Source organism: Salvelinus alpinus, chromosome 16, assembly GCF_045679555.1.
Source record: "Salvelinus alpinus chromosome 16, SLU_Salpinus.1, whole genome shotgun sequence".
In the NCBI taxonomy this organism is placed as follows: domain Eukaryota; kingdom Metazoa; phylum Chordata; class Actinopteri; order Salmoniformes; family Salmonidae; genus Salvelinus; species Salvelinus alpinus.
The window spans coordinates 38,108,535-38,252,713 of NC_092101.1; the positions used below are offsets into that span (position 1 = coordinate 38,108,535).

Consider the following 144,179-nt stretch of genomic DNA (forward strand, 5'->3'; position numbering starts at 1 on the left):
TTTTTCCTGCAATTCTACACAGTTTGACATAACTTATTATGCCTCTCTTGAGGGGTATATGGAGGGGTATTTTGAAAACACAGTATAAGTTGAAGGATAAGTGGAAGGCCCCCTAACCCCCCCAAAAATTAAAATGTATTTTTTGGAAAACAGCTAACTTCCTGCCTTTCAACACATTTTGCCATAGGGCAGAGAGAAACATGCAGTTTTATATTGCTATTCTACACATTTTGCCTTGAGTCTGATATAAAATGTTGCAGTTTTAAAGCAAATTTCCTACAATACTACACATTTTGCCATGGGGCAGAAAGAAAGTTTTGCTGTTTCAAAGCTAATTTCCTGCAATTCTACACATATTGCTATTGGGCAGAGAGAAACGTGCTGTTTTATAGGTCATCTCATGCTATTCTTCACATTTTTCCATTACATTTTCCATGCTTAAAAAAATGGATGAATAAGATATTTGATGAATAAGATATTTGGCTACAGAAGTGCCATTTCTTACCGATCTATACAGCTTCCATCCAAAAACAAGCCCTATGAAATGACACCAATAGATAGTGGAAGAGTTAGTGGCTAGCAACAGTGGCTAGCTTAGCTAATGAAATAGCTACGTCGGTCGCGACACGCATAACCAGAATGACACATGATGAACACCGAAGGCACACCCCATGTTTGTTAGATCGATTTTTCCATTGCTTATAACGTGTTCATATGCTATCTGGATGGCCCCTGACCTCCAGGGGGCCCCGAACCAATATGTTTTTATTTTATTTTTGAAATAAATGATTGAGGGTGAGGGACGAATCAACCTGTTCTGAATATCCCCCATGACAATTTCGCCTATGGGACAAGCACATCTGCTATACTGAGAGTGCGTGTCTGCGCTGCGCAGTCCGCTCTAGCTGGCTTTTGAGGAAGAGGCGCGCACCTTATTCGCTCAGTCGAGTTCTGTCTCTTGTACATGCATGGTGAAGTCTTGCCAAGCCATACCTGCTGCAGAAACCCGCCCAACTTCTGAATAACGGCGACAAGAAAAGATGACCTCCAGTCGTCCAGGCAAATGCAAAATATGTGGATAATAGCTTAATGTGGAAGAGCATCTAGTGAAAACAATACTAGTTTTTTTTGAATAATTAGAATACTTATTTAGGGTTATGTCAATTCAATTGACTATTATTTGAACCATTTGTTCTAGAAAGAAAAGGATACATTCTAAAGGACAATGTTACTCACTAAAACGTCATCGTTGAAATGGATACGCGCGTTATTTGCTATATGGCTGCATCTGACTGTGTGGGAAACGGTAAGTGGATGCTTTCATAACAAAAACATTATTTTGACTTGTCTTTTACTACCACAATCTATCTAATCATCAATTAAAATGACATGCCTTATGTAATGCTATAGCCTATGCATTATCTAAACTAAACATAATTTTTCCAGGCTAAAGACATTACATAAAAAGTTTGGGACTGGATGTCCTTATAGGCTGCTACACTGACATTTTTCCTATCCAGGCTAGATTTCGTCATTGTCCTCCGAGTTGTCATCATCATAGGCCCATGCTTCGGCTGGCTACTCTTCGGTTAATTTCCTTTGAGAAAGGATCACGCGGTGTTATAGTGAATTCAAGGTTTAAAAAGGCTTTTAAAGTTTGTAATTTACACTTTAAAATTGAAGACTTTTATCTTAACAAGAAATGTATCAACCCCTACAAAAATCACCATTAATTATAATCCACATAATAATTCAAATGCAGGATTATTTTAATGCTGTGAGAAACTATTCAAATTAAGATATTACATCTAAAAGAAAGGAGGACCAAGGCACTCTTCATATAATGAATTAAAATGCCCCATGATGAAGGCCATGCAGCTGAAGCACGTCTGAGTTTTGAAAGTTTGAATCCATTTATCATGCCATACAAATAAAGGCATTTTAATTCATTATATGAAGAGTGCCTTGGTCCTCCTTTCTTTTTGATGACCAATTTACCCCTTTTGCCAAAGAGCACCTTCTGTCCACCAAAATCTATTGTGTACCTTGGCAGCGCTTCCCTTCCTCCTTTGTTTCTATCTCTACCATTAGTTATAGGTGCATGATTGTACCCTTGCAGTTCATACTTTAAAGCTGCAATATGTACATTTTTGGGTGACCCACCAAATGCACGTAGAAATGAGAGTTATAGATCTGTCATTCCTCAACTCGATCCTGGGGCCTACCTTGGGTGCAAGTTTTGTTTTGCCCTAGCACTACACAACTGATTCAAATAATCAATGCTTGATGTGTAGTGCTAGGGCAAAAACCAAACTGTGCACCCAGGGGGGACCCCAGGACCGGGTTTGAGAAGCCTCGCCTTACACGGTACAACTACAGTGACAAGCGTTTGTACCGGTACCTTTTCTTCTGAGAGTGTAGTTGTCATTCTATAGGTGTGGCTGAAGTTTTATCTTGAGGAAAATTGGAATTTCAGTTTATTTCCTGAATTAAATGGAATTAACGCCAACACCAATGTCCACAAAGCTAATGTGCACAATAGCCCATTAGTGGGATAAACAGTTAGATTGTTATCTATATTCATGTATGTGAGGTGAGAGAGGAGAATGGGAGAACGGTGAAGGTCTTTGGCCCGGAGCTACTGCTGCCCTATGTTAATAGAATGCTTAATAACACTACTATTGACGTAATGGCATGTTTTAAACTACTATTGAATTAAAATAGAACCACTGTGGCATAAACAGGTACCATTATGATCATTAGGGAGGGAGAGGCGGGTTTAAGTGAAAAGGTTGTTTCTGGTCACGTGCTCGCCCATTCGCAAACACACGTGCACACACACACTGTGGTGCTGTCTGTCTGTCTGCCATTGTGCCATGGGGTAGTGGATTAATGGATTAAACAGATGTGTTTTTCATGGACACACACACACACACACACACACACACACACACACACACACACACACACACACACACACACACACACACACACACACACACACACACACACACACACACACACACACACACACACACACACACTCACTGAAGCCAAACACTCGCTGGCATGATGTGGCATCAGGAGTGCCCATGATGATACTTGCCTGAGTCCGTATTGACTGAGTCTGTCTGCCGACAGGAGAATATAGCGTGACAACTCCACACCCTGCTGTTACCGCGTTCCAACACATTGGCTTTCTGTTTCGTAGTTGTAACAAAGGCACTCCACGAATACAATTGATTGGACACTTTAATTATTTTTGTTTGTTTGTTTTTACATATATCCTACAGTAACATAAACTAATGAAAATTATTTTGTTATAAAAAAAGTATTGTAATGTTACCTAACAACTTCATGAACACAACCAAATTATTATTTTAGCGATAGCATATATGAAACCTATTAATTACACTGTTAGAATATTCCAGTCAGAATTACTGCTCATTAGATTGAAGCTGTGTCCCTTGACGCCCAGCGGCTCCATTTTTTTTATCGTGCAGCGAGTGCACACATAGGAGGTCTCATGAAAAAAACATGCCCCCCATGGAAATCAAATGCCCTTCCAACTGATTCGTTCTGGCGCCAGCCCTGCACCATAGACATGCTGTACATACATCATTGGTGCCAACTCTACAGCATTGGCAGACCATCTCAAACAGAGAACTGGAGCCAAGGAGCCAAGTTTCTCCTCCATTTACACTAACGTAACTAGACTGCCCCTGCGTTATTACATGGATGGAGACAAAAAGAGAGGTTGAGGTTTTATCATGCTTTATTTGTTACTGTAGCCTTTCCTGTATAAAATGTAGTAAAGTAGTTGAATGCTAGTTGAATGCTGTCATTTTGTCTTTAGATGTGGGCTACTTGGACATGATGACAGTAGTAGATTGACCAGGAAGACAAAGAGGCTCAGAGGATTTGAACAGTGGCTGGTCAATGAGGTGTTATATTGTGTTCTATTATGACTGGTTTATTGCCTGCTGCCGTTGTAACGCCCAGAGACCTGCAGTCACATCTGGTGGCGGATGTAAAATATGATGTGATAAATATGAGGGAAGGAAACATGCTTTATAACATTGTGTGTCATGGTTGTATTGGCATTTTCATGACATATTTTTTTCTGTTTGCTGATTTAGAATGTAAACTAGATACATTTTAGTATTTTTATGACAGCAATTTTTCTTTCTTGCGATTCGGAATTTAAACTAGACACATTTAGTCATTTCATGACATAGACTTTTCTTTGTGGTGAGTTAGCAGGTAAAATATATGTTTAGTACTTAAACTATGGAGAAGGATGCTTCACAAAGTGGCCGTGGGCTTCAAAATGATCTTATATAGAAGAAAAGGCCATGTCACCATTCCTCTCACTCTCACCAGCAACATTTACTCTGAGCAGAGTGTGTGACCCTTTTCTTGGGATAATGTCAGACACACACACGCACACACGCACACACACACACATGCACGCACACACACATGCACACACACGCACGCACATCTTAGGTTTTTTTCAGTAACATCCGGCAGCTTTTCAGAGGTTTTATTCTCACAGTAGAGAGAAAGCAGCACAGACAGGAGAGTAGAGGGTGGATGTTTAACCTTTACTCCTTGTTTGTCTGCAGTTACTTAAGAGCAGTTTTTTTTAATGTCAGTTTTTGTCAGTTTAGCTCAACTCACATAGGAGAATCTCAACTGTGTTTCTCATCCTCTTCTCATAGCAGAGCTCTCACACGCGACTGAATGCCTAAAGCAGAGAAATATCCAGCACCAAAACAGCAGACACGTGTAGCATTCACACACACACGCACACGCACACGCACGCGCACACATGTACACACAGTCATACCTCTGTTTCTGTTTTTAGAGGCTTGATGCTTCTCTAGCTGTGTTAATGTCCTCAAACTGTCCAAAACTCTGTGTTCTCTTGCTGTATTATTGTCCTCAAACTGTCCAAAACCCTGTGTTCTCTTGCTGTGTTAGTGTCCTCAAACTGTCCAAAACCCTGTGTTCTCTTGCTGTATTATTGTCCTCAAACTGTCCAAAACCCTGTGTTCTCTTGCTGTGTTAACGACCTCAAACTCAAAATACAGTAAAATACAGTAAAATACAGTCCTCAAAATACAGTCCTCAAAATACAGTAATAACTGAGGTTTACCTACAGCTGGCTATATACTACACAGTGCTGCTGCCTGCTTAGTGAGGGGGTTGTAAGGTGGAACAGTCTGAACATAGAAGTAGATGATGTAGAACATGCAGAGAGAGCACATCAAGAGAGCACATCTGGATGGTGATTGTGAAGCTAGTAAAGTGTAGGTTATTTTATTCAATTCATTCTTCCTACATGCAGTAGCCATGCAGCTGAAGAAGGGATATGTGATACGATGAGCATGTAGAGTTATAGTATTTCTCTGCAGTGCTAATTGGCATGTAGGTACTTCTGTTGTAAGGTGCATCTCAAGCTTCCCATTACATTCCCATAATAACCCACTATCGCTCTGTTATCCTCCTCGCATGCCCAAACCCCGCTGTCAGTGCTATCCTGTCTGTGCAAAGTGAAAGGAGAGACGGCTGCCAGGTATGTAGTTGTAGAAAAAGCTACAGAAGCTAGATAGCGAGAAGCGCCCATTTTTAAGCCTTACTGAGGGGGTTAATTATAGATACTGTCAGTCTCTGGAGAGCTCGCACCTTCTCCTTATGCTGCTAGGTGCAGCGGCAAAGTCCCAGCTGAGGTGTGTGTGTGTGTGTGTGTGTGTGTGTGTGTGTGTGTGTGCGTGTGCGTGTGCGTGTGTGTGTGTGTGTGTGTGCGTGTGTGTGGAGTGAACAAAGCCATAACCCAAACTGCATCAGCAGCAGACTGCCTCTATAATATGGGTAAATAAGGGGGTGTTTCAAAGGAAGATGCTGTTTTGCTGTGAGTCGTTTTAGTGGCCTACAAATAGGACAGGAGGGAGGGTGATAATGAGTTTCTTACTCTCTGTGTTGAATAATGTAATAGTACAGTGTGTGTAAAGGGACAATGTTATACGGTGGCACGTGTAGTCCCAGTAAAGAACAAAATAAAACACTTCAAATGTGTAATGTGAAACGTGACAACTTTTCCTACATTTGAAGTTCTGTGCTTTTTCATAGCTAAATAAAGTCATCACCCTCTCTCTCTCCCTCTCCCTCTCCCTCTCCCTCTCCCTCTCCCTCTCCCTCTCCCTCTCCCTTCTTGCACCCCAGATGGAGGCTATCCATCCAGACTGTGCCCTGGTCTCTCATCACATGAAGGCCCAGGAGAGCTGTATCCACACACGCAGACAGGAAGGCCGGAACCGCTCTGCCAGGACAGGTATGTGGGTGTGGTGTGGTATGGTGTGTGTAGAGTATCTTTCAGGGATTTTCTGTAATATATCATAAGACATCTAGTGGCCCTTTTGAGTACTTCAGATTATCACAGGCATCTGTAATGATCTCTGGCCCTTTAATTATTATTATTATTATAACAAAATGTATTATTTCATGCACCAAAGAAAACAAGTGCTAAACAAAAAATAAATGGTGTCCAGGTGTGGTTGGAAGCCCAAGGGTTTACTTGAAAACAACACCACAAAAAACGAACCTTTGTGTGGCCTTATCAAGTAAAATAATGAAATAATTACATCTGATGATTTTTAAGTAAAAAATAGAATGACAAAGCTGTAAAACATTATCCTAAATATAAACCATCAACTTAGTGAATACCATTGGTGTTCAGCATGACATATCCTTTAGATTTTTGCCCACACACATTTCTTTATTTTCCTATGTATGTATGTATTTGTTGGCAATTTGATGTTTTGACGTCAGTCTGGTGGCAGTTGTTAAAAATTTAAATAGTTGGAAAAGTTGCAGAGTTAATTTAAAATAATGATTAGATGCTTTTTTCATTAATTAGGCTATTTTCTGTTGAACCATACGTTCTATCTACTAGAATCCCATGGACAATATGGACACAGGTATAAAACATGTATACTATATATGAATAATAATTTTTAAAAGTTATATAAGTATAAATTACCAAAGTTACAATAGATTGCCATAGATTTTCTGTTAATTACCAAAATGACAGAAGCTTCTGGTATCTTTGGTAAACTAACAGTAGCTTTGCAACCCTAGGTGTGTGTGTGTATGTATTTGTGTTTGTGTGTGGACATCATACGTCTGGAGGGTACGCAATGTATTGCAAATATAAACAGACTAGCGTATAAAAGCTCACAGGACAATCACTCATGAAACATTTCTGCTACCTTAGCAAGAGGCGACTGACTCCATCCTCATTCAAGCTTCTGTATTTGCAATTCATTGTAAAACGAAAATAGGTAGAAAGAGGAAAACACATTTCTAAATACATTTTCCTTCAGCGATGTAGCTACGCCAGAGCAGCCGACAGCCAATCGGGGGAGGTAATCAGGTGTGGAGGTTCCTCAGATTAAAGGATGTTAGTTAGTTTGTTAGTCCTCTCTAACTGAAGCAACCCCCCCCCCCCCCCTCTCTTTCTCTCAATTCAGTTCAATTCAAGTGACTTCATTGGCATGGGAAACATATGTTTACATTGCCAAAGCAAGTGAAATGGATAAACAAAAGTGAAATAAACAATGAAAAGTGAAGAGTAAACACACACACACCTAGGGTTGCAAAGCTACTGTTAGTTTACCAAAGATACCAGAAGCTTCTGTCATTTTGGTAATTAACAGAAAATCTATGGCAATCTATTGTAACTTTGGTAATTTATACTTATATAACTTTTAAAAATTATTATTCATATATAGTATACATGTTTTATACCTGTGTTCATATTGTCCATGGGATTCTAGTAGATAGAACGTATGGTTCAACAGAAAATAGCCTAATTAATGAAAAAATCATCTAATCATTAAACATTACACTCCCACAAGTTCCAAAATAATAGAGAGATTTCAAATGTCTTATTATGTCTATATACAGTGTTGTAATAATGTGCAAATAGTTAAAGTCGCTGTCCCTCTTCCCCTTTCTCTCTCTCTCGCTCTCTTTCTCTCTCAATTCGGTTAAATTCAATTCAAAGGGCATTATTGGCATGGGAAACATATGTTTACATTGCTAAAGCAAATGGAATAGACAATAAACAAAAGGGAAATAAACAAGGGAAACATTAGTGAACATTAGTGAACATCTCTCTCTCTCTTTCCATCTCTTTCTCGCTCACCCCTCTCTCTTTCTCTTTCTCTTTCTTTCTCTCTCTCTCTCTCTCTCTCTCTCAAATTCAAGCTGCTTTATTGGCATGAAAAACATTGTGTCAATATTGCCAAAGCAGCAATGTATACAATATACATTGTAATAAAATTATAAACAATAACAAATAATAATATAAAATGGCAGTAAATAATAATACAAAATTAAATACAAAAATAATAACAATAAAATGGTAACAGTCAATAGTCGAATGTAATGTAATAAATCAAAAAATATAAATGGAAAATTAAACTATAACTAACTTATAACTAAATAACGGTCATCTTCACCATTACATCAGTACTACAACTACTATCATCATTACCACTACTACCACCACCACCATCACTAAACTGATATAATTACCATTACCACCCATACCACTACTATTTGGAATGATAAACAACAATAATAATAGTAATAACAGTAACAGTAATAACAATAACAGTAATAATAAGTAAGTTACTGCTTACTATGCAGATGTTATTATTCAGTGTCCCTCAGGCTATGGCAGGCAAATACATATTTGGCTGCAAGAGGAGCCATTGCTCCTTCGGCCATGAGTATTTTTAGTTTTTCCTCTGGTTTTAATAAGTTAAAATTTGGAATAAATGTAGTCATTTCTGTGAATAATGAATCTCTTGGTGAGGAATATTTATCACAGTAAAGGAAAAAGTGCATCTCGGGCTATGGGCACGCACTGGCGACACCGTGCGCTTAACCGCATAACACGGTGCCTGACCAGTAACGCGCTGCTTATGATAAGCACGAGGAGTGAGCTCAGGTCTGCTACCTGGCTTAGCCACACTCCTCTTTAGCCCCCCCCAAAAAAAAATTCTGGGGCTGCCTCTCGTACCTGTCGCGCTGCCGTGCTGCCTCCTCATATCGCCGCCGCTCAGCTTTCGCTCCCTCCAGCTCAGCTTTTGGGGCGACGATATTCCCCAGCCTGTGCCCAAGGTCCTTCTCCGTTTAAATTCTCCTCCCATGTCCAGGAGTCCTGAGATTTTGGCCGCTGCAGCTGCTGCTGTCCATTACCACGCTGCTTGGTCCTTTTGTGGTGGGTGATTCTGTAACGCTCGTCTTCCTCCTCGTCTGAGGAGGAGCAAGGATCGGACCAAAATGCAGCGTGGTTTGAATACATACTTTGAATAATATCAACGAATACGAAAAACACTTGATAAACTACAAAACAACAAAACGACGTGAACAGACCTGAACATGAGAACATAAAACATGAACGCACGAACAGGAACAAACGAACGAACGAAACGAAACAGTACCATGTGGCGAACAAACACAGACACAGCAACAATCACCCACAAACAAACAGTGAGAACAGCCTACCTTAATATGGTTCTCAATCAGAGGAAACGTAAAACACCTGCCCCAGATTGAGAACCATATCAGGCTAGTTGACAATGAACCCAACATAGAAACACATAACATAGAATGCCCACCCAGCTCACGTCCTGACCAACTAAACAATACAGAACAAAGGAAATAAGGTCAGGAACGCCTGTCTGGCGGGCGGCTCTGGCAGCTCCTGTCTGGCGGGCGGCTCAGACGGCGCTGGGCAGACGGACAGCTCAGACAGCGCTGGGCAGATGGGCAGTGCAGGCGGCGCTGGGCAGACGGGCACACCTGTAGGGAGGAGACGGAGAGACAGCCTGGTGCGTGGGGCTGCCACAGGACCCACCAGGCTGGGGAGACCTACAGGAGGCTTGGTGTTAGGAGGAGGCACCTGAAGGACCGGGCTGTGGGGGAGCTCTGGAGCTCTGGTGCGCAGCCTTGGCACCACTCCCCCAGGCTGGAATACTACTCTAGCCCGAACCCTCCAGAGTGCAGGCACAGGTTGAACCGGGCTGTGGGTGAGCACTGGAGATCTAGTGCCTACTACGCGCACCTCTCCCTTAGGCTCCACTCCCACATTTGCCCGGTACGAGCGGAGCGCAGGCATAGGACGCGCAACCATCGATTTTGGTTGTTTTTAATGACTGATTCAAGGATGTTCAATTTTTCTTTAATTTCTAATTGGTTCTGTTTTAAGTCTTTTTGTGGGATGTTTTTGTATTGATTATCAAAATAAGTTTTCCAAATTCCTACATCTGGTATGGCTAATTCTTGTGACTTTGTTGTGCTTGAATTGTTCCACATGTCCCAGAACTGATTTTGGTCAATTGCGTTTTCAATTTCATCAAGTGTCTTGTTGGTATAATTCAGTTTATTGCGTTTCAGTCTCTCTTTCTCTTTCTCTTTCTCTTTCTCTCGCACTCCCTCTCTCTCTCTTTCTCTTCTCTTTCTCTCTCTCTCTTTCTCTCTGTCTCTCTTTCTCTTTCTTTCTCTCTCTTTCTCTTTCTCTTTCTCTCTCCTCTCTCTTTCTCTTTCTCTTTCTCTTTCTCTTTCTCTTTCTCTCTTTCTCTTTCTCTTTTTCTCTTTCTCTTTCTCTTTCTTTCTCTCTCTCCTTCTCTCTCTTTCTCTTCTCTTTCTCTTTCCTTCTTTCTCTCTCTCTTTCTCTTTCCCTCTTTCTCTTTCCCTCTTTCTTTTTCTTTCTCTTTCTCTTTCTCTTTCTTTCTCTCTCTCTCGCTCTTTCTCTTTCTGTCACGAGAATTTCTAGTTCCAATGATATTAACCTCTAACGAGCCTCTACCCCGGGTCCGGGATCACCCCCCACCCCCCCACACACTGATTAGCATAGCTAGCATAACTTCACAAGTAGATAGTAGCATCTAAATATCATTAAATCACAAGTCCAAGACACCAGATGAAAGATACAGATCTTGTGAATAAAGCCACCATTTCAGATTTTTAAAATGTTTTACAGGGAAGACAAAATATGTAAATCTATTAGCTAAACACGTTAGCAAAATACACCACTTTTCTAACTCCATCAGTTTCTTACTACTTCAGGTGCTATCACCAATTCGGCTAAACTAAGATATTGATAGCCACTAACCAAGAAAAAACCTCTTCAGATGACAGTCTGATAACATATTTATGGTATAGGATAGGTTTTGTTAGAAAAAAGTGCATATTTCAGGTAGAAATCACAGTTTACAATTGCACCGACCATCACAAGACGACTAGAATTACTATAGAGCAACGTGTATGACCAATTTACTCTTAATAAAACATTTCATAAGAATAGACAAAGCATAGCAATGGAAAGACCCAGATCTTGTGATTCCAGACAATATTTCAGATTTTCTAAGCGTTTTACAGCGAAAACACAATAAATCGATAAGTTAGCATACCACATGTGAAAACGTTACCAGAGCATCGATTCCAGCAAAAGAGCGCTATAACGTAATCACCGCCAAAATATATTAATTTTTTCACTAACCTTCTCAGAATTCTTCCGATGACACTCCTGTAACATCATTTTACAACATACATATACAGTTTGTTCGAAAATGTGCATATTTAGCCATACAAAACCGTGGTTATACAATGAAAATAGTAGCAACTCAAGCATCAAAATGAGGGACGTCAGCTTTCAGAGTGATCTAGTTTAATCGAAAGCTAATCATATACTTGACTAAAAAATACAGGGTTGACAGGAATCGAAAGACAAATTAGTTCTTAATGCAACCGCTGACTTACATTTTTAAAATTATCCTTACTTTTCAATACAGGGTTCGCCAAGTGACGCGATAACAAACAAAATGGCGAAATATGCGTTTAAAATATTTCGACAGAACAACGATTTATCATATTAAATATTGCTTACTTTGAGCTGTTCTTCCATCAGATTCTTGGGCAATGTATCCTTTCTATGTTGTAATCTTCTTTTGGTCGATAGATGTCCTCTGTCCTTCGAAATGTCCACTAACAACGACCGAGACCCCGAAACGTTCCCAAAGCTAGAAAGTGCACGACAAAGAAATTCCTCAGAATCGCACTAAACGGATATAAATTGCTATAAAACGGTTCAAATTAACTACATTATGATGTTTTTAACAACTATAACGAGTAAAAACATGACCAGAGAAATATTGCTGGCTAAACAACGATTTGGAATGAGGCAAGTCCGATGTCCTTCACGCTTCAGGCGCGCGACGAGAAAGGGAGGTACCTCCACGTTTTGTTCTTTTATAGTGGCTGTGATTGTGCAATCGACTCCATTCAAAACGTGATGACGTACAGACACCCAGAGGAAGACGTAGGCAGTGTCGGTTTCTTCATAGCATTCACTGTCACCTTAAAAACAGACTCCAGATCAGGGGTAAACATTTCTGAAATCTGACCCCTGTCATGAAAAGTGCTGTAGATATAGTTCTGTACCACTCAGAGACAAAATTCCAACGGCTATAGAAACTAGAAAGTGTTTTCTATCCAATAATAACAATAATATGCATATTGTACGATCAAGAATTTAGCACGAGGCAGTTTAATTTGGAAACCAAAATATGCTAATGCGGAACAGCACCCCCTATAGTTCCAAGAAGTTAACTCAAAACTCACGATATACTTTGACCAATTCCCCACGGGTTGTAAGGTCCCGGTTAATAGAAGGATTTGACAAAGTCCCAGAATTTCTGCAAAAGGTTAGTTCTTTATTCAGAGAGCTCTGAAAATCATACAAGTACATAGCCTTTTATACCTCACATTTGGTCATACCATATATCATACCCCTTATAAATGCCCTCCTCTTCTCTAACACTGTCAATGCTATTTACAAGTCTACTCCAACACATACATTGCTTATCATATCCTACAACATGTTACATAATCTACTGCAAGCCTAACGGTTTCTCCCCTCCCTGGGTGGGGAGACCTCCTTCCTGTTATCAGTTTCACAGTGGTCACGAGTTGTCTGTCACAAGTTGTCTGTTGACAGTTCCTCTTTTCCTATGCACACACTGTCTCACTTACATTGCTAAATAGTAAAGTCTTAACTTGTCCTATGCACACACATTAGATAATTCTAGTCTTATAATTCTAATTCATCATACGTTTCAGGGTGGAATACTTTAGTCATTACCATAAACATATAAATCATATACATTTCTATATCACTTTCTCTTTCTTTCTCTTTCTCTTTCTCTTTCTTTCTTTCTTTCTTTCTTTCTTTCTTTCTTTCTTTCTTTCTTTCTTTCTTTCTTTCTTTCTTTCTTTCTTTCTTTCTTTTTCTCTCTCTCTCTCTCTCTCTCTCTCTCTCTCTCTCTCTCTCTCTCTCTCTCTCTCTCTCTCTCTCTCTCTCTCTCTCTCTCTCTCTCTCTCTCTCTCTCTCTCTCTCTCTCTCTCTCTCTCTCTCTCTCTCTTGCTCTTTCTCTTTCTCTCTCTTTCCCTTTCTCTCTCTTCCTCTCTCATCCCTCTCTCCCTCGTAGTACAACTGGAGCTACTCTCTCGCTCAGTCCCCTCTCTCATCTCTTTCTCTCTCCCCTTCCCCCTCTCTCTTTCTCTCTCATCCCTCCCTCTCTTAGTTAGTCCAACTGGAGCGACTCCCATCTCTGCTCCTGATGAAAAAGGTGAGGCGAGAGAATCAATGGGAACTCATTCATTATGGTTTCCTCTCTCTTTTCACTCTCTAAATAAATCTTGCATTACAAACAGCTTGTTCTCTCCACAAACTGGGCCAAGCGTCTTCTCCCATCATTGAAGGATGTCTAAAAACAGCATGAAGTGTTCCAAAATAATCTGCCTTTGTTTGTATGAGCTTTGTGAGACTGAGACATGTGGTTGGGTCATCCCAGTGGCGTAGTCTCCTTTGTCAGCCATCTTCGAAAAGGTGTACATGAACGATAGATTCTTCATAAGGCAGCCATCTGCTTCTCTATGGGGAAATGCTTTAGTTCCAAAATAACCCCTCTTTGTTTTTATAGAGCTTTGTGAGACTTTATGAAAGGGTTTAAGGGTCATCACTCTCCTCTAGTTTCCTTTGACAGCCATCTTGGAAAAGGTGAGAATTAAAGGAAGCTTCTCTGTGAGGTAGCAGTCTGTTTGTCTATGGTGGACCTGCACCACAGCTGTTGTCACTCAAAATTAATTGCATCATTTGTAAGCTGTTTATTCTGTGATGAAACAAAAACAAAGACATGCTGGTAATTACCATTTGGAGTGTCAGGTATAAGCTTCCTTGATCAAGTCTGATGTGCCGACAACAGGATACAGTGGATGTGTGTGTGTGGCTTCTCCTGGCTGGCTCACCATTACAGACACCCAGAGGGAGATGGAGCCTGAGCTCCAGCTGGTCCTGGGTCTCCTAAGTGCCCTCATATCTCCTCTAGAGTAGGGATGGAAGAAAGTACCATCAAGCTCAACCAACATAGAAAACATAAACATGATCTGAGATTGGTGCGTAAAAATGAATAAAGATTCAGTCAAAAAGAGGGCGGTTCACAGTTCACACACAAAACAGAATTATTTTGTGACTTTAAATGTGTTTCTTTTATTGCTTGGAGGAGCAGGGGAAAGTATACTTAGACACACAGGCATTTCAATCTAAGCCTTGTTCAGTGTGTGTGAAGGAGGGCTCAGCCAGGGAGAGGCAGTCGGACTTGTGTGTGTCTATGTGTGTGTGTGTGTGTGTGTGTGTGTGTGTGTGTGTGTGTGTGTGTGTGTGTGTGTGTGTGTGTGTGTGTGTGTGTGTGTGTGTGTGTGTGTGTGTGTGTGTGTGTGTGTGTGTGTGTGTGTGTGTGTGTGTGTGTGTGTGAGCATGCACAGTGGAGTCAGTGGCCTTAGTTGGCAGAGTGAGGAGATTGGCGGTCTAGGAAGTGGCCTGGATGAAAACATGTCAAGCGTACTCACACAACCTAACGTTATGATGTTAATTAAACCAGCCAGCATGAATATTTATCATCTGATTAACATTAGCATTAGCACAGTCCAGCCTCTCCCAGACCTGGGTTCAAACAGTATTTTAAATCTTTAAATATTTTAGCAACACTTGACTGTGAAAGTAGAAACCCTGTATATCTGGTGCTCCTTCAGGCAGGCTGAATCAAACACTCAAAGTAATAAAAAAATGTCAAATACTGTTTGTGTGTCCAGAAGAGAGGAGGATGTTTAGGGTTGAAATGAGATTCCTCTCAGTCCAGTGGCCACAGTCTGTCTCAGTGGGTCCTGAATGTGTCCTGGGGAGGGTGTTGATTGGATGGCATCTATCAGGGGTGGACTTAGCAATTTGGGGGTCCATTTCAAAATGTCATTGAGCCCCCCTGGGACCTTCTGTATGGGCAGCTGGGGCCTGTTTCAATTGAAACCTATCAAGCATAGCAAAGTCTTCCTCTGTCTTCCATCGATGTCTGTGTTCCCAATCAGAGCTGAGATGGTGATCGAATTCAATGGTCCTCAAGGCTGCCTGTAGGCAGTTTTTAATATGTACTAATCGCTTAATCAATTTCCATCAGATCATTAATTCACTGTGAGGATATCAAATCAAATCAAATCAAATTTTGTTGGTCACATACACATGGCTAGCAGATGTTAATGCGAATGTAGCGAAATGAGAGGGAGGTAGGGATATTTAAAAAGGAAGTAGTGATGGAGTCAGAGCTGGGGTTTAGTAAAGAGATAGAGGTAAACGGGATTAGGTGTAGAGGTGCAGGGGTAATATGAAGGATAGAGTGGAGGTATGGGGAGAGATAGAGCGGTAGTGCAGGGTAAGGTAGAGGCTAAGGGCTTGGGAACAGTAGCTGGGTAGAGGTATACTGTAGTGATGGAGGGAGAGTAAGGGAGCTGTAGCTGGGTAGAGGTACACTGTAGTGATGGGGGAGGGTAAGGGAGCTGTAGCTGGATAGAGGTACACTGTAGTGATGGAGGAGGGTAAGGGAGCTGTAGCTGGGTAGAGGTACACTGTAGTGATGGGGGAGGGTAAGGGAGCTGTAGCTGGATAGAGGTACACTGTAGTGATGGGGGAGGGTAAGGGAGCTGTAGCTGGATAGAGGTACACTGTAGTGATGGGGGAGGGTAAGGGAGCTGTAGCTGGATAGAGGTACACTGTAGTGATGGAGGAGGGTAAGGGAGCTGTAGCTGGATAGAGGTACACTGTTGTGATGGGGGAGGGTAAGGGAGCTGTAGCTGGGTAGAGGTACACTGTAGTGATGGGGGAGGGTAAGGGAGCTGTAGCTGGATAGAGGTACACTGTAGTGATGGAGGAGGGTAAGGGAGCTGTAGCTGGGTAGAGGTACACTGTAGTGATGGAGGAGGGTAAGGGAGCTGTAGCTGGATAGAGGTACACTGTAGTGATGGAGGAGGGTAAGGGAGCTGTAGCTGGGTAGAGGTACACTGTAGTGATGGGGGAGGGTAAGGGAGCTGTAGCTGGGTAGAGGTACACTGTAGTGATGGGGGAGGGTAAGGGAGCTGTAGCTGGGTAGAGGGACACTGTAGTGATGGGGGAGGGTAAGGGAGCTGTAGCTGGATAGAGGTACACTGTAGTGATGGGGGAGGGTAAAGGAGCTGTAGCTGGATAGAGGTACACTGTAGTGATGGGGGAGGGTAAGGGAGCTGTAGCTGGATAGAGGTACACTGTAGTGATGGGGGAGGGTAAGGGAGCTGTAGCTGGGTAGAGGTACACTGTAGTGATGGGGGAGGGTAAGGGAGCTGTAGCTGGATAGAGGTACACTGTAGTGATGGGGGAGGGTAAGGGAGCTGTAGCTGGGTAGAGGTACACTGTAGTGATGGGGGAGGGTAAGGGAGCTGTAGCTGGATAGAGGTACATTGTAGTGATGGAGGAGGGTAAGGGAGCTGTAGCTGGGTAGAGGTACATTGTAGTGATGGGGGAGGGTAAGGGAGCTGTAGCTCGGTAGAGGTACATTGCAGTGATGGAGGGAGGGTAAGGGAGCTGTAGCTGGGTAGAGGGACACTGTAGTGATGGGGGAGGGTAAGGGAGCTGTAGCTGGATAGAGGTACACTGTAGTGATGGGGGAGGGTAAAGGAGCTGTAGCTGGATAGAGGTACACTGTAGTGATGGGGGAGGGTAAGGGAGCTGTAGCTGGATAGAGGTACACTGTAGTGATGGGGGAGGGTAAGGGAGCTGTAGCTGGGTAGAGGTACACTGTAGTGATGGGGGAGGGTAAGGGAGCTGTAGCTGGATAGAGGTACACTGTAGTGATGGGGGAGGGTAAGGGAGCTGTAGCTGGGTAGAGGTACACTGTAGTGATGGGGGAGGGTAAGGGAGCTGTAGCTGGATAGAGGTACATTGTAGCGATGGAGGAGGGTAAGGGAGCTGTAGCTGGGTAGAGGTACATTGTAGTGATGGGGGAGGGTAAGGGAGCTGTAGCTCGGTAGAGGTACATTGCAGTGATGGAGGGAGGGTAAGGGAGCTGTAGCTGGATAGAGGTACACTGTAGTGATGGGGGAGGGTAAGGGAGCTGTAGCTGGATAGAGGTACATTGTAGTGATGGAGGGAGGGTAAGGGAGCTGTAGCTGGATAGAGGTACACTGTAATGATGGAGGAGGGTAAGGGAGCTGTAGCTGGGTAGAGGTACACTGTAGTGATGGGGGAGGGTAAGGGAGCTGTAGCTGGATAGAGGTACATTGTAGTGATGGAGGAGGGTAAGGGAGCTGTAGCTGGGTAGAGGTACACTGTAGTGATGGGGGAGGGTAAGGGAGCTGTAGCTGGATAGAGGTACACTGTAGTGATGGGGGAGGGTAAGGGAGCTGTAGCTGGGTAGAGGTACATTGTAGTGATGGGGGAGGGTAAGAGAGCTGTAGCTGGGTAGAGGTACACTGTAGTGATGGGGGAGGGTAAGGGAGCTGTAGCTGGGTAGAGGTACACTGTAGTGATGGAGGAGGGTAAGGGAGCTGTAGCTGGGTAGAGGTACACTGTAGTGATGGGGGAGGGTAAGGGAGCTGTAGCTGGGTAGAGGTACACTGTAGTGATGGGGGAGGGTAAGGGAGCTGTAGCTGGATAGAGGTACACTGTAGTGATGGGGGAGGGTAAGGGAGCTGTAGCTGGGTAGAGGTACACTGTAGTGATGGGGGAGGGTAAGGGAGCTGTAGCTGGATAGAGGTACATTGTAGCGATGGAGGAGGGTAAGGGAGCTGTAGCTGGGTAGAGGTACATTGTAGTGATGGGGGAGGGTAAGGGAGCTGTAGCTGGGTAGAGGTACATTGTAGTGATGGAGGGAGGGTAAGGGAGCTGTAGCTGGATAGAGGTACACTGTAGTGATGGGGGAGGGTAAGGGAGCTGTAGCTGGGTAGAGGTACATTGTAGTGATGGAGGGAGGGTAAGGGAGCTGTAGCTGGATAGAGGTACACTGTAATGATGGAGGAGGGTAAGGGAGCTGTAGCTGGGTAGAGGTACACTGTAGTGATGGGGGAGGGTAAGGGAGCTGTAGCTGGATAGAGGTACATTGTAGTGATGGAGGAGGGTAAGGGAGCTGTAGCTGGGTAGAGGTACACTGTAGTGATGGGGGAGGGTAAGGGAGCTGTAGCTGGATAGAGGTACACTGTAGTGATGGGGGAGGGTAAGGGAGCTGTAGCTGGGTAGAGGTACATTGTAGTGATGGGGGAGGGTAAGAGAGCTGTAGCTGGGTAGAGGTACACTGTAGTGATGGGGGAGGGTAAGGGAGCTGTAGCTGGGTAGAGGTACACTGTAGTGATGGAGGAGGGTAAGGGAGCTGTAGCTGGGTAGAGGTACACTGTAGTGATGGGGGAGGGTAAGGGAGCTGTAGCTGGGTAGAGGTACACTGTAGTGATGGAGGAGGGTAAGGGAGCTGTAGCTGGGTAGAGGTACACTGTAGTGATGGGGGAGGGTAAGGGAGCTGTAGCTGGGTAGAGGTACACTGTAGTGATGGGGGAGGGTAAGGGAGCTGTAGCTGGGTAGAGGTACACTGTAGTGATGGGGGAGGGTAAGGGAGCTGTAGCTGGATAGAGGTACATTGTAGTGATGGAGGAGGGTAAGGGAGCTGTAGCTGGGTAGAGGTACACTGTAGTGATGGAGGAGGGTAAGGGAGCTGTAGCTGGGTAGAGGTACACTGTAGTGATGGGGGAGGGTAAGGGAGCTGTAGCTGGATAGAGGTACATTGTAGTGATGGAGGAGGGTAAGGGAGCTGTAGCTGGGTAGAGGTACACTGTAGTGATGGGGGAGGGTAAGGGAGCTGTAGCTGGATAGAGGTACACTGTAGTGATGGGGGAGGGTAAGGGAGCTGTAGCTGGATAGAGGTACATTGTAGTGATGGAGGAGGGTAAGGGAGCTGTAGCTGGGTAGAGGTACACTGTAGTGATGGGGGAGGGTAAGGGAGCTGTAGCTGGATAGAGGTACATTGTAGTGATGGGAGGAGGGTAAGGGAGCTGTAGCTGGGTAGAGGTACATTGTAGTGATAGGGGAGGGTAAGAGAGCTGTAGCTGGGTAGAGGTACACTGTAGTGATGGGGGAGGGTAAGGGAGCTGTAGCTGGGTAGAGGTACACTGTAGTGATGGAGGAGGGTAAGGGAGCTGTAGCTGGGTAGAGGTACACTGTAGTGATGGGGGAGGGTAAGGGAGCTGTAGCTGGGTAGAGGTACACTGTAGTGATGGAGGAGGGTAAGGGAGCTGTAGCTGGGTAGAGGTACACTGTAGTGATGGGGGAGGGTAAGGGAGCTGTAGCTGGGTAGAGGTACACTGTAGTGATGGGGGAGGGTAAGGGAGCTGTAGCTGGGTAGAGGTACACTGTAGTGATGGGAGGAGGGTAAGGGAGCTGTATCTGGGTAGAGGTACACTGTAGTGATGGGGGAGGGAAAGGGAGCTGTAGCTGGATAGAGGTACACTGTAGTGATGGAGGAGGGTAAGGGAGCTGTAGCTGGGTAGAGGTACACTGTAGTGATGGAGGAGGGTAAGGGAGCTGTAGCTGGGTAGAGGTACACTGTAGTGATGGAGGAGGGTAAGGGAGCTGTAGCTGGGTAGAGGTACACTGTAGTGATGGAGGAGGGTAAGGGAGCTGTAGCTGGGTAGAGGTACACTGTAGTGATGGAGGAGGGTAAGGGAGCTGTAGCTGGGTAGAGGTACACTGTAGTGATGGGGGAGGGTAAGGGAGCTGTAGCTGGGTAGAGGTACATTGTAGTGATGGAGGGAGGGTAAGGGAGCTGTAGCTGGGTAGAGGTACATTGTAGTGATGGGGGAGGGTAAGAGAGCTGTAGCTGGGTAGAGGTACACTGTAGTGATGGGGGAGGGTAAGGGAGCTGTAGCTGGGTAGAGGTACACTGTAGTGATGGAGGAGGGTAAGGGAGCTGTAGCTGGGTAGAGGTACACTGTAGTGATGGAGGAGGGTAAGGGAGCTGTAGCTGGGTAGAGGTACACTGTAGTGATGGGGGAGGGTAAGGGAGCTGTAGCTGGGTAGAGGTACACTGTAGTGATGGAGGAGGGTAAGGGAGCTGTAGCTGGGTAGAGGTACACTGTAGTGATGGGGGAGGGTAAGGGAGCTGTAGCTGGGTAGAGGTACACTGTAGTGATGGGGGAGGGTAAGGGAGCTGTAGCTGGGTAGAGGTACACTGTAGTGATGGGAGGAGGGTAAGGGAGCTGTATCTGGGTAGAGGTACACTGTAGTGATGGAGGAGGGTAAGGGAGCTGTAGCTGGGTAGAGGTACACTGTAGTGATGGAGGAGGGTAAGGGAGCTGTAGCTGGGTAGAGGTACACTGTAGTGATGGAGGAGGGTAAGGGAGCTGTAGCTGGGTAGAGGTACACTGTAGTGATGGAGGAGGGTAAGGGAGCTGTAGCTGGGTAGAGGTACACTGTAGTGATGGGGGAGGGTAAGGGAGCTGTAGCTGGGTAGAGGTACATTGTAGTGATGGAGGGAGGGTAAGGGAGCTGTAGCTGGATAGACGTACACTGTAGTGATGGGGGAGGGTAAGGGAGCTGTAGCTGGGTAGAGGTACACTGTAGTGATGGGGGAGGGTAAAGGAGCTGTAGCTGGGTAGAGGTACACTGTAGTGATGGGGGAGGGTAAGGGAGCTGTAGCTGGGTAGAGGTACATTGTAGTGATGGGGGAGGGTAAGGGAGCTGTAGCTGGATAGAGGTACATTGTAGTGATGGGAGGAGGGTAAGGGAGCTGTAGCTGGGTAGAGGTACATTGTAGTGATGGAGGGAGAGTAAGGGAGCTGTAGCTGGGTAGAGGTACACTGTAGTGATGGGAGGAGGGTAAGGGAGCTGTAGCTGGGTAGAGGTACACTGTAGTGATGGAGGGAGGGTAAGGGAGCTGTAGCTGGGTAGAGGAAACACTGTAGTGATGGGAGGAGGGTAAGGGAGCTGTAGCTGGGTAGAGGGACACTGTAGTGATGGAGGGAGGGTAAGGGAGCTGTAGCTGGGTAGAGGTACATTGTAGTGATGGGAGGAGGGTAAGGGAGCTGTAGCTGGGTAGAGGTACATTGTAGTGATGGGGGAGGGTAAGGGAGCTGTAGCTGGATAGAGGTACATTGTAGTGATGGGAGGAGGGTAAGGGAGCTGTAGCTGGGTAGAGGTACATTGTAGTGATGGGGGAGGGTAAGGGAGCTGTAGCTGGGTAGAGGTACACTGTAGTGATGGGGGAGGGTAAGGGAGCTGTAGCTGGATAGAGGTACACTGTAGTGATGGAGGAGGGTAAGGGAGCTGTAGCTGGGTAGAGGTACATTGTAGTGATGGGGGAGGGTAAGGGAGCTGTAGCTGGGTAGATGTACACTGTAGTGATGGGGGAGGGTAAGGGAGCTGTAGCTGGATAGAGGTACATTGTAGTGATGGAGGAGGGTAAAGGAGCTGTAGCTGGGTAGAGGTACACTGTAGTGATGGGGGAGGGTAAGGGAGCTGTAGCTGGATAGAGGTACACTGTAGTGATGGGGGGGGGGGGGGTAAGGGAGCTGTAGCTGGATAGAGGTACACTGTAGTGATGGGGGAGGGTAAGGGAGCTGTAGCTGGATAGAGGTACACTGTAGTGATGGGGGGGAAGGGAGCTCTAGCTGGATAGAGGTACACTGTAGTGATGGGGGAGGGTAAGGGAGCTGTAGCTGGATAGAGGTACACTGTAGTGATGGGGGAGGGTAAGGGAGCTGTAGCTGGGTAGAGGTACATTGTAGTGATGGGGGAGGGTAAGGGAGCTGTAGCTGGGTAGAGGTACACTGTAGTGATGGGGGAGGGTAAGGGAGCTGTAGCTGGGTAGAGGTACACTGTAGTGATGGAGGAGGGTAAGGGAGCTGTAGCTGGGTAGAGGTACACTGTAGTGATGGGGGAGGGTAAGGGAGCTGTAGCTGGGTAGAGGTACACTGTAGTGATGGAGGAGGGTAAGGGAGCTGTAGCTGGGTAGAGGTACATTGTAGTGATGGGGGAGGGTAAGGGAGCTGTAGCTGGGTAGAGGTACACTGTAGTGATGGGGGAGGGTAAGGGAGCTGTCGCTGGGTAGAGGTACACTGTAGTGATGGGAGGAGGGTAAGGGAGCTGTAGCTGGGTAGAGGTACACTGTAGTGATGGGGGAGGGTAAGGGAGCTGTAGCTGGATAGAGGTACACTGTAGTGATGGAGGAGGGTAAGGGAGCTGTAGCTGGGTAGAGGTACACTGTAGTGATGGAGGAGGGTAAGGGAGCTGTAGCTGGGTAGAGGTACACTGTAGTGATGGAGGAGGGTAAGGGAGCTGTAGCTGGGTAGAGGTACACTGTAGTGATGGAGGAGGGTAAGGGAGCTGTAGCTGGGTAGAGGTACACTGTAGTGATGGAGGAGGGTAAGGGAGCTGTAGCTGGGTAGAGGTACACTGTAGTGATGGGGGAGGGTAAGGGAGCTGTAGCTGGGTAGAGGTACATTGTAGTGATGGAGGGAGGGTAAGGGAGCTGTAGCTGGATAGACGTACACTGTAGTGATGGGGGGAGGGTAAGGGAGCTGTAGCTGGGTAGAGGTACACTGTAGTGATGGGGGAGGGTAAGGGAGCTGTAGCTGGGTAGAGGTACACTGTAGTGATGGGGGAGGGTAAGGGAGCTGTAGCTGGGTAGAGGTACATTGTAGTGATGGGGGAGGGTAAGGGAGCTGTAGCTGGATAGAGGTACATTGTAGTGATGGGAGGAGGGTAAGGGAGCTGTAGCTGGGTAGAGGTACATTGTAGTGATGGAGGGAGAGTAAGGGAGCTGTAGCTGGGTAGAGGTACACTGTAGTGATGGGAGGAGGGTAAGGGAGCTGTAGCTGGGTAGAGGTACACTGTAGTGATGGAGGGAGGATAAGGGAGCTGTAGCTGGGTAGAGGTACACTGTAGTGATGGGAGGAGGGTAAGGGAGCTGTAGCTGGGTAGAGGTACACTGTAGTGATGGGGGAGGGTAAGGGAGCTGTAGCTGGATAGAGGTACACTGTAGTGATGGGGGAGGGTAAGGGAGCTGTAGCTGGGTAGAGGTACACTGTAGTGATGGGGGAGGGTAGGGGAGCTGTAGCTGGGTAGAGGTACACTGTAGTGATGGGGAAGGGTAAGGGAGCTGTAGCTGGGTAGAGGTACACTGTAGTGATGGAGGGGGAATAAGGGAGCTGTAGCTGGGTAGAAGTACACTGTAGTGATGGGGGAGGGTAAGGGAGCTGTAGCTGGGTAGAGGGACACTGTAGTGATGGAGGAGGGTAAGGGAGCTGTAGCTGGGTAGAGGTACACTGTAGTGATGGAGGAGGGTAAGGGAGCTGTAGCTGGGTAGAGGTACACTGTAGTGATGGGGGAGGGTAAGGGAGCTGTAGCTGGATAGAGGTACACTGTAGTGATGGGGGAGGGTAAGGGAGCTGTAGCTGGGTAGAGGTACACTGGACACTGTAGTGATGGAGGGAGGGTAAGGGAGCTGTAGCTGGGTAGAGGTACATTGTAGTGATGGGAGGAGGGTAAGGGAGCTGTAGCTGGGTAGAGGTACATTGTAGTGATGGGGGAGGGTAAGGGGAGCTGTAGCTGGATAGAGGTACATTGTAGTGATGGGAGGAGGGTAAGGGAGCTGTAGCTGGGTAGAGGTACACTGTAGTGATGGGGGAGGGTAAGGGAGCTGTAGCTGGGTAGAGGTACACTGTAGTGATGGAGGGAGAGTAAGGGAGCTGTAGCTGGGTAGAGGTACTGGGTAGAGGACTGTAGTGATGGAGGAGGGTAAGGGAGCTGTAGCTGGGTAGAGGTACATTGTAGTGATGGAGGAGGGTAAGGGAGCTGTAGCTGGGTAGAGGTACATGTAGTGATGGGGGAGGGTAGGGAGCTGTAGTGGGGAGGGTAGGGAGGGTAAGGGAGCTGTAGCTGGGTAGTAGTACACTGTAGTGATGGGGGAGGGTAAGGGAGCTGTAGCTGGATAGAGGTACACTGTAGTGATGGGGGAGGGTAAGGGAGCTGTAGCTGGGTAGGGAGGGTAAGGGAGCTGTAGCTGGGTAGAGGTACACTGTAGTGATGGGGAGGGTAAGGGAGCTGTAGCTGGATAGAGGTACACTGTAGTGATGGAGGAGGGTAAGGGAGCTGTAGCTGGTTAGAGGTACACTGTAGTGATGGAGGAGGGTAAGGGGAGTCAAGGGTGGGTAGAGGTACACTGTAGTGATGGAGGAGGGTAAGGGAGCTGTAGCTGGGTAGAGGTACACTGTAGTGATGGGGGAGGGTAAGGGAGCTGTAGCTGGGTAGAGGTACATTGTAGTGATGGAGGGAGGGTAAGGGAGCTGTAGCTGGATAGACGTACACTGTAGTGATGGGGGGAGGGTAAGGGAGCTGTAGCTGGGTAGAGGTACACTGTAGTGATGGGGGAGGGTAAGGGAGCTGTAGCTGGGTAGAGGTACACTGTAGTGATGGGGGAGGGTAAGGGAGCTGTAGCTGGGTAGAGGTACATTGTAGTGATGGGGGAGGGTAAGGGAGCTGTAGCTGGATAGAGGTACATTGTAGTGATGGGAGGAGGGTAAGGGAGCTGTAGCTGGGTAGAGGTACATTGTAGTGATGGAGGGAGAGTAAGGGAGCTGTAGCTGGGTAGAGGTACACTGTAGTGATGGGAGGAGGGTAAGGGAGCTGTAGCTGGGTAGAGGTACACTGTAGTGATGGAGGGAGGATAAGGGAGCTGTAGCTGGGTAGAGGTACACTGTAGTGATGGGAGGAGGGTAAGGGAGCTGTAGCTGGGTAGAGGTACACTGTAGTGATGGGGGAGGGTAAGGGAGCTGTAGCTGGATAGAGGTACACTGTAGTGATGGGGGAGGGTAAGGGAGCTGTAGCTGGGTAGAGGTACACTGTAGTGATGGGGGAGGGTAGGGGAGCTGTAGCTGGGTAGAGGTACACTGTAGTGATGGGGAAGGGTAAGGGAGCTGTAGCTGGGTAGAGGTACACTGTAGTGATGGAGGGGGAATAAGGGAGCTGTAGCTGGGTAGAAGTACACTGTAGTGATGGGGGAGGGTAAGGGAGCTGTAGCTGGGTAGAGGGACACTGTAGTGATGGAGGAGGGTAAGGGAGCTGTAGCTGGGTAGAGGTACACTGTAGTGATGGAGGAGGGTAAGGGAGCTGTAGCTGGGTAGAGGTACACTGTAGTGATGGGGGAGGGTAAGGGAGCTGTAGCTGGATAGAGGTACACTGTAGTGATGGGGGAGGGTAAGGGAGCTGTAGCTGGGTAGAGGTACACTGTAGTGATGGGGGAGGGTAATTGAGCTGTAGCTGGATAGAGGTACACTGTAGTGATGGAGGGAGGGTAAGGGAGCTGTAGCTGGGTAGAGGTACATTGTAGTGATGGGGAGGGTAAGGGAGCTGTAGCTGGGTAGAGGTACACTGTAGTGATGGGGGAGGGTAATTGAGCTGTAGCTGGGTAGAGGTACACTGTAGTGATGGAGGAGGGTAAGGGAGCTGTAGCTGGGTAGAGGTACACTGTAGTGATGGAGGAGGGTAAGGGAGCTGTAGCTGGGTAGAGGTACACTGTAGTGATGGGGGAGGGTAAGGGAGCTGTAGCTGGGTAGAGGTACATTGTAGTGATGGAGGGAGGGTAAGGGAGCTGTAGCTGGATAGACGTACACTGTAGTGATGGGGGGAGGGTAAGGGAGCTGTAGCTGGGTAGAGGTACACTGTAGTGATGGGGGAGGGTAAGGGAGCTGTAGCTGGGTAGAGGTACACTGTAGTGATGGGGGAGGGTAAGGGAGCTGTAGCTGGGTAGAGGTACATTGTAGTGATGGGGGAGGGTAAGGGAGCTGTAGCTGGATAGAGGTACATTGTAGTGATGGGAGGAGGGTAAGGGAGCTGTAGCTGGGTAGAGGTACATTGTAGTGATGGAGGGAGAGTAAGGGAGCTGTAGCTGGGTAGAGGTACACTGTAGTGATGGGAGGAGGGTAAGGGAGCTGTAGCTGGGTAGAGGTACACTGTAGTGATGGAGGGAGGATAAGGGAGCTGTAGCTGGGTAGAGGTACACTGTAGTGATGGGAGGAGGGTAAGGGAGCTGTAGCTGGGTAGAGGTACACTGTAGTGATGGGGGAGGGTAAGGGAGCTGTAGCTGGATAGAGGTACACTGTAGTGATGGGGGAGGGTAAGGGAGCTGTAGCTGGGTAGAGGTACACTGTAGTGATGGGGGAGGGTAGGGGAGCTGTAGCTGGGTAGAGGTACACTGTAGTGATGGGGAAGGGTAAGGGAGCTGTAGCTGGGTAGAGGTACACTGTAGTGATGGAGGGGGAATAAGGGAGCTGTAGCTGGGTAGAAGTACACTGTAGTGATGGGGGAGGGTAAGGGAGCTGTAGCTGGGTAGAGGGACACTGTAGTGATGGAGGAGGGTAAGGGAGCTGTAGCTGGGTAGAGGTACACTGTAGTGATGGAGGAGGGTAAGGGAGCTGTAGCTGGGTAGAGGTACACTGTAGTGATGGGGGAGGGTAAGGGAGCTGTAGCTGGATAGAGGTACACTGTAGTGATGGGGGAGGGTAAGGGAGCTGTAGCTGGGTAGAGGTACACTGTAGTGATGGGGGAGGGTAATTGAGCTGTAGCTGGATAGAGGTACACTGTAGTGATGGAGGGAGGGTAAGGGAGCTGTAGCTAGGTAGAGGTACATTGTAGTGATGGAGGAGGGTAAGGGAGCTGTAGCTGGATAGAGGTAGATTGTAGTGATGGAGGAGGGTAAGGGAGCTGTAGCTGGATAGAGGTACACTGTAGTGATGGAGGAGGGTAAGGGAGCTGTAGCTGGATAGAGGTACACTGTAGTGATGGGGGAGGGTAGGGGAGCAGTAGCTGGGTAGAGGTACACTGTAGTGATGGGGGAGGGTAAGGGAGCTGTAGCTGGGTAGAGGTAGATTGTAGTGATGGAGGAGGGTAAGGGAGCTGTAGCTGGATAGAGGTACACTGTCGTGATGGAGGGAGAGTAAGGGAGCTGTAGCTGGGTAGAGGTACACTGTAGTGATGGAGGGAGAGTAAGGGAGCTGTAGCTGGGTAGAGGTACACTGTAGTGATGGGGGAGGGTAAGGGAGCTGTAGCTGGGTAGAGGTACACTGTAGTGATGGGGGAGGGTAAGGGAGCTGTAGCTGGGTAGAGGTACACTGTAGTGATGGAGGGAGAGTAAGGGAGCTGTAGCTGGGTAGAGGTACACTGTAGAGATGGAGGAGGGTAAGGGAGCTGTAGCTGGGTAGAGGTACATTGTAGTGATGGAGGAGGGTAAGTGAGCTGTAGCTGGGTAGAGGTACATTGTAGTGATGGGGGAGGGTAAGGGAGCTGTAGCTGGATAGAGGTACACTGTAGTGATGGAGGGAGGGTAAGGGAGCTGTAGCTGGGTAGAGTTACACTGTAGTGATGGAGGAGGGTAAGGGAGCTGTAGCTGGGTAGAGGTACACTGTAGTGATGGAGGGAGGGTAAGGGAGCTGTAGCTGGGTAGAGGTACACTGTAGTGATGGGGGAGGGTAAGGGAGCTGTAGCTGGGTAGAGGTACACTGTAGTGATGGGGGAGGGTAAGGGAGCTGTAGCTGGGTAGAGGTACACTGTAGTGATGGGGGAGGGTAAGGGAGCTGTAGCTGGATAGAGGTACATTGTAGTGATGGAGGAGGGTAAGGGAGCTGTAGCTGGGTAGAGGTACACTGTAGTGATGGGGGAGGGCAAGGGAGCTGTAGCTGGGTAGAGGTACACTGTAGTGATGGGGGAGGGTAAGGGAGCTGTAGCTGGGTAGAGGTACACTGTAGTGATGGGGGAGGGTAAGGGAGCTGTAGCTGGGTAGAGGTACACTGTAGTGATGGGGGAGGGTAAGGGAGCTGTAGCTGGGTAGAGGTACATTGTAGTGATGGAGGAGGGTAAGGGAGCTGTAGCTGGGTAGAGGAAACACTGTAGTGATGGGGGAGGGTAAGGGAGCTGTAGCTGGATAGAGGTAGATTGTAGTGATGGAGGAGGGTAAGGGAGCTGTAGCTGGATAGAGGTACACTGTAGTGATGGAGGAGGGTAAGGGAGCTGTAGCTGGATAGAGGTACACTGTAGTGATGGGGGAGGGTAGGGGAGCTGTAGCTGGGTAGAGGTACACTGTAGTGATGGGGGAGGGTAAGGGAGCTGTAGCTGGGTAGAGGTAGATTGTAGTGATGGAGGAGGGTAAGGGAGCTGAGGTACACTGTAGTGATGGAGGAGGGTAAGGGAGCTGTAGCTGGGTAGAGGTACACTGTAGTGATGGAGGGAGGGTAAGGGAGCTGTAGCTGGGTAGAGGTACACTGTAGTGATGTGGGAGGGTAAGGGAGCTGTAGCTGGGTAGAGGTACACTGTAGTGATGGGGGAGGGTAAGGGAGCTGTAGCTGGATAGAGGTACATTGTAGTGATGGAGGAGGGTAAGGGAGCTGTAGCTGGGTAGAGGTACACTGTAGTGATGGGGGAGGGCAAGGGAGCTGTAGCTGGGTAGAGGTACACTGTAGTGATGGGGGAGGGTAAGGGAGCTGTAGCTGGATAGAGGTACACTGTAGTGATGGGGGAGGGTAAGGGAGCTGTAGCTGGGTAGAGGTACACTGTAGTGATGGGGGAGGGTAAGGGAGCTGTAGCTGGGTAGAGGTACATTGTAGTGATGGAGGAGGGTAAGGGAGCTGTAGCTGGGTAGAGGAAACACTGTAGTGATGGGGGAGGGTAAGGGAGCTGTAGCTGGGTAGAGGTACATTGTAGTGATGGGGGAGGGTAAGGGAGCTGTAGCTGGGTAGAGGTACACTGTAGTGATGGAGGAGGGTAAGGGAGCTGTAGCTGGGTAGAGGTACATTGTAGTGATGGGGGAGGGTAAGGGAGCTGTAGCTGGGTAGAGGTACACTGTAGTGATGGAGGAGGGTAAGGGAGCTGTAGCTGGGTAGAGGTACATTGTAGTGATGGGAGGAGGGTAAGGGAGCTGTAGCTGGATAGAGGTACACTGTAGTGATGGAGGGAGGGTAAGGGAGCTGTAGCTGGGTAGAGGTACATTGTAGTGATGGGGGAGGGTAAGGGAGCTGTAGCTGGGTAGAGGTACACTGTAGTGATGGAGGAGGGTAAGGGAGCTGTAGCTGGGTAGAGGTACATTGTAGTGATGGGGGAGGTTAAGGGAGCTGTAGCTGGGTAGAGGTACATTGTAGTGATGGGGGAGGGTAAGGGAGCTGTAGCTGGGTAGAGGTACATTGTAGTGATGGGAGGAGGGTAAGGGAGCTGTAGCTGGGTAGAGGTACATTGTAGTGATGGGGAGGGTAAGGGAGCTGTAGCTAGGTAGAGGTACATTGTAGTGATGGGGGAGGGTAAGGGAGCTGTAGCTGGGTAGAGGTACATTGTAGTTAGAGGTACACTGTAGTGATGGAGGAGGGTAAGGGGAGCTGTAGCTGGGTAGAGGTACACTGTAGTGATGGAGGAGGGTAAGGGAGCTGTAGCTGGGTAGAGGTACACTGTAGTGATGGGGGAGGGTAAGGGAGCTGTAGCTGGGTAGAGGTACATTGTAGTGATGGAGGGAGGTAAGGGGGAGCTGTAGCTGGATAGACGTACACTGTAGTGATGGGAGGGTAAGGGAGCTGTAGCTGGGTAGAGGTACACTGTAGTGATGGGGGAGGGTAAGGGAGCTGTAGCTGGGTAGAGGTACACTGTAGTGATGGGGGAGGGTAAGGGAGCTGTAGCTGGGTAGAGGTACATTGTAGTGATGGGGAGGGTAAGGGAGCTGTAGCTGGATAGAGGTACATTGTAGTGATGGGAGGAGGGTAAGAGAGCTGTAGCTGGGTAGAGGTACATTGTAGTGATGGGGGAGGGTAAGGGAGCTGTAGCTGGATAGAGGTACATTGTAGTGATGGGAGGAGGGTAAGGGAGCTGTAGCTGGGTAGAGGTACATTGTAGTGATGGGAGGAGGGTAAGGGAGCTGTAGCTGGGTAGAGGTACATTGTAGTGATGGGAGGAGGGTAAGGGAGCTGTAGCTGGATAGAGGTACATTGTAGTGATGGGGGAGGGTAAGGGAGCTGTAGCTGGGTAGAGGTACACTGTAGTGATGGGGGAGGGTAAGGGAGCTGTAGCTGGATAGAGGTACATTGTAGTGATGGAGGAGGGTAAGGGAGCTGTAGCTGGGTAGAGGTACACTGTAGTGATGGGGGAGGGCAAGGGAGCTGTAGCTGGGTAGAGGTACACTGTAGTGATGGGGGAGGGTAAGGGAGCTGTAGCTGGGTAGAGGTACACTGTAGTGATGGGGGAGGGTAAGGGAGCTGTAGCTGGGTAGAGGTACACTGTAGTGATGGGGGAGGGTAAGGGAGCTGTAGCTGGGTAGAGGTACATTGTAGTGATGGAGGAGGGTAAGGGAGCTGTAGCTGGGTAGAGGAAACACTGTAGTGATGGGGGAGGGTAAGGGAGCTGTAGCTGGATAGAGGTAGATTGTAGTGATGGAGGAGGGTAAGGGAGCTGTAGCTGGATAGAGGTACACTGTAGTGATGGAGGAGGGTAAGGGAGCTGTAGCTGGATAGAGGTACACTGTAGTGATGGGGGAGGGTAGGGGAGCTGTAGCTGGGTAGAGGTACACTGTAGTGATGGGGGAGGGTAAGGGAGCTGTAGCTGGGTAGAGGTAGATTGTAGTGATGGAGGAGGGTAAGGGAGCTGTAGCTGGATAGAGGTACACTGTCGTGATGGAGGGAGAGTAAGGGAGCTGTAGCTGGGTAGAGGTACACTGTAGTGATGGAGGGAGAGTAAGGGAGCTGTAGCTGGGTAGAGGTACACTGTAGTGATGGGGGAGGGTAAGGGAGCTGTAGCTGGGTAGAGGTACACTGTAGTGGTGGGGGAGGGTAAGGGAGCTGTAGCTGGGTAGAGGTACACTGTAGTGATGGAGGGAGAGTAAGGGAGCTGTAGCTGGGTAGAGGTACACTGTAGTGATGGAGGAGGGTAAGGGAGCTGTAGCTGGGTAGAGGTACATTGTAGTGATGGAGGAGGGTAAGGGAGCTGTAGCTGGGTAGAGGTACATTGTAGTGATGGAGGAGGGTAAGGGAGCTGTAGCTGGGTAGAGGTACATTGTAGTGATGGGGGAGGGTAAGGGAGCTGTAGCTGGATAGAGGTACACTGTAGTGATGGAGGGAGGGTAAGGGAGCTGTAGCTGGGTAGAGGTACACTGTAGTGATGGAGGAGGGTAAGGGAGCTGTAGCTGGGTAGAGGTACACTGTAGTGATGGAGGGAGGGTAAGGGAGCTGTAGCTGGGTAGAGGTACACTGTAGTGATGGGGGAGGGTAAGGGAGCTGTAGCTGGGTAGAGGTACACTGTAGTGATGGGGGAGGGTAAGGGAGCTGTAGCTGGATAGAGGTACATTGTAGTGATGGAGGAGGGTAAGGGAGCTGTAGCTGGGTAGAGGTACACTGTAGTGATGGGGGAGGGCAAGGGAGCTGTAGCTGGGTAGAGGTACACTGTAGTGATGGGGGAGGGTAAGGGAGCTGTAGCTGGATAGAGGTACACTGTAGTGATGGGGGAGGGTAAGGGAGCTGTAGCTGGGTAGAGGTACATTGTAGTGATGGAGGAGGGTAAGGGAGCTGTAGCTGGGTAGAGGAAACACTGTAGTGATGGGGGAGGGTAAGGGAGCTGTAGCTGGATAGAGGTACATTGTAGTGATGGAGGAGGGTAAGGGAGCTGTAGCTGGATAGAGGTACACTGTAGTGATGGGGGAGGGTAAGGGAGCTGTAGCTGGGTAGAGGTACACTGTAGTGATGGGGGAGGGTAAGGGAGCTGTAGCTGGGTAGAGGTACACTGTAGTGATGGGGGAGGGTAAGGGAGCTGTAGCTGGATAGAGGTACATTGTAGTGATGGAGGAGGGTAAGGGAGCTTTAGCTGGGTAGAGGTACACTGTAGTGATGGAGGAGGGTAAGGGAGCTGTAGCTGGATAGAGGTATACTGTAGTGATGGAAGAGGGTAAGGGAGCTGTAGCTGGATAGAGGTACACTGTAGTGATGGGGGAGGGTAAGGGAGCTGTAGCTGGGTAGAGGTACATTGTAGTGATGGGGGAGGGTAAGGGAGCTGTAGCTGGATAGAGGTACACTGTAGTGATGGAGGGAGGGTAAGGGAGCTGTAGCTGGGTAGAGGTACATTGTAGTGATGGGGGAGGGTAAGGGAGCTGTAGCTGGGTAGAGGTACACTGTAGTGATGGAGGAGGGTAAGGGAGCTGTAGCTGGGTAGAGGTACATTGTAGTGATGGGGGAGGGTAAGGGAGCTGTAGCTGGGTAGAGGTACATTGTAGTGATGGGGGAGGGTAAGGGAGCTGTAGCTGGGTAGAGGTACATTGTAGTGATGGGAGGAGGGTAAGGGAGCTGTAGCTGGATAGAGGTACACTGTAGTGATGGAGGGAGGGTAAGGGAGCTGTAGCTGGGTAGAGGTACATTGTAGTGATGGGGGAGGGTAAGGGAGCTGTAGCTGGGTAGAGGTACACTGTAGTGATGGAGGAGGGTAAGGGAGCTGTAGCTGGGTAGAGGTACATTGTAGTGATGGGGGAGGTTAAGGGAGCTGTAGCTGGGTAGAGGTACATTGTAGTGATGGGGGAGGGTAAGGGAGCTGTAGCTGGGTAGAGGTACATTGTAGTGATGGGAGGAGGGTAAGGGAGCTGTAGCTGGGTAGAGGTACATTGTAGTGATGGGGGAGGGTAAGGGAGCTGTAGCTAGGTAGAGGTACATTGTAGTGATGGGGGAGGGTAAGGGAGCTGTAGCTGGGTAGAGGTACATTGTAGTGATGGGAGGAGGGTAAGGGAGCTGTAGCTGGATAGAGGTACACTGTAGTGATGGAGGGAGGGTAAGGGAGCTGTAGCTGGGTAGAGGTACATTGTAGTGATGGGGGAGGGTAAGGGAGCTGTAGCTGGGTAGAGGTACACTGTAGTGATGGAGGAGGGTAAGGGAGCTGTAGCTGGGTAGAGGTACATTGAAGTGATGGGGGAGGGTAAGGGAGCTGTAGCTGGGTAGAGGTACATTGTAGTGATGGGGGAGGGTAAGGGAGCTGTAGCTGGGTAGAGGTACATTGTAGTGATGGGAGGAGGGTAAGGGAGCTGTAGCTGGATAGAGGTACACTGTAGTGATGGGGGAGGGTAAGGGAGCTGTAGCTGGGTAGAGGTACACTGTAGTGATGGGGGAGGGTAAGGGAGCTGTAGCTGGGTAGAGGTACACTGTAGTGATGGAGGGAGGGTAAGGGAGCTGTAGCTGGGTAGAGGGACACTGTAGTGATGGGGGAGGGTAAGGGAGCTGTAGCTGGGTAGAGGTACATTGTAGTGATGGGGGAGGGTAAGGGAGCTGTAGCTGGGTAGAGGTACATTGTAGTGATGGGGGAGGGTAAGGGAGCTGTAGCTGGATAGAGGTACATTGTAGTGATGGGAGGAGGGTAAGGGAGCTGTAGCTGGGTAGAGGTACACTGTAGTGATGGGAGGAGGGTCAGGGAACTGTAGCTGGGTAGAGGTACATTGTAGTGATGGGAGGAGGGTAAGGGAGCTGTAGCTGGGTAGAGGTACATTGTAGTGATGGGAGGAGGGTAAGGGAGCTGTAGCTGGGTAGAGGTACATTGTAGTGATGGGAGGAGGGTAAGGGAGCTGTAGCTGGGTAGAGGTACATTGTAGTGATGGGAGGAGGGTAAGGGAGCTGTAGCTGGATAGAGGTACATTGTAGTGATGGGGGAGGGTAAGGGAGCTGTAGCTGGGTAGAGGAAACACTGTAGTGATGGGGTAGGGTAAGGGAGCTGTAGCTGGGTAGAGGAAACACTGTAGTGATGGGGGAGGGTAAGGGAGCTGTAGCTGGATAGAGGTACATTGTAGTGATGGGAGGAGGGTAAGGGAGCTGTAGCTGGGTAGAGGAAACACTGTAGTGATGGGGGAGGGTAAGGGAGCTGTAGCTGGGTAGAGGTACACTGTAGTGATGGGGGGGGGGGGGGGTAAGGGAGCTGTAGCTGGATAGAGGTACATTGTAGTGATGGGGTAGGGTAAGGGAGCTGTAGCTGGGTAGAGGTACACTGTAGTGATGGGGGAGGGTAAGGGAGCTGTAGCTGGGTAGAGGTACATTGTAGTGATGGGGGAGGGTAAGGGAGCTGTAGCTGGGTAGAGGTAGTTGTTGGGGGTGATTAGGTGACAGCTAGACATGGTTGAGCCCAGAGCTGAACGTGGCTGAGCCCTGAAACTCTAATTAACAGCCAGCTAACGGAGGCAACAAAGACAGGAGAGGAGAGGAGGGAAGTGGAGGAGAGGAGGGAAGGGAAGGGAAGGAGGAGATCAGGCTCCACGTCTACACCTTATTTATTACCATTTCACCACCTCCGCCTCAAAACCCTATTCTCGAATGATGAAGGGAGCATGAGTGAGTGAGATAGCAAAAAATAGAAACAGTGGAACTATCTACAGGGTTCTATTAAGGAAAATGTATACCCGTAATAGAAAAGCTATAATCATGAATAAAATCCAGTTCTTCTTTGTGGATATGACTGTGTGTATATACTGTGTGTGTGTGTGGTATGTGTGTGCGTGCGGCCGTGTGTCTGTATGGAGATTTGTCTTTCACGCTCTGCTCTTGGCATTTGCACGGCACGTTGCCCACCATGATACCCCTGCCTCTCTGCCTTGTTTCCGCATCATCACAGTTATACTTCCACTGACATGATCTCTCTCAGAGCTGCAAGGACACGTCGGAAACCACACAACAACCACACGGCAACCAGTTAGACACAGTTGATGGTAGAGTACACTTGAAATACTGTGTGTCCTCTTTCCACTCTAAATCAAGTGTACATTGTTTCTGTATCTCTCTGCATACCTTTACTGTCCTCCCTAGCCTGATCCAACCCCATCTATCACTAGGACAGGATCACGTGAGATAGAAGGGGGAGAGGGAGCGAGAGAGAGTTGGAGAGAGAGAGAGATACAGATAGAAGGGGGAGAGGGAGAGAGAGAGATACAGATATAAGGGGGAGAGAGAGATACAGATAGAAGGGGGAGAGGGAGAGAGAGAGAGATACAGATAGAAGGCGGAGAGAGAGAGAGAGAGATACAGATAGAAGGGGGAGAGGGAGAGAGAGAGAGATACAGATAGAAGGGGGAGAGGGAGAGAGAGAGATACAGATAGAAGGGGGAGAGGGAGAGAGAGAGATACAGATAGAAGGGGGAGAGGGAGAGAGAGAGATACAGATAGAAGGGGGAGAGGGAGAGAGAGAGAGATACAGATAGAAGGGGGAGAGGGAGAGAGAGAGAGAGATACAGATAGAAGGGGGAGAGGGAGAGAGAGAGATACAGATAGAAGGGGGAGAGGGAGAGAGAGAGATACAGATAGAAGGGGGAGAGGGAGAGAGAGAGATACAGATAGAAGGGGGCGAGGGAGAGAGAGAGATACAGATAGAAGGGGGAGAGAGAGAGAGAGATACAGATAGAAGGGGGAGAGGGAGAGAGAGAGATACAGATAGAAGGGGGAGAGGGAGAGAGAGAGAGATACAGATAGAAGGGGGAGAGGGATTGAGAGAGAGATACAGATAGAAGGGGGAGAGCGCGAGAGAGAGATACAGATAGAAGGCGGAGAGGGAGATACAGATAGAAGGGGGAGAGGGTCAGAGAGAGAGAGATACAGATAGAAGGCGGAGAGAGAGAGAGAGAGATACAGATAGAAGGGGGAGAGGGAGAGAGAGAGATATACAGATAGAAGGGGGAGAGGGAGAGAGAGAGATACAGATAGAAGGGGGAGAGGGAGAGAGAGAGATACAGATAGAAGGGGGAGAGGGAGAGAGAGAGATACAGATAGAAGGGGGAGAGGGAGAGAGGGAGAGATACAGATAGAAGGGGGAGAGGGAGAGAGAGAGATACAGATACAGATAGAAGGGGGAGAGGGAGAGAGAGAGATACAGATAGAAGGGGGAGAGGGAGAGAGAGAGATACAGATAGAAGGGGGAGAGGGAGAGAGAGAGATACAGATAGAAGGGGGAGAGAGAGAGAGAGAGAGAGAGATACAGATAGAAGGGGGAGAGAGAGAGAGAGAGATACAGATAGAAGGGGGAGAGAGAGAGAGAGAGATACAGATAGAAGGGGGAGAGGGAGAGAGCAGAGAGATACAGATAGAAGGGGGAGAGGGAGAGAGAGAGATACAGATAGAAGGGGGAGAGGGAGAGAGAGAGATACAGATAGAAGGGGGAGAGGGAGAGAGAGAGATACAGATAGAAGGGGGAGAGAGAGATACAGATAGAAGGGGGAGAGAGAGATACAGATAGAAGGGGGAGAGGGAGAGAGAGAGAGATACAGATAGAAGGCGGAGAGAGAGATACAGATAGAAGGGGGAGAGAGAGATACAGATAGAAGGGGGAGAGGGAGAGAGAGAGAGATACAGATAGAAGGCGGAGAGAGAGATACAGATAGAAGGGGGAGAGAGAGATACAGATAGAAGGGGGAGAGGGAGAGAGAGAGATACAGATAGAAGGGGGAGAGGGAGAGAGAGAGAGATACAGATAGAAGGGGGAGAGGGAGAGAGAGAGATACAGATAGAAGGGGGAGAGGGAGAGAGAGAGATATACAGATAGAAGGGGGAGAGGGAGAGAGAGAGAGATACAGATAGAAGGCGGAGAGAGAGATACAGATAGAAGGGGGAGAGAGAGATACAGATAGAAGGGGAGAGGGAGAGAGAGAGATACAGATAGAAGGGGGAGAGAGAGATACAGATAGAAGGGGGAGAGAGAGATACAGATAGAAGGGGGAGAGAGAGATACAGATAGAAGGGGGAGAGAGAGAGATACAGATAGAAGGGGGAGAGAGATACAGATAGAAGGGGGAGAGAGAGATACAGATAGAAGGGGGAGAGAGAGAGATACAGATAGAAGGGGGAGAGAGAGAGATACAGATAGAAGGGGGAGAGAGATACAGATAGAAGGGGGAGAGAGAGATATAGATAGAAGGGGGAGAGAGAGAGATACAGATAGAAGGGGGAGAGAGAGAGATACAGATAGAAGGGGGAGAGAGATACAGATAGAAGGGGGAGAGAGATACAGAGAGAAACAGAGGGATGGAGAGAGATACAGGGCAATGGAAAAGAGGCATAAGAGACCCGTCTAAATATTAAGGTCTCCTTCAACATATTGCCAAATCAATCAGATCCACTACACAAGCTGTCTGGTTTCCTCAAACTCGCTTCCTTACTTGTAGCTAACGGGCCTTAGTGTTTATGCTATCATCATGCTATGCTATTGGTGTGGTAGACAAGGCAAGACTTGTCCTGACTACTTCTAGGTACACAGTATCTGGGGTAACACTTTATCTGGTTAGTCCCACAGTATCTGGGGTAACACTTTATCTGGTTAGTCCCATTTAGATGGTTTTGTAGATGTTCAGTAGACGTTCAATAACTGTCAACAAGATTTTAACTATCTACTAACCCTAACCCTAACCCTAACCCTAACCCTAACCCTAACCCTAACCCTAACCCTAACCCTAACCCTAACCCTAACCTTTGCAAGTAGTTGCTTATCAACCATGGTTTGGAACTGGTTTAGGGAACAGAACCGAAAAGCGGAAAATAATGCAATTTTTCAAGGAACAGAAACAGATCCTGGAACAAAAGTGATCCATACTGTTCCAAAACAGAACCATTATTTTTTAAATCAAATCAAATTCCAATTTTATTTGTCACATACACATGGTTAGCAGATGTTAATGCGAGTGTAGCGAAATGCTTGTGCTTCTTGCTCCGACAGTGCAGTAATATCTAACAAGTAATCTAACAATTCCCCACCAACTACCTAATACACACAAATCTAAAGGGGTGAATGAGAATATGTACATGTAAGTATATGGATGAGTGATGGCCGAGCGGCATAGGCAAGGTGCAATAGATGGTATAAAATACAGTATATACATGTGATATAAGTAATGTAAGATATGTAAACATTATTAAAGTGGCATTATTTAGAGTGCATTGTATAAAGTGACTAGTGATCCATTTATTAAAGTGGCCAGTGATTGGGTCTCAATGTAGGCAGCAGCCTTTCTGAGTTAGTCATTGCTGTTTAGCAGTCTGATGGCCTTGAGATAGAAGCTGTTTTTCAGTCTCTCGGTCCCAGCTTTGATGCACCTGTACTGACCTCGCCTTCTGGATGATAGCGGTGTGAACGGTTGATGTTCTTGATGATCTTTTTGGCCTTCCTGTAACATCGGGTGCTGTAGGTGTCATGGAGGTCAGGTAGGTGATGGAGCCTTGTGGTTGAGGGCAGTGCAGTTGCTGTACCAGGCTGTGATACAACCACATTAGGATGCTCTCGATTGTGCATCTGTAAAAGTTTGTCAGGGTTTTGTGTGACAAGCCAAATTTCTTCAGCCTCCTGACGTTGAAGAGGGGCTGTTGCGCCTTCTTCACCACACTGTCTGTGTGAGTGGACCATTTCTGGTTGTCTGTGATGTGTACGCCGAGGAACTTAAAACTTTCCACCTTCTCCACTGCTGTCCCTTCGATGTGGATAGGGGGGTGCTCCCTCTGTTGTTTCCTGAAGTCCACGATCATCTCCTTTGTTTTGTTGACGTTGAGTAAGAGGTTGTTTTCCTGACACCAAACTCCGAGGGCCCTCACCTCCTCCCTGTAGGCTGTCTCGTTGTTGTTGGTAATCAAACCCACCACTGTTGTGTCGTCTGCAAACTTGATGATTGAGTTGGAGGCGTGCATGGCCACACAGTCGTGGGTGAACAGGGAGTACAGGAGAGGGCTGAACACGCACCCTTGTGGGGCCCCAGTGGTGCGGGTCAGCGAAGTGGAGATGTTGTTTCCAACCTTCACCACCTGGGGGTGGCCCGTCAGAAAGTCCAGGACCCAATTGCACAGGGCCGAGTTGAGACCCAGGGCCTCCAGCTTGATGATGAGCTTGAAGGGTACTATGGTGTTGAATGCTGAGCTGTAGTCAATGAACAGCATTCTTACATAGGTATTCCTTTTGTCCAGATGGGATAGGGCAGTGTGCAGTGTGAAAGAAGGTGTTTAGTTTGTCTGGAAGTGTGACATCGGTGTCCGTGACTTGGCTGGATTTATTTTTGTAGTCCGTGATTTCCTGTAGACCCTGCCACATACGTCTTGTGTCTGAGCCGTTGAATTGCAACTCCACCTTGTCCCTGTACCGGCATTTCGCTTGTTTGATTGCCTTGCGGAGGGCATAGCTACCCTTTTTATATTCAGACATATTTCCAGACCTCTTTCCATGGTTAAATGCGGTGGATCGCACTTTCAGTTTTGCGCGAATGCCGCCATCCATCCACAGTTTCTGGTTAGGGTAGGTTTTAATAGTCACAGTGGTTACAACATCTCCAATGCACTTCTTTATAAACACACTCACTGAGTCAGCGTATAGGTCGATGTTGTTCTCTGAGGCTGACCGGAACATATTCCAGTCCTCGTGATCAAAAACATCTTGAAGCGTGGCTCGTCACTGGTACATCCTGTTTGAGTTTTTGCCTATAAGAAGGAGGAAGATGGTGTCATGGTCGGATTTGCCGAAGGGAGGTCAGGGAGGGCTTTATATGCATCGCGGGTAGCGCAATCACTATGTTGGAAGAATTTAGGTAGGCTTGTTCTCAAATTTGCTTTGTTAAAATCCCCAGCTACAATAAATGCAGCCTCAGGATGTATGGTTTCCAGTTTGCATATAATCCAGTGAAGTTCCTTGATGGCCATCTTGGTGTCTACTTGAGGGGGAATGTACACAGCTGTGACTATAACTGACGAGAATTCTCTTGGTAGGTAAAATGGCCGGCACTTGATTGTAAGGAATTCTAGAATGGGTGAGCAGAAAGACTTGAGTTCCTGTATGTTTTTATGATTACACCATGAGTCGTTGATCATAAAGCATACACCCCCACCCTTCCTTTTCCCAGAGAGGTGTTTATCTCTGTCGGCGCGATGCATGAATCCGACAACATATCCTGAGAGAGCCATGTTTCTGTGAAACAGAGGATGTTACAATCACCGATGTCTCTCTGGAAGGCAACCCTTGCTCGAATTTCGTCTACCTTGATGTCAAGAGACTGGACATTGGCTAGTAGTATACTCGGGAGCGGTGGGCGATGTGCACGTCTACGGGGCCTGGCCAGGTGGCAGCTTTGTCTGCCCCTTCTGCGGCATCGTTGTTTTGGATCGCCTACTAGAATTAGCTCCATTGTCCCTGGTGGTGGTCTGAACAGAGGATCCACTTCGGGAAAGTCGTATTCCTGGTCGTAATGTTGGTAAATTGACGTTGCTCTTATATCCAATAGTTCTTCCTGGCTGTATGTAATAAAACTTAAGATTTCCTGTGGTAACAATGTAAGAAATAACACATAAAAAACAAAATACTCTATAGTTTCGAAGCTAGCATGGGAACCAGTTAATAACGTTGTTTTAGGATACAGGAATGTTTTTCTAGTCAGACAAAAATAAACGCAACAAAGCGCATATGCAAAGCCCTGATGTTGTCACTCAATAACTTATTCCAGTGTCTGCCTGTAAGCTGAAAATCTTTGCCAGTGCGTGTTTAGGTTACCTGCCCCTCCCCTCTCTGAACCATAGGCTACTGTACTGACGTTACCATAGGCTACTGTACTGACGTTACCATAGGCTACTGTACTGATGTTACCATAGGCTACTGTACTGACGTTACCATAGGCTACTGTACTGACGTTACCATAGGCTACTGTACTGACGTTACCATAGGCTACTGTACTGATGTTACCATAGGCTACTGTACTGACGTTACCATAGGCTACTGTACTGACGTTACCATAGGCTACTGTATTGACGTTAACATAGGCTACTGTACTGACGTTACCATAGGCTACTGTACTGACGTTACCATAGGCTACTGTACTGACGTTACCATAGGCTACTGTACTGATGTTACGATAGGCTACTGTACTGACGTTACGATAGGCTACTGTACTGACGTTACGATAGGCTACCGTACTGACGTTACGATAGGCTACCGTACTGTCGTTACCATAGGCTACTGTACTGACGTTACCATAGGCTACTGTACTGACGTTACCATAGGCTACTGTACTGTTGTTACGATAGGCTACTGTACTGACGTTACGATAGGCTACTGTACTGACGTTACGATAGGCTACTGTACTGACGTTACCATAGGCTACTGTACTGACGTTACCATAGGCTACTGTACTGACATTACGATAGGCTACTGTACTGACGTTACGATAGGCTACTGTACTGACGTTACCATAGGCTATTGTACTGACGTTACCATAGGCTACTGTACTGACGTTACCATAGGCTACTGTACTGACGTTACCATAGGCTACTGTACTGACGTTACCATAGGCTACTGTACTGACGTTACCATAGGCTACTGTACTGATGTTACAATAGGCTACTGTACTGACGTTACGATAGGCTACTGTACTGTCGTTACCATAGGCTACTGTACTGACGTTACCATAGGCTACTGTACTGACGTTACCATAGGCTACTGTACTGTTGTTACGATAGGCTACTGTACTGACGTTACCATAGGCTACTGTACTGACGTTACGATAGGCTACTGTACTGACGTTACCATAGGCTACTGTACTGACGTTACCATAGGCTACTGTACTGACATTACGATAGGCTACTGTACTGACGTTACGATAGGCCACTGTACTGACGTTACCATAGGCTATTGTACTGACGTTACCATAGGCTACTGTACTGACGTTACCACAGGCTACTGTACTGACGTTACCATAGACTACTGTACTGACGTTACCATAGGCTACAGTACTGACGTTACGATAGGCTACTGTACTGACGTTACCATAGGCTACTGTACTGACGTTACCATAGGCTACTGTACTGACGTTACCATAGGCTACTGTACTGACGTTACCATAGGCTACTGTACTGACGTTACCATAGGCTACTGTACTGACGTTACGATAGGCTACTGTACTGACGTTACCATAGGCTACTGTACTGACGTTACCATAGGCTACTGTACTGACGTTACCATAGGCTACTGTACTGACGTTACCATAGGCTACTGTACTGACGTTACCATAGGCTACTGTACTGACGTTACTATAGGCTACTGTACTGACGTTACCATAGGCTACTGTACTGACGTTACCATAGGCTACTGTACTGACGTTACCATAGGCTACTGTACTGACATTACCATAGGCTACTGTACTGACGTTACCATAGGCTACTGTACTGACGTTACCATAGGCTACTGTACTGACGTTACCATAGGCTACTGTACTGACGTTACCATAGGCTACTGTACTGACGTTACGATAGGCTACTGTACTGACGTTACGATAGGCTACTGTACTGACGTTACCATAGGCTACTGTACTGACGTTACCATAGGCTACTGTACTGACGTTACCATAGGCTACTGTACTGACGTTACCATAGGCTACTGTACTGACGTTACCATAGGCTACAGTACTGACGTTACCATAGGCTACTGTACTGACGTTACAATAGGCTACTGTACTGACATTACGATAGGCTACTGTACTGACGTTACGATAGGCTACTGTACTGTCGTTACCATAGGCTACTGTACTGACGTTACCATAGGCTACTGTACTGACGTTACCATAGGCTACTGTACTGTTGTTACGATAGGCTACTGTACTGACGTTACCATAGGCTACTGTACTGACGTTACGATAGGCTACTGTACTGACGTTACCATAGGCTACTGTACTGACGTTACCATAGGCTACTGTACTGACGTTACGATAGGCTACTGTACTGACGTTACGATAGGCTACTGTACTGACGTTACCATAGGCTATTGTACTGACGTTACCATAGGCTACTGTACTGACGTTACCACAGGCTACTGTACTGACGTTACCATAGACTACTGTACTGACGTTACCATAGGCTACTGTACTGACGTTACGATAGGCTACTGTACTGACGTTACGATAGGCTACTGTACTGACGTTACCATAGGCTACTGTACTGACGTTACCATAGGCTACTGTACTGACGTTACCATAGGCTACTGTACTGACGTTACCATAGGCTACTGTACTGACATTACGATAGGCTACTGTACTGACGTTACCATAGGCTACTGTACTGACGTTACCATAGGCTACTGTACTGACGTTACCATAGGCTACTGTACTGACGTTACCATAGGCTACTGTACTGACATTACCATAGGCTACTGTACTGACGTTGCCATAGGCTACTGTACTGACGTTACCATAGGCTACTGTACTGACGTTACCATAGGCTACTGTACTGACGTTACCATAGGCTACTGTACTGACGTTACCATAGGCTACTGTACTGAGGTTACCATAGGCTACTGTACTGACGTTGCCATAGGCTACTGTACTGACGTTACCATAGGCTACTGTACTGACGTTACCATAGGCTACTGTACTGACATTACGATAGGCTACCGTACTGACGTTACCATAGGCTACTGTACTGACGTTACAATAGGCTACTGTACTGACATTACGATAGGCTACTGTACTGACGTTACGATAGGCTACTGTACTGTCGTTACCATAGGCTACTGTACTGACGTTACCATAGGCTACTGTACTGACGTTACCATAGGCTACTGTACTGTTGTTACGATAGGCTACTGTACTGACGTTACCATAGGCTACTGTACTGACGTTACGATAGGCTACTGTACTGACGTTACCATAGGCTACTGTACTGACGTTACCATAGGCTACTGTACTGACGTTACGATAGGCTACTGTACTGACGTTACGATAGGCTACTGTACTGACGTTACCATAGGCTATTGTACTGACGTTACCATAGGCTACTGTACTGACGTTACCACAGGCTACTGTACTGACGTTACCATAGACTACTGTACTGACGTTACCATAGGCTACTGTACTGACGTTACGATAGGCTACTGTACTGACGTTACGATAGGCTACTGTACTGACGTTACCATAGGCTACTGTACTGACGTTACCATAGGCTACTGTACTGACGTTACCATAGGCTACTGTACTGACGTTACCATAGGCTACTGTACTGACATTACGATAGGCTACTGTACTGACGTTACCATAGGCTACTGTACTGACGTTACCATAGGCTACTGTACTGACGTTACCATAGGCTACTGTACTGACGTTACCATAGGCTACTGTACTGACATTACCATAGGCTACTGTACTGACGTTACCATAGGCTACTGTACTGACGTTACCATAGGCTACTGTACTGAGGTTACCATAGGCTACTGTACTGACGTTGCCATAGGCTACTGTACTGACGTTACCATAGGCTACTGTACTGACGTTACCATAGGCTACTGTACTGACATTACGATAGGCTACCGTACTGACGTTACCATAGGCTACTGTACTGACGTTACAAGCTTGATTCAGAAGATAGGGAGAGATTTTTTATTAGCTAGAGAAGAAGGGATGAACTTTTTCAATGTTAGTTAATAAGGATACCATAGGCCTAGTTATCACGTTTCATGATGGATTGATTTACTGCAAAAAAGGTAAGATTTGTTTTTTATTCTGGTGCCGCTTTGCACACACAAGCTTGTCAGCTATCTAGCTCAAAGGACATTCAAAGTTCCTCCATAGAAGCGACTCCTCCTAGGTATAATTCTGTGGAACTAATTCATATAATGCATAACAAGATGCCCAGCGTTTCAAGCCTCCTTCTCAACCCCCTCTCTCTCTCTCTCTCTCTCCCCCCCACCCGTAAAACTTCAGTCGCATCTTGCGCCATAGGGTACATTAAAAAATTTAATGTTAGGGGTTAGATCAGATTTAATATTACAGATAAATTGTGGCTTCCATCATTGTAATTGTCTGCATCATTTCCATAGGCTACAATTGTTTATCCATCACGCATGTAAACAACTAGCTTGCCTGCTCAATCATCACTGATTGGTGAAATAATTTAACGAGCGTTAAAAAAGGAACAGAAAGGAATGATATAAACCTGTACTTTTTGGGGTTTAAACCGATTCCAAACTTTATTTTGCTGGTCGGCACAGTGGAACAGAACTAAAAAATTGTGGTTCGAAACTGTTGGAATTATTTTGGGGTTCCAACACGTTATCCACATATAGCTTGTTGATAGTATGACCATCTGTACAGCATCTATATGGTACGATCCAAATAAAGTGTGACCGTATCTTGCCCCCCCCTTTCCCTCTCTCCATCATCTCTTTTGTTTCCCTCCCTTCTGACCAGATGACAACTACAATACAGCATATTGTATCACATCATGTCCTTTCTGGAATGCAATCAGTGCACTGATATCATATATCCAGACTGAACGTTTTGAGGGAACAATATTGTAAACAGCATTACAACAAAACCGAGAGCTATCTGTGTATGAGAAATTGAGAAATGGAAGACAAGTGCAGCCACTAAACATTTGAAAGTGAGGCCCGAGGGGAAGAGTGAAGGTCAGAGAGGAGTGAGAGAAGGAAAGATTGAACAAAAGAAGCGCACACACTTAGCTCTTTCCCCAATCTAATTCCAGCCCTCTCACAAACCAGATCAGGTGTGTACCTCTGACAATACAAACCATGTCCCTGTATTTGTACCGGCCCTCACGGGGATCATAAACTCACATAAATGTTCAGCTGATGGATTCCTGGGTCTCTGAGGTATGGGTGGTCTGGGTGATGTAATAGTGTACACAGGTCACCATGTGACCAGACTTTGGCCTTTAAAATAAGAAGGAACAGACTGTAGTCGAATACCCTGCCTCAGCCACTAACGGTTAAGCTATGTACTATATACATGATGTTTACTATAAGATAAGTATCTCAGCAGTCTTGGAGTCTCCCCATAGATTTTATATAGTATGTGATGTTGTAAATCCGATGGTGATGGTAAGATATCTACTGTATAGTAAAGCTGTCACTATCACCTGTAAGTAATGGTCTCCTCCCTACAGGAGACACTGTATAATCTATAATCACTGGTACTAAACACAGATACAGGCTTGGAAATACTGTATCCACCCAACCTTACATGTGAAGTCTTCATGCTTCTTCCTCTCTGAGAAGGAGTCAGAGAAGAAGAGAGAGAGACTGATAGTATCATGACACAAGGCGAGACCCAAATGCAGACACAGGATGGTTGGAGTCTTACAATATTTATTAATCCAATACGGTAAGGCAAAAGAATGGTCGTGGACAGGCAAAGGGGTCAAAACCAGTTCAGAGTCCAAAAGGTACCAAAGTGCAAGCAGGATCAAGGTCAGGGCTGGTAGGATAATCTGGCAGGAGGGAAAGTAGTCCAGAGTCAGGCAGGGGTCAAAACTGGGAAGACTATCAAAAAGAGAATAGCAAAAGGAGTACGGGAAAAATACGCCGGTTGACTTGACTAACATACAAGACGAACTGGCACAGAGAGACAGGAAACACAGGGATAAATACACTGGGGAAAACAAGATGAACTGGCACAGAGAGACAGGAAACACAGGGATAAATACACTGGGGAAAACAAGATGAACTGGCACAGAGAGACAGGAAACACAGGGATAAATACACTGGGGAAAACAAGACAAACTGGCACAGAGAGACAGGAAACACAGGGATAAATACACTGGGGAAAACAAGATGAACTGGCACAGAGAGACAGGAAACACAGGGATAAATACACTGGGGAAAACAAGCGACACCTGGGGGGGTGGAGACAATAACAGGAACAGGTGAAACAGATCAGGGCGTGACAGATAGGGAAAGACAGGGAGAGAGAGAGAGAGAGAGAGGCAGAGAGAGAGAGAGAGAGACTGAGAGGGAGAGAGATGGAGAGAAAGGCAGAGAGAGACTGAGAGGGAGAGAGATGGAGAGAGAGGCAGAGAGAGACTGAGAGGGCAGACTATCTGACCACTGTGACTGATAGAAAACTGAGGAAAACATTGACTAGGTACAGACTCAGTGAGCACAGTCGGGCTATAGAGACCGGTCGTCACAGACAAACCTGGCTGCCCAGGGAGGACAGGCTGTGCTCACTCTGCTCCAGGGGAGAGGTAGAGACAGAAGTGCATTTCCTACTACACTGTGACAAATACTCAGACCTAAGAGCATATTTCTTTCCCAAAATTATAATTCAATACAAAGAATTTGAAACTATAAAAGATGAAGAAAAATTCAAATATTTATTGGGTGAAAAGCCAAAATGTGCAGTTTTGGCAGCCAAATATGTGTCCTCCTGCCACAGCCTGAGGGACAGCCAGTGAAAAATGCAAAGTAATGTTGATAATATTTCCCATTTAGCTTAGTTTTGTTTTGTCTTTCGTACCAGGTCATGTGTCTTCTCAGTCATGTTGACACTGGTCTACTACTGTTGCTTTAATGTATTGTTGTTCTGATTAATATTGTTGTTGTAGCTGTTATTAATGGTAATCCCATGTCCACTACTACTATTATTATTGCTGTTAATCCCACCATTTATTTATATATAAATATATATATATTTTGTGTATATATATACATATATATTTTATTTAAATTTTTCGATATGTATACTTTGACAATGTAAGTAATAATAACTTGCCATGTCAATAAAGTCAATTGAATTGACTGAGAGGGAGAGAGATGGAGAGAGAGGCAGAGAGAGACTGAGAGGGAGAGAGATGGAGAGAGAGGCAGAGAGAGACTGAGAGGGAGAGAAATAATGACTGTGAGGGAGAGAGATGGAGAGAGAGACATAGGGAGAGAGAGAAACTGAGAGGGAGAGAGAGAGGGAGAGAGAGACTGAGAGGGAGAGAGAGACTGAGAGAGAGGGGAGAGAGACTGAGAGAGAGGGAGAGAGAGAGGGAGAGAGAGACTGAGAGGGAGACTGAGAGAGAGGGAGAGAGAGAGGGAGAGAGAGACTGAGAGGGAGAAAGAGAAAAAGAGAAAGTATCACTTTATTCGTCTAAAGATTTGATTTGAAATTTGCTTTGATTTATTAGTCTATCCCTCCATCCTCCTCCACTGATACAGAGCAGAGTGCTAATAGCACTGATTACACAAGCGACCAACAGAGTATCACACACACACACACACACGCACGCACGCACGCACGCACGCACGCACGCACGCACGCACACACACACACACACACACACACACACACACACACACACACACACACACACACACACACACACACACGGCACACACAGAATAGCATGATCCCCTTTCACAAAACATTATTGTATACAGACAGGCTGAGTGCCTTTTCATTACTGTAGGTGGGGTGCAATTAGCACAATGCTAAATATCTGGCTTATTAGAACACGAGGAGGTCCTCAATCCAGCCTAAAGTAGAAATAGCACAAGGCAGCAGCATGCTATCCACAGTATTCTCTAAGGTTTTAGTCCGGAAATGGCACTAGCATGTCATGTTCTTGTCTTGTTGCAATACACAAGTCAGGGTGACCCATATAATGAGAAATTAGGATCTCCATGAGGTGACCAGACCAGGTTTTAAAACAATATATTAGGCCAGTTGGATCCTCTGCATGACAAACAGACATGACTCTTCAAAACCATGAAATACTGTATGTTACATCAGTCAGAAAGTGTTGTGACATCACAGCTGTGGCAACTGGTCCTGAAAAGAACTCCCCAAAAGCTATACAGTGTTTTATTATGAATGAGATGTGAAGTCGTCCGTCTTTGAGCCTGTTTTAATTGACGACAGGCTGCAGGCCTTTGATGTAGAGACTGTAGAGAGAGAGAGTGAGAGAGAGAGAGGGAGAGAGAGAGAGTTGATCCTCTCTCATTAGTGATCTCTTCCATATACCTCCTCTGGTTTGGAGCAACTGTAGACCCACAAGGACAGCTCCTGACAGCCATGTGAGGGGAATAACAGACAGAGACATATGTGTAAGCAGCGGTCAATGGACAGAGCTTCAAACGTCACCAACTGTTTTCAGGGCCTTAGGAAAAGCTTTTTTACTCAGTTGATGACTTACTGAGCTAGTGCCTGAGAAAGAGACCCCCTGGTTCGCTGGAGTTCTGCTCAATAGAAAGGATAAATAAACACACAAGTTGTATAGAATTGTGAAGGTTAACAAAACACATTAAAGAAGACATTTGTTTGTATCATTCAGATAACAATGTTGGCTGCCTTTCAACAACAGTGAAAGGGTTCTGAAACAGAGAAAGAGAGAGGAAGATAGAGGGAGATATAGAAAGACGAGCCAGAAACCTCCCAGTGTTCATAACCATTCTGAATAGATTATCTGGTCTTGTAGACCTCCCACTAATACCAGGCGTCTCCTGCTGCCTACTCAATCAGAATTACACTGATGTCTATAATCAGTAGCACAGACTCGTATCTGCTTGTCTTCTCATTTAAACAGATGAATGCATCACATTCATGTCCCTCTCTAACCCTAGGCCTAGATTTAGTACAGTTACTGTAACAGGTACCGTAATCTCACTTTTTGTATGCTGTTCATTTTCTTCCTAGAGGCCCCCACACCGGCCCATTTTCTTCCTAGAGGCCCCCACACCGGCCCATTTTCTTCCTAGAGGCCCCCACACCGGCCCATTTTCTTCCTAGAGGCCCCCACACCGGCCCATTTTCTTCCTAGAGGCCCCCACACCGGCCCATTTTCTTCCTAGAGGCCCCCACACTGTCCCATTTTCTTCCTAGAGGCCCCCACACCGGCCCATTTTCTTCCTAGAGGCCCCCACACCGGCCCATTTTCTTCCTAGAGGCCCCCACACCGGCCCATTTTCTTCCTAGAGGCCCCCACACCGGCCCATTTTCTTCCTAGAGGCCCCCACACTGTCCCATTTTCTTCCTAGAGGCCCCCACAACAGCCCATTTTCTTCCTAGAGGCCCCCACACCGACCCATTTTTATCCAAATAATGATCATTTTGTGGGTAGGCCCACTGGGATAAAAATGGACCAGCCCATCTCTTGTGTGGCTCAGATGGTAGAGCATGGTGCTTGCAACACCAGGGTTGTGTGTTCTACTCCCACTGGGGACAGGTATGAAAATGTATGCACTCATTACTGTAAGTTGCTCTGGATAAGAATGTCTGCTAAATGACAGATGTACATTTCCCAGAAATGCAGTGCATTTTTTGATCATTGAAAAGCAATGAACATGAGAGAGTACACAGCACAGTGCACATTCAGTCAAGTGTCTTCTCACCTTAGTTGTTCATGAATGACAACCCACAAGTGACCAGCTATGTAGAGGGGATACTTCCAAGAGAGCTACTGTTTGTGGGTATGAATTATAAGTGAGTGCAACAGAGAAACAATTATCACGGATAACCTCCCTTCTCCACCCTCTATCCCTCCATCCTCTATCCCTCCACCAACACCCCCCCGTGCTCTCATTATACTATCAACAAAGTCTATACTTTATATTCTCTCTCTCTCTCTCTCTCTCTCTCTCTCTCTCTCTCTCTCTCTCTCTCTCTCTCTCTCTCAATTCAATTCAATTCAAGGGGCTTTATTGGCATGGGAAACATGTGTTAACATTGCCAAAGCAAGTGAGGTAGATAATATACAAAAGTGAAATAAACAATAAAAATTAACTGCTCCCTAGACAAGGACCAGCATCGGCAGCACCATTGAGGCTATCACCATTTTAAAGTAGTCAATTTCTTCTTATTTTGATGTGTAAAGCTAATACTGGTGATTTACTGCCCCCTACAGTGCTGGAGTATTGAACCAAATCGTGTGTCATTCATTTATTGATGACAGTGATAGCTTAAAGCCATTTACAAACTAAGCAAAACAATATGAAGAAGACAATGCTCTGATCATTAGCTGATTGCTCCCAACCACTGTTTGGGGTAACGTGTTACAAAATTAACGAGTTACGTAACCAGATTACTTTTATGATTAACGGAGTATAGTAGAGTGTTACTTTTTCACATTGGGTAATATTATTACATTTACTTTGTCAAACAATGCGTGCGCTACTTTCAGAATTATATCTCTACCGGGCGCATTTCCATGATCCAATCTCAACTTGTTTCCTCATTTAGTTCTCGAGCGAGTGGAAAAAAGCTGTTAGGAGAAATGTCATGACAGCTCTCCATAGAAATGTATAGAGGGTGCACCTCTGATCTTTGCCATTGATCACTTCTGTGATAGCAAAGCCCACAGAGGGCCTCACCTTCTAGTGACAAGTGTGCCCTCTATACATATCTATGGGATTTTGAATGAAAAGATAGAACATCTGTACAGATGTTTGGCTCATATGATAGAGCAGCACTTGTAGACTAGCACAGGAAAGCAGCGCCACAGATGAAAGGCCAAACTAGTGATCAAACCTGAGGTAGTAAGTAGCCTATCTTTGGGAGAGCGCATGTGGCTCGCCTTGCTCCCAGCGACTGTCAAACAAAGTAACGCAAAGTAATATAACTAGTAATATAACTAGTAATTTAACGTGTTACTTTCCACACAAAGTAATGTTGTACAGCAGTGGTCACCAACCTTTTCTGAGTCAAGATCACTTTTTGAATCAAAATGCATGTTGAGATCTACTGCTTCAATTCATTTTTTTACGTAAGTCTATGCAACATTAACCTATTAATAACAGTTCTGTAGCAATGAAGTTTGTAGTAGGCTATATGCCCAATACGTTATCACTGCATATCTGCTATGCTTGAATTTCCCTGCCAATGTTGTTCTTCTCAGACCATTTTGAAATTATATAACAACATTTTTTATACTTGTAAAATGATCACACTTGTAATAGATCACTTGTTGAATTACTTTTCAGGCACAGCTGAGTAAGCATAATAATTAACCATTTTTATTAATTTACTGGACTAATCTGATGGTCAGTTTGAGAGAAGGGAGAGAGCAGGGGTGAGGCTGCCTCTCAACCGACTCACAGTCTCTCCGCTCTCCCTCCCTTCGCTCTCGCTCTCTTTGCTCTCCCTCCCTCCGCATAGAAAAGGGGACACTGTCTTCCAGCTGACAGCGAAATTCAAGTCGCACTGCATTATTTCTGCCTCATGCACCAATTCATGTTGTTAATCCGATGTCCAGATAAAGTGAAATATTCCTCAATATAAAAGAGACAAGCACCTAATAATAACATCACAACATGGAAACACTTTGCTATAGGTTACTCATTCATTGCAGCTGATTGTAGCTCATTTTATGGCTTATAAAAGTGTTGAACAATGTGTTGGCAGTACTGAAAAACAATTTTCATGAACTTACTCATAAAAACAGCAGTGCTTTGCTGTATTCGTTCAGTCTCTCTCTAGTCATGGTTTAAAAAAAGCTGAAATCTCACGGTATCAACTTTGCTGTGCGATCAAGCCTTATTTTTACAGTCTACGGCTCAAATAAACTGTGGACACATTGTGATATGAATTATCTGATTAGTGAGCGGTGGGCCTGTAGGTGCACTTGATTTGCTCTCTGTGCCTGCCGGGTAGGCGGAGTTCTACCTTCAGACATATGAAATGGATCAAAATGGTACACTTTGCCTTCCCGGCACTAGGGCTGCTGAATAAAGTGTACCTACAACTAACAGCACGAAACCTTAAAAAAAAAATAGGAAAGCAAGGCTTAATCCAGCATTGTTTTTACATAAATGTTTGGTGATCGACTAGGAATGCCTTGGAGATCGACCAGTCAATCCCGATCGACGGGTTGGTGACCACTTGTTGTAAAGTAACAAGGTATTTTTGTTAACTCTAACGAGTAATATGTAATATATAACGTTTTAAAGTAACTAATAACCAACATTGCTCCCAACCCATAGGACTCCCCACCCATAGGAATCCCCACTCAGTTGATTACTTTAACATTGTGAAGGCCCTCAATGGCAATTTCCATGCAAAAACTGCTTATTTCCAAGTAAGGATCTCTATACATTTTCTCTATGATGATGACACACTGTCATTAATTTCCCTGTTCCTCCAATTCTACTGTGATCTACTGTCTGTTAGAGTTCACAGTGGACCCATCAAACACGGCACAAATCCGCTATTCGTCTAGCTTGCTTACAGAAAGTGACACACTGTGTTAAAATCCACTCTTTCTGCCTCCTGTTTGTGTTGCGCGTACATCCATGCGTGCGTGTGAGTCTCTCATGGTGTCTTATGGAGTGTGATGAGATCAGGTGCTAAGATCCATTCTTCCTGTGTGTGTGTGTGTGTGTGTGTGTGTGTGTGTGTGTGTGTGTGTGTGTGTGTGTGTGTGTGTGTGTGTGTGTGTGTGTGTGCGTGCGTGCGTGCGTGCGTGCGTGCGTGCGTGCGTGCGTGCGTGCGTGTGTGCCTGCGTACCTGTGTGTGTGCCAGGGTGTCGTACAGAGTGGGATGAGATCAGATGCTGGTCACGGGCTGAGGTGGGCCAGATTGTCAACGTCTCCTGCTCAGACGTCTCCCAGCTCTTCGCCAACAAAGGTAATGTAACATCTCACCTTTGACCTTTAACTTGACCTTTGACCCTTTGATATATGAGTGGTTTGTTCCTGGGCATGCCTCTGCTTCTGCTTGCTCTTTGCTGATGTAAAAAGTGCTTTGTAAATAAATGTGATTGATTTATTGATTGACCTTTGAACCTAGCCTAAACCCACTCAGCTCAGTGGGGAGAAGTTTATATAGCCAGAACCACTCAAGCTTCTGAAGAGGTGAAAGGGAGGACGTCAGTGTGTGTTTTTTCTGTTCATTACATTGATGTATGTGGAAGGATCAGAGGGGAAAGCTTCTACAGTTTAGTATTGCTATTAAAGTTGCTATTTTGGGTCATTTATAAAGCATACAAACACTGTAGAAACTATTCTATCAGTTGAAGAATAACACAACTGAGTAGTCAAGTGTTTGGTAAATATCCCTGGGGGATCTATATTATGGTCTTAGAAACTAGAAGTCATTCTAAGATCATTCAAGACAGAGGATTACATTAATTCCTCCCCATCCTGAAGGAAACTTGGCATGTTTATATAGGCTATGACCATTCTCCTCTCCTCCTCAGCCCCAGCCATAGCCAGCTGGCTACCCTAAAGAAAACATACACAGTTATAGCCTCTCTCATGGCTCGTAAAATGGTTGACATTAGATAAGGCGTGTAAATGAGCCATGTTCATCACACTCACAGAGACACAGAGCTGTGTTCGTGTGTTTTATGTTCTTAAAATGAGAAGACCGTGAGAGAGAGAGAGAGAGAGAGAGAGAGAGAGAGAGAGCATAATATACACTGAGTATACAAACCATTAGGAAAACCTTCCTAATATTGAGATGCACCCCCTTTTGCCCTCAGGACAGCCTCAATTCGTAGGGGCATGGATGGTCCTTTGGGTGGTGGACCATTCTTGATACACACAGGAAACTGTTGAGCGTGAAAAACTCAGCAGCGTTGCAGTTCTTGACACACTCAAACCGTTGCGCTTGGCACCTACTACCATACCCCGTTCAAAGGCACTTAAAGTCTTGCCCATTCACCCTCTGAATGGCAGAAATGCACAATACATGTCATACTAAACTACATGGAATTGTTTTAAGAAGGTCATACCAAGGATCATTTAGCAATTTGATTTTGAATTTTAAGACCCCATGAAGTAACAAAGAAATACACTACTGTTCAAAAGTTTAGGGTCACTTAGAAATGTCCTTGTTTTTGAAAGAAAAGCACATTTTTTGTCCAATTAAAATAACATAAAATTGGTCATAAATAGAGTGTAGACATTGTTAATGTTGTAAATAGCTCTCTATGGTCAGGGCGTGACAGTACCCCCCCAAAAGTGCGGACTCCGACCGCAAAACCTGACTCAATAGGGGAGGGTCCGGGTGGGCATCTACCGTCGGGGGCGGCTCCGGTGCGGGGCGAAGTACCCACTCCGCTCGCAGATACATCATCTTCCATGGCGGCTCTGGTGCGGGGATCGTCGCCGTAAGCTCCGAACCGTGGATCCTTGCCGGAGGAACCGAACCGTGGGGCGTCGCCGGAGGAACCGGACCGTGGGTCGTCACCGGAGGCTCCGGAGCGTGAATCGTCGCCGGAGGAGCCGGACCGTAGATCGTCGCCGGGGACTCCAGACCGTCTCAGGAGGTTCTGGACTGCGGACCGTCTCAGGAGGTTCCGGACTGCGGACCGTCTCAGGAGGTTCCGGACAGTGGATCGTCGCCGGAGGCTCGGGACCGTGGATCGTCGCCGTATGAGCCAGACCGTAGATCGTCGCCGGGGACTCCGGAGCGTGGATCGTCGCCAGAGGAGCCGGACAGTAGATCGTCGCCGGGGACTCCAGACCGTCTCAGGAGGTTCCGGACTGCGGACCGTCTCAGGATGTTCCGGACTGCGGACCGTCTCAGGAGGTTCCGGACTGCGGACTGTCTCAGGAGGTTCCGGACTGTGGACCGTCGCCGGAAGCTCTGGACTGGGAACTCTCGCCGGAAGCTCTGGACTGTGGAGGCACACTGGAGGCCTGATGCGTGGGGCCGGTACAGGTGGCACCGGACTGGTGACATGCACCTCAGGGCGAGTGCGGGGAGGAGGCACAGAACATACTGGACTGTGGAGGCGCACTGGAGGCCTGATGCGTGGGACCGGTACAGGTGGCACCCGGCTGGTGACACGCACCTCAGGGCGAGTGCCAGGAGCAGGTACAGGACGTACTGGACTGGGGACACGCACTCAAAGGACCGTAGATCGTCGCCGGGGACTCCAGACCGGGGATCGTCGCCAGAGGCACCAGACAGTGGATCGTTGCCGGAGGCTCCGGACCGTGGATCGTCGCCGGAGAAGTCGGACCGTAGATCGTCACCGGAGGAACCGGACCGTAGATTGTTGCCGGACGCTCCGGACTGGGAACCCTCGCTGGAGGCTCTGGACTGCAGACTGTCACTGGAGGCTCTGGACCGCAGACCGTCGCTGGAGGCTCTGGACTGCCGACCGTTGCCGGAGGCTCCGGACTGGGAACCCTCGCAGGAAGTTCTAGACTGGGAACCCCCTCTGGAGGCTCTGGACCGCAGACTGTCACTGGAGGCTCTGGACTGCCGACCGTCGCTGGAGGCTCTGGACTGCCGACCGTCGCTGGAGGCTCTGAACTGCCGACCGTCGCTGGAGACTCTGGACCGCAGACCGTCGCTGAAGACTCTGGACCGCAGACCGTCGCTGGAGGCTCTGGACCGCAGACCGTCGCTGGAGGCTCTGGACAGCAGACCATCGCTAGAGGCTCTGGACTGCCAACCGTCGCTTGTGGTTCCGGACCGTTGACCGTCTCAGGAGGTTCCAGACTGCGGACCGTCTCAGGAGGTCCCGGTCTGCGGACCGTCTCAGGAGGTTCCGGACTGTGGACCGTCTCAGGAGGTTCCGGACTGTGGACCGTCGCCGGAAGCTCTGGACTGGGAACTGTCGCCGGAAGCTCTGGACTGGGAACTGTCGCCGGAAGCTCTGGACTGGGAACTGTCGCTGGAGGCTCTGAACTGCCGACCGTCGCAGGAAGCTCTGGACCGCAGACCGTCGCTGGAGACTCTGGACCGCATACCGTCGCTGAAGACTCTGGACCGCAGACCGTCGCTGGAGGCTCTGGACCGCAGACCGTCGCTGGAGGCTCAGGACCGCAGACCGTCGCTAGAGGCTCTGGACTGCCGACCGTCGCTGGTGGCTCCGGACCGTTGACCGTCTCAGGAGGTTCCGGACTGCGGACCGTCTCAGGAGGTTCCGGACTGCGGACCGTCTCAGGAGGTTCAGGACTGCGGACCGTCTCAGGAGGTTCCGAACTGCGGACCGTCTCAGGAGGTTCCGGACTGTGGACCGTCGCCGGAAGCTCTGGACTGGGAACTGTCACCGGAAGCTCTGGACTGGGAACTGTCGCCGGAATCTCTGGACTGGGAATTGTCGCCGGAAGCTCTGGATTGTGGAGGCGCACTGGAGGCCTGATGCGTGGGGCCGGTACAGGTGGCACCGGGCTGGTGACACGCACTTCAGGGCAAGCGCGGGGAGGAGGCACAGGACGTACTGGACTGTGGAGGCGCACTGGAGGCCTGATGCGTGAGACCGGTACAGGTGGCACCGGGCTGGTGACATGCACCTCAGGGCGATTGCAAGGAGCAGGTACAGGACGTACTGGACTGGGGACACGCACTCCAAGGAGAGTGTGAGGAGCAGGTACAGGACGTACCTGACTGGGAATGCACACTTGAGGGAGAGTGCGAGGAGCAGGAACAGAACGTACCGGGCTGTGGAGGCGCACTGGAGACACCGTGCGTAGAACCGGCACACATTGTACCGGAACGATGACACTCTTCACACGGTGAGTACGAGGAGTTGGCACAGGACGTACTGGGCTGTGAAGGCGCACTGGAGACCTGGTGCGTATAGCCGGCATCACTTGTACCGGAACTTTAACACACTTCTCAGGACGAGTACGGGGAGTTGGCACAGGACGTACTGGGCTGGGAAGGCGTACTGGAGACCTGGTGCGTATAGCCGGCATCACTTGTACCGGAACTTTAACACACTTCTCAGGATGAGTACGGAGAGCTGACTCAGGTGGCTTTAAATCGATAACAAGCTCCTGAGGGCAAATGTCGTGCATCCTCCACCAATTCAACAACTCTCTCATTTCTCTCTCCTCCACATTCTCCCTCCACTCACTGACAGTCTCTGGTTCCCTCCCCTCAATTTTCGCCGCCCACTCCTCGCTCAATCTGTCCCAATATTCCTCCTCGGTCTCTGACTCACCCCTCAGCGTCGCCGACCACTCCGTGTGCCTCCCCCCCCAAAATGTTGGGCTGTTTTTTGGGCTTGCGTCGTGGCCACGAACCCTGGCGTCGTCGCTGTCCTTCCCTCACCGCTTGCGTCTGCTTCCACGGAAGGCGATCCTGTCCTGCCAGGATTTCTTCCCAAGTCCAGGATCCCTTCCCATCCAGAATCTCTACCCAAGTCCAGGATACTTCCTCCTCCTGGGAACGCTGCTTGGTCCTTTGTTGGTGGGATCTTCTGTCACGATCGTTATAAGGAGTGGACCAAGATGCAGCGTGGTATGTTTCCATCCTTTTTATTTGGAAGATAAACTCAAAGGAAAAAAACAATAAAGCGAAAAAACAAAACGTCTTTGCAACTCCGCCTAGAAGGCCAGCATCCCGGAGTCACTGTTGACATTGAGAGATATAAGAAAGTTAAGGAAACATTTTTTTTGTACATGTATTTCACCCCTTATTTTTGGCTCTAAACAGTCTCCTTATATACTTCCATAAATATTTTCAACTGTAGGCCAAATCGTTCGGACGCTACAAAATATTTTGTGAGAAGACAGATTTTTGGGATGTCTCATGGTCTGACAAACACTGCTCTAGCTGTGAGACATAGGTGGATGCGGTGGATTCAGACGCATCCAATGCAAAAACAGATATCTCTAGCTTAAACTATTATGCTAATTCGATTTCCATGGGGGCGTGGACATCAACTTTCGTGGGTTAAACTTCAAAGTATGTGTGGAGCGGAGGACCAGGGTTCTCAATATCATCAATGATGTCGTAACTTATTTAAGAGTGGGAGCTAGCCTACAGAGCACTCCCTGGATCCCCTCCCCGCAGACTTAGACAACAATAAGTACACCTTAGGTACTGTGGAGTTCAGTCCATCTACTGTAACTGAGAGCACCGGAAATAATAAAATAATAATTTAAAAAAAGAATTCAACTAAGGGAGTGATGAAGAGTGTGAGGAGGAGCATTAGCGAAGCTAGTTAGTCTACTGTCTCTGGGGTCTTAGCCCTCTGGGGTCTTAGCCCTATGCTACCGCTAGGCTAGCAAGCACAGCCTTAGCCCTCTGCTATACTTGGCATTCATGCTATGGCTACGTGCCACATTATGCTAATGATAATACAGGATCTAAAATCCCACTGGCAACTTATCAGTTAAGCCTCCCACTGTTAGATGTACTGTTCAACCAACCACATTCTTTCTCCTCCCGCTCACCATCTGACTGTGGAGTGGAGTGAGGTACTGGATGGGTGCAGCTCTAATTTATTATCCATAACAGCCAATAGCCCAGTCCCAAAGTGTTAGACCCTCTTTAACTTCCTTTCCGTGAGCGACGCTTACAGTATGCATATACACACACACACACACACACACACACACACACACACACACACACACACACACACACACACACACACACACACACACACACACACACACACACACACACACACACTTATTTTCCCTCACACACACTTATTTTCCCTCACACACATTCTTCTCTCAACTTTGTGACCTCGTACTCTGAGTAATTGTAGTTGTGGCACTGTGAGTGTATTAAGTCTTCCCATCCACACTCCAGGCTGGTTGGAGAGAGAGAACACCATCCTCTGTTGCTTTTCTGCTCCACTCTTCTGTTCCATCTAATTCATCTCATTTATATTCATCACAGCCTTCTGGTGATTTGCACATCACATCGGACTGACTGGAGTGGACAAGGGGAACTTTTTCCAAGGTTGTAAAATGTCATGTTGGATTCAGTGACTCACTGTCATTGTACTAATACATAGCATAAACAACAGCACGCACATACTTGAACACACACATGTGAACTCACACAGACACACACACACTTGCCTTCTTTACCTTCCTGTCTGATAAAGGGATGTGATAGTCTAAATGATCTCTCATTAGTATAATGGTTATTCTGTGGGAAGTGATCCAACAAAACGTCTACGTCCACACCCTGTTCAATGACCATCCCAGGAACCTGCTGCGTTGATATACTACTGAGCTGTTATGATGGTGTCATTAGTGCATAGTAATATACAGTACCAGTCAAAAGTTTGGACACACCTACTCATTCAAGGGTTTTTCTTTATTTGTAATTTTTTCTACATTGTAGAATAATAGGGAAGCCCTCAAACTATGAAATAGCACATATGGAATCATGTAGTAATCAAAATATATTTTATATTTGAGATTCTTCAAAGTAGCCACCCTTTGCCTTGATGACAGCTTTGCACACTCTTGGCATTCTCTCAACCAGCTTCATGAGGTAGTGACCTGGAATGCATTTCAATTGACAGGTGTGCCTTGTTCAAAGTTCATTTGTGGAATTTCTTTCCTTCTTAATGCGTTTGAGCTAATCAGTTGTGTTGTGACAAGGTAGAGGTGGTGGACAGAAGATAGCCCACCACAGGAAAGGAAGATCCAGAGTTACATCTGCTACAGAGGATACGTTTATTAGAGTTAACTGCACCTCAAATTGCAGCACAAATAAATACTTCACAGAGTTCAAGTAACAGACACATCTCAACATCAACTGTTCAGAGGAGATTGCGTGAATCAGGCCTTCATAGTCGAATTGCTGCAAAGAAACCACTACTAAAGGACACCAACAATAAGAAGATACTTGCTTGGGCCAGGAAACATGAGCAATGGACATTAGACCAGTGGAAATCTGTCCATTGGTCTGATGAGTCCAAATTTGAGATTTTTCGTTCCAACCGCCGTGTCTTTGTGAGACGCAGAGTAGGTGAATGGAAGGCGCCCCACATCAAAATATTTTTCCACCTGCACAGGTTTCATAAATTCACAAATAGCGATTAAATATTCACTTACTTTTTGAAAATCTTCCTCTGATTTGTCATCCAAAGAGTCCCAGCTATAACATGTAGGGTCGTTTTGTTAGATAAAATCTTTCTTTATATCCCAAAAAGTCAGTTTAGTTGGCGCCAACGATTTGAGTAATCCACTCGTTCAACATGCAGAGAAAGGAATCCGAAAATCTACCCCTAAACTTTGTACCAACAAGTCAAAATATGTTTTTATTTACTCCTCAGATACCCTAAAATGTAATCAAACTATAATATTTCTTATGGAAAGAAGTATGTTCAATAGGAATCCGGTTTTAGCAGGTGCGTCTTGTCTTCATCGCGTGCCCAAACACGAATTTCCAAGACTGTGTCCCTGTCTAAAACTGATATTTCTTATTTGTTTTGGAAGTTACAAGCCTGAAACCTTGAACATAGACTGCTGACACACTGTGGAAGCCATAGGAATTGCATCCTTGGAGCTAGAATTCAGTATGCCCCTATACTTTCCATTGTAAGAGCATGGTCTCAAAAAAAAAAACTCAGGTTGGTTTTTCTTTGGATGTTCTCCTACCATATCTATTGTGTTATATTCTCCTACATTATTTTACATTATTTTATTTTACTCCTACATTTCTACAAACTTCAAAGTGTTTTCTTTCCAATGGTACCAATTATATGCATATTCTGGCTTCAGGGCCTGATCAACACACAGTTTACTTTGGGCACGTCAGTCAGGCGGAAATTGAGAAAAAAGGGGCCTAGCCCTAAGACGTTTTAAAGCTGGTTGAGGGAATGCCAAGAGTGTGCAATGCTGTCAGCATCTCAAAGGGTGGCTACTGTGAAGAATATGAAATCTAAACTATATTTTGATTTGTTTAACACTTTCTTGGTTACTACATGATTCCATATGTGCTATTTCATAGATTTGATGTCTTCACAATTATTCTACAACTTAGAAAATAGTAAAAATAAAGAAAAACCCTTGAGTGAGTAGGTGTGTCCAAACTTCTGACTGGTAATGTACATCTCCTACAGTGGCAGGCCAGAGGCAGGAGACAGGAGGCAGGAGACAGGAGGCAGGAGAAGTGACATAGAGAGAGTAGTGAAAGATGCTTCGACTGCAAAATCAAGTCATCATGGAGATACACAACACCTATTCTGGAAGCCATAATCAAATCTCATGCAGCTAGCTGGCTCCAGACTACATAACAGCCCGTCTCCTACATCGTTGAGCCTAATAAGTTGTCAGTTCTCCCCAAATCAACTCATCAGTATACAGAGTATAACACCCTTCCCCTTGAGGCTGAGGTATTAGCTCCCTGTTGTCCCCACCCTGCACCCTGCTGGTGACATCAATGTGACCCTTGGTGGAGGATGCAGGTATCAGCTCCCTGTTGTCCCCACCCTGCACCCTGCTGGTGACATCAATGTGACCCTTGGTGGAGGATGCAGGTATCAGCTCCCTGTTGTCCCCACCCTGCACCCTGCTGGTGACATCAATGTGACCCTTGGTGGAGGATGCAGGTATCAGCTCCCTGTTGTCCCCACCCTGCACCCTGCTGGTGACATCAATGTGACCCTTGGTGGAGGATGCAGGTATCAGCTCCCTGTTGTCCCCACCCTGCACCCTGCTGGTGACATCAATGTGACCCTTGGTGGAGGATGCAGGTATCAGCTCCCTGTTGTCCCCACCCGGCACCCTGCTGGTGACATCAATGTGACCCTTGGAGGAGGATGCAGGTATCAGCTCCCTGTTCTCCCCACCCTGCACCCTGCTGGTGACATCAATGTGACCCTTGGTGGAGGATGCAGGTATCAGCTCCCTGTTGTCCCCACCCTGCACCCTGCTGGTGACATCAATGTGACCCTTGGTGGAGGATGCAGGTATCAGCTCCCTGTTGTCCCCACCCTGCACCCTGCTGGTGACATCAATGTGACCCTTGGTGGAGGATGCAGGTATCAGCTCCCTGTTGTCCCCACCCTGCACCCTGCTGGTGACATCAATGTGACCCTTGGTGGAGGATGCAGGTATCAGCTCCCTGTTGTCCCCACCCTGCACCCTGCTGGTGACATCAATGTGACCCTTGGTGGAGGATGCAGGTATCAGCAGAAAAGGATGTAGCTACTCTGTTCTGCTGCTCTGTAGGCTGCCAATGCCAAACAGCTGCTAGACAGGAGGACAGTGTTTGTATGAGCGATATAGAGAGTATGTGTGTTAGTTGAGGGTTGAGGTTTTGTATGTACTCTAGTGACAGAGAGAGTTATCAGTCTCTCCAGAGGACAGAGGGAGGTACGTCTCCATATCTCCTCCCACCTATCTTACTAAGAAGCAGATGGAATTATGGTCCGATCCATTAAATCCTAATGAACTGAGCAGTGGGGCTATTTCTCCTGTGACGGACTGACACCCCTCCTCCATCATAACATCACGCTGTGTGTGTGTGTGTGTGTGTGCGTGCGTGCGTGCGTGTGCGCACGTGCGTATATTTGTGTGTTTGATGGAGTCGCCTCGTCCGTCATTGTGATGGCCTAGTTATGTCAGTAGATCTGACTACCAGGAAACTGCTCTAGTCCACTAAGGAATAATCTCACTAATAGAAATTCAGCAGCAAACTGATCAGTTATCACTGCCTGTTTTTACCTGATCTTACACCTCTCTCAATTCAATTCAATGTAAGGGCTTTATTGGCATGGGAAACATATGTTTGCATTGCCAAAGTAAGTGAAATTGGTTATAAACAAAAGTGAAATAAACAATAAAAAAAACAGTAAACATTTCACTCCCAAAAATTCCAAAAAAAGATATTTCAAATGTCATATTATGTCTATATACAGTGTTGTAATGAGGTGCAAAATGGAAAATAAATAAACATAAATATAGGTTGTATTTATGATGGTGTTTGTTCTTCACCTGTTGCCCTTTTCTTGTGGCAACAGGTCACAAATCTTGCTGCTGTGATGGCACACTGTGGAATTTCTCCCAGTAGATATCTCTCTCTCTCTCTCTCTCTCTCTTTCTCTCTCTCTCTCTCTATCTCTCTCTGTCTGCCTGTCTCTCTATCTCTCTCTCTGTGTCTCTCTATCTATCTCTGTCTCTCTCTCTGTCTCTCTCTCTCTCTCTCTCTCTGTCTCTGTCAGGGGCGAAAATCTGATGTCAACCTTGGAGGGGACAATTACATGAAATTTTCTCAGGAGCAATTCCTGAGGGGGACACCAAAAGTAGTGCTGTAACACATAGACTATGTTGTAATATGTTAAATGTATATTGAGGGACCATAATCACTACTACTGGATAATTGTTAGGTACAGTAGTTAACTGAAGGGTTGTCCCAACTTGTTTAAATCATTATAATACTACTAATAATAATAGTTATAGCAGTGTTCCTTATCAGTGCAGTGTTCCTCTCTCTTGAAACGTCAACACTCTGTTTGCAAGACTTTGCGGTTCTATAAATTGTGGGTGTGGCTGATATGGTTCTGTGTCATCACTGAGGTAACTGGACGATGCTGTGCCACTGTCCCCTATACTGGTGCTGTTGGCAACAAGGGTGACACCTGGTCCTGCCGTGGCTGTGACACTGTCCTCTGAAGTCTCTCTCCTTGGCTCTTTCCCTTTCACCACCCTCACTGACTCACAGTCTGTCTCCTAGAAAAGAAATAAGGTGTTTGCTGTACTCCTAACTACCGGTACCCAAAACTACACAATTAATCACAACAGCAATACCATTGCCTTAAACAAATCTTGGTTCAGTCACCAGTTTAAGTTGAGAGTGGGGGTATCCATGGCATTTTCCAATTATGTCCCTATTTTACAAATCAAAAAAATTGAGAACCTTTCATAATGTTGCCAAACAAAGACTCAACAAACTTACCTGAGACTCCCTGTCTCTGCCAGTCTGTCCCTGCCTATCTGTCCCCAGCTCTGCTGTCTGTGTGCCATCTGTTGCCTGCTCTGCCTAATGACATCATTGTGAAACATTTCCATTAGCATTTCACTTCTTTCTTATTAACATTTTATCAACTCGTCTTTGAGATATTAGGCTACTAGAGTTCTTACTTTGCGTTTTGGTGACTGAAAAATACTCTGATGTCCGTCTTTTTACTTTTTTCTGACATTTTTCTACCTGGCTGGCTGACCGGTCTAGCTGCACACACACATTTACACAACACATGCTGCAACGTTTTGAAATTTTAACATAGTTTGTTTCATATTGGCAGGCTTCCAACAATAGCTGAATTTGCAAAGCTAGCGAGCACCAATTCCGTTTCTGTGGTGTTTGCTATAATCTTTGCTACCTGGTTAAAGGTGAAAAAAAAAAAACTAGCGACAATTTTGCTTTTGCAACGAGACCATTAAATATATTTAAGACAATGGTATAAGAGAGTGTAGTTCTGTTCAGTTTGGACTTCAGTTTATCGCTAACCTTATCACAGGGACTTTGAAGCACTACAGCTGCATGCTAATCTTGGAATAAACTGACGATAGCAAATATTCCATCTTTGACGACGCCACATAAATGGAATAGGTACTAGCTAGCTTGATAGTTAATGTTTGCTTTAGTTTGCGCGCTAGCTCTGCAAATTCAGCTAGTGTGTGAACCCTGCAACATTAAAAAAATATATACATTGCTATGGCGCGATTGACTGGATTACCTCACGTCAGTTACGTACACTGAGTGCCTTTCGGACAGTAGATACGAACCCTCTATTACCTTGCAAGCTAAAGAACTGGCAGTGGATCAAACCATTGTGAGGCAAAGGGCGGGGGGGGTCGCAATCTTGTGAAACTTAAAAACGCGCTATTAAGTGTCTATAATCAGCACAAGTGCTTTCATTGCGTATTATTAATATTATTGAAATTACATAGTTATGTTTACAGTGATATATTGGGGGGGACAAATCATATTTTTCCCAGGATGGGGGGGTCGTGTCCCCCCTGTCCCCCCTGGGATTTCCGCCTATGGTCTCTGTCTTTCTCTTTCTCAGCTGTTCTTTTCCTGCTCTTCTCTCTTATCCTCATCCTCCTCTACTCTCTTATCCTCATCCTCCTCTCTTATCCTTATCCTCCTCTACTCTCTTATCCTCCCCTCCTCTCTTATCCTCATCCTCCTCTCCTCTCTTATCCTCATCCTCCTCTCCTCTCTTATCCTCATCCTCCTCTACTCTCTTATCCTCATCCTCCTCTACTCTCTTATCCTCATCCTCCTCTCTTATCCTCATCCTCCTCTACTCTCTTATCCTCATCCTCCTCTCCTCTCTTATCCTCATCCTCCTCTCCTCTCGTATCCTCCCCTCCTCTCTTATCCTCATCCTCCTCTACTCTCTTATCCTCATCCTCCTCTACTCTCTTATCCTCCCCTACTCTCTTATCCTCATCCTCCTCTCCTCTCTTATCCTCATCCTCATCCTCCTCTCCTCTCTTATCCTCATCCTCCTCTACTCTCTTATCCTCATCCTCCTCTACTCTCTTATCTTCATCCTCCTCTCCTCTCTTATCCTCCCCTCCTCTCTTATCCTCATCCTCATTTTCTCTTTTATCCTCATTACATGCTTTCTATGTAAGTTCTATGTAAGTTCTCTCTGTCTATGTATTGTCTCTATTTTCTCTGCTGCTGAAAGACATAATGCAATCTCTCTCTTTCCCTACCCTCTGTCAGTGTTTGTTTCCATCTCTTCCCCTCTTCTCTCTCTGTGTGTGGGGTGTGTTTCTAGCTGTTCATTGTTTCCTGCCTCTAAGATCTCTTGTGTCGTTGCCCTCTGTGGTTCATCTAATCCTCTATCTAATCAGTCGGTAGAAATAATTACACAGCCCTATCTGATCCCTTAACCCCTATCAACATGAAAACAACACGCACACAGGACCACACACACGCACACAGGAACACACACATGCACACAGGAACACACGCATGCATGCACACACACACACACATGTCAACATGACAACAGCACCAAAACGACACAGGCAATCATATACAGTACATGATGAGTATGATTATAAAGAGATATACAGTACATGATGAGTGTGATCATAAAGAGATATACAGTACATTATGAGTATGATTATAAAGAGATATACAGTACATGATGAGTATGATTATAAAGAGATATATAGTACATGATGAGTATGATTATAAAGAGATATACAGTACATGATGAGTATGATTATAAAGAGATATACAGTACATGATGAGTATGATTATAAAGAGATATACAGTACATAATGAGTATGATTATAAAGAGATATACAGTACATGATGAGTGTGATTGTAAAGAAATATACAGTACATATACAGTACATGATGAGTATGATTATAAAGAGATATACAGTACATGATGAGTGTGATCATAAAGAGATATACAGTACATGATGAGTATGATTATAAAGAGATATACAGTACATGATGAGTATGATCATAAAGAGATATACAGTACATGATGAGTATGATCATAAAGAGATATACAGTACATGATGAGTATGATTATAAAGAGATATACAGTACATGATGAGTATGATTATAAAGAGATATACAGTACATGATGAGTATGATCATAAAGAGATATACAGTACATGATGAGTATGATTATAAAGAGATATACAGTACATGATGAGTGTGATTATAAAGAGATATATAGTACATGATGAGTGTGATTATAAAGAGATATACAGTACATGATGAGTGTGATTATAAAGAGATATATAGTACATGATGAGTGTGATTATAAAGAGATATACAGTACATGATGAGTGTGATTATAAAGAGATATATAGTACACGATGAGTGTGATCATAAAGAGATATACAGTACATGATAAGTGTGATTATAAAGAGATATATAGTACATGATGAGTGTGATTATAAAGAGATATATAGTACATTATGAGTATGATTATAAAGAGATATACAGTACATGATGAGTGTGATCATAAAGAGATATATAGTACATGATGAGTATGATTATAAAGAGATATACAGTACATGATGAGTGTGATCATAAAGAGATATACAGTACATGATAAGTGTGATTATAAAGAGATATACAGTACATGATGAGTGTGATTATAAAGAGATATACAGTACATGATGAGTATGATTATAAAGAGATATACAGTACATGATGAGTGTGATCATAAAGAGATATACAGTACATATACAGTACATGATGAGTATGATTATAAAGAGATATACAGTACATGATGAGTGTGATTATAAAGAGATATACAGTACATGATGAGTATGATTATAAAGAGATTTACAGTACATGATGAGTGTGATCATTAAGAGATTTACAGTACATGATGAGTGTGATCATAAAGAGATTTACAGTACATGATGAGTGTGATCATAAAGAGATTTACAGTACATGATAAGTGTGATTATAAAGAGATATATAGTGCATAGAGAAGACAGTTCTCTATGTAATTAATTTGCCTGCTGCATTCTGTATTACAGTATTTCACTGTCTAGTATTGTACATTATTGAACAGTGTTGTACTGTAAAACTCTATGGATTTCATTTTTTGTCTCTATCCCATGAATGCATCCATCTGTATAACTGAAGGAGCAGTGCTGTAGTTCTGTCTTGTTATTCTATGTGAGGTGAGAATGAACTGGCAACCCTCTTGAGTTTAGTCCCGGGATTAGACCTGCAGTCTACCTCTGATTGGTTGATCTGTTTACCAGGCTACATCTTCAGGAACTGTACGAAGGACGGCTGGACAGAGCTGTACCCTACGTATGAGGAGGCCTGTGAGTTCGCAGATGAGTCAGAGACAGGATCAGAGGTTAGAGACACCACACCACATCACTCACGACCTGTACCTTCTCTTTTACTTACTCACTCATTTAATCACTCATCGGAATTGTCATTGTTCAATTTTCTTCTCAGGGGAGATAGAATGGGATTGGTTGAGGGGAGAATTTGTCACATTTCAAAATGTAACAACTTCACTGAGCCATTAATTCATGTACTTATTCAGTCATGTACTTATTCAGTAGTACCTATCCTATTGAGTGAGAAGTACCTATCTCACTCAATAGGCCTACTCTTTTTTTCTCCTCTCTCTCTCTCTCTCTCTCTCTCTCTCTCTCTCTCTCTCTCTCTCTCTCTCTCTCTCTCTCTCTCCTCTCTCTCTCTCTCTCTCTCTCTCTCTCTCTCTCTCTCTCTCTCTCTGTCTCTCTCTCTCGCTCTCTCTCTCTCTCTCTCTCTCTCTCTCTCTCTCTCTCTCTCTCTCTCTCTCTCTCTCTCTCTCTCTCTCTCAATTCAATTCAATTCAATTCAAGGGGCTTTATTGGCATGGGAAACATGTGTTAACATTGCCAAAGCAAGTGAGGTAGATATTATACAAAAGTGAAATAAACAATACAAATTAACAGTAAACATTACACATACAGAAGTTTCAAAACAATAAAGACATTATAAATGTTATATTATATATATACAGTGTTGTAACAATGTACAAATGGTTAAAGCACACAAGTTAAAATAAATAAGCATAAATATGGGTTGTATTTACAATGGTGTTTGTTCTTCACTGGTTGCCCTTTTCTTGTGGCAACAGGTCACAAATCTTGCTGCTGTGATGGCACACTGTGGAATTTCTCCCAGTAGATATGGGAGTTTATCAAAATTGGATTTGTTTTCAAATTCTTTGTGGATCTGTGTAATCTGAGGGAAATATGTTTCTCTAATATGGTCATACATTGGGCAGGAGGTTAGGAAGTGCAGCTCAGTTTCCACCTCATTTTGTGGGCAGTGTGCACATAGCCTGTCTTCTCTTGAGAGCCATGTCTGCCTACGGCGGCCTTTCTCAATAGCAAGGCTATGCTCACTGAGTCTCTCTCTCTCTCTCTCTCTCTCTCTCTCTCTCTCTCGCTCTCTGTCTCTCTGTCTCTCTGTCTCTCTCTCTCTCTCTCTCTCTCTCTCTCTCTCTCTCTCTCTCTCTCTCTCTCTCTCTCTCTCTCTCTCTCTCTCTCTCTCTCTCTCTCTCTCTCTCGCTCTCTCTCTCTCTCTCTCTCTCTCTCTCTCTCTCTCTCTCTCTCTCTCTCTCTGTGTCTCTCCCTCTCGCTCTCTCTCTGTCTCTCTCTCTCTCTCTCTCTCTCTCTCTCTCTCTCTCTCTCTCTCTCTCTCTCTCTCTCTCTCTCTCTCTCTCTCTCTCTCTCTCTCTCTCTCTCTCTCTCTCATTCGCATGCTGTAAGCACTGTTGAACGTCGGTTGTGTTACTTTGTTGTGTTACTAACAGGTCGGCCAGCCAGCCAGCCAAACAATTACATTGCTATCTCTCGTTACATCACTAACGATGGATATTTGAGTATTAATCTGAGAAAGCCCTGGCTGTTTCTGCAGGCCATTCACGCTAACCATCTGGCAACACATACATTTAGACAAATCACAAGTTTGAAAGGAAAGGCAAAGAGAAAATAAAATAAATGGTAGGACAGACAGAGTGAGAGATGAGAAGGATAGATGAACATCCCAGACTTCCTAGCAGTCATAGCTGAGTGCTCAGGGGGCTCTTCTCATCCCGCTGTCACATCCCTCCCTCTGTCTCATTCCCAACCACTCCCCATATACACACAAGCGCAGACACACGTATCTCCACACACCCTCTCTCACGTACACCTAGAAGACGCAGACACACACACTTGCCAAGGCCATGAGGAAGGTGTGGGATCGTGCTGTGCATCTGAAAAAACGCTTATTAAGTAGTGTAACTCCCTAGACAGAAACACAACAGTATCTTTCCTAGCCCGATATGTTCATTCGCTATACTTGTACCTTTTTGTCAGTATATGTAATGACATTATTATATGATTGAGTATATGAGGGACATAGAGGGTAGCCTACTGATGGTATTTGAAGTCCTCTCAGTTATAAAACTGAGGTTAAGCCTGCACTATATGTTTCTTTTTGACCTCTGACCTGTTTCTTTCCAGACAACATACTTCTCCACCATCAGTCAGGTGTACACCACTGGATATGCCACCTCCCTCGTCTCCCTCATATCAGCCATCTTTGTCTTCACTGTGTTCAGGTAACACTAGGACATACTCAGTCCAATATTTATTCCTTAGATACACACAGATACATGATAAAGCTGTGATGATAAATAGATAACACTGGAAGACTGGATTGCGGTCATATAGGCATTAGAGTTCAATATGGACCATCTAACATGACAGGAAATGAGGTCAGTCTAACAGGAAGTTGACTCTCCTGTACAGGAAGTTCCACTGTACCAGGAACTACATCCACATCAACCTGTTTTCCTCATTCATCCTGAGAGCCAGTGCCGTCTTCATCAAGGACGGAGTTCTGTTCGCTGATGAGAACCTGGACCACTGCTTCATGTCCACCGTGAGTGTCATGCTGTCATCAACAAGCGACACAAACTATACTGGACTTACTGTCTTAATACTGTTTATAATTCCCCATCACACTTTCACCTGTTATGCCACCATATATTTAGATATTCTATACCATATCTATATTACTGTCATGTATGTTCATATAGTGTATACCACCGATTTCTACTAAGTTCCTGTGGTTTTATAGGTCTGTCTTCATCCGTGCACTTTCCTCTTTTGAATGTCATTGCCTTCAGATGTATGACTCATCTTGTTGTATGGGAAAAGCATCAGAGGGTGCTGTGAACGCTATCTGACTAGAGCACATTTTAGCTCATTGAAATGAATCTGTGAGAGACAGCGAGTCGAGACTTTCTCCTCCAAATACTTTTATGCTAAAACATTGGCCTGCTTCAAAAAGAGTGAGTCGTCCAGTAGACTTTGGTCCTTTTCTGTGGCAGTGAGGCCATTGGATCAGAAGATCAGTGGTGACTCATTAAGAGTGATGAGAGAGAGAGAGAGAGAGAGACTGATAAGAGAGAGAGAATGATGAGAGGGGAGAAAGAGAGGGGAGGGGAGAGAGACAGATAAGAGAAGATAGATAAAGAGAGAGAGAGAAATAGAAAGGAAGAGAGAGAGAGGGGGAGAGAGAGAGAGAGAGAGAGAGAGAGAGAGAGAGAGAGAGAGAGAGAGAGAGAGAGAGAGAGAGAGAGAGAGAGAGAGAGAGAGAGAGAGAGAGAGAGAGAGAGAGAGAGAGAGAGAGAGAGAGAGAGAGAGAGAGAGAGAGAGAGAGAGGTCTCTTGCACCCCAACAGGACACCAGGTTCTATATTTAGAAGCTAAATCCACAGCACAGAGAGGAGATAGGGGATTACAGAGACTACTGCAGAAGTAGAGAAGGGTGGTAGTGTGATTGTGGCTCAGGGAGTCACCACAGGGGTACAGGGGAGGAGTGGAGGTGGCAGTGTGATTGTGGCTCAGGGAGTCACCAGAGGGGTACCGGGGAGGGGTGGAGGTGGCAGTGTGATTGTGGCTCAGGGAGTCACCAGAGGGGTACAGGGGAGGGGTGGAGGTGGCAGTGTGATTGGGGTTCAGGGAGTCACCAGAGGGGTACAGGGGAGGAGTGGAGGTGGCAGTGTGATTGGGGTTCAGGGAGTCACCAGAGGGGTACAGGGGAGGAGTGGAGCTTCCAATTTGCTCACTCATCCCCCCTCCTCTCCCCTGTAACTATTCCCCAGGTCGTTCCTGTAAATGAGAATGTGTTCTTCGTCAACTTGCCTGGTAAAATAAGTGTAAAATAAAAAATAAAAGAGCTGAGAAAACTCTGATATTGATGTTGCTATATGGTGTGTGTGTGTACTGTAGATGGCGTGTAAGTCAGCAGTGGCCTTCTTCCAGTTTAGTATCCTGGCTAACTACTTCTGGTTGCTGGTGGAGGGCATGTACCTCCAGACCCTCCTGGCCCTCACCTTCGTCTCACACAAAAAGTACTTCTGGTGGTACACACTCATCGGCTGGGGTAGGTGACCTTCTCTTTTTATCTCTCTCCATGTCCTCGTCTCACTCCTTCTTTTCTCCTTCCCTTTGTCCTTCTCTTTTTACGTCTTTCCCTCTGTACTTCTCTTGTTACTTCCTTCTCTCTTCTCAGCAACTCAAAAGAGGAATGGTTTAGTAAGGACACCTGGCTGATATTGTCCTCTGCATCTGTTAGGTCTCCCAACTACAATACTGTTGGTGTGGGTTCTGACACGCAACTTCTATGATGACCGGGGGTAAGGATAGAAACTTATGTTTACTATAATCTTACTCTGAATTGATATTGTCATGTGGCCTATATACATGAATACTAATGTATTGTTGGCGGTTGGAATAATACTGTACTGTATAATATCATGTGGTTCTGTCCTGATGTAGTTGCTGGGACGACACTGATGTGGCCTTCATCTGGTGGATCATCAAAGGGCCAATAACAGCATCACTACTGGTGATTGGCCTAACCCTAACCTAACCCTAACCCTGGTTTCATGTCCACATCCCAGTTCTTCCTAACCCAACTCCAACCCAAATCCTAACTCCACTCTAACCCTAATCCACCCAGTGTTGTAAAGTATCCAGCCCTAACTCCTCCTCTTCCTCCTCTTCCTCCACTGCTCCAGGTCAACTTCATCATCTTCATCAATGTGATCCGTATTCTGGTACAGAAGCTCAAGTCTCCAGGCGTGGGGGGCCACGACACTGGCCACTTCATGTGAGTCTCAGAGAAACACACACACACACACACACACACACACACACACGCACGCACGCACGCACACACACACACACACACACACACACACACACACACACACACACACACACACACACACACACACACACACACACACACACACACACACACACACACACACACACACACACACACACACACACACACACACACACACACACACACACACACACACACACACACGCATGAACACACACACACACACACACACATGCATGATCACACACACACACACACACATGTAAAGGTGGTTTGGGGAGCCAGACACAAAGGCATTATTGTGACTCTTATCTGTTCTCTCTCTCTCTCTCTCTCTCTCTCTCTCTCTCTCTCTCTCTCTCTCTCTCTCTCTCTCTCTCTCTCTCTCTCTCTCTCTCTCTCTCTCTCTCTGTGTGTGTGTGTGTGTGTGTGTGTGTGTGTGTGTGTGTGTGTGTGTGTGTGTGTGTGTGTGTAGGAGGCTGGCTAAATCCACTCTGTTCCTGATCCCTCTGTTTGGGATGCACTACATGGTGTTTGCCTTCCTACCAGAGAACACAGGAGAGGAGGCCCGTATCTTCATAGAGCTGGGCCTGGGATCCTTTCAGGTAGGGGCGTGGTAGGGGCGTGGTGGGGGCGTGGTAGGGGTGTGGCTGCGTGCCTGCATACTACTGCATAGGGGAATGTGTGTTACAAAGTAAGGTACATTTGACATCCAGTAGTATATTATTTTGTAATAATGTAGCTAGTTAATATAACTGGAAAACTCACTTTCTATTCCTTCTTCTTCCTCAGGGCTTTGTGGTGGCTCTGCTCTACTGTTTCCTAAATGGAGAAGTAAGCAGTAACCAACATAATTACAATGACAGAATTAGAATCTAGAATTACAGTGATTTTGATTGAATAACTCGCAGTGTTCTTACTGCAGAGACAAAGATGAAAATCCATAATCGTTTCTGATTGACTGCTATCTCAAGTCTCTGATGTCAAGATTATTTTATGTACTGAACACTGTGTACAGACCTCTCAATGTGCTTTCAAATGACAGAGTGCTCTCTCTCTTTCTCTCTCTCTCTGTGTGTATGTTTGTGCCTGTGTGCGTGCATGCGTATGCGCGTGTGTGTGTGCGTGCATATGCATGGGTGTGCGTTCATTCGTGTGTCCAGGTGCAGGCAGAGCTGAAGAAGCATCTATGGAAGTGGCAGATCCAAGGTTATCTGAGCTACAGTAGGAGAAGACGTACCCTCTTCACAGAGAGCTCCACCGTCACACAGATCTCTGTTCTGGAGAAGTCCTCCCCCAAGGAGCTACCCTGCATCAGCGACACACACACACTCACGCACATCGACAAAAACACACTCACACACACTTCTGTCCCGAGCTACACTGACTCAAAAACACTCACACACACTGACACACAAAAACTCACACAAAGCTCTGTCTCAATCTGTGACGACACAAACACCCTCACACACAACACCGACTCACTCACACACAACTCAACAGTCTGAGAGAACAAAAAATCCCGCTATCTCTCTCTATTCCCAATCCTCCCTCTTCTTTTCTTCCTCCCCTCTCTCAAGGATGGACTACACCTTGACTCTGCAGTGCCCTAATCTCAGAAAGGCCTGTCAGTCTAGAGAGATCTAAATGTTGTTCTATAGATTGAGCTGTCTATTGTGTTGACTCACTGGCTTGGCTTTGTGGTTTCATAGACTGAGCTGTCTGTTGTGTTGACTCACTGGCTTGGCTGTGTGGTTTCATAGACTGAGCTGTCTGTTGTGTTGACTCACTGGCTTGGCTGTGTGGTTTCATAGACTGAGCTGTCTGTTGTGTTGACTCATTGGCTTGGCTGTGTGGTTTCATAGACTGAGCTGTCTGTTGTGTTGACTCACTGGCTTGGCTGTGTGGTTTCATAGACTGAGCTGTCTGTTGTGTTGACTCACTGGCTTGGCTGTGTGGTTTCATAGACTGAGCTGTCTGTTGTGTTGACTCACTGGCTTGGCTATGTGGTTTCATAGACTGAGCTGTCTGTTGTGTTGACTCACTGGCTTGGCTGTGTGGTTTCATAGACTGAGCTGTCTGTTGTGTTGACTCACTGGCTTGGCTGTGTGGTTTCATAGACTGAGCTGTCTGTTGTGTTGACTCACTGGCTTGGCTGTGTGGTTTCATAGACTGAGCTGTCTGTTGTGTTGACTCACTGGCTTGGCTGTGTGGTTTCATAGACTGAGCTGTCTGTTGTGTTGACTCACTGGCTTGGCTGTGTGGTTTCATAGACTGAGCTGTCTGTTGTGTTGACTCACTGGCTTGGCTGTGTGGTTTCATAGACTGAGCTGTCGGTTGTGTTGACTCACTGGCTTGGCTGTGTGGCTCCATAGACTGAGGAAGAGTTATACAGAAAAAAATAGCAAATTATCGCAATGGCCACAGATTGACCAGATTCCCAAATGAAGCAAACTTTATAGTGTCTAAAATATACTGTATCTTCCATAGTACAAGTAAATACACAGCCTTGTCTGTCAGGGCTTTCTAAATGGACTGTGCTGTGTTTGGGTGGGTTGCTGTTATTGTTGCCAGACATGGACTTGCTGGCTGTGTGGTCTGGTCACTAGACACTAGTGGACTCTAGTGGATGCTAGTGAACTCCAGTGGACTGCACTTGTGTCCAGAGTAGAAATGGACTGGCCCCGGTGTGTTAGAAATGCAGAGCAGTGATACATTGAATATTGGTCGAGAGGAAGAGGTTCAACTGACCTCTCTCATCAACCTGAAGGAAGAGGTTCAACTGACCTCTCTCCCCTAATCAACCTGAAGGAAGAGGTTCAACTGATCTCTCTCATCAACCTGAAGGAAGAGGTTCAACTGACCTCTCTCCCCTCATCAACCTGAAAGAAGAGGTTCAACTGACCTCTATCCCCTCATCAACCTGAAGGAAGAGATTCAACTGATCTCTCTCCCCTCATCAACCTAAAAGAAGAGGTTCAACTGACCTCTCTCCCCTCATCAACCTGAAAGAAGAGGTTCAACTGACCTCTATCCCCTCATCAACCTGAAGGAAGAGGTTCAACTGACCTCTCTCCCCTCATCAACCTGAAAGAAGAGGTTCAACTGATCTCTCTCCCCTCATCAACCTGAAAGAAGAGGTTCAACTGACCTCTATCCCCTCATCAAAATGAAGGAAGAGGTTCAACTGACCTCTCTCCCCTCATCAACCTGAGGGAAGAGGTTCAACTGATCTCTCTCCCCTCATCAACCTGAAGGAAGAGGTTCAACTGACCTCTCTCCCCTCATCAACCTGAAGGAAGAGGTTCAACTGACCTCTCTCCCCTCATCAACCTGGAGGAAGAGGTTCAACTGACCTCTCTCCCCTCATCAACCCGAAGGAAGAGGTTCAACTGATCTCTCTCATCAACTTGAAAGAAGAGGTTCAACTGACCTCTCTCCCCTCATCAACCCGAAGGAAGAGGTTAAACTGATCTCTCTCCCCTAATCAACCTGAAAGAAGAGGTTCAACTGACCTCTCTCCCCTAATCAACCTCAAAGAAGAGGTTCAACTGACCTCTCTCCCCTCATCAACCTGAAGGAAGAGGTTCAACTGACCTCTCTCCCCTAATCAACCTGAAGGAAGAGGTTCAACTGATCTCTCTCATCAACCTGAAGGAAGAGGTTCAACTGACCTCTCTCCCCTCATCAACCTGAAAGAAGAGGTTCAACTGACCTCTATCCCCTCATCAACCTGAAGGAAGAGGTTCAACTGATCTCTCTCCCCTCATCAACCTGAAAGAAGAGGTTCAACTGACCTCTCTCCCCTCATCAACCTGAAAGAAGAGGTTCAACTGACCTCTATCCCCTCATCAACCTGAAGGAAGAGGTTCAACTGACCTCTCTCCCCTCATCAACCTGAAAGAAGAGGTTCAACTGATCTCTCTCCCCTCATCAACCTGAAAGAAGAGGTTCAACTGACCTCTATCCCCTCATCAACCTGAAGGAAGAGGTTCAACTGACCTCTCTCCCTTCATCAACCTGAGGGAAGAGGTTAAACTGATCTCTCTCCCCTCATCAACCTGAAGGAAGAGGTTCAACTGACCTCTCTCCCCTCATCAACCTGAAGGAAGAGGTTCAACTGACCTCTCTCCCCTCATCAACCTGGAGGAAGAGGTTCAACTGACCTCTCTCCCCTCATCAACCCGAAGGAAAAGGTTCAACTGATCTCTCTCATCAACCTGAAAGAAGAGGTTCAACTGACCTCTCTCCCCTCATCAACCCGAAGGAAGAGGTTCAACTGATCTCTCTCATCAACCTGAAAGAAGAAGTTCAACTGACCTCTCTTCCCTAATCAACCTGAAAGAAGAGGTTCAACTGACCTCTCTCCCCTAATCAACCTGAAAGAAGAGGTTCAACTGAGCTCTCTCCCCTCATCAACCTGAAGGAAGAGGTTCAACTGACCTCTCTCCCCTCATCAACCTGGAGGAAGAGGTTCAACTGACCTCTCTCCCCTCATCAACCCGAAGGAAGAGGTTCAACTGATCTCTCTCATCAACTTGAAAGAATAGGTTCAACTGACCTCTCTCCCCTCATCAACCCGAAGGAAGAGGTTCAACTGATCTCTCTCCCCTAATCAACCTGAAAGAAGAGGTTCAACTGACCTCTCTCCCCTAATCAACCTGAAAGAAGAGGTTCAACTGACCTCTCTCCCCTCATCAACCTGAAGGAAGAGGTTCAACTGACCTCTCTCCCCTAATCAACCTGAAGGAAGAGGTTCAACTGATCTCTCTCATCAACCTGAAGGAAGAGGTTCAACTGACCTCTCTCCCCTCATCAACCTGAAAGAAGAGGTTCAACTGACCTCTATCCCCTCATCAACCTGAAGGAAGAGGTTCAACTGATCTCTCTCCCCTCATCAACCTGAAAGAAGAGGTTCAACTGACCTCTCTCCCCTCATCAACCTGAAAGAAGAGGTTCAACTGACCTCTATCCCCTCATCAACCTGAAGGACGAGGTTCAACTGACCTCTCTCCCCTCATCAACCTGAAAGAAGAGGTTCAACTGATCTCTCTCCCCTCATCAACCTGAAAGAAGAGGTTCAACTGACCTCTATCCCCTCATCAACCTGAAGGAAGAGGTTCAACTGACCTCTCTCCCCTCATCAACCTGAAGGAAGAGGTTCAACTGACCTCTCTCCCCTCATCAACCTGGAGGAAGAGGTTCAACTGACCTCTCTCCCCTCATCAACCTGAAAGAAGAGGTTCAACTGACCTCTCTCCCCTAATCAACCTGAAAGAAGAGGTTCAACTGACCTCTCTCCCCTAATCAACCTGAAAGAAGAGGTTCAACTGACCTCTCTTCCCTAATCAACCTGAAAGAAGAGGTTCAACTGACCTCTCTCCCCTAATCAACCTGAAAGAAGAGGTTCAACTGACCTCTCTCCCCTAATCAACCTGAAAGAAGAGGTTCAACTGACCTCTCTCCCCTCATCAACCTGAGGGAAAAGGTTCAACTGATCTCTCTCCCCTCATCAACCTGAATGAAGAGGTTCAATTGACCTCTCTCCCCTCATCAACCTGGAGGAAGAGGTTCAACTGACCTCTCTCCCCTCATCAACCCGAAGGAAGAGGTTCAACTGATCTCTCTCATCAACCTGAAAGAAGAGGTTCAACTGACCTCTCTCCCCTCATCAACCCGAAGGAAGAGGTTCAACTGATCTCTCTCATCAACCTGAAAGAAGAGGTTCAACTGACCTCTCTCCCCTAATCAACCTGAAAGAAGAGGTTCAACTGACCTCTCTCCCTTAATCAACCTGAAAGAAGAGGTTCAACTGATCTCTCTCATCAACCTGAAAGAAGAGGTTCAACTGACCTCTCTCCCCTAATCAACCTGAAAGAAGAGGTTCAACTGATCTCTCTCATCAACCTGTAGGAAGAGGTTCAACTGAACTCTCTCCTCTCATCAACCTGGAGGAAGAGGTTCAACTGACCTCTCTCCCCTCATCAACCCGAAGGAAGAGGTTCAACTGATCTCTCTCATCAACCTGAAAGAAGAGGTTCAACTGACCTCTCTCCCCTAATCAACCAGAAAGAAGAGGTTCAACTGACCTCTCTCCCCTAATCAACCTGAAAGAAGAGGTTCAACTGACCTCTCTCCCCTAATCAACCTGAAAGAAGAGGTTCAACTGACCTCTCTCCCTTAATCAACCTGAAAGAAGAGGTTCAACTGATCTCTCTCATCAACCTGAAAGAAGAGGTTCAACTGACCTCTCTCCCCTAATCAACCTGAAAGAAGAGGTTCAACTGATCTCTCTCATCAACCTGTAGGAAGAGGTTCAACTGAACTCTCTCCTCTCATCAACCTGGAGGAAGAGGTTCAACTGACCTCTCTCCCCTCATCAACCCGAAGGAAGAGGTTCAACTGATCTCTCTCATCAACCTGAAAGAAGAGGTTCAACTGACCTCTCTCCCCTAATCAACCTGAAAGAAGAGGTTCAACTGACCTCTCTCCCCTCATCAACCTGAAGGAAGAGGTTCAACTGATCTCTCTCATCAACCTGAAAGAAGAGGTTCAACTGACCACTCTCCCCTAATCAACCTGAGGGAAGAGGTTCAACTGATCTCTCTCCCCTCATCAACCTGAATGAAGAGGTTCAATTGACCTCTCTCCCCTCATCAACCTGAAGGAAGAGGTTCAACTGACCTCTCTCCCCTCATCAACCTGGAGGAAGAGGTTCAACTGACCTCTCTCCCCTCATCAACCCGAAGGAAGAGGTTCAACTGATCTCTCTCATCAACCTGAAAGAAGAGGTTCAACTGACCTCTCTCCCCTAATCAACCAGAAAGAAGAGGTTCAACTGACCTCTCTCCCCTAATCAACCTGAAAGAAGAGGTTCAACTGACCTCTATCCCCTCATCAACCTGAAGGAAGAGGTTCAACTGACCTCTCTCCCCTCATCAACCTGAAGGAAGAGGTTCAACTGACCTCTCTCCCCTCATCAACCTGGAGGAAGAGGTTCAACTGACCTCTCTCCCCTCATCAACCTGAAAGAAGAGGTTCAACTGACCTCTCTCCCCTAATCAACCTGAAAGAAGAGGTTCAACTGACCTCTCTCCCCTAATCAACCTGAAAGAAGAGGTTCAACTGACCTCTCTTCCCTAATCAACCTGAAAGAAGAGGTTCAACTGACCTCTCTCCCCTAATCAACCTGAAAGAAGAGGTTCAACTGACCTCTCTCCCCTAATCAACCTGAAAGAAGAGGTTCAACTGACCTCTCTCCCCTCATCAACCTGAGGGAAGAGGTTCAACTGATCTCTCTCCCCTCATCAACCTGAATGAAGAGGTTCAATTGACCTCTCTCCCCTCATCAACCTGGAGGAAGAGGTTCAACTGACCTCTCTCCCCTCATCAACCCGAAGGAAGAGGTTCAACTGATCTCTCTCGTCAACCTGAAAGAAGAGGTTCAACTGACCTCTCTCCCCTCATCAACCCGAAGGAAGAGGTTCAACTGATCTCTCTCATCAACCTGAAAGAAGAGGTTCAACTGACCTCTCTCCCCTAATCAACCTGAAAGAAGAGGTTCAACTGACCTCTCTCCCTTAATCAACCTGAAAGAAGAGGTTCAACTGATCTCTCTCATCAACCTGAAAGAAGAGGTTCAACTGACCTCTCTCCCCTAATCAACCAGAAAGAAGAGGTTCAACTGACCTCTCTCCCCTAATCAACCTGAAAGAAGAGGTTCAACTGACCTCTCTCCCCTAATCAACCTGAAAGAAGAGGTTCAACTGACCTCTCTCCCTTAATCAACCTGAAAGAAGAGGTTCAACTGATCTCTCTCATCTACCTGAAAGAAGAGGTTCAACTGACCTCTCTCCCCTAATCAACCTGAAAGAAGAGGTTCAACTGATCTCTCTCATCAACCTGTAGGAAGAGGTTCAACTGAACTCTCTCCTCTCATCAACCTGGAGGAAGAGGTTCAACTGACCTCTCTCCCCTCATCAACCCGAAGGAAGAGGTTCAACTGATCTCCTCTCTCATCAACCTGAAAGAAGAGGTTCAACTGACCTCTCTCCCCTAATCAACCTGAAAGAAGAGGTTCAACTGACCTCTCTCCCTTAATCAACCTGAAAGAAGAGGTTCAACTGATCTCTCTCATCAACCTGAAAGAAGAGGTTCAACTGACCACTCTCCCCTAATCAACCTGAGGGAAGAGGTTCAACTGATCTCTCTCCCTCATCAACCTGAAAGAAGAGGTTCAACTGACCTCTCTCCCCTCATCAACCTAAGGAAGAGGTTCAACTGACCTCAACCTGTAGGAAGAGGTTCAACTGAACTCTCTCCTCTCATCAACCTGGAGGAAGAGGTTCAACTGACCTCTCTCCCCTCATCAACCCGAAGGAAGAGGTTCAACTGATCTCTCTCATCAACCTGAAAGAAGAGGTTCAACTGACCTCTCTCCCCTAATCAACCAGAAAGAAGAGGTTCAACTGACCTCTCTCCCCTAATCAACCTGAAAGAAGAGGTTCAACTGACCTCTCTCCCCTAATCAACCTGAAAGAAGAGGTTCAACTGACCTCTCTCCCTTAATCAACCTGAAAGAAGAGGTTCAACTGATCTCTCTCATCAACCTGAAAGAAGAGGTTCAACTGACCTCTCTCCCCTAATCAACCTGAAAGAAGAGGTTCAACTGATCTCTCTCATCAACCTGTAGGAAGAGGTTCAACTGAACTCTCTCCTCTCATCAACCTGGAGGAAGAGGTTCAACTGACCTCTCTCCCCTCATCAACCCGAAGGAAGAGGTTCAACTGATCTCTCTCATCAACCTGAAAGAAGAGGTTCAACTGACCTCTCTCCCCTAATCAACCTGAAAGAAGAGGTTCAACTGACCTCTCTCCCCTCATCAACCTGAAGGAAGAGGTTCAACTGATCTCTCTCATCAACCTGAAAGAAGAGGTTCAACTGACCACTCTCCCCTAATCAACCTGAGGGAAGAGGTTCAACTGATCTCTCTCCCCTCATCAACCTGAATGAAGAGGTTCAATTGACCTCTCTCCCCTCATCAACCTGAAGGAAGAGGTTCAACTGACCTCTCTCCCCTCATCAACCTGGAGGAAGAGGTTCAACTGACCTCTCTCCCCTCATCAACCCGAAGGAAGAGGTTCAACTGATCTCTCTCATCAACCTGAAAGAAGAGGTTCAACTGACCTCTCTCCCCTAATCAACCTGAAAGAAGAGGTTCAACTGACCTCTCTCCCTTAATCAACCTGAAAGAAGAGGTTCAACTGATCTCTCTCATCAACCTGAAAGAAGAGGTTCAACTGACCTCTATCCCCTCATCAACCTGAAGGAAGAGGTTCAACTGACCTCTCTCCCTTCATCAACCTGAGGGAAGAGGTTAAACTGATCTCTCTCCCCTCATCAACCTGAAGGAAGAGGTTCAACTGACCTCTCTCCCCTCATCAACCCGAAGGAAGAGGTTCAACTGATCTCTCTCATCAACCTGAAAGAAGAGGTTCAACTGACCTCTCTCCCCTAATCAACCTGAAAGAAGAGGTTCAACTGACCTCTCTCCCTTAATCAACCTGAAAGAAGAGGTTCAACTGATCTCTCTCATCAACCTGAAAGAAGAGGTTCAACTGACCTCTATCCCCTCATCAACCTGAAGGAAGAGGTTCAACTGACCTCTCTCCCTTCATCAACCTGAGGGAAGAGGTTAAACTGATCTCTCTCCCCTCATCAACCTGAAGGAAGAGGTTCAACTGACCTCTCTCCCCTCATCAACCTGAAGGAAGAGGTTCAACTGACCTCTCTCCCCTCATCAACCTGGAGGAAGAGGTTCAACTGACCTCTCTCCCCTCATCAACCCGAAGGAAAAGGTTCAACTGATCTCTCTCATCAACCTGAAAGAAGAGGTTCAACTGACCTCTCTCCCCTCATCAACCCGAAGGAAGAGGTTCAACTGATCTCTCTCATCAACCTGAAAGAAGAAGTTCAACTGACCTCTCTTCCCTAATCAACCTGAAAGAAGAGGTTCAACTGACCTCTCTCCCCTAATCAACCTGAAAGAAGAGGTTCAACTGACCTCTCTCCCCTCATCAACCTGAAGGAAGAGGTTCAACTGACCTCTCTCCCCTCATCAACCTGGAGGAAGAGGTTCAACTGACCTCTCTCCCCTCATCAACCCGAAGGAAGAGGTTCAACTGATCTCTCTCATCAACTTGAAAGAATAGGTTCAACTGACCTCTCTCCCCTCATCAACCCGAAGGAAGAGGTTCAACTGATCTCTCTCCCCTAATCAACCTGAAAGAAGAGGTTCAACTGACCTCTCTCCCCTAATCAACCTGAAAGAAGAGGTTCAACTGACCTCTCTCCCCTCATCAACCTGAAGGAAGAGGTTCAACTGACCTCTCTCCCCTAATCAACCTGAAGGAAGAGGTTCAACTGATCTCTCTCATCAACCTGAAGGAAGAGGTTCAACTGACCTCTCTCCCCTCATCAACCTGAAAGAAGAGGTTCAACTGACCTCTATCCCCTCATCAACCTGAAGGAAGAGGTTCAACTGATCTCTCTCCCCTCATCAACCTGAAAGAAGAGGTTCAACTGACCTCTCTCCCCTAATCAACCTGAAGGAAGAGGTTCAACTGATCTCTCTCATCAACCTGAAGGAAGAGGTTCAACTGACCTCTCTCCCCTCATCAACCTGAAAGAAGAGGTTCAACTGACCTCTATCCCCTCATCAACCTGAAGGAAGAGGTTCAACTGATCTCTCTCCCCTCATCAACCTGAAAGAAGAGGTTCAACTGACCTCTCTCCCCTAATCAACCTGAAAGAAGAGGTTCAACTGACCTCTCTCCCCTAATCAACCTGAAAGAAGAGGTTCAACTGACCTCTCTCCCCTAATCAACCTGAAAGAAGAGGTTCAACTGACCTCTCTCCCTTAATCAACCTGAAAGAAGAGGTTCAACTGATCTCTCTCATCAACCTGAAAGAAGAGGTTCAACTGACCTCTCTCCCCTAATCAACCTGAAAGAAGAGGTTCAACTGATCTCTCTCATCAACCTGTAGGAAGAGGTTCAACTGAACTCTCTCCTCTCATCAACCTGGAGGAAGAGGTTCAACTGACCTCTCTCCCCTCATCAACCCGAAGGAAGAGGTTCAACTGATCTCTCTCATCAACCTGAAAGAAGAGGTTCAACTGACCTCTCTCCCCTAATCAACCTGAAAGAAGAGGTTCAACTGACCTCTCTCCCCTCATCAACCTGAAGGAAGAGGTTCAACTGATCTCTCTCATCAACCTGAAAGAAGAGGTTCAACTGACCACTCTCCCCTAATCAACCTGAGGGAAGAGGTTCAACTGATCTCTCTCCCCTCATCAACCTGAATGAAGAGGTTCAATTGACCTCTCTCCCCTCATCAACCTGAAGGAAGAGGTTCAACTGACCTCTCTCCCCTCATCAACCTGGAGGAAGAGGTTCAACTGACCTCTCTCCCCTCATCAACCCGAAGGAAGAGGTTCAACTGATCTCTCTCGTCAACCTGAAAGAAGAGGTTCAACTGACCTCTCTCCCCTCATCAACCTGAAGGAAGAGGTTCAACTGACCTCTCTCCCCTAATCAACCTGAAGGAAGAGGTTCAACTGATCTCTCTCATCAACCTGAAGGAAGAGGTTCAACTGACCTCTCTCCCCTCATCAACCTGAAAGAAGAGGTTCAACTGACCTCTATCCCCTCATCAACCTGAAGGAAGAGGTTCAACTGATCTCTCTCCCCTCATCAACCTGAAAGAAGAGGTTCAACTGACCTCTCTCCCCTAATCAACCTGAAAGAAGAGGTTCAACTGACCTCTCTCCCTTAATCAACCTGAAAGAAGAGGTTCAACTGATCTCTCTCATCAACCTGAAAGAAGAGGTTCAACTGACCTCTCTCCCCTAATCAACCTGAAAGAAGAGGTTCAACTGATCTCTCTCATCAACCTGTAGGAAGAGGTTCAACTGAACTCTCTCCTCTCATCAACCTGGAGGAAGAGGTTCAACTGACCTCTCTCCCCTCATCAACCTGAAAGAAGAGGTTCAACTGACCTCTCTCCCCTAATCAACCTGAAAGAAGAGGTTCAACTGACCTCTCTCCCCTCATCAACCTGGAGGAAGAGGTTCAACTGACCTCTCTCCCCTCATCAACCCGAAGGAAGAGGTTCAACTGATCTCTCTCGTCAACCTGAAAGAAGAGGTTCAACTGACCTCTCTCCCCTCATCAACCCGAAGGAAGAGGTTCAACTGATCTCTCTCATCAACCTGAAAGAAGAGGTTCAACTGACCTCTCTCCCCTAATCAACCTGAAAGAAGAGGTTCAACTGACCTCTCTCCCCTAATCAACCTGAAAGAAGAGGTTCAACTGATCTCTCTCATCAACCTGTAGGAAGAGGTTCAACTGACCTCTCTCCTCTCATCAACCTGGAGGAAGAGGTTCAACTGACCTCTCTCCCCTCATCAACCCGAAGGAAGAGGTTCAACTGATCTCTCTCATCAACCTGAAAGAAGAGGTTCAACTGACTTCTCTCCCCTAATCAACCTGAAAGAAGAGGTTCAACTGACCTCTCTCCCCTCATCAACCTGAAGGAAGAGGTTCAACTGATCTCTCTCATTAACCTGAAGGAAGAGGTTCAACTGACCACTCTCCCCTCATCAACCTGAAGGAAGAGGTTCAACTGACCTCTATCCCCTCATCAACCTGAAGGAAGAGGTTCAACTGATCTCTCTCCCCTCATCAACCTGAAAGAAGAGGTTCAACTGACCTATCTCCTCTCATCAACCTGGAGGAAGAGGTTCAACTGACCTCTCTCCCCTCATCAACCCGAAGGAAGAGGTTCAACTGATCTCTCTCATCAACCTGAAAGAAGAGGTTCAACTGACTTCTCTCCCCTAATCAACCTGAAAGAAGAGGTTCAACTGACCTCTCTCCCCTCATCAACCTGAAGGAAGAGGTTCAACTGATCTCTCTCATTAACCTGAAGGAAGAGGTTCAACTGACCTCTCTCCCCTCATCAACCTGAAGGAAGAGGTTCAACTGACCTCTATCCCCTCATCAACCTGAAAGAAGAGGTTCAACTGACCTATCTCCTCTCATCAACCTGAAGGAAGAGGTTCAACTGATCTCTCTCCCCTCATCAACCTGACGGAAGAGGTTCAACTGACCTCTCTCATCAACCTGTAGGAAGAGGTTCAACTGACCTCTCTCCCCTCATCAACCTGAAGGAAGAGGTTCAACTGACCTCTCTCATCAACCTGTAGGAAGAGGTTCAACTGATCTCTCTCCCCTCATCAACCTGAAGGAAGAGGTTCAACTGATCTCTCTCATCAACCTGAAGGAAGAGGTTCAAATGACCTCTCTCCCCTCATCAACCTGAAGGAAGAGGTTCAACTGACCTCTCTCCCCTCATCAACATGAAGGAAGAGGTTCAACTGACCTCTCTCCCCTCATTAACCTGTAGGAAGAGGTTCAACTGACCTCTCTCCACTCATCAACCTGAAGGAAGAGGTTCAACTGACCTCTCTCCCCTCATCAACCCGAAGGAAGAGGTTCAACTGATCTCTCTCCCCTCATCAACCCGAAGGAAGAGGTTCAACTGACCTCTCTCTTCTCATCAACCTGAAGGAAGAGGTCCAACTGACCTCTCTCTTCTCATCAACCCGAAGGAAGAGGTTCAACTGACCTCTCTCCCCTCATCAACCTGAAGGAAGAGGTTCAACTGCCCTCTCTCATCAACCTGTAGGAAGAGGTTCAACTGATCTCTCTCCCCTAATCAACCTGAAAGAAGAGGTTCAACTGACCTCTCTCCCTTAATCAACCTGAAAGAAGAGGTTCAACTGATCTCTCTCATCAACCTGAAAGAAGAGGTTCAACTGACCTCTCTCCCCTAATCAACCTGAAAGAAGAGGTTCAACTGATCTCTCTCATCAACCTGTAGGAAGAGGTTCAACTGACCTCTCTCCTCTCATCAACCTGGAGGAAGAGGTTCAACTGACCTCTCTCCCCTCATCAACCCGAAGGAAGAGGTTCAACTGATCTCTCTCCCCTCATCAACCCGAAGGAAGAGGTTCAACTGATCTCTCTCATCAACCTGAAAGAAGAGGTTCAACTGACCTCTCTCCCCTAATCAACCTGAAAGAAGAGGTTCAACTGACCTCTCTCCCTTAATCAACCTGAAAGAAGAGGTTCAACTGATCTCTCTCATCAACCTGAAAGAAGAGGTTCAACTGACCTCTCTCCACTAATCAACCTGAAAGAAGAGGTTCAACTGATCTCTCCCATCAACCTGTAGGAAGAGGTTCAACTGACCTCTCTCCTCTCATCAACCTGGAGGAAGAGGTTCAACTGACCTCTCTCCCCTCATCAACCCGAAGGAAGAGGTTCAACTGATCTCTCTCATCAACCTGAAAGAAGAGGTTCAACTGACTTCTCTCCCCTAATCAACCTGAAAGAAGAGGTTCAACTGACCTCTCTCCCCTCATCAACCTGAAGGAAGAGGTTCAACTGATCTCTCTCATTAACCTGAAGGAAGAGGTTCAACTGACCTCTCTCCCCTCATCAACCTGAAGGAAGAGGTTCAACTGACCTCTATCCCCTCATCAACCTGAAGGAAGAGGTTCAACTGATCTCTCTCCCCTCATCAACCTGAAAGAAGAGGTTCAACTGACCTATCTCCTCTCATCAACCTGGAGGAAGAGGTTCAACTGACCTCTCTCCCCTCATCAACCTGAAGGAAGAGGTTCAACTGATCTCTCTCATCAACCTGAAAGAAGAGGTTCAACTGACCTCTCTCCTCTCATCAACCCGAAGGAAGAGGATCAACTGATCTCTCTCATCAACCTGAAAGAAGAGGTTCAACTGACCTCTCTCCCCTAATCAACCTGAAAGAAGAGGTTCAACTGATCTCTCTCCCCTCATCAACCTGAAAGAAGATGTTCAACTGACCTATCTCCTCTCATCAACCTGAAGGAAGAGGTTCAACTGATCTCTCTCCCCTCATCAACCTGACGGAAGAGGTTCAACTGACCTCTCTCATCAACCTGTAGGAAGAGGTTCAACTGACCTCTCTCCCCTCATCAACCTGAAGGAAGAGGTTCAACTGACCTCTCTCATCAACCTGTAGGAAGAGGTTCAACTGATCTCTCTCCCCTCATCAACCTGAAGGAAGAGGTTCAACTGATCTCTCTCATCAACCTGAAGGAAGAGGTTCAAATGACCTCTCTCCCCTCATCAACCTGAAGGAAGAGGTTCAACTGACCTCTCTCCCCTCATCAACATGAAGGAAGATGTTCAACTGACCTCTCTCCCCTCATTAACCTGTAGGAAGAGGTTCAACTGACCTCTCTCCACTCATCAACCTGAAGGAAGAGGTTCAACTGACCTCTCTCCCCTCATCAACCCGAAGGAAGAGGTTCAACTGATCTCTCTCCCCTCATCAACCCGAAGGAAGAGGTTCAACTGACCTCTCTCTTCTCATCAACCTGAAGGAAGAGGTCCAACTGACCTCTCTCTTCTCATCAACCCGAAGGAAGAGGTTCAACTGACCTCTCTCCCCTCATCAACCTGAAGGAAGAGGTTCAACTGACCTCTCTCCCCTCATCAACCTGAAGGAAGAGGTTCAACTGACCTCTCTCATCAACCTGTAGGAAGAGGTTCAACTGATCTCTCTCCCCTAATCAAACTGAAAGAAGAGGTTCAACTGACCTCTCTCCCTTAATCAACCTGAAAGAAGAGGTTCAACTGATCTCTCTCATCAACCTGAAAGAAGAGGTTCAACTGACCTCTCTCCCCTAATCAACCTGAAAGAAGAGGTTCAACTGATCTCTCTCATCAACCTGTAGGAAGAGGTTCAACTGACCTCTCTCCTCTCATCAACCTGGAGGAAGAGGTTCAACTGACCTCTCTCCCCTCATCAACCCGAAGGAAGAGGTTCAACTGATCTCTCTCATCAACCTGAAAGAAGAGGTTCAACTGACCACTCTCCCCTAATCAACCTGAAAGAAGAGGTTCAACTGACCTCTCTCCCCTAATCAACCTGAAAGAAGAGGTTCAACTGACCTCTCTCCCCTCATCAACCTGAGGGAAGAGGTTCAACTGATCTCTCTCTCCTCTCATCAACCTGAATGAAGAGGTTCAATTGACCTCTCTCCCCTCATCAACCTGAAGGAAGAGGTTCAACTGACCTCTCTCCCCTCATCAACCTGGAAGAAGAGGTTCAACTGACCTCTCTCCCCTCATCAACCCGAAGGAAGAGGTTCAACTGATCTCTCTCGTCAACCTGAAAGAAGAGGTTCAACTGACCTCTCTCCCCTCATCAACCCGAACGAAGAGGTTCAACTGATCTCTCTCATCAACCTGAAAGAAGAGGTTCAACTGACCTCTCTCCCCTAATCAACCTGAAAGAAGAGGTTCAACTGACCTCTCTCCCTTAATCAACCTGAAAGAAGAGGTTCAACTGATCTCTCTCATCAACCTGAAAGAAGAGGTTCAACTGACCTCTCTCCCCTAATCAACCTGAAAGAAGAGGTTCAACTGATCTCTCTCATCAACCTGTAGGAAGAGGTTCAACTGACCTCTCTCCTCTCATCAACCTGGAGGAAGAGGTTCAACTGACCTCTCTCCCCTCATCAACCCGAAGGAAGAGGTTCAACTGATCTCTCTCATCAACCTGAAGGAAGAGGTTCAACTGACTTCTCTCCCCTAATCAACCTGAAAGAAGAGGTTCAACTGACCTCTCTCCCCTCATCAACCTGAAGGAAGAGGTTCAACTGATCTCTCTCCCCTCATCAACCTGAAAGAAGAGGTTCAACTGACCTATCTCCTCTCATCAACCTGGAGGAAGAGGTTCAACTGACCTCTCTCCCCTCATCAACCTGAAGGAAGAGGTTCAACTGATCTCTCTCATCAACCTGAAAGAAGAGGTTCAACTGACCTCTCTCCTCTCATCAACCCGAAGGAAGAGGATCAACTGATCTCTCTCATCAACCTGAAAGAAGAGGTTCAACTGACCTCTCTCCCCTAATCAACCTGAAAGAAGAGGTTCAACTGACCTCTCTCCCCTAATCAACCTGAAAGAAGAGGTTCACCTGATCTCTCTCATCAAACTGAAAGAAGAGGTTCAACTGACCTCCCTCCCCTCATCAACCTGAAGGAAGAGGTTCATCTGACCTCGCTCATCAACCTGGAGGAAGAGGTTCAACTGATCTCTCTCATCAACCTGAAGGAAGAGGTTCAACTGACCTCTCTCTTCTCATCAACCTGAAAGAAGAGGTTCAACTGACCTCTCTCCCCTCATCAACCTGAAGGAAGAGTTCAACTGATCTCTCTCCCCTCATCAACCTGAAGGAAGAGGTTCAACTGATCTCTCTCCCCTCATCAACCTGACGGAAGAGGTTCAACTGACCTCTCTCATCAACCTGTAGGAAGAGGTTCAACTGACCTCTCTCCCCTCATCAACCTGAAGGAAGAGGTTCAACTGACCTCTCTCATCAACCTGTAGGAAGAGGTTCAACTGATCCTCTCCCCTCATCAACCTGAAGGAAGAGGTTCAACTGATCTCTCTCATCAACCTGAAGGAAGAGGTTCAAATGACCTCTCTCCCCTCATCAACCTGAAGAAAGAGGTTCAACTGACCTCTCTCCCCTCATCAACATGAAGGAAGAGGTTCAACTGACCTCTCTCCCCTCATTAACCTGTAGGAAGAGGTTCAACTGACCTCTCTCCCCTCATCAACCTGAAGGAAGAGGTTCAACTGATCTCTCTCATCAACATGAAGGAAGAGGTTCAACTGACCTCTCTCCCCTCATCAACCCGAAGGAAGAGGTTCAACTGATCTCTCTCCCCTCATCAACCCGAAGGAAGAGGTTCAACTGACCTCTCTCCCTTCATCAACCTGAAGGAAGTGGTTCAACTGACCTCTCTCTTCTCAACAACCTGAAGGAAGAGGTCCAACTGACCTTTCTCTTCTCATCAACCCGAAGGAAGAGGTTCAACTGACCTCTCTCCCCTCATCAACCTGAAGGAAGAGGTTCAACTGACCTCTCTCATCAACCTGTAGGAAGAGGTTCAACTGATCTCTCTCCCCTCATCAACCTGACGGAAGAGGTTCAACTGACCTCTCTCATCAACCTGTAGGAAGAGGTTCAACTGACCTCTCTCCCCTCATCAACCTGAAGGAAGAGGTTCAACTGACCTCTCTCCCCTCATCAACCTGAAGGAAGAGGTTCAACTGATCTCTCTCATTAACCTGAAGGAAGAGGTTCAACTGACCTCTCTCCCCTCATCAACCTGAAGGAAGAGGTTCAACTGACCTCTATCCCCTCATCAACCTGAAGGAAGAGGTTCAACTGATCTCTCTCCCCTCATCAACCTGAAAGAAGAGGTTCAACTGACCTATCTCCTCTCATCAACCTGGAGGAAGAGGTTCAACTGACCTCTCTCCCCTCATCAACCTGAAGGAAGAGGTTCAACTGATCTCTCTCATCAACCTGAAAGAAGAGGTTCAACTGACCTCTCTCCTCTCATCAACCCGAAGGAAGAGGATCAACTGATCTCTCTCATCAACCTGAAAGAAGAGGTTCAACTGACCTCTCTCCCCTAATCAACCTGAAAGAAGAGGTTCAACTGACCTCTCTCCCCTAATCAACCTGAAAGAAGAGGTTCACCTGATCTCTCTCATCAAACTGAAAGAAGAGGTTCAACTGACCTCCCTCCCCTCATCAACCTGAAGGAAGAGGTTCATCTGACCTCGCTCATCAACCTGGAGGAAGAGGTTCAACTGATCTCTCTCATCAACCTGAAGGAAGAGGTTCAACTGACCTCTCTCTTCTCATCAACCTGAAAGAAGAGGTTCAACTGACCTCTCTCCCCTCATCAACCTGAAGGAAGAGTTCAACTGATCTCTCTCCCCTCATCAACCTGAAGGAAGAGGTTCAACTGATCTCTCTCCCCTCATCAACCTGACGGAAGAGGTTCAACTGACCTCTCTCATCAACCTGTAGGAAGAGGTTCAACTGACCTCTCTCCCCTCATCAACCTGAAGGAAGAGGTTCAACTGACCTCTCTCATCAACCTGTAGGAAGAGGTTCAACTGATCTCTCTCCCCTCATCAACCTGAAGGAAGAGGTTCAACTGATCTCTCTCATCAACCTGAAGGAAGAGGTTCAAATGACCTCTCTCCCCTCATCAACCTGAAGAAAGAGGTTCAACTGACCTCTCTCCCCTCATCAACATGAAGGAAGAGGTTCAACTGACCTCTCTCCCCTCATTAACCTGTAGGAAGAGGTTCAACTGACCTCTCTCCCCTCATCAACCTGAAGGAAGAGGTTCAACTGATCTCTCTCATCAACATGAAGGAAGAGGTTCAACTGACCTCTCTCCCCTCATCAACCCGAAGGAAGAGGTTCAACTGATCTCTCTCCCCTCATCAACCCGAAGGAAGAGGTTCAACTGACCTCTCTCCCTTCATCAACCTGAAGGAAGTGGTTCAACTGACCTCTCTCTTCTCAACAACCTGAAGGAAGAGGTCCAACTGACCTTTCTCTTCTCATCAACCCGAAGGAAGAGGTTCAGCTGACCTCTCTCCCCTCATCAAGCTGAAGGAAGAGGTTCAACTGACCTCTCTCATCAACCTGTAGGAAGAGGTTCAACTGATCTCTCTCCCCTCATCAACCTGACGGAAGAGGTTCAACTGACCTCTCTCATCAACCTGTAGGAAGAGGTTCAACTGACCTCTCTCCCCTCATCAACCTGAAGGAAGAGGTTCAACTGACCTCTCTCATCAACCTGTAGGAAGAGGTTAAACTGATCTCTCTCCCCTCATCAACCTGTAGGAAGAGGTTCAACTGACCACTCTCCCCTCATCAACCTGAAGGAAGAGGTTCAACTGACCTCTCTCCCCTCATCAACATGAAGGAAGAGGTTCAACTGACCTCTCTCCCCTCATTAACCTGTAGGAAGAGGTTCAACTGACCTCTCTCCCCTCATCAACCTGAAGGAAGAGGTTCAACTGATCTCTCTCATCAACATGAAGGAAGAGGTTCAACTGACCTCTCTCCCCTCATCAACCCGAAGGAAGAGGTTCAACTGATCTCTCTCCCCTCATCAACCCGAAGGAAGAGGTTCAACTGACCTCTCTCCCTTCATCAACCTGAAGGAAGTGGTTCAACTGACCTCTCTCTTCTCAACAACCTGAAGGAAGAGGTCCAACTGACCTTTCTCTTCTCATCAACCCGAAGGAAGAGGTTCAACTGACCTCTCTCCCCTCATCAACCTGAAGGAAGAGGTTCAACTGACCTCTCTCATCAACCTGTAGGAAGAGGTTCAACTGATCTCTCTCCCCTCATCAACCTGAAGGAAGAGGTTCAACTGATCTCTCTCATCAACCTGAAGGAAGAGGTTCAACTGACCTCTCTCCCCTCATCAACATGAAGGAAGAGGTTCAACTGACCTCTCTCCCCTCATTAACCTGTAGGAAGAGGTTCAACTGACCTCTCTCCCCTCATCAACCTGAAGGAAGAGGTTCAACTGACCTCTCTCCCCTCATCAACCTGAAGGAAGAGGTTCAACTGACCTCTCTCCCCTCATCAACCCGAAGGAAGAGGTTCAACTGATCTCTCTCATCAACATGAAGGAAGAGGTTCAACTGACCTCTCTCCCCTCATCAACCCGAAGGAAGAGGTTCAACTGACCTCTCTCCCTTCATCAACCTGAAGGAAGTGGTTCAACTGACCTCTCTCTTCTCATCAACCTGAAGGAAGAGGTCCAACTGACCTCTCTCTTCTCATCAACCCGAAGGAAGAGGTTCAACTGACCTCTCTCTTCTCATCAACCTGAAGGAAGAGGTTCAACTGACCTCTCTCCCCTCATCAACTTGAAAGAAGAGGTTCAGCGGACCTCTCTCCCCTCATCAACCTGAAGGAAGAGGTTCAACTGACCTCTCTCCCCTCATCAACCTGAAAGAAGAGGTTCAGCTGACCTCTCTCCCCTCATCAACCTGAAGGAAGAGGTTCAACTGATCTCTCTCATCAACCTGAAGGAAGAGGTTCAACTGACCTCTCTCCCCTCATCAACCTGAAGGAAGAGTTTCAACTGACCTCTCTCCCCTCATCAACCTGAAGGAAGAGGTTCAACTGACCTCTCTCCCCTCATCAACCTGAAAGAAGAGGTTCAACTGACCTCTCTCCCCTCATCAACCTGAAGGAAGAGGTTCAACTGACCTCTCTCCCTTCACCAACCTGAAGGAAGAGGTTCAACTGAACTCTCTCTTCTCATCAACCTGAAGGAAGAGGTTCAACTGACCTCTCTTTTCTCATCAACCTGAAGGAAGAGGTTCAACTGACCTCTCTCCCCTCATCAACCTGAAGGAAGAGGTTCAACTGATCTCTCTCATCAACCTGAAGGAAGAGGTTCAACTGACCTCTCTCCCCTCATCAACCTGAAGGAAGAGGTTCAACTGACCTCTCTCCCCTCATCAACCTGAAAGAAGAGGTTCAGCTGACCTCTCTCCCCTCATCAACCTGAAGGAAGAGGTTCAACTGACCTCTCTCCCCTCATCAACCTGAAAGAAGAGGTTCAGCTGACCTCTCTCCCCTCATCAACCTGAAGGAAGAGGTTCAACTGACCTCTCTCCCCTCATCAACCTGAAGAGTACAGAGAAGAACAACCACTTCTACCTAATGGATTGTAATGCAACATGTTGCACAGTGCACTAGCATGTATGGAGCACTACACTGTAAAGATGATTATTTATGTGGTCCTTGTTTTTTGTTGTTATTAATTGTCTTAAAGCCAGTTGACCTGACAGCCGTTTTGTACTGTTTCGCTATGGCTTTAGTCATTCATCTAGCAAGAGGGCAATATTTGAATGATGTAGTGTTGTTCCCCCCAGAAAGCTGTGACCTTTAGCTTTCACCTGGAAATGTTTATCTATGTCTGAGATTTTTTTTTTTTCCAACCCATATGATCTAGAACACAGTTAAAGTATACTAAAACAAATACAAAAATTATGATATGGTAAAATAACATACAGTTGGGAATGAATAAGCCTTTTCATACTTTATAATATGTCCATATATAGTTATAATCTGTTTTCAGGACATCTACCCAAAATATTTCACATTCTTTATTACATTATTACTTTATTACTTTACTACTTTATTACTTTACTACTTTATTACTTTACTACTTTATTACTTTACCAAACATACAGTGCCTTCAGAAAGTACTTTCTCCACATTGTGTTACGTTACAGCCTTATTCTAAAATGGATGAAATGAAACCAAATCCTCAGCAATCTACACACAATACCCTTTAATGACAGAGCAAAAACAGGTTTTTAGACATTTAGCAAATTTATAAAAATGTTTAAACAGAAATAACTGATTTACATAGGTATCCAGACCCTTCGCTATGAGACTTGAAATTGAGCTCAGGTGCATCCTGTTTCCATTGATCATCCTTGAGATGTTTCTACAACTTGATTGGAGTCCACCTGTGGTAAATTCAATTGATTGGACATGATTTGGAAAGGCACACGCCTGTGTATATAAGGTCCCACAGTTGTCAGTGCATGTCAGAGCAAAAACAAAGCCACGAGGACAGAGACAGGATTGTGTCGAGGCACAGATCTGTGGAAGGGTACCAAAAAATGTCTGCAGCATTGATGGTCCCCAAGAACTCAGTGAAGTTTGGAATTGCCAAGACTCTTCTTAGAGCTGGCCGCCCGACCAAACTGAGCAATCAGAGAGAAGGGCCTTGGTCAGGGAGGTGACCAAGAACCAAATGGTCACTCTGACAGAGCTCTAGAGTTCCTCTATGGAGATGGGAGAACCTTCCAGAAGGACGACCATCTCTGCAGTACTCCACCAATCAGACCTTTATGGTAGAGTGGCCAGACGGAAGCCACTCCTCAGTAAAAGGCACATGACAGCCCACTTGGAGTTTGCCAAAAGGCACCTAAAGACTCAGACCATGAGAAACAAAATTCTCTGGTCTGATGAAACCAAGATTGAACACTTTGACCTGAATGTCAAGCGTCACGTCTGGAGGAAACCTGACACCATTCCTATGGTGAAGCATGGTGATGGCAGAATTATACTGTGGGGATGTTTTTCAGCGGCAGGGACTGGGAGACTAGTCAGGATCGAGGCAAAGATGAACGGAGCAAAGTACAGAGAGATACTTGATGAAAATCTGCTACAGAGCTCTCAGGACCTCAGACTAGGGCGAAAGTTGACCTAACAGGACAACAACACTAAGCACACAGCCAAGACAAGGCAGGAGTGGCATTGGGACAAGTCTCTGAATGTCCTTGAGTGGCCCAGCCAGAGCCCGGACATAAACCTGATTGAACCTGAAAATAGCTGTGCAGCAACGCTCCCCATCCAACCTGACATATCTAGAGAGGATCTGCAGAGAAGAATGGGAGAAACTTCCCAAATACAGGTGTGCCACGCTTGTAGCATCATACCCAAGAAGACTTGCGGCTGTAATCGCTGCCAAAGGTGCTTCAACAAAGTACTGAGAAATAGTCTGAATACTTATATAAATGTAATATTTCTGTTTAAAAAAAAAAAATTAGCAAAAATTTCTAAAAACATGTTCATGCTTTGTCAATATAGGGTATTGTGTGTAGATTGATGAGGGGAAAAAACAATTTAATCAATTTTAGAATAAGGCTGTAACGTAACAAAATGTGGAAAAAGTCAAGGGGTCTGAATACTTTTCCGAAGGCACTGTATCATGACATTAGTGATCGTCAAAATCTGTTAAATTTGTGAACGTCTCAATCAACATTTGGGCCATTTAAACAGCGTGCGTCCCTCTTATAGACAAGGGGAGAAGGGCTATGTAAAGGCATCGATTATGTCGCTCTGACCATATGCAATGTGTCTGCCTCCAAAGTAAAACAAATGTTTGACTTCCACACAAAATTACTTCTTTACTTATTTTAGGTTTAAGGAAGTGTGTAGATTGCGTTCTTTATCGTAGAGCTATGTTGTATTTAGATCTGCCTGCTCGAGACAAATTCAGCGATTGCTTTGCCATGTCTGTGCTGTGAAGCAGTCGAGCTGAATAAATGTTTTTCTAAGGACCGCCCCTTTGTCACATTACAGTGAAGTGATATACATTGATGTAATGATGAAACCGACCACCAGAGGGAGGCAAATACAAGTTTAACCGTCAGAGGAAGGTCTGCATTGCTGTCTTCTGACAAAACAGTGGGAAGTCAATAAAATAAGTAAGGTAAACATTTACATATTTTTAAAGTATTTCTAGTGCACAATTTCAGGGACTGTCAGTTTAAGAGGTTTTAATGTAGAAGTGTACATAGACATGAATGAATGAGATAATAGATTGTTGATAAGAGATTATAGATTATAGTGATATAGAGATGTATAGATTATAGAGATAATATAAATTATAGAGATGATAGATTATATAGATTAGATTATAGAGATTATAGATTATAGAGATAATAGAAATTATAGAGATGATAGATTATAGATAGTCTAGATTGGTTTTACTTTTGCATTTATTTAGAGATTTTATTAACACCAAAGTGAGCGTATTTATATCAAAACTGTTTCAAAGTGTTCTCTATTTCTGAGCAATCTGTACAACATATACCCATTACACATCTTAATTATTTAATTTTACATTGCATTTATTTAGAGATTTTATTAACACCAAAGTGAGCGTATTTATATCAAAACTGTTTCAAAGTGTTCTATATTTCTGAGCAATCTGTACAACATATACCCATTACACATCTTAATTATTTAATTTTGAACATGTTAATATTTTGTATCATTTACACATATATGTAGGTACTAGGTTTACAGTGTAACAACATTTAGTTGTATAATAAAATTAGTAAATTAATAAAATATAATACAACTTGCATTTCAATAGAATTATATAAATTGTATATCAATTTATTGACAAATTGCAAAAATGTGTTGTTACATACTTCGTGTACTATCAATACTTTTTAGGGAAAGGACATTTTATTGACAGATGGATTTGTCAAGAGGTTGTAACTGTACAGTATGTGTATGTTTTCAGATATTTGTATTGTGTAGTTTGGAAAATGTACAGGTTCTGGATTATCTTGTCTGTTTATTTCTTGGTGTCAATAATTGCATCTCTCCACAAGGGAGCACTGTAGAATCATATTTTATGGGGGCCATTTTAGTACCTTTCCAGAAGATAAACAAATCAGAAGTAAATGGGTATTGTACATGGTTAAAGTATTCAGTGTATATATACATGAAACACTGTATTAAAAAGCCATTCATGCTTTGGAGCTTGTGACCTGCTACGTGAATCTGTGATTGTGGGAAAAGGCAGTTACGGCTCAGACGATGACCTCTGGTACCTTTACTGGTCTGTGTTGCTCATATATGCATCTGACATGTAAGGCAATCACCCCGTGTATTCATATCATGAATTATATCAATTATAATATGTCATCTTTTGTGGAATATGATAAGCATACTATGCTAACATATACTGCACTTTGATTGATTTGATATTAAAAAAAAGCTGTATACTCTATTATAACATGGGCAGCATAATATAATAGTGTGCATGCTTCTTTGTTGGGTTCATATTGTGACAAGAACATGGAACTGATCTGAACAAGACTTTTATTGACTGTGAGACTGTAAGCTACTGAAAGGATCAATGGATGCAGCACTTTGACTTCTAAACAGCTTTGTGGTATTGTGGAGTTGAGATGGTGTAATATTCACATCTGTGTGCAAACTGTGTTCTCTCTCTTCTGAAGCTGTAAAAAGCTGAAAGCTCTTTCCCCCTAACAAGTTCCTGGCTACAACATTACTGAACATTTCTGATGTGATGCTGTTTATTTAGAGGGCTAGCCTGGTGCCTGATCTGTTTGTGCTGTTTTGCCAACTCCTATTGTCATGTCATGTTTGGCATGACATTGGACATACGAGTTGGCAAAAAATCACAATCAGATCTGGCACCAGGCTAATACAGGGCTGTACTATAAGTCCAAATAACAAACACACATACACAACATCAATGAGTCAACAAGTCCAAAACATTTATTGCGACTTAAAGTCAATAATTCAATAATAATGTACAAAACCTCTTTATTACAGGGGTAGGCAACTCTGGTCCTGGAGAGCCACAGGCACTTCATGTTTTTGATTTACCCTGGAAGACCAGGTGTGTTCAATTTAGGCAATAACTGAACGGATCAATAAGCTCAGTTGGTCCAGCGTGGTGCCTAGATGGATCAAAATCCTGCTGTACCTGCGGCACACCAAGAACAGGGTTTCCTACCCCTGTTTTAATATATACATCAAAACAAGAAGACATTTATACAGCGCAGCGGTGAAACAGAAGATCAAATGAAAACATGAGTTTAAAAACAGACTGAAGCAGGCAGTGGTCAGATCACCAGAATTGTGGCAAATTCCATTTAAATTCAAACTGAAACTCTTAATTCCATTTGTTTTTCATTAAAAAGCATTGAGAAAATGTTTTGTTTACTTCTGGCATTGACTGAATTGAAATGTAATTGAGCCCAACCCTTCAGACCACAGATACAACAGTTACATTACATTCAGCCATCAGTGTACAGTACCTTTGTCCTGGGCTATGTTAGGTAGGCAAATGTGGAACGTTGCAGAAAGAAATGTCATGAATAGAGCTGACGTGAGTCCTTACATTACTTTACATTTCAAAGTGACATGTTTGTTCTACATGATGTATTTCTGTCTGAGTGTTCCACAACATGGTGCCCTGCTGAACACAGCCCTGTTGTCTCTTTTCCATCCAAAACAGAGACAGCTTTCTAAATGTCATCTTGTGATGGTTGGAAACTATACAAGGTATTGGCTATTTATTTAGAAATGTAGTATAGCAATTACCCTCATGTCAAAGGACTCTAAAACGTATTAACATTCAATAGAAATGGAATGAACAGGGGACCGGTGGTTCTGACTAGGTCCGATCATAGATGTTTTAAAATGCCCCTTCTTAATGACAATTGACCAGCAACTCTGTTTTCAAACAGAAAAATATTATTCACATTTTAGTGGATGGCTTTCTAACCCTATGCCCCTTTCTGGTTAAATAGTTTTAAATAATTATTCACTATTGAACACCATTGTATTTTCCTTCCTTGGAGCTGCTTTTTCCTTGAAATAGCTGAGTACATGATCAGAATGCAGTAAAACGAATGTCACACTTAATTCCCTCAGGATTCTGTGAACTGTTAAAAACATGTCGATAAAAGGTTCCATCATCTCCCAGTAAGATTTCATCTGCAGAATAATCAACACAGCTTGGTGAAAGGGATCAAACCATCAAGAGATGCATGCATCAGTCTACAAGAGATTATAGGCAGCAATACAATATGCTTCATATTTGAACAATCACTATCACCAAAATAATACTAAAATGATAACAACCACGGAGCAAAACTCTAATGACTGCTAATATTCACTTTGCACCACGGACGACTCCATCTACGAGATACTGTCTTACACAATGAAACGGCACAATTCAGTTTGACCATTTATAAGCCACAATGGTAGACTACACATATTTGTAAAACACAGTCTCCATCCCAAATGGCACCCAATTCCCTATTTAGTGCATAACTTTTTCCCTATGGGCCCTGGTCAAAAGTAGTACACTATACAAGGATTAGAGAAAAGGGTGCAATTTGGGACACATCTAAACTACTGTACATGTATGTAGATAACTACTTCATTATTTATTATAACAACAGATTTAATAAACAATATACTGTATTCTTAGAATGATTACATCTCTAATTGACATCACATTGACCGGCGATATAAGGCTATGTATTTTTTTTATATTTCATAACATAAATACTCTTGAAAATGTATTCATACTCTTAAAATTGGCTCATGACATGCTGAGACTGTCATTATGGTTTTAATAAGGAACTCCTGCTAAACATTCAACTTGGTGTGGAAACCAAAAGCAGATCATCTTTTTCAGATTGTCCAACCTGTTTCACAGTGAAACAGGGACACCTTTTGGCCATCTGTATTCGCACACGCATGGATGGACCCATATTAAAGGCCAGTGTAAAGCGTCTCAAGAGTAGGAGTGCTAAAGACAGGTCCAGACCTAAGAAAAACACAGCACATTACTGCATTCTGTCTGCCCTCCTTGTCATTCTTCTTCATCTGAACCAGCCTCTATATGCTTCTTTAATGAACAATGGGAAACTATTCCTAACAGGAAGTTTTGTGTTTCTGATCAGATAGTACTGTTAAAGAGCTGTGCTTTTTCAGGTGGGCTGGGGAGTTGTGGAGTCATCAACTGTTCATCAAACGTTTGACACGCTAACACACTGTTTACAGATATGCATTGTTGCATTATCTATAGTTTATAGTATACATCGACAAGTAAATCAAATAATATGACAAAACGTTGTTTTTTTTCCGTTTCAGTTTGAGAATAAAGGCAATTATTCGTACTGTACGTGACCAAACCAAATTGAGAATATATATATATATATATATCTATTTTTTGTCTTTCTCTCCAGTTAAAAAGCACAGCATTTGCCTGCAGTCACAAACGGTGCACAGTCACTTAATTAAATCAACCAGTGTCCCATTATTTTGATATACAAAAAATATTATGAGTATAAAGGACTGAATGCTGTAAAATAGAACAGAGTCAATCAATCATACCTATTATTGTGTATATGATATAGATAGACCATAGTAGATATTTACTCAAAATAAAAGTGGCTTATTTCAAAAGGTAATCGGTCATAGGTTATAGGTCATAGGTTATAGGTCGTAGGTTAAAGTTCATAGGTTACGCCCATCTTAAACCAGAAATGAGCTCTAGGTACTTCAAAGGCCTCCAGGTTAATAAAATACTGATTCAGTGTAACATCATAAAAGCACTTTTGTTGACCACATGTTTTTACATACTTTGCAGTTTCGTTTAAAAAATAATGTCTAAAAAAAATCTCAGATTAACAGAAATACTTGCCGTTTTGTGCATAAAGGCACTTTGGAGACTAAAGTATACTAGGAGAGATTAACATGGGATTAGGATTAACATGGGATTAGAATATAGAATAAAAATAGTTAAATCAGACCAAAGGATCAAATCTGTAGTGACATCAGTTGCAAAGCTTTTACTCTGCCTTTGCAAATGTATACGGCCGTGCAAACTCAGTGTGGAGTCTAGTGTTCATCTTTGGAATGAGAGAAATACCCCAAAATAATACTTTAAAAAAACACAATTCAGGAAGGTGTTTATCAAAACTCAATGTGGTAAAATACTTTCTGTCGGTCTAAGTTATCTATTTTGTTAAATATACAAATTGAAGCTAGCTGAGAGACTGCTGAAGAAACTAAGTAAAATCTAGATTGGACTGCATTGCCTTTTCAGCATCAGGTACAGTAATAATCTCACAAAACAATTGTAAACAGATTCAAAAGAAGAAAGAAAAATACAATTCATGCAGACATTGTAACACAGTTATACATTGAACTCATGATACCCATTCATGAGTAAGTTGTCGTTGACATTTTCTGTACTACCGGCTGTTTAAAACTAGTGGCACTATCAATCCTCTCCCGAAATGAACCAAGGCATCTTCTCATCATAAGCAATGCTAAGATTTAAAGAGGTTTGGTGTGTAATGGTCGTAGTTGGCAAACCTTAGCATTGTTCATCCTTCTAAAATAACTTCTAAAATAGATGACCATCTTACCTTAACGCATGTTTTATTTTTGGCATTTCATTCCTCATAATTGAACTGTAGAAAATATACCTTTCACATAAATACTGGTTTTACCCATGTCATCTGTCTTCCTCAGAAGAATCACACTGGGCACAGACGTCAATTCAACGTCTATTCCACTTTGGTTCAACATAATTTAATTGAAATTACATGGAAACAACATTGATTCAACTAGTGTGTGCCCAGTGGGAAGAATTCCTCAATCTCTAGTAACAGTGGTACATATAACAAGGAGGAAGTAACATCATCATCTTCCTGTCACTCCACCAATCACAGCTTACACAGGTAAAGGTGGCCTGTGCCATTGGCTGACACATAGCTGTTGACGTCATATACGGTCATACAAAGCACTATGATGCTCTACTTCTGGTCGTGGTTGACTCTTATCTTCATATTTTAAGAGACATTGTTTCTACTGTTGGTCCAGTAATCATTTATTTTGCCTTGATCCTGGCGTGAGTCTCCAGGCCTGAATAGTATCCCATGATGCATTGTGTTAGCCTCCATTTTGTGTCCTTTCACTGTTCATTATTTTACAGTAACCTCACATGATCATTCTCCCTCTACCATAGACTTAGATAGACAACACTAGTGCCCAAAAGCCTTTTTTAGCATGGGCAGTGCCATTGGGGACTTTCACCATTTTTAAGTAGTCAACTGGGTGGAACTTCCTATGGGTTAAGAAAGGATCCCATAATTCTATGCAGGTCATCAGGAGGGACCAGCCTATTAATTATTCTTGTGAGCAAACATTCCATAACTGCAGGTGGCAGTAAATCGGCAACATTTATACCTGTTCAAATAATAGTTCAGATCACAGTATGCACCCTTTCAGTTTGTTTGCCAACTCATAGAAGTAGTAAACTAATAAAGTGACTACTTCAAACTGGACATGGTCTCAATGGTGTTGCCTTTTCTCTCACAGATGCCATAGTGGGACAGATACAAAGATGCAATGTCTATCTAAATCTATGCCCTCTACAAACAGGCTCACACTTGCAACCTGATTGGTCAGCTGATAAGTATTTACATTAGGTCAGTCTGTCTCGATTGGCCGGTTGGTTGCTTCTCCTGTACAGGACGTGTAAAGCTTAATTCAGAGTCAAACAGACTCAGTGACGCGATAGTCCGGCCACAGACTTAGTGACGCGATAGTCCGGCCACAGACTTAGTGACGTGATAGTCCGGCATCTCATTGTGACATACTGTAGCTACGTGGCTCTGAGACCACAATTCGCGGGGGATGCACAGCCCGAACACGCACCTTGTCAAAATTCCCAATCAACGTGCTCTACTGAGAATTCAAAAAGTATGAAAGCCAACGGTCCGATATTCTAGAACACTGCTGTGCGTACACATGCACATTTTGGACTCTGATAGAGGCTTTATGGTTTTGTTACTGCTCCGTAAGTGAGTTGCCATAACAACAACAATACCCAGAACAACAAAACACAGTCTTAACTTGAGTCTGCAACAAGCTGAAAGACAGACTGAGGAAAGAGAGGAGGAGGAGTCGTTAAATACTTATTGTCATTCTTCGGACATGATGATATGATTGCAATGACCGGTGGTATTACATGGATGCTCCAGCAGCACTGGTCCACCTCTTCTGCTCTACATGATAAACCTAACGGAGGGAATCTTTTTGACATAATACCATGATGATATGTACAGACCATTAACCATGCTTTTCCTTCATAGCCTTCTGCCTTCCTTGTAAAGATCCTTGTCTGATGGTTTCTGAATGGTGATTGACATTCACTGCTAGGCCACTAACACTGACGGTGGTTTGCTCCATGATGGAGACACTGTAGTTGTAACAGTTTAAAGGTGGATTCACCTACAACTGCTCGTGAACAGGTGCTGCTGGTGAGGTGTTAGGTGTTCTGTTCCTGTCTGGTAGAGTTGGGTTTTAATGTTGGAGTAGGTTAAGTCAGGGCTGGCTGGGTTAGTTTACATAGTGATAGGCTGGTTTGGATAGAAATAGGAGTCAGGTTAGTTTAGGTATGGATGAGTTGAATTGCTAAGGACTAGGTGTTGGGTTAGTTTGGATAGTGGTGGGTTGGGGTTTGGTTAGGAATAGGACTAGGACTAGGTGTTGTGTTAGGTTGGATATGGATGGGTTGGATTGGTTGTCGGCATGGGTTTGAATCAGGCCCACTCAACCTATATCTTTCACCACTAGCATCATTTACCTGTTCAATAAAGTCAGAAAATACCTTCAAATACAGACAAAAATAGGCTAATTAGGCAGTTACAGGGTTGGCATAAACAGGACTAGGGTTAGGGATTGGGTTAGTTTGGATTCTAATGGGTTGGTGTTGTTTTGGATAGGGCTAGGGGCTGGGTTAGTTTGGATTGCATTGAGTTGGGTTAGTTTGAATTGTATTGGGTTGGGTTAGTTTGGATAAGGCTAGGGCTTGGGTTAGTTTGGATTGTATTGGGTTGGTTGGTTTGGATAGGGCAAGGGTTGGGTTGGTTTGGATAGGGCTAGGGGTTGGGTTAGTTTGGATAGGGCTAGGGGTTGGGTTAGTTTGGATAGGGCTAGGGTTTGGGTTAGGTTGATAGGGCTAGGGGTTGGGTTAGTTTGGATAGGGCTATGGGTTGGGTTAGTTTGGAAAGGGCTAGGGGTTGGGTTAGTTTGGATAGGGCTAGGGGTTGGGTTAGTTTGGTTAGGGCTAGGGGTTGGGTTAAGTTGGATAGGGCTAGGGGTTGGGTTAGTTTGGATTGCATCGGGTTGCTTAGTTTGAATAGGGCTAGGGATTGGGTTAGTTTGGATTGTATTGGGTTGGGTTAGTTTGGATAGGGCTAGGGGTTGGGTTAGTTTGGATAGGGCTAGGGTTTGGGTTAGGTTGATAGGGCTAGGGGTTGGGTTAGTTTGGATAGGGCTAGGGGTTGGGTTAGTTTGGATTGCATCGGGTTGCTTAGTTTGAATAGGGCTAGGGATTGGGTTAGTTTGGATTGTATTGGGTTGGGTTAGTTTGGATAGGGCTAGTGGTTGGGTTAGTTTGGATTGTATTGGGTAGGTTAGTTTGGATAGGGCTAGTGGTTGGGTTAGTTTAGATAGGGCTAGGGGTTGGGTTAGTTTGGATAGGGCTAGGGGTTGGGTTAGTTTGGATTGTATTGGGTTGGTTAGTTTGGATAGGGCTAGTGGTTGGGTTAGTTTAGATAGGGCTAGGGGTTGGGTTAGTTTGGATAGGGCTAGGGGTTGGGTTAGTTTGGATTGTATTGGGTTGGGTTAGTTTGGATAGGGCTAGTGGTTGGGTTAGTTTAGATAGGGCTAGGGGATGGGTTAGTTTGGATTGTATTGGGTAGGTTAGTTTTAAATAGGGCTTGGGGTTGGGTTAGTTTGGATTGTATTGGGTAAGTTAGTTTGGATAGAGCTTGGGGTTGGGTTAGTTTGGATAGGGCTAGGGGATGGGTTAGTTTGGATATGGCTAGGGGTTGGGTTAGTTTGGATAGGGCTAGGGGTTGGGTTAGTTTGGATAGGGCTAGGGGATGGGTTAGTTTGGATAGGGCTATGGGTTGGGTTAGTTTGGATTGTATTGGGTTGGTTAGTTTGGATAGGGCTAGGGGTTGGGTTAGTTTGGATAGGGCTAGTGGTTGGGTTAGTCTGTCCACCGGACGTGCTACCTGTCCCAGACCTGCTGTTTTCAACTCTCTAGAGACAGCAGGAGCGGTAGAGATACTCTTAATGATCGGCTATGAAAAGCCAACTGACATTTACTCCTGAGGTGCTGACTTGTTGCACCCTCGACAACTACTGTGACTATTATTATTTGACCATGCTGGTCATTTATGAACATTTGAACATCTTGGCCATGTTCTGTTATAATCTCCACCCGGCACATCCAGAAGAGGACTGGCCACCCCTCATAGCCCGGTTCCTCTCTAGGTTTCTTCCTAGGTTTTGGCCTTTCTAGGGAGTTTTTCCTAGCCACCGTGCTTCTACACCTGCATTGCTTGCTGTTTGTTGTTTTAGGCTGGGTTTCTGTACAGCACTTTGAGATATCAGCTGATGTAAGAAGGGCTATATAAATACATTTGATTTGATTTGATTTAGTTTAGAAAGGGCTAGGGGTTGGGTTAGTTTGGATTTGTATTGGGTTGGTTGGTTTGGATAGGGCTAGGGGTTGGGTTAGTTTGGATAGGGCTAGGGGTTTGGTTAGTTTGGATTGTATTGGGTTGGTTAGTTTGAATAGGGTTAGGGATTGGGTTAGTTTGGATTGTATTGGGTTGGTTAGTTTGGTTAGGGTTAGGGGTTGGGTTAGTTTAGATAGGGCTAGGGGTTGGGTTAGTTTGGATAGGGCAAGGTGTTGGGTTAGTTTGGCTTGTATTGGGCTGGTTAGTTTGGCTAGGGCTAGGGCTAGGGGTTGGGTTAGTTTGGATAGGGCTAGGGGTTTGGTTAGTTTGGATTGTATTGGGTTGGTTAATTTGAATAGGGTTAGGGGTTGGGTTGGTTTGGATTGTGTTGTGTTGGTTAGTTTGGTTAGGGTTAGGGTTAGGGGTTGGGTTAGTTTAGATAGGGCTAGGGGTTGGGTTAGTTTGGCTAGGGCTAGGGGTTGGGTTAGTTTGGATAGGGCTAGGAGTTGGGTTAGTTTGGATTGTATTGGGTTGGGTTCGTTTGAATAGGGTTAGGGGTTGGGTTAGTTTGAATTGTATTGGGTTGGGTTAGTTTGGATAGGGCTATGGCTTGGGTTAGTTTGGATTTGAATTGGGTTGGTTGGTTGGTTTGGATAGGGCTAGGGGTTGGGTTAGTTTGGATAGGGCTAGGGGTTTGGTTAGTTTGGATTGTATTGGGTTGGTTAGTTTGAATATGGTTAGGGGTTGGGTTAGTTTGGATTGTATTGGGTTGGTTAGTTTGGTTAGGGTTAGGGGTTGGGTTAGTTTGGATTGTATTGGGTTGGTTAGTTTGGTTAGGGTTAGGGGTTGGGTTAGTTTAGATAGGGCTAGGGGTTGGGTTAATTTGGATAGGGCAAGGTGTTGGGTTAGTTTGGATTGTATTGGGTAGGTTAGTTTGAATAGCGTTAGGGGTTGGGTTAGTTTGGATAGGGCTAGGGGTTTGGTTAGTTTGGATTGTATTGGGTAGGTTAGTTTGAATAGGGCTTTGGGTTGGGTTAGTTTGGATTGTATTGGGTAGGTTAGTTTGAATAGCGTTAGGGGTTTTGTTAGTTTGGATTGTATTGGGTTGGTTCGTTTGAATAGGGTTAGGGGTTGGGTTAGTTTGGATAGGGCTAGGGGTTGGGTTAGTTTGGATTGTATTGGGTAGGTTAGTTTGAATAGGGTTTGGGGTCGGGTTCGTTTGGATTGTATTGGGTAGGTTAGTTTGAATAGCGTTAGGGGTTGGGTTAGTTTGGATAGGGCTAGGGGTTGGGTTAGTTTGGATTGTATTGGGTAGGTTAGTTTGAATAGGGTTTGGGGTCGGGTTCGTTTGGATTGTATTGGGTAGGTTAGTTTGGATAGGGCTAGGGGTTGCGTTAGTTTGGATTGTATTGGGTAGGTTAGTTTGAATAGGGCTTGGGGTTGGGTTAGTTTGGATTGTATTGGGTAGGTTAGTTTGAATAGCGTTAGGGGTTGGGTTAGTTTGGATAGGGCTAGGGGTTGGGTTAGTTTGGATTGTATTGGGTAGGTTAGTTTGAATAGCGTTAGGGGTTGGGTTAGTTTGGATAGGGCTAGGGGTTGGGTTAGTTTGGATTGTATTGTGTAGGTTAGTTTGAATAGCGTTAGGGGTTGGGTTAGTTTGGATAGGGCTAGGGGTTGGGTTAGTTTGGATTGTATTGGGTAGGTTAGTTTGAATAGGGTTTGGGGTTGGGTTCGTTTGGATTGTATTGGGTAGGTTAGTTTGAATAGGGCTTGGGGTTGGATTAGTTTGGATTGTATTGGGTTGGTTAGTTTGGATAGGGCTTGGGTTTGTTTAGGTGTGATTGATTCGGCATGGCTTTATTAGGGCTGAGTTGTTGATCCAGTTCGTTATATGAAGGGCTCAGTTGGGCTTTTGGGTGCAGTGCAGTTAGGAGGGTCCGGGATGCGTTCTCCAGAGTCCAGGATCAGGGTTGTGTCAGGGTACGGGTTGGTTGTCTCTGGGTATGGGTTGGTGGTGTCTGGATATGGGTTGGGGAAAGGGTATGGGTTGGTGAGGCTGGTCACTGGTAGTGGTCCGTGGTTGGGTGTGGGTATAGGGGTGAGGTTGGGTGTAGGGGTGAGGTTGGTCATAGTATCAGGTCCAGTGTGGAAGTGGCTGATGGGTCTTGGTGTAGGGGTGATAGAAGTAGTAGTAGTAGTAGTAGTAGTAGTAGTAGTAGTGGTGGTGGTCTCTCCCTGGCTCTGGCCCTGGGCTTCACCGTTGAAGTTCAGGTGGCTTAGGTGGCTGGCGACTCGGCCTGTAGGCTGGACATGCGGATCTGAGAGCTGCTCTTGCTGAGGATGGAGAGCTGCGTTCCCCCGTTCACCCCACTGCTGGCCAACGAAGGGTGCCGGTGCTTCAGGTCCACAGCAAAGTACCTGTTCACCGTCCAGCTGCGCCATTTCCTCTTGATCTCCGACTGCACCTTCAGGGAGATACTTCACAAGGTCATTATTAATGGACCTCGCTGGAAAGACTCAGCATGCCTCTCTCTCTCTCTCGATCTCAATATAGAGATGCTGTATTTATCAGTGCCTAAAGCAACAAGTGGTTGGTTTAAAAGAGAGCTTACCTCTCCATTCAGAAAGCAGTAGAGAACAGCCACAACGAAGCCCTACATGGACACAAAGAACACAAGCAGAGAAAACTGTCTTTCAGGTATGCACAGGAATCTACATTGTCACACATCAGAAAGCACACATAGACACACACACACGCAGACACACACACGCAGACACACACACGCAGACACACACACGCAGACACACACACACACACACACACACACACACACACACACACACACACACACACACACACACACACACACACACACACACACACACACACACACACACACACACACACACACACACACACACACACACACACACACACACACACACACCTGGAAGGAGCCTAGGCCTAGCTCAAACACCAGCCTCTCCCTCTTGCTGACGTCTTCGGGTGAGAAGGCGAACACAGTGTAGTGGATCCCAAACAGAGGGATCAAGAGCAGGGTGGAACGCGCCAGACGCCTGCCAATCAAACAACACAACACATATTACAGTGGACCAACATACTCATGACGTCATCAACAGTGGGTCAATAGATTCAGACATCATCAAAGTGGACCAATATACTCATGACATCATCAACAGTGGACCAACATATTCATGACTAGGAATTAACATGGGTAACAGGGATCCCGGGACTGTCCCGGGAACACTCTTCACATTTCCCCAAAAAATTAAATGACAAGACCCGGGAAATTACAACATTTCCCCCCAATGTGGCACTAATGCAGGCCCTACAGTTAACTCCCAACAACAACTGCTCCCCAGGTGCCTATGACATCAAATCAAATCAAATCAAATTTATTAGTCACATACACATGGTTAGCAGATGTTAATGCGAGTGTAGCGAAATGCTTGTGCTTCTAGTTCCGACAATGCAGTAATAACAACAAGTAATCTAACCTAACAATTCCGCAACTACTACCTTATACACGCAAGTGTAAAGGGATAAAGAATATGTACATAAAGATATATGAATGAGTGATGGTACAGACGGCATAGGCAAGGTGCAGTAGATGGTATAGAGTACGGTATATACCTATGAGATGAGTACTGTAGGGTATGTAAACATAAAGTGGCATAGTTTAAAGTGGCTAGTGGTCCATGTATTACATAAGATGGCAAGATGCAGTAGATGATATAGAGTACAGTATATACATATACATAAGAGATGTGTAATGTAGGGTATGTAAACATTATATTAGGTGGCATTGTTTAAAGTGGCTGGTGGTACATTTTTACATAATTTCCATCAATTCCCATTTTTAAGGTGGCTGGAGCTGAGTCAGTTTGTTGGCAGCGGCCGCTAAATGTTAGTGGTGGCTGTTTAACAGTCTGATGGCCTTGAGATAGAAGCTGTTTTTCAGTCTCTCGGTCCCTGCTTGGATGCACCTGTACTGACCTCGCCTTCTGGATGATAGCGGGGTGAACAGGTAGTGGCTTGGGTGGTTGTTGTCCTTGATGATCTTTATGGCCTTCCTGTGACATCGGGTGGTGTAGGTGTCCTGGAGGGCAGGTAGTTTGCCCCGGGTGATGCGTTCTGCCGACCTCACTACCCTCTGGAGAGCCTTACGGTTGTGTGCGGAGCAGTTGCCGTACCAGGCGGTGATACAGCCCAACAGGATGCTCTCGATTGTGCATCTGTAGAAGTTTGTGAGTGCTTTTGGTGACAAGCCGAATTTCTTCAGCCTCCTGAGGTTGAAGAGGCGCTGCTGCGCCTTCTTCACAACGCTGTCTGTGTGGGTGGACCAATTCAGTTTGTCCGTGATGTGTACACCGAGGAACTTAAAACTTTCCACCTTCTCCACTACTGACCCGTCGATGTGGATAGGGGGGAGCTCCCTCTGCTGTTTCCTGAAGTCCACAATCATCTCCTTTGTTTTGTTGACGTTGAGTGTGAGGTTATTTTCCTGACACCACACTCCGAGGGCCCTCACCTCCTCCCTGTAGGCCGTCTCGTCGTTGTTGGTAATCAAGCCTACCACTGTAGTGTCGTCCGCAAACTTGATGATTGAGTTGGAGGCGTGCATGGCCACGCAGTCGTGGGTGAACAGGGAGTACAGGAGAGGGCTCAGAACGCACCCTTGTGGGGCCCCAGTGTTGAGGATCAGCGGGGTGGAGATGTTGTTACCTACCCTCACCACCTGGGGGCGGCCCGTCAGGAAGTCCAGGACCCAGTTGCACAGGGCGGGGTCGAGGCCCAGGGTCTCGAGCTTGATGACGAGTTTGGAGGGTACTATGGTGTTAAATGCTGAGCTGTAGTCGATGAACAGCATTCTCACATAGGTATTCCTCTTGTCCAGATGGGTTAGGGCAGTGTGCAGTGTGGTTGCGATTGCGTCGTCTGTGGACCTATTGGGTCGGTAAGCAAATTGGAGTGGGTCTAGGGTGTCCGGTAGGGTGGAGGTGATATGGTCCTTGACTAGTCTCTCAAAGCACTTCATGATGACGGAAGTGAGTGCTACGGGGCGGTAGTCGTTTAGCTCAGTTACCTTAGCTTTCTTGGGAACAGGAACAATGGTGGCCCTCTTGAAGCATGTGGGAACAGCAGACTGGGCTAAGGATTGATTGAATATGTCCGTAAACACACCAGCCAGCTGGTCTGCGCATGCTCTGAGGACGCGGCTGGGAATGCCGTCTGGGCCTGCAGCCTTGCGAGGGTTAACACGTTTAAATGTTTTACTCACCTCGGCTGCAGTGAAGGAGAGCCCGCAGGTTTTGGTAGTGGGCCGTGTCAGTGGCACTGTATTATCCTCAAAGCGGGCAAAAAAGGTATTTAGCCTGTCTGGGAGCAAGACATCCTGATCCGCGACGGGGCTGCTTTTCTTTTTGTAATCCGTGATAGACTGTAGACCCTGCCACATACCCCTTGTGTCTGAGCTGTTGAATTGCGATTCAATTTTGTCTCTGTACTGGGACTTAGCCTGTTTGATAGCCTTGCGGAGAGAATAGCTACACTGTGTGTATTCGGTCATGTTTCCGGTCACCTTGGACATCAATTAAGGCAGATGGGTTGGGTTCAGAGGGGTTGGACATCAATTAAGGCAGATGGGTTGGGTTCAGAGGGGTTGGGTTAAATGAGGAACACACATTTCGGTTGACGGCATTCAGTTGTACAACTGACTAGGTATCCTTTCCCTTTCATGTGCAGCATCAGATTAGCAAAACATTTAATAGCACACTATCCAAACAGGTTATATCATGGAAGCCTTTAGCCTAGATTATGTACTTCACACAAAGTCGTCATAAATTCAAAGCGCACGTATGATTGACACCGCCGGGCTGCACAAGCAACCCGAATCTAGTCAATAAACCCGACAGGAAACCCCTACAGTAGATCTACAGGCTAGGCGAGCTGTCATTGTGAATCTTCAGACAGTCACACATTTGATAGGCCTATGCACAATTCACTACATAGGCATCTCTGTCACAGACATGAAGTTTGTTAACAATTCAGAGGCATAAGGGAAAATTCTAGCCTAGGCTATTTTCCTATCCAGTCCCAGTCCCAATCCCACTGAAACCCAAAATCCTGTCTCGCATGACAATTCCTAATTTTATTCTGTAATCCATAGGTTGCATAATAACAGCATGTCTCTTGCCAATGCATGTCAAAATAGCGATATAACATTTAGGGATGCACGATATATCGATGAACATATCGGAATCGGCTGATATCATCTAAAAATGCCAACATCGGTATCAGACCGATATGTAGTTTAACGCCGATGTGAAAAACCGATGTCAAAGCTGACGTGCACACCTAAATAAGTAGGGACATGACGTAATGACGCCCCATTTTGCGCTACATGTGCAACACAGTATTCCTAACCCACAATGTCTGCTGTGTGGATCGAGCAGTCAACAAGTTGAGCAGTCATTTGAAAGAGCAAGAAAATTTCAGCGAGACAAGTCAAAAGCGAAATCCATTAATGCCAAGATACTGGAATTCATTGCCCTTGACAATCAACCGTTCTCTTTCGTGGGTGATGTTGGTTTCGCGACTGGTCGAGCACTGGTACACACTAACGTTACCAAGTGCGCTATTGTTCAGATGTTGCCCTACTGGAGCTACACAGTAATAGCTTCACTGCTATTAGCTTCAAGACATTCTATGGAAAGCCGTTTGGGTCTTTGCATGTCAAAAAAGATACACATCAAATAACAGTATTTGACAATAACACTATTTCACGCATTAAATAAGCTTATAATTTGACACGTCAAATAACACAGTTCTATATTAGAATGTTGTGTGTTCTGAATTTGCACGTGCAAGTTAAGTGCCACCAATACTATCAGTAGCACTGTCAAAGCTGTACAAAAAAAGTCTGCAAACAAGCAAACACCGAACGATGTGTTTACAATACAGCGTTGGTAATAAAGCATTAATTGTTCAACCGCAACTTCTGGGGTAGCTAACCAGCTTTAGCTTGGTCCCTAGCTAGCACCAATACAACCAGCCTGAAAACAATGACCAGTAGAAACTGCAGTCATTTTCACTATTCTTAGCAATGATTTAGGAATCCTTGTGGGTAAGTATTAGCTAGGTAGCCACTTGTTGTTCTCCTATTGAAATTGAACTTCAGTTCATGAAAATAAATAGCTAGCCAGCTACTTAACCCTGTTGCCCAAAGCTAACATTATAAGCAGCCAGCTTGCTTCATCTGGCTAGTGAAGCTCGACCTGACCGGGTTATGTGTTGTGAAGCTAGCCACGATAAGGATTAGGCACAATAGTGGAATTTGCAGTTTGCCTTCAAAATAAAATTACCTCTTTGAAAGTGATGCAGAAGTTTACAATTGGTGGAATCATGCCATATTTAGACTAGATAATGTTAAAGAAGGTTGGAATGTGAAGCAATGAAATTAGGTAGTCTACTCGCTGACACCCACAGAACACAACTGTGAAGAGTTTACGCAAATATTAGCGTTGTAGCACTTATCGCGGGACTGTGACTGTGTGAAATCACCTCACCAGTCAGCCTATTGTGTGTGTTGACATTCATATTGCACTGTACAGCTTTACCTAAGGATTGGGGATCAATGAAATTGGGTAACAGTCTACTCAATACCCAATATATTTTTTCCCAACGTCCTCCTCAGAGTTATCAGACTATAGTGTTCAATACACATAGGTTGACAATAAATATGTCTCAATTCACAGCTCTTTCAGAGTCCCGCAATAAGTGGTACAATGCTAACGTTCTCTGGGTGTCACTGAGTAGACTGATACCCCATGTCATTTTAGTTTAGTTTATTAATTAGACCATTTAAAAAAACAAGCACACATAAAACTTAAAAGCCATACAAGCACATTAATAAAATCATCGAGGATAACACACAATAATGTCTGGGACTTATTTCCATTGTGGTCGTCTTGAGACAAGATGGCTATACAAGATCGAACACAGTATGGCAGTGAAATAATAAAACAAAAACATAAAAGAAGAACTTCTATCTCATCATTCCAGTTACATCATAGGGGTTATTCATATGGGCACAGAGGACATCAAACATATTTTTACTTTATTTTTAAAGCTGTCCAGAGAGGATGTTGTTTTTATAGGCAGAGGCAACTCATTCCATTCTGAGGCTCCAGTATACAAGAAAGTACCTTTCCCAGCATTACTCCTGAACCTGTATAAGCGCACATCAGCAACACCTGATCTGGTGCTGTGATTGTGTGCATCCCTAACACGAGGAAAGTAATCACTTAAATATCTGGGCGCAGGACCATAAATACTTCTGTAAACCAAACCTAGTCTAATCTGGGACAACCTAGCCTCAACAGGCAGCCAGTTTAGTACCTGAAATCAGCTCCTGCCTTTGTGAGTACGTGGACTCACCTTCAATACTACCCTGATCAACTTATTCTGGGCTATCTGAAGCTTCCCCTTCATAAGTTTAGATAAGCCCCCAAACCAGGAAGTACTAGCATAGTCAAAATGGCATTGAATGAGGGCAGTAGCTAGCACTTTCCTTATCAAGCAGCTTGGACTTTCTAGCCAAAAACTTAGTCCTGGCATTAACCTTCCCTAGCACCTTATTGGCCATGCACACACCTCCCAAGCTTTCATCAAGGATACATCCCAAGTAGCTAACAGAGGTTTTAGTAGTCAGCACCTCACCCCCTAACTCCACTCTGATTTCAGACAACCTGAAATTTAGTTCTGGATCCAAAAATAATTGCTTCAGTTTTCCCTAAGTGCAGAGATAGCTTATTATCTCCAAGCCATTTGCTAATGTTAGTAAGCTCTGTGCTAAGTATGCTCTCCAACATAGTTTAACTTTTGTGAGACACCAGAAGTGTAGAGTCATCCGCATAAAAAAAAAGATGGCAAGAACAAGCATCTTTCATATCATACATATACAATAAAAACAGCAGAGGCCCAAGCACGCTCCCTTGCGGAACACCACAACTCATTGGTTTTGCCTGAGACAGTGAACCATTAATCTCTACTACTTGCTCCCTTCCTGATAAATAGGACTTTACCCAGCCTAGAGGGATACTGCTTAACCCCAGTGCCTCCAGTTTGGAGATTAGGAGACAGTGGTTAACTGTATCAAAGGCCTTCTGTAGGTCAAGCAGTACCATTCCACACAGATTTCCCTCATCAATCTCTTTCCTGATGAAGTCAGTCAAGTAAAGTAGACATCAATCAGTGGAGTATGTTTTTCTAAAACCCGACTGAAAATCATATTAACTTCTTAATAGGGGGCGCCATTTCCACTTTGGGAAAAAATAGTGTAATAATATTATTAAACGGCCTCGTACTCTGTTCTAGATCATATGATATGCATATTATAATTACTATTGGATAGAAAACACTCTGAAGTTTCTAAAACTGTTTGAATTATAACTGTGAGTAAAACAGAACTCATTTGGCAGGCAAACTTCCAAACAGGAAGTGAAAATTCTGAAATGGGTCTCTGTGAAGGGCTGCTCCTATTCAATTTCCTTGTATTTATGGATATGTATGCACTTCATACGCCTTCCACTAGATGTCAACAGGCAGTACAACGTTGAATGAGGTGTCTAGCCTGATGTGGGACCGAATGAGAGCTTTTGGAGTGACAGGTCAGCCATATTGGCAGTATTTTGCTGCGCACCTGGGAGCACCATATCATTTTCTGCAAGGCGTTAGGTAGGCACGAAGAAATGCTCCGTCTGGGACGTTATTGGATACATATGAGAAAAACATCATAAAGATGGATTTTCAACTGAGTTTGACCAGTTTATTCGACTTTTATTATGACTTTTGGAATTTTTCGTTCCATGCGCCAAACGTTCATGGACACGTGAGCACCATTATGCTAGCCAAAGTTGCTAATTCGACAGAAGAAATGGACATTCTAAAACAAAACAACGATTTATTGTGGAACTAGGACTCCTGGCACTGCATTCTGATGAAAGTTCATCAAAGGTAAGAGAATATTTATGATGTTATTTCGTATTTTTGTTGAATATGTTGCCTCCAACATGGCGGAGAATGGCTGAGCGCTGTCTCAGATTATTGCATGCTGTGCTTTTTACAAAAGTTATTTTTTTAAATCTAACACAGCGGTTGCATTAAGAACCAGTGTATCTTTAATTATATGTCCAACATGTATTTTTCAGCCGAGTTTATGATGAGTTTTGTTCGATTCCGTGACTCTCCAAAATTTCTCCGGAGAATTTGGAGCATTTTTGCGCCATGTTCACAATGTAAAACCAGGATTTGTAGCTATAAATATGCACATTTTCGAACAAAACATAAATGTATTGTATAACATGATGTTATAAGACTGTCATCTGATGAAGTTGTTCAAAGGTTAGTGATAAATTTTATCTCTATTTGTGGGTTTTGTGAAAGCTATCTTTGCGGTGAAAAAATGTCGTTGTGTTTTGGGCTGTTGTGGTGAGCTAACATAAATATATGTTGTGTTTTCGATGTAAAACATAAAAAAAATCGGACATGTTGGCTGGATTCACAATATGTTTATCTTTCATTTGCTGTACAACATGTATTTTTCATAAATGTTTTATGATGAGTATTTATGTATTTCACGTTGCTCTCTGTAATTATTCTGGCTGTTTTGGTGCCATTTATGATCATGGCACCAATGTAAAACCAGGATTTGTAGCTATAAATATGCACATTTTCGAACAAAACATAAATGTATTGTATAACATGATGTTATAAGACTGTCATCTGATGAAGTTGTTCAAAGGTTAGTGATTAATTTTATCTCTATTTGTGGGTTTTGTGAAAGCTATCTTTGCGGTGAAAAAATGGCATTGTGTGTTGCGCTATTGTGGTGAGCTAACATAAATATATGTTGTGTTTTCGCTGTAAAACATTTTAAAAATCGGACATGTTGGCTGGATTCACAAGATGTTTATCTTTCATTTGCTGTATTGGACTTGTGATTTCATGAAATTATATTATATGATATTCCCTGTGGCGCTAGGCTAGGTTATGCTAGTCAGCGTTTCTGATGAGGAGGATCCCGGATCCGGGAGGGTGGGTCGGTAGAGGTTTTAACATATTCATACATTTGCTCATGTACAATTCTCTCCAGGAAATTTGATGTTACACAGAGGATAGATACAGGCCTATAATTCCCAGGGTCAGACTTTATCCCCTTCTTATACAGAGGTATAACTTTAGCTTGTTTCATGTCCCTGGGAAAGGTGCCTTGTTCAAGAGAGAGATTAACAATATGCGTAATACAAGGGCCAATTTGCTCAGCAGAATCTTTTAGAAACCTTGCAGGAATATTATCCAGGCCTGTGGCTTTGGAGCATTTAAGCTCTGCCAGCATACTGACTATTTCGGCTGTTGCTACCTTTGCAAAAGAAAACGAGTTTGGCTGAACCCCTAACTCTACATAATACCTCTTGACTTGGTTGCTTCCATACAAACCAGAACTGGTGGGCAGCTTGCTAACCAGCTTGCTGGCAACAGAAGTAAAAAAAAGAGTTGAATTCATTGGCAACCTCTGCTTTTTCATATACCATCTCCCCTTTGATGTTCAGTCCAATACTGTTTAGTTTGTTTTTGTTAGCACTACTACAGCCTAGTTCCTTAAATGATTTCCAAAGCTTTTTAGGGTCATTTTTGTTTTCAATTATTTTCTCAGCAAAGTAACCCCTCTTAGCTTCATCCATCCTGCTCTGAGGTGACCAGTCAATTCTTTCTACACAGTATTTTTTGAGTCCTCTGATGCTCTGTGCTTCATTTCTGTGACGTTTATATAGGACAAAATCATGCTGCTCTTGAGAGTTCTTAAATTTCTTAAAGGCCTTATTCCTTGCTTGGATAGATTCTAGAATCTCATGATTAAACCAAGGGCTAGATCTCTGCTTTACCCTGACCCGTCTAATGGGAGCCATCACATTCACCACATCAAGGAATCTACATTGAAAGGCTTCCCAGGCACTGTCTACCCCTACACTATCTAGCACAGGTGACCAGTCAATTCTTTCTACACAGTATTTTTTGAGTCCTCTGATTCTAATGGTTTTGTGACACTTAAATATATCTTTAAAAATCCTCCTTGTGCAAAATGTAATAAAATGATCACTGATTCCATAGACTATTACTCCACTCTGCGATATTTTAGATTTATCAGACACCAATATTAAGTCATTTGTACTTTGCACTGTTTCACATATCCATATTCAACAGATTTTTGTCAAATTAACAAATCATTGTCTTTTGTTGATTTTATATATCAACATTCCAACCTCGTTTAGCATGATCTATTCAATTATGGCATAATTCTACTATTTGTATTCATTTGCATCACTGTCAATTACATACTTTTATTTTGAAGGCTAACCGCATAGTCTACTATTGTGGCTAATCCTCATTGTGGCTAGCTTCACATAGATGGGTCCGACCACCATTAATCAAATAAGAACTGTCTGATAAATTAGGGTAATTTTAGATGATGACACCTAGCTATATAGTTAGCTAGCTAACGATAGCTACTGAATATGTTGATTATGTTGTTTTGCTATGTTTTTGGGGAAGAACATTGTTTGCATCCATCAGCTAGCTAGCTTTTTTTATGACCAGCACTGTACGTGCGCGAGACAACTTTACCAGCATCATAGCATACATATCGATGAATCGTTGTGACATATGAAATACGAGTGAGTGTAATCAATGTGTAATAACTACGTTAAAAAATGTATGAACGCGTTAAATTATTATGTGACGTGCAGTAATATTCAGGTCCTGAATGGTCAACAAGCTTATTTGACACGTCAAATAGTGTTATTTAACATGTATCTTTTTTGACATGCAAAGACCCAAACGGCGTTTCATAGAAATCCTGATTGAGAATGAAACGACTGAACAAATTAACAAGAAACAGCACAGCAAGTAAGTGAAAGAAATAGGTTTTGAATATGTTTTACTGGTAATGGGGACATACATAAATGCCAACAAAATAACTTTTTGGTCAGTGTGGTATGTGTGCGTGTAACCTTTATTTAACTAGGCAACTCAGTTAAGAAAAAAATTCTTATTTACAAAGACGGCCTACCTCAGCCAAACCTGGACGACGTTAGGACAATTGTGCTCCGCTCACGGCCGGATGTGATACAACCTGGATTCGAAACAGGGACTGTAGTGACGCCACTTGCACCTAGATGCAGTGCCTTAGACTGCTTTGTCCATGTGTGTGAGTTAACTATTTAACTGTACTAGAATGCTTAAAAAGCCGCAAAAAATTTAAATAATGGTTACTGGTTCGGGTTTTTTGGCAAGGAAAATATTGGATATCGGTATTGGCCAAAATGGTCATATCGGAGCATCACTAATAACATTTCCCCCGATTCTCTGCGCTGTCTCGTACTTGTTGCCCATATGAGAGCTGCGCTGTCTCGTACTTGCTGCCCATATGAGAGCTGCGCTGTCTCATACTTGCTGCCCATATGAGAGCTTCGCTGTCTCGTACTTGCTGCCCATATGAGAGCTTCGCTGTCTCGTACTTGCTGCCCATATGAGAGCTGCGCTGTCTCATACTTGCTGCCCATATGAGAGCTGCGCTGTCTCTTACTTGCTGCCCATATGAGAGCTGCGCTGTCTCTTACTTGCTGCCCATATGAGAGCTTCGCTGTCTCGTACTTGCTGCCCATATGAGAGCTTCGCTGTCTCTTACTTGCTGCCCATATGAGAGCTACACTGTCTCTTACTTGCTGCCCATTCGAGAGCTGCGCTGTCTCTTACTTGCTGCCCATATGAGAGCTGCGCTGTCTCGTACTTGCTATCCATATTAAAGCTGCGCTGTCTCGTACTTGCTGCCCTTATGAGCGCTTCGCTGTCTTGTACTTGCTGCCCATATGAGAGCTGCGCTATCTCTTACTTGCTGCCCATATTAAAGCTGTGCTGTCTCGTACTTGTTGCCCATATGAGAGCTGCGCTGTCTCGTACTTGTTGCCCATATCAGAGCTGCGCTGTCTCGTACTTGCTGCCCACATGAGAGCTGCGCTGTCTCGTACTTGCTGCTTATATGAGAGCTGTGCTGTCTCATACTTGCTGCCCACATGAGAACTGTGCTGTCTCGTACTTGCTGCCCATATGAGAGCTTTGCTGTCTCGTACTTGCTGCCCATATGAGAGCTGCGCTGTCTCATACTTGCTACCCATATGAGAGCTGCGTTGTCTCGTACTTGCTGCCCACATGAGAGCTGTGATGTCTCGTACTTGCTGTTCATATGAGAGCTGCGCTGTCTCGTACTTGTTGCCCATATGAGAGCTGCGCTGTCTTGTACTTGCCGCTCATATGAGAGCTGTGCTGTCTCGTACTTGTTGCCCATATGAGAGCTGAGCTGTCTCGTACTTGCTGCCCATATGAGAGCTGCGCTGTCTCGTACTTGCTGCCCATGTGAGAGCTGCGCTCTCGTACTTGCTGCCCATATGAGAGCTGCGCTGTCTCGTACTTGCTGCCCACATGAGAGCTGCGCTGTCTCGTACTTGCTGCCCACATGAGAGCTGCGCTGTCTCGTACTTGCTGCCCACATGAGAGCTGCGCTGTCTCGTACTTGCTGCCCACATGAGAGCTGCGCTGTCTCGTACTTGCTGCCCAAATGAGAGCTGGCTGTCTCTTACTTGCTGCCCATATGAGAGCTTCGCTGTCTCGTACTTGCTGCCCATATGAGAGCTTCGCAGTCTCGTACTTGCTGCCCATATGAGAGCTTCGCTGTCTCGTACTTGCAGCCAATATGAGAGCTACACTGTCTCTTACTTGCTGCCCATATGAGAGCTGTGCTGTCTCATACTTGCTGCCCACATGAGAACTGTGCTGTCCCGTACTTGCTGCTCATATGAGAGCTGTGCTGTCTCGTACTTCTTACCCATATGAGAGCTGTGCTGTCTCGTACTTGCTGCCCATATGAGAGCTGCGCTTTTTCATACTTGCTACCCATATGAGAGCTGTGCTGTCTCGAACTTGCTGTCCATATGAGAGCTGCGCTGTCTCGTACTTGCTGCCCATATGAGAGCTGCGCTGTCTTGTACTTGCCGCTCATATGAGAGCTGTGCTGTCTCGTACTTGTTGCCCATATGAGAGCTGTGCTGTCTCGTACTTGCTGCCCATATGAGAGCTGCGCTGTCTCGTACTTACTGCCCACATGAGAGCTGCGCTGTCTCGTACTTGCTGCCCACATGAGAGCTGCGCTCTCTCGTACTTGCTGCCCACATGAGAGCTGCGCTCTCTCGTACTTGCTGCCCACATGAGAGCTGCGCTGTCTCGTACTTGCTGCCCACATGAGAGCTGCGCTGTCTCGTACTTGCTGCCCACATGAGAGCTGCGCTGTCTCGTACTTGCTGCCCACATGAGAGCTGCGCTGTCTCGTACTTGCTGCCCAAATGAGAGCTGGCTGTCTCTTACTTGCTGCCCATATGAGAGCTTCGCTGTCTCGTACTTGCTGCCCATATGAGAGCTTCGCTGTCTCGTACTTGCTGCCCATATGAGAGCTTCGCTGTCTCGTACTTGCTGCCTATATGAGAGCTGTGCTGTCTCATACTTGCTGCCCACATGAGAACTGTGCTGTCTCGTACTTGCTGCCCATATGAGAGCTGTGCTGTCTCATACTTGCTGCCCACATGAGAACTGTGCTGTCTCGTACTTGCTGCCCATATGAGAGCTTTGCTGTCTCGTACTTGCTGCCCATATGAGAGCTGCGCTGTCTCATACTTGCTACCCATATGAGAGCTGTGCTGTCTCGTACTTTCTGCCCACATGAGAGCTGTGCTGTCTTGTACTTGCTGCTCATATGAGAGCTGTGCTGTCTCGTACTTGTTACCCATATGAGATCTGTGCTGTCTCGTACTTGCTGCCCATATGAGAGCTGCGCTGTCTCATACTTGCTACCCATATGAGAGCTGTGCTGTCTCGTACTTGCTGCCCATGTGAGAGCTGCGCTGTCTCGTACTTGCTGCCCACGTGAGAGCTGTGCTCTCGTACTTGCTGCCCATATGAGATCTGCGCTGTCTCGTACTTGCTGCCCATATGAGAGCTGCGCTGTCTCGTACTTGCTGCCCACATGAGATCTGCACTGTCTCGTACTTGCTGCCCACATGAGAGCTGCACTGGCTCGTACCTGTTGCCCACATGAGAGCTGCGATGTCTCCTACTCGCTGCCCATATGAGAGCTTCACTCTCTCGTACTTGCTGACCATATGAGAGCTTCACTCTCTCGTACTTGCTGACCATATGAGAGCTTCGCTGTCTCGTACTTGCTGCCCAAATGAGAGCTGCGCTGTCTCTTACTTGCTGCCCACATGAGAGCTGTGCTGTCTCATACTTGCTGCCCACATGAGAGCTGTGCTGTCTCGTACTTGCTGCCCATATGAGAGCTGCGCTGTCTCGTACTTGCTGCCCATATGAGAGCTGCGCTGTCTCGTACTTGCTGCCCACATGAGAGCTGCGCTGTCTCGTACTTGCTGCCCACATGAGAGCTGTGCTGTCTCGTACTTGCTGCCCACATGAGAGCTAGGCTGTCTCGTACTTGCTGCCCACATGAGAGCTGCGCTGTCTCGTACTTGCTGCCCATATGAGAGCTGCGCTGTCTCGTACTTGCTGCCCACGTGAGAGCTGCGCTCTCGTACTTGCTGCCCATGTGAGATCGGCGCTGTCTCGTACTTGCTGCCCACATGAGAGCTGCGCTATCTCATACTTGCTGCCCACATGAGAGCTGCGCTGTCTCGTACTTGCTGCCCACACGAGAGCTGCGCTGTCTCGTACTTGCTGCCCACATGAGAGCTGCGCTGTATCGTACTTGCTGCCCATATGAGAGCTGGCTGTCTCTTACTTGCTGCCCATTTGAGAGCTTCGCTGTCTCGTACTTGCTGCCCATATGAGAGCTTCGCTGTCTCGTACTTGCTGCCCATATGAGAGCTTCGCTCTCGTACTTGCTGCCCATATGAGAGCTTCACCCTCTCATACTTGCTGCCTATATGAGAGCTACACTGTCTCTTACTTGCAGCTTATATGAGAGCTGTGCTGTCTCGTACTTGTTGCCCATATGAGAGCTGCGCTGTCTCGTACTTGCTGCCCACATGAGAGCTGCGCTGTCTCGTACTTGCTGCTCATATGAGAGCTGCGCTGTCTCGTACTTGCTGCCCACATGAGAGCTGCGCTGTCTCGTACTTGCTGCCCACATGAGATCTGCACTGTCTCGTACTTGCTGCCCACATGAGAGCTGCACTGGCTCGTACCTGTTGCCCACATGAGAGCTGCGATGTCTCCTACTCGCTGCCCATATGAGAGCTTCACTCTCTCGTACTTGCTGACCATATGAGAGCTTCACTCTCTCGTACTTGCTGACCATATGAGAGCTTCGCTGTCTCGTACTTGCTGCCCAAATGAGAGCTGCGCTGTCTCTTACTTGCTGCCCACATGAGAGCTGTGCTGTCTCATACTTGCTGCCCACATGAGAGCTGTGCTGTCTCGTACTTGCTGCCCATATGAGAGCTGCGCTGTCTCGTACTTGCTGCCCATATGAGAGCTGCGCTGTCTCGTACTTGCTGCTCATATGAGAGCTGCGCTGTCTCGTACTTGCTGCCCACATGAGAGCTGCGCTGTCTCGTACTTGCTGCCCACATGAGAGCTGCACTGTCTCGTACTTGCTGCCCATATGAGAGCTGTGCTGTCTCATACTTGCTGCCCATATGAGAGCTGCGCTGTCTCTTACTTGCTGCCCATATGAGAGCTTCGCTGTCTTGTTCTTGCTGCCTTTATGAGAGCTTCGGTAGAGAATATGTGATTGATAAACGGTTTGAGAGTAGATATGGATAGTTTTAAACAGAGTTGGTCCCAATTAAGATATCTTGATATTTAAACTATTTCCACTCTTCAATGCGTGTGTTTCTAGCTCCAATAGTTTAATAATATCTAACAATAATAATAATAATAATAATACAATAAAAAATACACACAATTCAGAAAAATAAGAAAATAAGTTATATACTGTAGGAGGAGCCATGACTAAAATCCAGTATATACATGTAAAGTGGGTGAAACAGTACGTACATTTTATTAAAGTGACCAGTGTTCAATGACTACATAGGGCCGCAGTGTCTAAGGTGCAGGGTAGAGTACCGGGTGGTAGCCTGTTAGTAACAGTGACTAAGGTTCTGGGCAGGGTACTGGGCAGAGGCCGGCTAGTGGTGACTGTTTAGCAGTCTGATTGGCCTGGAGATAGAAGCTCTTTCTCAGACTCTCGGTCCCAGCTTTGATGCACCTGTACTGTTTCCCCCTTCTAGATGGTAGTGGAATGAACAGGCCATGGCTCAGGTGGCTGAGGTCCTTGATGATATTTTTGGCCTTCCTGTGACACTGGGTGCTGTAGATGTCGTGGAGGACAGGCAGTGTGCCCCCGATGATGTGTTGGGCTAACCACACCACCCTCTGGAGAGCCCTGCGGTTGCAGATGGTGCAATTCATGAGGGTCTTGGGGGCGAAGCCGCATTTCTTCAGTCTCCTGAGTTTGAAGAGGCGCTGTTGCGCCTTCTTCGCTATGCTGTCTGTGTGAAGGGACTATTTCAGGTTGTCCTTGATGTACATGCAGAGGAACTTGAAGCTTTTGACCCTCTCCAATGTTGTCCCGTCGATGATCAGCTCCTTTGTTTTGTTGACATTGAGGGAAAGGTTATTTTCCTGGCACCACTCCGCCAGGGCTCACATCTCCTCCTTGTAGGCTGTCTCATCAATGTTGGTAATCCTTCTTCCAAGATGGCGTAGCAGTGCAGACGTGGTTTGTCGTCCTCTCGTTTACTTTTTGTATTTCTCGTCTATTTTGTATATATTCCTATTTATTTTTCAATCTCTTTTTCCATTTTTAAATTAAATATACCTTCCGGTAACCCGCCTCACTCAATGTGACACGGATCCGCAATTTTTTAGACCTTATAGCCAAAACTCATCAGAAGCTAGCCAGCTAATTAGCTACTAGCTATTTAGTCATTGTTAGCCACTGCTCAGGCACCAGCCGTTTTATAGCCTGGATAATACCTGCCCGCCTCAGACTGTTTTTCTCCACTACAGCGCCGGATTCCTGCCATAAACCCTGGACCATTGATCATCACAGCTAGCTAGCTGCCACTGAGTGACCCATCCCCTGTCGGCCCTAGCCCCGAACTCAGGCCCTGTGTGTAGTTAACCTCACTGCCCATTCATCGCCATTTTACCTGTTGTTGTCTTAGCTGATTAGCTGTTGTTGTCTTACCCGTTGTTGTCTTAGCTAGCTCTCCCAATCAACACCTGTGATTGCTTTATGCCTCGCTTTATGTCTCTCTCAAATGTCAATATGCCTTGTATACTGTTGTTTAGGATAGTTCTCATTGTTTTAGTTTACTGCGGAGCCCCTAGTCCCACTGTACATGCCTTAGATACCTCCTTTGTCCCACCTCCCACACATGCGGTGATCTCACCCAGTATAACCAGCGTGTCCAGAGATGCAACCTCTCTTATCATCACTCAGTGGCTGGGCTTAACTCCACTGTACACGCACCCCACCATACCCCTGTCTGCACATTATGCCCTGAATCTATTCTACCACGGCCAGAAATCTGCTCCTTTTATTCTCTGTCCCCAACGCACTAGACAACCAGTTTTGCTAGCCTTTAGCCGTACCCTCATCCTTCTCCTCCTCTGTTCCTCGGGTGATGTGGAGGTAAACCCAGGCCCTGCGTGTCCCCAGGCACTCTCATTTGTTGACTTCTGTAATCGAAAAAGCCTTGGTTTCATGCATGTTAATATCAGAAGCCTCCTCCCTAAGTTTGTTTAACCTCTTGACACTACAGGGGGTGCTGTTTCAACTTGGACATTTATCGTTCCCAAATTAAACTGCCTCGTACTCAATTCTTGCTCGTACAATATGCATATTATTATTACTATTGGATAGAAAACAATCTCTAGTTTCTAAAACCGTTTGAATTATGTCTGTGGGTGAACCAGAACTCTTTCTGCAGCGAAATTCATGACAGGAACTGCGAAGGTCTGAAAACGAGGCTCTGTTCTCAGATCAGTTTAAAGCTCTGTATGTATCCTATGGGTCGACATGAACTGCACCCGCCTTCCCCTGGATGTCAGTAACCAATGAGAAGTGGAATGGAGTTTCTACGTAGTTCTCAGAGCTTATAAAAGGCCAAGGAACGAAGGGAGCTCTCTTTTCGACATTCGTCATTACGCAAAGCAAGACCTCAGGATGGCATTTTGAAACGCTCAGTTATCAGCCTTAGATATATCCGTCTGTAATTTAATTCGATATAGTTGTTAGAAACATCATAACGAAGTTATTTTAAACCGAGTTATATCAGTTTATGCGAGTATATTGCTATTTTCGGAATTTCCTTAGTATTGCGTTTTGAGGATTTAGGCATGTTGTGGCCACATAGCTATTGTTAGCTGCTAATTCCGAAGTTGAAGACGACGTTTTACAACCAAGCAACGATTCTTTTGGACAAAGGACACCTTGCCCAAGATTCTGATGGAAGCTCGTCCAAAAGTAAGAGCTATTTATGATGTTATTCCGTATTTATGTGGAAAAATGTAAACGGATTTGTCCGCCATTATTGCGGCACTAGTCTGGCTGTAACGCACACTGTATGTCTAGTAACGTTAATTTTAAAAATCTAACTCAGCGGTTGCATTAATAACTAATGCATCTTTCATTTGCTGTCCAACCTGTATTTTTTAGTCAAGTTTACGATTATTTATTGATTAGATTAGGTGCCTTTCCAAGATGGCGCCGGCCAGAATGCATGACCTGTTGCCACTGATCACATTGTATAACCACGATTTGTGCTGCTAAATATGCACATTTTCGAACAAAACCTATATGCATTGTGTAATATGATGTTACAGGACTGTCATCTGATGAAGTATATCAAGGTTAGTCCAAAATTATATATCTTTTGCTGTATTGTTACGATCGCTAACCTGTGCTGCTGGTAAATTGCTTGTGTTTCTGGCTATTGTGCTAAGCTAATATAATGCTATATTGTGTTTTCGCTGTAAAACACTTAAAAAATCTGACATATTGGCTGGATTCACAAGATGTTGGGCTTTCATTTGCTGTACGCTGTGTATTTTTCAGAAATGTTTTAAGATGAGTAATTAGGTATTTGACGTTGGTCTCTGTAATTATTCTGGCAGCTTCGGCACTATTTCAGATTGCAGCTGCAATGTAGAACTGTGATTTATACCTGAAATATGCACATTTTTCTAAAAAAACATATGCTATACAATAAATATGTTATCAGACTGTCATCTTATGAAGTTGTTTCTTGGTTAGTGGCTATTTATATCTTTATTTGGTCGAATTAGTGATGGCTACTGATGGAGTAAAAAACTGGTGGAGTAAAAAAAGTGGTGTCTTTTGCTAACGTGGTTAGCTAATAGATTTACATATTGTGTCTTCCCTGTAAAACATTTTAAAAATCAGAAATGATGGCTGGATTCACAAGATGTGTATCTTTCATCTGGTGTCTTGGACTTGTGATTTAATGATATTTAGATGCTAGTATTTACTTGTGACGCTATGCTAGGCTATGCTAGTCAGCTTTTTTACTGTGGGGGGTGCTCCCGGATCCGGGTTTGGGAGGAATTAGAGGTTAACTCACTGCTTTAGCACACTCCGCCAACCCTGATGTCCTTGCCGTGTCTGAATCCTGGTTTAGGAAGGCCACCAAAAATTCTGAGATTTCAATACCCAGATACAAAACATTTTCCGTCAAGATAGAACTGCCAAAGGGGGAGGAGTTGCAATCTACTGCAGAGATAGCTTGCAAAGTTCTGTCATACTTTCCAGGTCTATGCCCAAACAGTTTGAGCTTCTAATTTTAAAATGAATCTCTCCAGAAATAAGTCTCTCACTGTTGCCGCCTGTTATAGACCCCCCTCAGCTCCCAGCTGTGCCCTGGACACCATATGTGATTTGATTGCCCCACATCTATCTTCTGAGCTCGTTCTGTTAGGTGACCTAAACTGGGATATGCTTAACACCCCAGCAGTCCTACAATCTAAGCTAGATGCCCTCAATCTCACACAAATCATCAAGGAAACCACCAGATACAACCCTAAATCCGTAAACATGGGCACCCTAATAGATATTATCCTGACCAATTTGGCCTCCAAATACACTTCTTTCGACTCTGTCAATCACCGTATTCTTATCGGCAGACTCAATAGTCTTGGTTTCTCAAATGACTGCCTTGCCTGGTTCACCAACTACTTCGCAGACAGAGTTCAGTGTGTCAAATCGGAGAGCCTGTTGTCCGAACCTCTGGCAGTCTCTATGGGGGTACCACTGGGTTCAATTCTCGGGCTGACTCTTTTCTCTGTATATATCAACAATGTCGCTCTTGCTGCGGGTGATTCCCTGCTCCACCTCTACACAGACGACACCATTCTGTATACATCTGGCCCTTCTTTGGACACTGTTAACTAACGTCTTTGCTACTTTGCTACTATGGCCTATTTATTGCCTTACCTCCTTATGCCATTTGCACACACTGTATATAGACTTTATTTTTTTTCTATTGTGTTATTGACTGTACGCTTGTTTATTCCATTTGTAACTCTGTGTTGTTGTTTCTGTCGCACTGCTTTGCTTTATCTTGGCCAGGTCGCAATTGTAAATGAGAACTTGTCCTCAACTAGCTTACCTGGTTAAATAAAGGTGAAAAAAAATCAGGCCTATCACTGTTGTGTCATCAGCAAACTTGATGATTGAGTTTGAGATGTGTGTGGCCACGCAATCATGGGTGAACAGAGTACAGGAGGGGTCTGAGGACACACCCCTGTGGGGCCCGTGTTGAATATTAGCTTGGCGGAGGTGTTGTTGCCTACCTTCACCACTTGGGGTCGGCCGGTCAGGAAGTCCAGGACCCAGTTGCATAGGGAGGGGTTCAGACCCATGGCCCTGAGCTTAGTGATGAGCTTGGAAATCTCTATGGTGTTGAAGGCTGAACTATTGTCAATAAAAATCATTCTTACATAAGTATTTCTCTTGTCCAGGTGGGATAGGGCAGTGTGCAGTGCAATGTTGTGTCGTCCTTGGATTTGTTGGGGTGGTATGCAAATTGTAGTGGGTCTAGTGTGTTGGGTAAGGTGGAGGTGATATGGTCCTTAACTAGCCTATCAAAGCACTTAATGATTACAGAAGTGAGTGCTATGTGGCGATAGTCATTTAGTTCAGTTACTTTCACTTTCTTGAGTTCAGGAACAATGGTTAGGATAAAAGGCTAGGATATGGAGAGATTGAATATATCCGTAAAAACTCCAGCCAACTGGTCTGCACATGCTCTGAGGATGCGTCTTGGGATGCCGTCTGGGCCGGCAGCCTTGTGTGGGTTAACATGCTTAAATGACTCATGTCAGCCACGGAGAACGGGAGAGCACAGTCCTCATGAGCGTCGTGGGCCCGCGTCGGTGGCTCGATGTTGTTTTCCTTGAAGTGGGCGAAAAAGGTGTTCAACTTATCTGGGAGCTGGGCATCAGTGTCTATATACCCCCTGTATAAATCCTCGTTATTGTTATTTTTATTGTGTAATTTACATTTTTTTAAACTTTAGTTTATTTAGTAAATATTGTATTAACTCTATTTCTTGAACTGCATTGTTGGTTAAGGGCTTGTAACTAAGCATTTCACGGTAAGGTCTACACCTGTTGTATTCGGTGCATGTGACACATAACATTTGATTTGATACATGGCAGGCTTTCCCTTTATAATCCGTGATTGTCTGGAGACCACGCCACATACGTCTCGTGTCTGAGTCGTTGAATTGTGACTCCACTTTGTCCCTGTACAGTAGTTTTGCCTCCTTTATTGCCTTATGGAGGTCGTAGCTGGTCTGTTTGTTCACATCCATGTTCCCAGTCACTTTTCCATCGTTAAATACAATGGTTTGCGCTTTCAGTTTTAAGCAAATGCTGCCATCTATCCACGGTTTTTGGTTTGTATAAATTCTAATCATCACAGTGGGAACAACATTCTCTATGCACTTCCTGATGAGTGTATAGTGTATGTCAATACTATTCTCAGAGTCGACCCGGAACATTTCCCAGTGGAGGTCGTGTACTCTGGTCCACCTATATCATATGTCTAAACTGTATTTTCTACCATCTATTGCACCTTGCCTTTGCCGCTTGGCCATCGCTCATCCATATACTTACATGTACATATTCTCATTCACCCCTTTAGATTTGTGTGTATCAGGTAGTTGTTGGGGAATTGTTAGATTACTTGTTAGATATTACTGCACTGTCGGAACTAGAAGCACAAGCATTTCGCTACACTCGCGTTAACATCTGCTAACCATGTGTATGTGACCAATAAAATGTGATTTGATTTGATAACATACTCATGACATCATCAACAGTGGACCAACATACAGAACCAACTGGTATATAGAATAGCCAAAAACATATGACATGATGAACAATAGAAAGAGCCACTACTGTAGTAGATACAATTTCACACACAAGCACACTTCTTGTGACTTACAGGTAAATACTGGATTCGTTCCCACCGATGTCTGGAGACTGCAGTTTCTGGACCAGGATGATTATGATGCCGATGAAGAGGACAAAGTTGATCTGTAGAAAAATAAGATGTGTATTTACAGGACAAATGCCTATATTCACTCATCTGTCTTAGGTATTGAACAGCTATTCATTTGACTGAATTAGTTATTTTTAAATAGTGTAATTTATCAACATTTATAGTAATCAATAAGTGATTGAATTGATAATTGATTAGTGCCTCACCATGATAGAGGCCAGCACAGGTCCCTTAATCACCCACCAGATACCAGCATTATCATTCATATCCCAACACCTGGAGACAGAGAGGGAGGGAGAGAGGGGGGAGGGAGGGAGAGAGAGGGGGGGAGGGAGGGAAAGAGTGAAGGCGAGAGGGAACGAGGGAGGTAAGGAGGGAGGAGGGAGGGATGGATGGAGAAAGGGAGGGCAATAGGGAAGAAGGGAGGGAGATAGAGAGGGAGGGAGGGAGGGAGGGAGGGAGGGAGGGAGGGAGGGAGGGAGGGAGGGAGGGAGGGAGGGAGGGAGGGAGGGAGGGAGGGAGGGAGGGAGGGAAAAGGGCCAAATACAGAAATATTGAAGAATCATGTACATTTACTATTGTCATCATTACCTTCATAATATAGTCAATTGAGTGTGATGGTATTGGTAACTCACCCTATGTCATCAAAGTGCAGCCTGAGTACTGCCCATATCACCACACATATAGTGGGGGTCCCTGAATACACAAAAAACTCACACACACACACACACACACACACACACACACACACACACACACACACACACACACACACACACACACACACACACACACACACACACACACACACACACACACACACACACACACACACACACACACATTATCCTGTTTCACTTGATGAATTCAGTTTGATTAGATAAACAGTACATGATGATTGTTGTCTCACCCCAGCCAATGATGGTATACCAGTAGAAGTATCTTCTCTCAGGGAAGAATGTCTCTACTAGCAGAGTGAAGAGGTACAGGCCCTCAATGAACAGCCAGAAGTAGTTAGATAGGACACAGTAGTGGAAGAACACCATCACCACCTTACACTCCACCTACATGGAAAGAGAGAGAGAGAGGGAGAGAGAGAGACAGAGAGACATAGACAGAGAGAGAGACATAGACAGAGAGAGAGACAGACAGACAGAGAGAGGGAGAGAGAGAGACATAGACAGAGAGATAGACAGGGAGAGAGACAGACAAACAGAGAGGGAGAGAGAGAGACATAGACAGAGAGACATAGACAGGGAGAGAGAGAGAGAGAGAGAGAGAGAGAGAGAGAGAGAGAGAGAGAGAGAGAGAGAGAGAGAGAGAGAGAGAGAGAGAGAGAGATAGATAGAGAGAGAGAGAGAGAGAGAGAGAGAGAGAGACGGACAGGTGGTTCAGGATGTGGTGTGTGTACAGTATGTCTTTGTCTGTGTGTGACTAACGGTAGTAATGTTACTTTTGATACCGGCGCTCCGAGGCAGGTGTTGTAATCACTAAGCAGTTTACTTCGAAGCAGTGTGCCGATGCTTGTATCACTTCATCAGGAGCACGTGACCAATGGCGGCCAAAGCTTAATTTTGTCGAACAACCACCTGATTGGTTTGGTATTGTTTTCGGTAGAAGGCAAAAAGGCTACCCTGCGCACGTGCTACGGCATATGCGACGTCATCTATAATCATTTGGCTGCCCTAAATTATTTTGACCAGTAGGTGCCACAAGTGTACGATGTGTTGATCAAGGCCTCGAGTAATGAACCTATTTCCGACACAATAGGCTAGAAATGCTCAATGCTTCAGAAAGCTTAGTTTCCCCATCATTAACTAACAGTGTGTGTGTGGTATGCCTACTCACAGTGTGTAAGAAGCAGTGGTTGCTGTCCTCCTCTGCGTACAGAACCCCGTCCTTGATGAAGACAGAGATGGCTCTCAGAATGAATGACACAAACAGGTTCATGTGGATGAAGTTCCTGGTGCAATGCAGCTTCCTGTGAACACAGACAATCACAGCTCAGACAACAACAACCACAGCCAATCACAGCTCAGACAACAACATCCACAAAACCTGGGTCAACCAATCTCTAAACAAGCAATCCCACCTACTGTATAGTCTGTTACACTAAAGCACCATGTCTTGATTTTTATATTATCTTGTCTTTTACTTTCTGACATGTTCTATGTTCTGTTATTAATTTACATAATAATAATAATAATCTTACAAGCCATCTAGTCCTTCTGTATGTAAAATAATTATAAGAAAGCTCCCCGAACATCTCTGTGTTTCTCTTGTTCTAGCTAGAAACACAGGTACCAATATGACATTTGCGTGAAGAGAAGACGGAGAAAAAGAGAATGGAGGTCGGGCTGCCTTTGAAAATTCGTAGGCGAGCGAGTAAAACCCTACTGCCATACGTTCTATTGGCAAACATGCAATCATTGGAAAAGTAAATCGATGACCTACGAGCAAGATTAAACTACCAATGGGAAATTAAAAACTGTAATATCTTATGATTCACCGATTCATGGCTGAACGACGACATGAACATCATACAGCTGGCGGGTTTTACACTGTATCGAAAGGATAGAACAGCAGCCTCTGGTAAGACAAGGGGTGGCGGTCTATGTATATTTGTAAACAACAACTGGTGCACGATATCTAAGGAAGTCTCAAGGTTTTGCTCACCTGAGGTAGAGTATCTCATGATAAGCTGTAGACCACACTATCTACCTAGAGAGTTTTCATCTGTATTTTTTGTAGCTGTCTACATACCATCACAGACCGATGCTGGCACTAAGACCGCACTCAATGAGCTGTATACTGCCATAAGCAAACAGGAAAAGGCTCATCCAGGTGGCACTCCTAGTGGCCGAGGACTTTAATGCAGGGAAATTAAATCAGTTTTACCAAATTTCCACCAGCATGTTAAATGTGCAACCAGAGGGGAAAAAAACTCTAGACCACCTTTACTCCACACACAGAGATGCGCACAAAGCTCTCCCTCACCCTCCATTTGGCAAATCTGACCATAACTATATCCTCCTGATTCCTGCTTACAAGCAAAAATTAAAGCAGGAAGTACCAGTGACTCGGTCAATAAAAAAGTGGTCAGATGAAGCAGATGCTAATCTACAGGACTGTTTTGCTAGCACAGACTGGAATATGTTCCGGGATTCTTCTAATGGCATTTAGGAGTACACCACAACCATCACTAGCTTCATCAATAAGTGCATCAATGACGTCATCCCCACAGTGACTGTACGTACATACCCCAACTAGAAGCCATGGATTACAGGCAACATCCACACTGAGCTAAAGGGTAGAGCTGCCGCTTTCAAGGAGCGGGACTCTAACCCGGAAGCTTATAAGAAATCCCGCTATGCCCTCCGACGAACCACCAAACAGGCAAAGCATCAATACAGGACTAAGATCGAATCATACTACACCGGCTCCGACGCTCGTCGGATGTGGCAGAGCTTGAAAACTATTACAGACTACAAAGGGAAACACAGCCGAGAGCTACCCAGTGACACAAGCCTACCAGATGAGCTAAATTACTTCTATGCTCACTTCGAGGCAAGTAACACTGAAACATGCATGAGAGCATCAGCTCTTCCGGACGACTGTGTGATCATGCTCTCCGCAGCCGATGTGAGTAAGACCTTTAAACAAGTCAACATTCACAGACGGATTACCAGGACGTGTAGGATGCGCTGACCAACTGGCAAGTGTCTTCACTGACATTTTCAACCTCAGTCTGTAATACCAACATGTTTCAAGCAGACCACTATAGTCCCTGTGTCCAAGAACACTAAGGTAACCTGCCTAAATGACTACTGACCCCTAGCACTCATGTATGTAGCCATGAAGTGCTTTGAAAGGCTGGTCATGGATCACATCAACATCATTATCCCAGAAACCCCAGACCCACTCCAATTTGCATACCGCCCTAACAGATCCACAGATTATGCCATCTCTATTGCACTCTACACTGCCCTTTCCCACCTGGACAAAAGGAACACCTATGTGAGAATGCTATTCATTGATTACAGCTCAGCGTTCAACACCATAGTGCCCTCGAAGCTCATCACTAAGCTAAGGACCCTGGGACTAAACACCTCCCTCTGCAACTGGATCCTGGACTTCCTGACGGGCCGCCCCCAAGTGGTAAGGGTAGGTAACAACACATCTGCCACGCTGATCCTCAACATGGGGGCCCCTTAGGGATGCGGGCTCAGAGCCCTCCTGTACTCCCTGTTCACTCATGAATGCATGGCCAGGCATGACTCCAACACCATCATCAAGTTTGCCAATGACACAACAGTGGTAGGCCTGATCACCGACAACGATGAGACAGCCTATAGGGAGGAGGTCAGAGACCTGGCCATATGGTGCCAGGATACAACCTCTCCCTCAACGTGATCAAGACAAAGGAGATGATTGTGGACTACAGAAAAAGGAGGACCGAGCACGCCCCCATTCTCATAGACGGGGCTGCAGTGGAGCAGGTTGAGAGCTTAAAGTTCCTTGGTGTCCACATTACCAACAAACATGGTCCAAGCACAGCAAGACAGTCGTGAACAGGGCACGACAAAACCTACTCCCCCTCAGGAGACTGAAAAGATTTGGCATGAGTCCTCAGATCCTCAAAAGGTTCTACAGCTGCACCACCGAGAGCATCCTGACTGGTTGCATCACTGTCTGGTATGGCAACTGCTCGGCCTCCGACCGCAAGGCACTACAGAAGGTAGTGCGTACGGCCCAGTACATCACTGTGGCCAAGCTTCCTGTCATCCAGGAAATCTATACCAGGCGGTGTCAGCGGAAGGACATAAATTGTAAAAGACTCCAGCCACCCTAGTCATTGACTGTTCTCTCTGCTACTGCATGGCAAGCGGTACCGGAGCGCCAAGTCTAGGTCCAAGAGGCTTCTAAACAGCTTCTACCCCCAAGCCATAAGTCTCCTGAACATCTAATCAAATGGCTACCCAGAATATTTGCATTGCCCCCCCCCCCCCTCTTTTACACTGTTGCTATTCTGTTATTATCTATGCATAGTCACTTTAATAACTCTACCTACATGTACATATTAACTCAATTACCTCGACTAACCGGTGCCCCCGCACATTGACTCTGTACCGGTACCCCCTGTATACAGCCTCATGATTGATATTTTACTGCTGCTCTTTAATTATTTTTTACTTTTATTTCTTATGCTTATTTTTTTTAAGGTATTTTTTGTTTTAGTTATTTTTTAAACTGCATTGTTGGTTAGGGCTTGTAAGTAAGCATTTCACCGTAAGGTCTACACCTGTTGTATTTGGCGCATGTGACAAATAAAATTTGATTTGATCTGAGTGGGATTTGGGATTTTGACCTTTGGTGACCTTTCTCACCTGAACCTGCAAAGGATGACCATGGCTGTACAGAGAGAAACCAGAGAGGTGCTGTACCCCACCGTGTACAGAGCCTTCACCGACACGTAGTACATGTCCTGCAGTGAACAACAACAGTAAATCAAGAACACATATTTATCAGGGATATTAGCACAGACTGATACATATACCCTTATGTATGGCATGACCATAAGGAGTTGGCAAGAGAGCAGAAACAGACTGGCATCCAGGCTAAGGATTATGGGCGATGAGAGTGAGGGTAAGACAGTGTGGAGTGCTCACCGGATGCTCGTGGGTTCCGTTGGGTTCGTCGAACATGCAGGCATCCACATAGTGAGGGAAGGTCTCAGACCAGCCGCCCTCCGTACAGTTACGACTCACCTTCCCTAGCTCTACACACATAATAAACAATGTTAATGGTTAGCACATACAGTAGATTCAACATTTCAAAACATATTCTATTCTTATTTACAATAAAAGTGACTCCAATACATTATTTACCATTCATTTCTATTGGGCACAAAGTAATGTGAAACACAACCAAAACAAACAGCAAAGGCATCTAACAAATTTGTGGTCACAAGCTCCATGTAGTCATTTCATGCTATGAATAAGGGACCAAATACTTAACTTTTGACTACTTTAATACACATGTAAGTGAATTAGTCCCAATACATTTGGTCCCCTAAAATGGGGGGACTATGTACATAAAGTGCTGTAATTTCTAAATGTTTCACCCAATATGGATGAAAATACCCTAAAATTAAGGCTGACAGGCTGCACTTTAACCACATAGTCATTCTATCATTTTGAATCCAAAGTACTGGAGTACAGAGACAAAAATAATAATAATTGTCACTGTCCCAATACTTTTAGAGCTCACTGTATTTATCAGATGATAAGACAAGAGGTACAAATCAATGTTAGTTACAATAGATGTACAATGTGGATGTTAATATAAAACAAATAGACAGAGTCATGCCCAAAGTCTTGAGATGATTGACAGCTGTCATTCACTGACCATCGTCCTCCTCGCTCATGAACTGGATGAAGAGCTCTGGACAGCTGACCACAACCACCTCTCCCACCCGGGCAGGCTGCCAACACGTCAGGTTATCCCACAACCATGGGCACCCTGGGGGCACAACACAACACAGAGATGGTGAGTACCATGATTCAATAAAAAGAGCACAACACTCACAACATTCTTAGACCTTCTTCTGTGGTTGATGGAAAAACACCTTTGAAAGACAAAGATCTGATGTTATGGATTAGAAACAGGTATTGAACCGAAAACCTGAGTTAACTCTGTGGTCAGTGTAAATACTGTGGAAGTACCGATGTTACAATGGGGTATCCGTGGGATAGCACAACCTCAATGGTAAATCCCTTTTTCGGCAAGGCCACATCTGGCCAGCAGATGGCACTAGAGGCCAAGAAAGATGCAACTGCTCAGTTTGTATAATGCAAAAAATGGTAAATGGGTGTTTTCTGGTACTGCTCTAGTGTCTCTCTGTCTGCATCCTAAATTGCACTCTATTCCCTTTGTAATGAACTACTGACCAGAGCCTCTATCCCTAGGATGGTGTGTAGAGTGATGAGATTTGTCAGGCTTGTCTGGAGGGCTGTGAGGAATACAAAAACACTCAGTATGTCATAGATGGTAGTGTGTGTGTGTGTGTGTGTGTGTGTGTGTGTGTGTGTGTGTGTGTGTGTGTGTGTGTGTGTGTGTGTGTGTGTGTGTGTGTGTGTGTGTGTGTGTGTGTGTGTGTGTGTGTGTGTGTGTGTGTGTGTGTGTGTGTGTGTGTGTGTGTGTGTGTGTGTGTGTGTGTGTGTGTGTGTGTGTGTGTGTGTGTGTGTGTGCGCGCGCGCGCGTGCGTGCGTGCGTGCATGTAGGGGGGTGAGTAGCTGTGTGGCAGTCTAATAACACTGACGGTGACTTTGCCAGACTCCCAGTCATTGATATTCACAACCATAGAGACCTCCCTCTTTCTATCACCCTCCCTCCCTCCATCTCCCATACTCCCTCTATCCCTCCCTTCCTCCCTCTCTCACTCTATCCCTCTCTTTCTTTCCATCCTCTCTCTCTCCCTCTCTCTCCCTCTCTCCTCTCTCTCTCTCTCTGTCTCTCTCTCTCTCTCTCTCTCTCTCTCTCTCTCCCTCTCTCTCTCTCTTTCCCTGTAGGTGGAGTGTAAGGTGGTGATGGTGTTCTTCCACTACTGTGTCCTGTCTACCTACTTCTGGCTGTTCCCATACTCCTTCCCTCTGTACCTCTCCCACTCTCCCTCTCTCTCTCTCTTTCTCTCTCGCTCTCTCCCAGTTAAACATTCACACGGTCACAGTCATGCTCAGGTCACATAAGAAGAGAGACAACATTGAGTTCTTCTTTCTCTTTCCTCTTTCCCTCTCTTCCTTTATGTAGAGAAAAGGGGTCAGTGTGTTTGGCCTTGTTTTAATTCCAGCCGCATCGAGCCACAGTGAAAATAGCATCAGAGAGATGCAACCAAGGTCTGAGAAACTGCATCTCTACTAAGACAGAGAGAGAGAAAGAGAGAAAGAGACAGACGGAGAGAAAGAAAGAGAGACAGAGAAAAAGAGAGAGAGGCAGACAGAGACAGTGAGAGAGAGCGAGAGCGAGCGAGAGAGAGAGAGAGGTATGGCATGGCATGGCACAGTGTTATATTAGCACACTACCACACTAACTCGGCAAGTCAGTTAAGAACAAATTCTTATTTACATTGACAGCCTAGGAACAGTGGGTTAACTGCCTTGTTCAGGGGCAAAACAACAGATGTTTACCTTGTCAGCTCAGGGATTCGATCTAGCAACCTTTCAGGTTAATGGCCCAACTCTCTAACCACTAGGCTGCCTGCCTCCTCTGGCTAGAAGTTCAAAAGGAAATGATCTTAACAGAGAAAAATGTCCTCCTGTGTGCTACCTATATCCCCCCACTAGAATCCCCATACTTTAATGAAGACAGCTTCTCCATCCTGGAGGGGGAAATCAATAATTTCCAGACCCAGGGACATGTACTAGTCTGTGGCGACCTAAATGCCAGAACCGGACAAGAACCTGACACCCTCAGCACACAGGGGAACAAACACCTACCGGGAGGTGACAGCATTCCCTCCCCCATATGCCCCCCTAGGCACAACTACGACAACATTACCAACAAAAACAGGTCACAACTCCTGCAGCTCTGTCGCACGCTGGGGACTCCTATGGTAGGTACACCTATAGCTCATCTCTTGACAGTAGTACTGTAGACTACTTTATCACTGACCTCAACCCAGAATCTCTCAGAGAGTTCACAGTCAGCCCACTGAAACCCCTATCAGACCACAGCAAAATCACAGTCTACTTGAAGAGAGCAATACTCAATCATGAGGCATCAAAGCCAAAGGAACTGAGTAATATTAACTTCTCATTGTAAACTGCCTGCTCCTCAGTCCCAGTTGCTAATATATGCATATTATTATTAGTATTGGATAGAAAACATTGAAGTTTCTAAAACTGTTTGAATTATGTCTGTGAGTATAACAGAACTCATATGGCAGGCAAAAACCTGAGAAGTTCCACTTCCTGTTTGAATTGTTTCTGAGGTGGCAGATTTTCAACCAAGCTCTCATTGAAATTACAGCGAGATATTGATGAGTTTTCACTTCCTACGGCTGCCACTAGATGTCAACAGTCAATAGAACTTTGTCTGATGACTCTAATGTGAAGGGGGGCCGAAGGAGACAGGAATTAGTAATCACTGCCATGAGGTGGCCACGCATTGAACACGCGCCTTTACATGAGGAGGACCTCATTATTCAAGATGTATGTTAACAACATTCTAAAGATTAATTCAGTACATCGTTTGACATGTTTCTACTGACTGTTACGGAACTTTTGGACATTTCGTCACGTTATAGTGGATGCGCTTTGTGACTTTGGAATTGTTTACCGCTAACGCGCTAACCAAAGTAGCTAATTGGACATAAATAACGGACAATATCGAACAAATCAAGCATTTATTGTGGACCTGGGATTCCTAGGACTGCATTCTGATGAAGTTCATCAAAGGTAAGGAAACATTTATCATGTATTTTCTGGTTTCTGTTGACCCCAACATGGCGGCTAATTTGGCTATTGTTCTGAGCTCCGTCTCAGATTATTGCATGATTTGCTTTTTCCGTAAAGTTTTTTGGAAATCTGACACAGCGGTTGCATTAAGGAGAGGTATATCTATAATTCCATGTGTATAACTTGTCATCATCATCTACATTTATGATGAGTATTTCTGTTGAAACGATGTGGCTATGCAAAATCACTTGATGTTTTTGGAACTAGTCAATCTAGTCGCCTCAATGTAAACTCAGATTTTTTGTTATAAATATGAACTTTATCAAACAAAACATGCATGTATTGTGTAACATGAAGTCCTATGTGTCACGCCCTGGCCTTAGTTATCTTTGTTTTCTTTATTATTTTAGTTAGGCCACGGTGTGACATGGGGGATGTATGTGTTTTGTATTGTCTAGGGTTTTTTGTATGTTTATGGGGCAGTGTTTAGTCTAGGTGTATGTATGTCTATGGTTGCCTAGATTGGTTCTCAATTAGAGACAGCTGTCTATCGTTGTCTCTGATTGGGAGCCATATTTAGGCAGCCATAGTCATTAGGTAGTTTGTGGGTGATTGTCTATGTCTATGTGTAAGTTGTCTGATGAACAGGGCAGAACAGGGCTCCGGGCAGCCGAGCGGGAAAACTCGCCTCCCTGCGGTCCCGGCATCCTTTCACTCCCTCCTCTCTACATTCTCCTCTTCTGTCTCTGCTGCTAAAGCCACTTTCTACCACTCTAAATTCCAAGCATCTGCCTCTAACCCTAGGAAGCTCTTTGCCACCTTCTCCTCCCTCCTGAATCCTCCTCCCCCTCCTCCCCCCTCCTCCCTCTCTGCGGATGACTTCGTCAACCATTTTGAAAAGAAGGTCGACGACATCCGATCCTCGTTTGCTAAGTCAAACGACACCGCTGGTTCTGCTCACACTGCCCTACCCTGTGCTTTGACCTCTTTCTCCCCTCTCTCTCCAGATGAAATCTCGCGTCTTGTGACGGCCGGCCGCCCAACAACCTGCCCGCTTGACCCTATCCCCTCCTCTCTTCTCCAGACCATTTCCGGAGACCTTCTCCCTTACCTCACCTCGCTCATCAACTCATCCTTGACCGCTGGCTACGTCCCTTCCGTCTTCAAGAGAGCGAGAGTTGCACCCCTTCTGAAAAAACCTACACTCGATCCCTCCGATGTCAACAACTACAGACCAGTATCCCTTCTTTCTTTTCTCTCCAAAACTCTTGAACGTGCCGTCCTTGGCCAGCTCTCCTGCTATCTCTCTCAGAATGACCTTCTTGATCCAAATCAGTCAGGTTTCAAGACTAGTCATTCAACTGAGACTGCTCTTCTCTGTGTCACGGAGGCGCTCCGCACTGCTAAAGCTAACTCTCTCTCCTCTGCTCTCATCCTTCTAGACCTATCGGCTGCCTTTGATACTGTGAACCATCAGATCCTCCTCTCCACCCTCTCCGAGCTGGGCATCTCCGGCGCGGCCCACGCTTGGATTGCGTCCTACCTGACAGGCCGCTCCTACCAGGTGGCGTGGCGAGAATCTGTCTCCGCACCACGTGCTCTCACCACTGGTGTCCCCCAGGGCTCTGTTCTAGGCCCTCTCCTATTCTCGCTATACACCAAGTCACTTGGCTCTGTCATATCCTCACATGGCCTCTCCTATCATTGCTATGCAGACGACACACAATTAATCTTCTCCTTTCCCCCCTCTGATAACCAGGTGGCGAATCGCATCTCTGCATGTCTGGCAGACATATCAGTGTGGATGACGGATCACCACCTCAAGCTGAACCTCGGCAAGACGGAGCTGCTCTTCCTCCCGGGGAAGGACTGCCCGTTCCATGATCTCGCCATCACGGTTGACAACTCCATTGTGTCCTCCTCCCAGAGCGCTAAGAACCTTGGCGTGATCCTGGACAACACCCTGTCGTTCTCAACTCACATCAAGGCGGTGACCCGTTCCTGTAGGTTCATGCTCTACAACATTCGCAGAGTACGACCCTGCCTCACACAGGAAGCGGCGCAGGTCCTAATCCAGGCACTTGTCATCTCCCGTCTGGATTACTGCAACTCGCTGTTGGCTGGGCTCCCTGCCTGTGCCATTAAACCCCTACAACTCATCCAGAACGCCGCAGCCCGTCTGGTGTTCAACCTTCCCAAGTTCTCTCACGTCACCCCGCTCCTCCGCTCTCTCCACTGGCTTCCAGTTGAAGCTCGCATCCGCTACAAGACCATGGTGCTTGCCTACGGAGCTGTGAGGGGAACGGCACCTCCGTACCTTCAGGCTCTGATCAGGCCCTACACCCAAACAAGGGCACTGCGTTCATCCACCTCTGGCCTGCTCGCCTCCCTACCTCTGAGGAAGTACAGTTCCCGCTCAGCCCAGTCAAAACTGTTCGCTGCTCTGGCACCCCAATGGTGGAACAAACTCCCTCACGACGCCAGGTCAGCGGAGTCAATCACCACCTTCCGGAGACACCTGAAACCCCACCTCTTTAAGGAATACCTAGGATAGGATAAAGTAATCCTCCTAACCCCCCCCTCCCCCTTAAAAGAGTTAGATGCACTATTGTAAAGTGGTTGTTCCACTGGATATCATAAGGTGAATGC

General features: G+C 45.7%; 2 protein-coding genes and 1 long non-coding RNA gene across 4 annotated transcripts in view; 1 reads left to right on the top strand and 2 right to left on the bottom strand.

Moving 5' to 3' along the window:
* Window positions 1-930: 930 nt before the first annotated feature.
* LOC139541456 (pituitary adenylate cyclase-activating polypeptide type I receptor-like) lies at window positions 931-76,575 on the top strand. The gene is made up of 13 exons (XM_071346124.1): window positions 931-1,306; window positions 6,229-6,337; window positions 53,688-53,792; window positions 68,597-68,697; window positions 70,850-70,947; window positions 71,138-71,270; window positions 72,625-72,778; window positions 72,971-73,031; window positions 73,174-73,243; window positions 73,416-73,507; window positions 74,004-74,133; window positions 74,321-74,362; window positions 74,692-76,575. Exons 1-13 carry the CDS (start codon window positions 1,226-1,228, stop codon window positions 75,034-75,036), a joined length of 1,521 nt encoding a protein of 506 aa, XP_071202225.1. The 5' UTR covers window positions 931-1,225; the 3' UTR covers window positions 75,037-76,575.
* LOC139541457 (uncharacterized) lies at window positions 64,054-66,236 on the bottom strand. Its single transcript, XR_011668351.1, has 3 exons — window positions 64,970-66,236; window positions 64,785-64,868; window positions 64,054-64,558 (listed from the first exon to the last, which is right to left on the bottom strand). It is a non-coding gene; the product is annotated as an uncharacterized lncRNA (long non-coding RNA).
* A 23,009-nt stretch (window positions 76,576-99,584) lies between the features above and the next one.
* adcyap1r1b (adenylate cyclase activating polypeptide 1b (pituitary) receptor type I) overlaps window positions 99,585-144,179 on the bottom strand; it is an 85,636-nt gene continuing 41,041 nt past the window's right edge. The window contains exons 4-14 of one of the 2 annotated variants that reach the window (XM_071346125.1): window positions 138,484-138,597; window positions 137,745-137,854; window positions 137,463-137,560; window positions 133,924-134,056; window positions 132,986-133,139; window positions 132,711-132,771; window positions 132,282-132,351; window positions 132,019-132,110; window positions 110,347-110,476; window positions 110,011-110,052; window positions 99,585-109,876 (exon numbers count right to left, since the gene is read on the bottom strand). In XM_071346125.1, the coding sequence (XP_071202226.1) occupies window positions 109,286-109,876; window positions 110,011-110,052; window positions 110,347-110,476; window positions 132,019-132,110; window positions 132,282-132,351; window positions 132,711-132,771; window positions 132,986-133,139; window positions 133,924-134,056; window positions 137,463-137,560; window positions 137,745-137,854; window positions 138,484-138,597 (1,595 nt within the window). In that variant the 3' untranslated portion in view covers window positions 99,585-109,285. The remainder of the gene's footprint in view (window positions 109,877-110,010; window positions 110,053-110,346; window positions 110,477-132,018; window positions 132,111-132,281; window positions 132,352-132,710; window positions 132,772-132,985; window positions 133,140-133,923; window positions 134,057-137,462; window positions 137,561-137,744; window positions 137,855-138,483; window positions 138,598-144,179) is intronic. The other variant, XM_071346126.1, reaches the window with a different exon arrangement.

What these genes read in the sequence shown, in the direction of transcription:
- LOC139541456 (XM_071346124.1), top strand. Translation starts at nt 1,226, where the DNA reads ATGTTACTCACTAAAACGTCATCGTTGAAATGGATACGCGCGTTATTT. An exon ending in GTACACACTCATCGGCTGGG is followed by an intron (nt 72,779 to 72,970) that starts GTAGGTGACCTT and finishes TGCATCTGTTAG; the next exon opens with GTCTCCCAACTACAATACTG. An exon ending in TGGGCCTGGGATCCTTTCAG is followed by an intron (nt 74,134 to 74,320) that starts GTAGGGGCGTGG and finishes CTTCTTCCTCAG; the next exon opens with GGCTTTGTGGTGGCTCTGCT.